At 48.4% G+C, this 136,045-nt stretch overlaps 41 protein-coding genes across 41 annotated transcripts in view; 19 read left to right on the plus strand and 22 right to left on the minus strand.

Moving 5' to 3' along the window:
• KD926_011239 (UMTA methyltransferase family protein) lies at positions 1 to 880 on the plus strand (the record flags this gene model as incomplete). The annotated part of the gene is made up of 1 exon (XM_053103500.1): positions 543 to 880. A coding segment is annotated over one exon (338 nt), but the record flags the coding sequence as incomplete, so codon positions are not given.
• Positions 881 to 5,115: 4,235 nt separating this feature from the next.
• Positions 5,116 to 5,890, minus strand: KD926_011240 (uncharacterized protein; the record flags this gene model as incomplete). Its single annotated transcript, XM_053103501.1, has 3 exons — positions 5,116 to 5,456; positions 5,516 to 5,580; positions 5,634 to 5,890. The coding sequence occupies 3 exons, from the start codon at positions 5,888 to 5,890 to the stop codon at positions 5,116 to 5,118; spliced, it is 663 nt and encodes a 220-aa protein (XP_052953087.1).
• A 4,326-nt stretch (positions 5,891 to 10,216) lies between these two features.
• Positions 10,217 to 11,253, minus strand: KD926_011241 (oxidase ustYa family protein; the record flags this gene model as incomplete). Its single annotated transcript, XM_053103502.1, has 5 exons — positions 10,217 to 10,401; positions 10,514 to 10,613; positions 10,666 to 10,796; positions 10,843 to 10,974; positions 11,022 to 11,253. 5 exons carry the CDS (start codon positions 11,251 to 11,253, stop codon positions 10,217 to 10,219), a joined length of 780 nt encoding a protein of 259 aa, XP_052953088.1.
• An 819-nt stretch (positions 11,254 to 12,072) lies between these two features.
• On the plus strand, positions 12,073 to 12,720 carry KD926_011242 (uncharacterized protein; the record flags this gene model as incomplete). Its single annotated transcript, XM_053103503.1, has 1 exon — positions 12,073 to 12,720. One exon carries the CDS (start codon positions 12,073 to 12,075, stop codon positions 12,718 to 12,720), a length of 648 nt encoding a protein of 215 aa, XP_052953089.1.
• A 473-nt stretch (positions 12,721 to 13,193) lies between these two features.
• KD926_011243 (NADH:flavin oxidoreductase/NADH oxidase) lies at positions 13,194 to 14,520 on the minus strand (the record flags this gene model as incomplete). Its single annotated transcript, XM_053103504.1, has 2 exons — positions 13,194 to 14,291; positions 14,347 to 14,520. 2 exons carry the CDS (start codon positions 14,518 to 14,520, stop codon positions 13,194 to 13,196), a joined length of 1,272 nt encoding a protein of 423 aa, XP_052953090.1.
• Positions 14,521 to 15,191: 671 nt separating this feature from the next.
• KD926_011244 (uncharacterized protein) lies at positions 15,192 to 16,744 on the minus strand (the record flags this gene model as incomplete). Its single annotated transcript, XM_053103505.1, has 3 exons — positions 15,192 to 15,454; positions 15,518 to 16,551; positions 16,623 to 16,744. 3 exons carry the CDS (start codon positions 16,742 to 16,744, stop codon positions 15,192 to 15,194), a joined length of 1,419 nt encoding a protein of 472 aa, XP_052953091.1.
• Positions 16,745 to 17,430: 686 nt separating this feature from the next.
• Positions 17,431 to 18,544, minus strand: KD926_011245 (uncharacterized protein; the record flags this gene model as incomplete). The annotated part of the gene is made up of 5 exons (XM_053103506.1): positions 17,431 to 17,658; positions 17,715 to 17,892; positions 18,035 to 18,227; positions 18,316 to 18,428; positions 18,516 to 18,544. 5 exons carry the CDS (start codon positions 18,542 to 18,544, stop codon positions 17,431 to 17,433), a joined length of 741 nt encoding a protein of 246 aa, XP_052953092.1.
• Positions 18,545 to 21,313: 2,769 nt separating this feature from the next.
• On the plus strand, positions 21,314 to 22,120 carry KD926_011246 (bZIP transcription factor; the record flags this gene model as incomplete). The annotated part of the gene is made up of 1 exon (XM_053103509.1): positions 21,314 to 22,120. The coding sequence occupies one exon, from the start codon at positions 21,314 to 21,316 to the stop codon at positions 22,118 to 22,120; it is 807 nt and encodes a 268-aa protein (XP_052953093.1).
• A 1,180-nt stretch (positions 22,121 to 23,300) lies between these two features.
• On the minus strand, positions 23,301 to 23,928 carry KD926_011247 (response regulator; the record flags this gene model as incomplete). Its single annotated transcript, XM_053103510.1, has 3 exons — positions 23,301 to 23,609; positions 23,700 to 23,844; positions 23,903 to 23,928. The coding sequence occupies 3 exons, from the start codon at positions 23,926 to 23,928 to the stop codon at positions 23,301 to 23,303; spliced, it is 480 nt and encodes a 159-aa protein (XP_052953094.1).
• Positions 23,929 to 24,225: 297 nt separating this feature from the next.
• KD926_011248 (amidase signature enzyme) lies at positions 24,226 to 25,736 on the plus strand (the record flags this gene model as incomplete). Its single annotated transcript, XM_053103511.1, has 6 exons — positions 24,226 to 24,345; positions 24,479 to 24,838; positions 24,902 to 25,268; positions 25,326 to 25,347; positions 25,396 to 25,537; positions 25,599 to 25,736. 6 exons carry the CDS (start codon positions 24,226 to 24,228, stop codon positions 25,734 to 25,736), a joined length of 1,149 nt encoding a protein of 382 aa, XP_052953095.1.
• A 992-nt stretch (positions 25,737 to 26,728) lies between these two features.
• Positions 26,729 to 27,412, plus strand: KD926_011249 (uncharacterized protein; the record flags this gene model as incomplete). Its single annotated transcript, XM_053103512.1, has 1 exon — positions 26,729 to 27,412. One exon carries the CDS (start codon positions 26,729 to 26,731, stop codon positions 27,410 to 27,412), a length of 684 nt encoding a protein of 227 aa, XP_052953096.1.
• A 2,319-nt stretch (positions 27,413 to 29,731) lies between these two features.
• On the plus strand, positions 29,732 to 30,286 carry KD926_011250 (uncharacterized protein; the record flags this gene model as incomplete). Its single annotated transcript, XM_053103513.1, has 3 exons — positions 29,732 to 29,780; positions 29,835 to 30,069; positions 30,130 to 30,286. The coding sequence occupies 3 exons, from the start codon at positions 29,732 to 29,734 to the stop codon at positions 30,284 to 30,286; spliced, it is 441 nt and encodes a 146-aa protein (XP_052953097.1).
• Positions 30,287 to 30,489: 203 nt separating this feature from the next.
• On the minus strand, positions 30,490 to 31,423 carry KD926_011251 (uncharacterized protein; the record flags this gene model as incomplete). Its single annotated transcript, XM_053103514.1, has 4 exons — positions 30,490 to 30,862; positions 30,922 to 30,952; positions 31,014 to 31,050; positions 31,115 to 31,423. 4 exons carry the CDS (start codon positions 31,421 to 31,423, stop codon positions 30,490 to 30,492), a joined length of 750 nt encoding a protein of 249 aa, XP_052953098.1.
• A 2,667-nt stretch (positions 31,424 to 34,090) lies between these two features.
• Positions 34,091 to 35,451, minus strand: KD926_011252 (putative O-methyltransferase; the record flags this gene model as incomplete). The annotated part of the gene is made up of 4 exons (XM_053103515.1): positions 34,091 to 34,862; positions 34,934 to 35,060; positions 35,199 to 35,346; positions 35,404 to 35,451. The coding sequence occupies 4 exons, from the start codon at positions 35,449 to 35,451 to the stop codon at positions 34,091 to 34,093; spliced, it is 1,095 nt and encodes a 364-aa protein (XP_052953099.1).
• Positions 35,452 to 36,237: 786 nt separating this feature from the next.
• On the plus strand, positions 36,238 to 37,849 carry KD926_011253 (putative MFS transporter; the record flags this gene model as incomplete). Its single annotated transcript, XM_053103516.1, has 5 exons — positions 36,238 to 36,561; positions 36,618 to 36,737; positions 36,795 to 36,837; positions 36,888 to 37,059; positions 37,612 to 37,849. The coding sequence occupies 5 exons, from the start codon at positions 36,238 to 36,240 to the stop codon at positions 37,847 to 37,849; spliced, it is 897 nt and encodes a 298-aa protein (XP_052953100.1).
• A 227-nt stretch (positions 37,850 to 38,076) lies between these two features.
• KD926_011254 (uncharacterized protein) lies at positions 38,077 to 38,415 on the minus strand (the record flags this gene model as incomplete). The annotated part of the gene is made up of 2 exons (XM_053103517.1): positions 38,077 to 38,231; positions 38,286 to 38,415. 2 exons carry the CDS (start codon positions 38,413 to 38,415, stop codon positions 38,077 to 38,079), a joined length of 285 nt encoding a protein of 94 aa, XP_052953101.1.
• A 5,884-nt stretch (positions 38,416 to 44,299) lies between these two features.
• On the plus strand, positions 44,300 to 45,073 carry KD926_011255 (FMN-binding negative transcriptional regulator; the record flags this gene model as incomplete). Its single annotated transcript, XM_053103518.1, has 1 exon — positions 44,300 to 45,073. The coding sequence occupies one exon, from the start codon at positions 44,300 to 44,302 to the stop codon at positions 45,071 to 45,073; it is 774 nt and encodes a 257-aa protein (XP_052953102.1).
• A 1,604-nt stretch (positions 45,074 to 46,677) lies between these two features.
• Positions 46,678 to 55,614, plus strand: KD926_011256 (uncharacterized protein; the record flags this gene model as incomplete). The annotated part of the gene is made up of 9 exons (XM_053103520.1): positions 46,678 to 46,691; positions 46,900 to 47,268; positions 47,321 to 47,617; positions 47,679 to 47,964; positions 48,026 to 48,155; positions 48,320 to 48,387; positions 49,239 to 49,646; positions 49,720 to 50,350; positions 50,405 to 55,614. 9 exons carry the CDS (start codon positions 46,678 to 46,680, stop codon positions 55,612 to 55,614), a joined length of 7,413 nt encoding a protein of 2,470 aa, XP_052953103.1.
• Positions 55,615 to 55,716: 102 nt separating this feature from the next.
• On the minus strand, positions 55,717 to 56,794 carry KD926_011257 (aromatic alcohol reductase; the record flags this gene model as incomplete). Its single annotated transcript, XM_053103521.1, has 3 exons — positions 55,717 to 56,182; positions 56,274 to 56,698; positions 56,756 to 56,794. 3 exons carry the CDS (start codon positions 56,792 to 56,794, stop codon positions 55,717 to 55,719), a joined length of 930 nt encoding a protein of 309 aa, XP_052953104.1.
• A 1,314-nt stretch (positions 56,795 to 58,108) lies between these two features.
• Positions 58,109 to 58,962, plus strand: KD926_011258 (bZIP transcription factor; the record flags this gene model as incomplete). Its single annotated transcript, XM_053103522.1, has 2 exons — positions 58,109 to 58,345; positions 58,405 to 58,962. 2 exons carry the CDS (start codon positions 58,109 to 58,111, stop codon positions 58,960 to 58,962), a joined length of 795 nt encoding a protein of 264 aa, XP_052953105.1.
• A 927-nt stretch (positions 58,963 to 59,889) lies between these two features.
• KD926_011259 (uncharacterized protein) lies at positions 59,890 to 60,541 on the minus strand (the record flags this gene model as incomplete). The annotated part of the gene is made up of 2 exons (XM_053103523.1): positions 59,890 to 60,209; positions 60,265 to 60,541. 2 exons carry the CDS (start codon positions 60,539 to 60,541, stop codon positions 59,890 to 59,892), a joined length of 597 nt encoding a protein of 198 aa, XP_052953106.1.
• A 1,819-nt stretch (positions 60,542 to 62,360) lies between these two features.
• On the minus strand, positions 62,361 to 62,939 carry KD926_011260 (uncharacterized protein; the record flags this gene model as incomplete). The annotated part of the gene is made up of 1 exon (XM_053103524.1): positions 62,361 to 62,939. One exon carries the CDS (start codon positions 62,937 to 62,939, stop codon positions 62,361 to 62,363), a length of 579 nt encoding a protein of 192 aa, XP_052953107.1.
• A 1,759-nt stretch (positions 62,940 to 64,698) lies between these two features.
• KD926_011261 (uncharacterized protein) lies at positions 64,699 to 65,199 on the plus strand (the record flags this gene model as incomplete). Its single annotated transcript, XM_053103525.1, has 1 exon — positions 64,699 to 65,199. The coding sequence occupies one exon, from the start codon at positions 64,699 to 64,701 to the stop codon at positions 65,197 to 65,199; it is 501 nt and encodes a 166-aa protein (XP_052953108.1).
• A 754-nt stretch (positions 65,200 to 65,953) lies between these two features.
• Positions 65,954 to 66,915, plus strand: KD926_011262 (Isochorismatase hydrolase; the record flags this gene model as incomplete). The annotated part of the gene is made up of 4 exons (XM_053103526.1): positions 65,954 to 66,198; positions 66,293 to 66,563; positions 66,636 to 66,703; positions 66,759 to 66,915. The coding sequence occupies 4 exons, from the start codon at positions 65,954 to 65,956 to the stop codon at positions 66,913 to 66,915; spliced, it is 741 nt and encodes a 246-aa protein (XP_052953109.1).
• Positions 66,916 to 71,923: 5,008 nt separating this feature from the next.
• On the minus strand, positions 71,924 to 73,225 carry KD926_011263 (Ankyrin repeat protein; the record flags this gene model as incomplete). Its single annotated transcript, XM_053103527.1, has 3 exons — positions 71,924 to 72,628; positions 72,678 to 72,820; positions 72,892 to 73,225. The coding sequence occupies 3 exons, from the start codon at positions 73,223 to 73,225 to the stop codon at positions 71,924 to 71,926; spliced, it is 1,182 nt and encodes a 393-aa protein (XP_052953110.1).
• Positions 73,226 to 82,887: 9,662 nt separating this feature from the next.
• On the minus strand, positions 82,888 to 84,986 carry KD926_011264 (FAD-dependent oxidoreductase; the record flags this gene model as incomplete). The annotated part of the gene is made up of 7 exons (XM_053103528.1): positions 82,888 to 83,058; positions 83,119 to 83,349; positions 83,403 to 84,071; positions 84,135 to 84,306; positions 84,355 to 84,375; positions 84,442 to 84,860; positions 84,936 to 84,986. The coding sequence occupies 7 exons, from the start codon at positions 84,984 to 84,986 to the stop codon at positions 82,888 to 82,890; spliced, it is 1,734 nt and encodes a 577-aa protein (XP_052953111.1).
• A 3,333-nt stretch (positions 84,987 to 88,319) lies between these two features.
• Positions 88,320 to 90,867, minus strand: KD926_011265 (cysteine--tRNA ligase; the record flags this gene model as incomplete). Its single annotated transcript, XM_053103529.1, has 4 exons — positions 88,320 to 88,555; positions 88,612 to 89,386; positions 89,437 to 90,579; positions 90,637 to 90,867. 4 exons carry the CDS (start codon positions 90,865 to 90,867, stop codon positions 88,320 to 88,322), a joined length of 2,385 nt encoding a protein of 794 aa, XP_052953112.1.
• A 661-nt stretch (positions 90,868 to 91,528) lies between these two features.
• KD926_011266 (GNAT family N-acetyltransferase) lies at positions 91,529 to 92,263 on the plus strand (the record flags this gene model as incomplete). The annotated part of the gene is made up of 1 exon (XM_053103531.1): positions 91,529 to 92,263. The coding sequence occupies one exon, from the start codon at positions 91,529 to 91,531 to the stop codon at positions 92,261 to 92,263; it is 735 nt and encodes a 244-aa protein (XP_052953113.1).
• Positions 92,264 to 92,456: 193 nt separating this feature from the next.
• On the minus strand, positions 92,457 to 93,827 carry KD926_011267 (uncharacterized protein; the record flags this gene model as incomplete). The annotated part of the gene is made up of 2 exons (XM_053103532.1): positions 92,457 to 92,934; positions 93,265 to 93,827. The coding sequence occupies 2 exons, from the start codon at positions 93,825 to 93,827 to the stop codon at positions 92,457 to 92,459; spliced, it is 1,041 nt and encodes a 346-aa protein (XP_052953114.1).
• A 4,743-nt stretch (positions 93,828 to 98,570) lies between these two features.
• KD926_011269 (MCT family MFS transporter) lies at positions 98,571 to 99,938 on the minus strand (the record flags this gene model as incomplete). The annotated part of the gene is made up of 1 exon (XM_053103533.1): positions 98,571 to 99,938. One exon carries the CDS (start codon positions 99,936 to 99,938, stop codon positions 98,571 to 98,573), a length of 1,368 nt encoding a protein of 455 aa, XP_052953115.1.
• A 1,759-nt stretch (positions 99,939 to 101,697) lies between these two features.
• KD926_011270 (putative quinol monooxygenase) lies at positions 101,698 to 102,070 on the minus strand (the record flags this gene model as incomplete). Its single annotated transcript, XM_053103534.1, has 2 exons — positions 101,698 to 101,972; positions 102,049 to 102,070. The coding sequence occupies 2 exons, from the start codon at positions 102,068 to 102,070 to the stop codon at positions 101,698 to 101,700; spliced, it is 297 nt and encodes a 98-aa protein (XP_052953116.1).
• A 1,488-nt stretch (positions 102,071 to 103,558) lies between these two features.
• Positions 103,559 to 104,639, minus strand: KD926_011271 (uncharacterized protein; the record flags this gene model as incomplete). Its single annotated transcript, XM_053103535.1, has 2 exons — positions 103,559 to 103,950; positions 104,012 to 104,639. 2 exons carry the CDS (start codon positions 104,637 to 104,639, stop codon positions 103,559 to 103,561), a joined length of 1,020 nt encoding a protein of 339 aa, XP_052953117.1.
• Positions 104,640 to 106,437: 1,798 nt separating this feature from the next.
• On the plus strand, positions 106,438 to 108,361 carry KD926_011272 (glycosyl hydrolase family 43 protein; the record flags this gene model as incomplete). Its single annotated transcript, XM_053103536.1, has 12 exons — positions 106,438 to 106,509; positions 106,556 to 106,616; positions 106,667 to 106,758; positions 106,809 to 107,020; positions 107,071 to 107,123; positions 107,173 to 107,207; positions 107,252 to 107,393; positions 107,503 to 107,546; positions 107,598 to 107,689; positions 107,736 to 107,826; positions 107,880 to 108,267; positions 108,330 to 108,361. The coding sequence occupies 12 exons, from the start codon at positions 106,438 to 106,440 to the stop codon at positions 108,359 to 108,361; spliced, it is 1,314 nt and encodes a 437-aa protein (XP_052953118.1).
• A 497-nt stretch (positions 108,362 to 108,858) lies between these two features.
• On the plus strand, positions 108,859 to 109,899 carry KD926_011273 (uncharacterized protein; the record flags this gene model as incomplete). The annotated part of the gene is made up of 1 exon (XM_053103537.1): positions 108,859 to 109,899. The coding sequence occupies one exon, from the start codon at positions 108,859 to 108,861 to the stop codon at positions 109,897 to 109,899; it is 1,041 nt and encodes a 346-aa protein (XP_052953119.1).
• A 517-nt stretch (positions 109,900 to 110,416) lies between these two features.
• On the minus strand, positions 110,417 to 111,103 carry KD926_011274 (uncharacterized protein; the record flags this gene model as incomplete). The annotated part of the gene is made up of 1 exon (XM_053103538.1): positions 110,417 to 111,103. One exon carries the CDS (start codon positions 111,101 to 111,103, stop codon positions 110,417 to 110,419), a length of 687 nt encoding a protein of 228 aa, XP_052953120.1.
• Positions 111,104 to 112,962: 1,859 nt separating this feature from the next.
• Positions 112,963 to 114,789, minus strand: KD926_011275 (cytochrome P450; the record flags this gene model as incomplete). Its single annotated transcript, XM_053103539.1, has 5 exons — positions 112,963 to 113,149; positions 113,203 to 113,369; positions 113,422 to 113,532; positions 113,587 to 113,907; positions 113,968 to 114,789. The coding sequence occupies 5 exons, from the start codon at positions 114,787 to 114,789 to the stop codon at positions 112,963 to 112,965; spliced, it is 1,608 nt and encodes a 535-aa protein (XP_052953121.1).
• Positions 114,790 to 116,315: 1,526 nt separating this feature from the next.
• Positions 116,316 to 124,171, plus strand: KD926_011276 (type I polyketide synthase; the record flags this gene model as incomplete). The annotated part of the gene is made up of 9 exons (XM_053103541.1): positions 116,316 to 117,425; positions 117,480 to 117,603; positions 117,660 to 117,772; positions 117,822 to 118,272; positions 118,336 to 118,782; positions 118,832 to 122,322; positions 122,373 to 122,713; positions 122,774 to 123,245; positions 123,305 to 124,171. 9 exons carry the CDS (start codon positions 116,316 to 116,318, stop codon positions 124,169 to 124,171), a joined length of 7,416 nt encoding a protein of 2,471 aa, XP_052953122.1.
• Positions 124,172 to 125,517: 1,346 nt separating this feature from the next.
• On the plus strand, positions 125,518 to 126,075 carry KD926_011277 (uncharacterized protein; the record flags this gene model as incomplete). Its single annotated transcript, XM_053103542.1, has 1 exon — positions 125,518 to 126,075. The coding sequence occupies one exon, from the start codon at positions 125,518 to 125,520 to the stop codon at positions 126,073 to 126,075; it is 558 nt and encodes a 185-aa protein (XP_052953123.1).
• Positions 126,076 to 126,581: 506 nt separating this feature from the next.
• KD926_011278 (uncharacterized protein) lies at positions 126,582 to 127,391 on the plus strand (the record flags this gene model as incomplete). The annotated part of the gene is made up of 3 exons (XM_053103543.1): positions 126,582 to 126,756; positions 126,811 to 126,934; positions 126,992 to 127,391. 3 exons carry the CDS (start codon positions 126,582 to 126,584, stop codon positions 127,389 to 127,391), a joined length of 699 nt encoding a protein of 232 aa, XP_052953124.1.
• Positions 127,392 to 129,681: 2,290 nt separating this feature from the next.
• On the plus strand, positions 129,682 to 131,286 carry KD926_011279 (uncharacterized protein; the record flags this gene model as incomplete). The annotated part of the gene is made up of 1 exon (XM_053103544.1): positions 129,682 to 131,286. One exon carries the CDS (start codon positions 129,682 to 129,684, stop codon positions 131,284 to 131,286), a length of 1,605 nt encoding a protein of 534 aa, XP_052953125.1.
• Positions 131,287 to 131,802: 516 nt separating this feature from the next.
• Positions 131,803 to 136,045, minus strand: part of KD926_011280 (fungal specific transcription factor domain-containing protein) — a gene marked incomplete at both ends in the record, with an annotated part of 5,010 nt that continues 767 nt past the window's right edge. The window contains 6 exons of the mRNA XM_053103545.1: positions 131,803 to 131,959; positions 132,021 to 132,547; positions 133,450 to 133,573; positions 133,622 to 133,981; positions 134,047 to 134,605; positions 135,199 to 136,044. Coding sequence (XP_052953126.1) covers positions 131,803 to 131,959; positions 132,021 to 132,547; positions 133,450 to 133,573; positions 133,622 to 133,981; positions 134,047 to 134,605; positions 135,199 to 136,044 — 2,573 coding nt within the window. The remainder of the gene's footprint in view (positions 131,960 to 132,020; positions 132,548 to 133,449; positions 133,574 to 133,621; positions 133,982 to 134,046; positions 134,606 to 135,198; position 136,045) is intronic.

The following is a 136,045-nucleotide window of genomic DNA, read 5'->3' on the forward strand; positions in this document are numbered from 1 at the left end:
CAAAGGCCCTGCGCAAGAAGGCGGTATGGGGCGAGGAAAAGGAACAGAATGTATACAAACGAGGGAATAGCCCTAGGGGCTCGGTATGGACAATAAACTTGATTAAATAATGAATAATAATCATATCCCAACAGAGGATCCATCCCTCAAAGTTGCCGATATTAGAACAGGCACCGGGTATTTATCCTACTTGTTCGTCTTTTGATTTCGCTAATTAAAGTACAAAAGAATCTGGTGATCAGACTTGGCTGACAAACTGCCCCCTTCCGTCGAGCTCCACGGACTGGATATTTCATTTGCAGCCACCGCGCCCACCGAATGGTTACCCGCTAATATAAAACTTCGACAATGGGATGTTCTGACCGATCCCCAGAAGACCTTGTTGGGACTTTCGATGTAGTCCATATTCGATTCTTTTCACTCGTACTTTCTGACAACGATGTCTGCTCGGTTCTTGACAGACTGTATAGACTCCTAAGTATGCATCAGCCCTAAAGATCCCTGATCCACAAACTTATAGCTAACACGGTGTGACAACTCAGAACCAGGAGGATACCTGCAATTGGCAGAGTCCGATATGGCAACATGGCGTATCGAGAAAACCAGCCCCCATAACAAGGCCGATGCACTGGACAAAATCCTGAAACTCAGTCAGGGAGACGATGCGAGACTACGCCCCACTTGGGTCCCCAATCTTCCGACTCTCTTTCGCAATCAAGGCCTTCAGGACATCGAAGTTGACGTGAAAGAAGCGCCACCGCACGTCCTAGTCTCGATGCACGAGTGTGGTCTCTTGATACCAGAGTTGTTGATTCGAAAGAATATCTACACGACAGCTGTCAAAGATCAGATGATGGGACCTTTGGAGGAGGTTGCTTGAGAGACTACACAGGGGTCAGCTTAGACCTTCACGCGATGGAACCTGGTGGGCAGGAAGCTAGTCCCTGCGTAGGTCAAATGGTAGTGGTTGAGAAACCATGAACAGAGTTACACACAGTGAATGATACAAAGAGTTGCGACTCATTTGGAGTATCCCCATAGCCATCTCAAGATAACGGACGCAGGTATTATTCATCGGCTAAAGGCTTGCATCATCATCTATCTGCATTTGAATCGGGGGCAAGAGTCTTCATGAAGGGTGATACCATATTCACGCCCACGGAAATGGAAGTAAGGACTGAGTGCTCTGCCAATACAAGTTTGTATAATCGCTACATTCCTCAGACTATGTAGCTTTATAGACTTCTCTAAAGAACACCACCCTCAAGCAAGTAATCTATACCGCTGTATATCTCTTCCCAAGAGCTGGTACCCGCTCTTCCTAAAATATATTTTCATCTCATAACTGAGCTCAAATCAAAAGCAGGGATGATTCAGTGCTAGAAGCAGACCTTGCTGTACTTGCTTTATCTTGTGCCTTATATTTGTTACGAAAAAGAAAAGAAGAAACAAATGGAGAACAGTAAAACAACAACATTCCCATGTATCTTGAGATGAGACGGCCCATCGACACCTCAGGCAGCCGCAGTAAGGGGATGCGCTGCGACTAGTCCCAAATTGGCAGCCCGGGGCTGAACCCGCACGGGCCCTAAAAGGAAAAAAGCCAACAACCACAGGCCCAATCAACCTTCTTAACTCCATGGACAATAAAGTACCTTTTTTTGTGAAAGACGCTTACGAAGCACACTAACAAGACTACCAGGGTGAAAGAAGACAGATAAATTCGCTCAGACACACGGAAGCTCACCCGACAGAATTGAGTTCACGCTTGATGCCCAATAGTCCCGGGGTTAAACTGAAAGACCGACTGGCCGGCAGAAGTTCTTTGTTTGACCCCTGGAATGTGGCTGGGTGGCTTGCATCATTGGGTGACTGTGGGATAGTGAGGGGGATGTCTGAGTGGCAATGATTACATGTATTCCATTTCCACAGAAGGAGAGAGAAAGGAGAAAGCAGAACAAACAGCAAATGGTAACATTGGTCAAAGAAGCTTCGCACAATGTACAGGATTTGAGATAATGCACAAGGGGTTATGCAAGTATACAGATAATTATATCAGCAAGAAAGCATGACTATGGTAACAAAATGAAAAGTTATATATACTCAGATGATTTGCCAACCACTAATCGTCACAATCTTTGGTTCTTGAAGAGCCTAGTCGGTATCCGTAAACAGCTGCTCTCTTGAATTTTGCAATCGAAGCGCCTTGAATGACCTGCAGTTTGGAATATCTTGAAGCGGCAGAGGCTCTGTGCCAGACTATTTGAAAGTAGAAGTGTTGTGTCGGGTTCGTACGTGTCGAATCAGGCTGGGGAACATTGGAAGACAGGCACAAATAATGCTGGTATTTATTTCAACTGCAGTCCATATTCCAGGAACATTGAATGAATCTAAGACGATATTAGACAGATTTTCGGAAAGTCTTTCCATTATAGACATGAACTCACAGCTGAGATCTTTCATATCCATACTCGTCAACGATATAATGCGCAATATGCTAATGATACACACACTAATTGTTCCATTAGAAAGGTTCAATGTCAGGGTAAACAGAATGGGGAAATTCGTACAAACTACCTAAGAAAAACAGCACGGAGAGGAGCAACTTCCGTTGTTTACTCATCTGTAGTTTCCAGACGATAGGTTGCGGCATGCATAAAATTGTAAAGTCCAGTATCGCATTGATTTTTCCCAGTGAAATTCAAAAGGCTTTGCTATTGATGCTTGTGTGCGGCAGCCAAGGTTTCCACTGTGCCTCTATCGGACTGAAAGAGAAGATAAGGCCGCCTACTCCTGACAGTAAATAACCTATAGCCGCTATGCCAACCGCACAGGAAAAGAGGAAAAGTGACCGTTGAACGAAAAGACGATTGAGGAACAGTAGGATGGATATCTTTGTCAGCGAAACACCGACATGGTAAATTATGTAGTTTGCAAGAGAGACCTATGGGTGCCTCATGTTAGAGCAGTCTGTTTACTAGAAATGTGAAAAATGCCGAAACCACTCTACCTTGGAAAAGCTCTCCTGCTGAGATCTGTTGAGCTCATGAATGTGATATCCGGCACGCTGATCATCACTTGCCATAATAGATGCGGTGATAATGAATCCGTAGGAAAAGGTCAAGGCTGCTAGAGAGCACTAGTCATCCTAGCCAAGAGAAAGTGTAAGGCGCCGGGCAGCAAAGCGAAGGGCAACGGAAAGGATGGACAAGAAGGTAATAATGGCCAGCACACCTAAAAAAAATTTATAGGTATTATGTACCTTCCCAGCTGCGGCTTCATGCTGTGCATTGGATGGATATTCCATGTTGTAGGTCAATGCTTTCGCAAAATGGCAATATTTTGGGATATTGTAAATGATGAAAGCGTAAGAGGAGCGTGCACAGAGATATAAGACGCCATGAGCTGTAGTCTAGTTCTTCAAGCTAGGTAGCCGAGCATCCTGCCATCTAAGAAGCCTTTTTTGAATTCTGCCAAGACCTGCTTTGATACAGAGTAGCTCTGTAGTAACCTGGAGGCAGTGATCTATATCATATTTGAGAGCCTGGGAAACCCGCTAGAAAATACGCGAATGACACTGTAATCCGAAATTTAACTTCCAAACTGATCGCAGACCTACTATCACAAAATATCTGTCGGCCATCGAGTTTGTTGCGATAACACAAAGAAAGAACTTGAGTTGGACCTTGTCGGAGTAACTTCTCTTCAAAAGAATCTAGAGGGCCTGAAAAATATCGAGGATAATGTAAACATTAGGCCAGCCTTTAAAGCGAGCGAGCACTGGCCGCTCAGTCCAAAGGATTTTGGACCTGACGACGTGCCGACGTGCCTCTGAACGACGATTCCATCCCAAAGCAGCTTTTCGCATGCTAAACAAATAATATTGGATAGCAGTCAGTGGGAATTAACCAGATTTTACGTATTAATCTAGAATATTTGTTGTGGAGCCTCAGGCAAATGATATCGGTTTTCATGAGAACTCCAGATGAAATCTTCCCCAGGTGATATAACACCGTTAACAACCCTTCCCAATTGGCCAGGAGTAAGTATCGCCTCGATTAACTTACTAGTACGTGGAAAAATATCGTATCGATTGACGACTGCAAATGACTTTAATACACCGCTTTGTAAAGATTCTATGGATTGATACGCGTAGAAAATCAGTGTTCTGGCAGGCTGCGTCTCTTATGACTTGCAATACTTGCTGCGTGTTTGCGGGTATAGCCTAATGAGTCAGTATATTTCGACTGATATGTTCCGGCGAAAAGACAAAAAGTTCACATACAGGTCTGTGACGAATGTATTTCTGTTTTGTGCTTGGGCCCTTGATTAATTTGGTGTCCTTGAGTGGCGCGTCAGGAGAGACTGTGCTTCGGGGAATTTCGCACAGATATGACACGGAAGAACGAGGCAAATGGAGTTAACGCATCAAGTTAGATCGTCAATTCTCCGCCGCGTTACTGATCGTTTTTATCAAGCTCAGAGATTCATTTGAAATTCCGCTTGTCAAGGTTGTAATATGAAAATGAAATTGTATTTGGGGTTTGTATTAAAAGGCAATCTTACCTCCTATTAGTTAATACCCTTCTATCTACTGGATGTTCCGTCAAAGGACTGTGGCAAAGAGTCGTGGCCATAGTTAAAGGGTTTGAGGAAATGGCTGAGATAGTCAGTCTGGGGTTGTTCAATGGAGCCACCTCTAAATTGTTGTTGCATACAGAGACGTGGCAGCGGCCGATGTTCTTGGCAGCTCATCGCTCCTACCGCAGAAGCTTCTAAATACTCTTGTTGAATTGATCAATTTTCTTGGCTACGCTCTAGAAGTTTCTTTCGCTTACGACAAGAAGAAAAAATGTTTATTGATGTAGTATGTACAATAGGAGAGGAAAGGAATGGCAAGCTTCTTTCTTGCGCTCATTCCCTCTCTTTTCCGTTTTTTCTTTCACTTCTAAACAGAGAAAACAAATTTTATAAAAAATGAAAAATAAAAAATGGAAACAAAACAGAAGAGCCCAAGATAAGCAGAAATAAATTGCCATGAATTGCTTATGAACAACTTCTTCGCGTCATTATAAGGATGGGAGAGAAGATAAATAACACTTTACGTGTGCAAAATCAAACGGATTCACGCTGTGTTCTGGAGGATGTCGCTTCCCACTGAGTCTGTATATCAGTCTGAACTCGTACCGAGAAACCCTTAGCCTCGTCGTGCAGACCTCTCTGATCCTCGAGCTCAACATTAGTATATAATCCATCAGTAGAGTCTTGTAAAATCGACATCGAAGTGCGACGTGGACGTCCAACATAAATCTCAGACGATCCCGACATGCCGGAATTATCGGGCAAACGTTCGCCCCTCCAGTGGCGAAAGAGATTCGGGATCATCGGCATACATGCACAATATATGGATGTATGTAACTCGAACAGAGACCAGGCTTGAGCCTTTGTTGCGGAATCTGTAACAATTAGCATTCTTGCATCAGAGTGAAGGCAATCCCACGCAGATTAGGCTCACAGGGCATATCATGCTGAATGATCTGTAGCAGCGCAACAAAGCGTAGAACGCTCATTACGCAAGCCCTATAAGGCTATCAGATTGCAGTCACGTATCTAGCGGGACCGAAGAGACGTACAAGGCACCAACCATAAGGAGAGACGACACAAGCATCTTGCGTTTCCGGCCCATCTGCAAACGCCATACTAGTGGCTGTGGAGAAATAAGGATAACGACGTCTAGTACTGTGTTGATAATGACGACGCTGAAGAGAAACGGCTTGGGCGATGGGCAATTTTTCGGTAGCCAATACTTCCAGTTCGCCTCGATCGGATTGCAGAAAAAGATGGTGATAAGTGCGGTGCCCAAACCATATGCTATGACAATCGCAATCATGATGAGCAGAAATCGCCCAAATGATTCATGCACAGCAAACAAGCGTTTAAGAAAAAGCAAGATAGAAACCTTGATAAGGGTTCCCGAACCAAGATAGATAGTGTTGGTTGCTAAGGTAAGCTGCAGAATTGGTCAACCTCTGATTCAAGAGGAAAACAGTCCCGGGGCGTGGGAGACTGATCACCTTCATATATGTTTCCATTTGCGATCGACTATATTCTGTTTGGTGAAATCCGGCTCGCCCAATTGTCAATTGTAGAGTAAAAGAAATCCAAAATCCAATGGCAAAGCCAAGTGCTGCCAAACATATCCAATCCTCCAAGCTCACGGCGCGTATCAAGCGCCTCGAAAAAAAGCGTAGAGCCACAAATACAATACTAGCGAAGAGTGCGAATGAGCTCGATATCAGAAATTTCAAAACATCATGACCAAGTCCATCTGGCATTGAAGGTGTTTTGTCGGCAGCAGGCACCATTTCAGTAGATTGACTAAAGTATAGACCGTATGTAAAGAATGGACAAGAAGTTTACCCCAGTATCTGGATATGCAGGATTATTTAGTGCTTTCATCCAGTTCTCGATTCCAGACCATTAAGGACGGTGGATATTAAACAATGACAGAGTTTCGGAAACATGGAATATCGGACCAATCGCTCACTATATCCGCTAATCGTAGGTCAGTGACCCCTCAACGGTCAGATATGATCTACCACACCTTCTGAAGGCTTCTCTAGTTCCAGCTGTTTCTTTGTTGTACCGGCGAATCGGTAACCAATCGGACCTCCAGAGCCAGGTCTGTTGGGCCTAGGAAACTTAATTAGTATGGACGGACAGTTTGCACGTTCCACAACCAATGTCTGGGTAATAGGGGCTTGCGCATTTTGACTAGTACCTACATTTAGTTAAGTCTGAAAGTCCGGGCCCTCCATGAGCATAGGCCCCTGACTAGTTTAGCTTTATTGAAATTCGCACCAAAAGCCATCGAGATCAAGAAATCGTGGTCCTGATATGAGACAGAACTATGCCATAAGCAATCTTTCCGCCCATACGCATCCTCGGTGCGATATAATCCTCTCGAGGCCACTCAAGTTCCAAATTTCCAAACTCAGCCTAGATGATTAATTAGTTTAGTATGCTCAAGCGCTGTCTCGCTGCGAGTCTAATGCCAGGCAATTTCGGCGGAACGCGGCACTGTATCCCCGAGCTATAGGTATTTAATTAAATGTCTTTAGCCTGGTCTTCAAATCTTGGCGCTACTCTCCACTCGACATATTGGACAAAGGGGACCCTGAAAAGGGGATAGAAGTCCGCAAAACCATGTGAATAATTAAATCGAGAATACCACGATTCTGTGGAACCCAAGATGCTCTGGAGACAAGGTCCCTGTGATGCTTCCCATCTTACCCCTTTGTTCAATCCCTGCTTATTAGCCGATCCATGCTGTTAGTGGGCAAAATCGACCTGAGAGTTGTATAGTTGTTTTATGGCCATAGCTAACGTACTCCAAGGTCCAGGAACGACCTGACTACTTGATTACCCAATACCAATTCCCACCATTGACCGTTCAGCCGTGTTCTCAAACACAGAAAAAAGAAATTTCACGCTTTGCAGATATAAACAAATATTATATGCTTGCCACCCCCAGGCAAACATTTTTGAATCATGTAAATTCGTTAATCAACTTCGCCGATGCCATGAAGAGAAAGGCTTATGGAACAATAATAGCCTGAAGGCTCCATCGGCGGTGACAGGTCATCGATCTGAGGTAGCATCCGAATTTGCCGGTGTCCCGTCCATCTGAGGGCTGTTCATCCCCTTCATCTCGTAGCTAGCTAGGTGGCCAACTGTACTAGCCTCTATATGTAGAGCTTCAGTTGAATCCTGTACTTCAGCCTCTCCACGAAATCGCCGAACCGGAGCTCTGCCAACAGTTAAACGGAAAGTCCCATATGAGCTGGGGGTATGACTGCATTTATTCCTGAGCTTCTCTATCCAGTGCCGTAGGAGATGTGGGAACATTGGAAGGCAGGAACAGATAATTCCAACATTTATCTCCGCTTCGGATACTGCGAATGGGACTAAGGTGGTATCTAGAGTTCGCGGGTCTCAGCTTTGTTATAACATGGGCTTTGTTATAACATGGGTGCAACAGAATCGTAGCATCCTGGTGTGCTGTTGGGGCTTGACTTACAGGTCGTATCCGCCGGCGAGACAGTCATTACGAACACAGCTCGAAGTATACTTAGAGAACAGGCACTGTGTGTGTATAATATTAGACAGACTCTAAATACTTGTCCCAAAGACAGAAAACCAAGGAATTTGAACATACACGCCCCCTATTATAAAAACGCCCGACACTAGGAGCTTTTTATTTCGCGTCCATCGCATCCTCCAGATTATGTGCTGGGGAATTATGAGAACTATTGCGTCGAGTATTGAGTTGAGAATACTCATCGCGTAGCCAAGTGCTCTGAAAGATTTCACGTTCTGTTGTTGAAGGGGCGCCTCCGGTCCCCATCTCGCAAGGGCAAAGGCGGTACCCCCAACTGATATTCCAATGTAGCAGATAACGAGGGAAATGAGTGTGTATATTAGATTCGACACCCTCTGGTGTAGTCTGAAAAGCCGGCGATAAAAGAGCAAGATCGATATCTTCGTTAACGCAATGCTTAGATGGTACATCGTGTTGAAAATCGCGCTCAGCTACAATTTCAATCAGCAGTTAGCTCTCCTGCTATTTTTGCGAAAGACATATACTTGTGAGTATGCAAGAGATACAGAGGGGTTCAATCTGTTCATTTCTTACACTGAGCCAGGTTTCCAGCTGGGATAGGCTGTATTGCTCTATATGATAGCCGCCGTGTCCCACGGTGACAGACGTCATGCAAGCAACCATTGCAACGTAGGACGGAATGAGAGATGCAAAAATAGTCCAGTCGTCTATCTGAATCGAAGATGCCATTCGACGCGAAATTATTCGTAAGATCACACAGATAGTGGATAACAATGTTAACGGCGGTGCAATGCCCAGAATAATCCAACCATCGTGGGTGATTCTTTCTTTGGGTAATGGTCGCAACGCCAGTGCGCCGTGAGTTGAGTTGAACATCGTTGATTGTTGATAATAGGTACTATTCTTTTTAGAAGCAGGATCAAGATGGTGCATATATTTTAGACTTCGAGTGTTCAAAAATGGTCTCTGTAGTTGGTCACTTTTGGCATTCTGGATGTGTCAAGCGCCAGAATCCAATAGGTATACGGCGGGTCTACCAATAAAGGACAATCCGCATGTTTGCGGAGACCCAAAAGCCCAACTTATCACCTTGGCATCATGAGAAACCGAGTCTACTATCACATTCTCACAGAACAAATCGGGGATTGTTGGAGATTCTTACAATGTTTACTAGGTACGTTGAGCTGTGGGGTCTCTGTTTCCCGATTTTCAGCTTACCAAATAAAACTGAATTCGATCAATCCATGAGAAATGTGACGAATCCAATAAAAAGTCGAGTTTTATGACTGGTAGAAAGCTAATGTCGAGGTGGCTTTTTTAGTCACCACGCCCCTATGTAACTTTAGGCGCCGGTCAAAGCACCGGCCCACGCAACTTATACAGAACCGGTTCTCTCAAAATCTTGAATGGCAAGCCGGCGATTGAACCGATTCTCTTCGACCCATAATTCAATGTAAACCAAACAGCGACAGATAGTTACATAATCGAGAGGACATCTTCCAACTTGGCCAGGATCTCTGCGAAGTCAAGGGTACTGAAAGGCTACCTATACGTACATGATACATACATCAGAAACACCCCGCGCTACCTAACGTGCGCATCAGAGCTAGAGATAGGACGGAACTTTGGTCCGGCGAATCGTTGAGCTTCAAACTTGCAGCGCGTAATTGAAACTGATCCATCGACCTATTCAGGAAGACATTGCGAAATTATAATCAAGATGAGATACTTCGTTTTTGGTTGGTAAGATGAGTGTTTGATGTGGGTTTTTGCGCAATACGCACTTTTCATCTGAGCAAGATCCACTTCTACGCTGAATATTTAGTGGACGCTCAAGTATTCTCGCCTCAGTGGCAAGTTTCTACTCGCCTAGTTTAACTCATTTATTCCCCGGTCCTGACTGCTTGGCTATTCGCAAAGAAGCGTAGGGATGTTAATATTTAGAGGTCTCGCCGTGGAGAGCGATGTGTAATCTTGTCTAATCATAGTTAATTAGATGTATTGTTTAAACTAATGATATGCACAAGACAAAGAAGAGCATACGTTGACATTCCAGGTGCATTAAAAAGGACATAAAGACATCCCCCCTCCCTTTCACGGAATCTCCTTGTATACCTTTTCGCCCTTCTTCGGGAGCTGCTGGATGAAGTCTGGCGGAGGCTGCTCCGGTAGCTGATTGTCTTCAGCCCATTTCCGAATTGCCTCGAAGTTCTTGCATTTATGTTTGGTGTTGAAGTCCACAAACGGGGTTGGCTCATCGGGAAAGACCCATACCCGCCCTAGCACACCAGTATCAACCGTACACATCAGTTGCTGACGTAGGATATCGAGACAGTGCGCTCGAGAAATTGGTCAGTAATTTTATTTAGATCGGCTCTAGGGCTCACATACAAACATGGATGCGGACTACATGGTCTGGATTGACAAAGGCGCCTTCCCCGCGATCGTGGTAATAGTCGTAGTTATAATAGAGAGATTTGCGAAGAAGGTTCTGAGATCGATTGATCAGCATGATGTTTCTTTTTGCGAAGTTGATATCTTACCAAACAATGCAGATGGTGCAGTCCCTCCAAGTTGGCAGGATATCCGCCGCCATATTCATCGTTGATTTTGACTTGATCGGGTGAAATACCAGACTTCTCACCATACTCGGGCGGGACTCGAAGTGGGCGATCTAAATTGTTAGGCCATTCTCTAGAAATAAGGAAATAAAAGCTCACAATCTGTTCCCAGCGCTTCCCATGCGGCATCAACCTCGGGGCTGGCATCTTCGCGATAGATATTCTGATTGATGAATTCTCCGTTGAATTGTTCGACATGATATTGTACCTCGACATCTTTGAACAAGGGCGCTATAAAAAGTCAGCCCGTTTCTTTTTAGAAGAAGAAAGTTGCTTACAATCTTGAGACACGTGGTGACTGCAAAGCTCGTCCATATCACTCCAATGGTAGCCCGCCAGACCCCCAAAGGCAAAGACAATGGCAACGAGTATAGGATAAAGTATCACCTTCCAGCAGGACGGATATCTCTTTTCCTTGACCTTCTCACCTGGTCCCCATTTTGCCGACTCTTCCTCTGACAGCAAATTCTTGTTCGAGCCTGCGTCTGTCTGTATCGGTGAGTAGGACATCTTGCAGTAGAGTCGCTCAAATCTAGGTAACGATCAATAAATGCAGGTTATTCTTTGAAAAATAAGTAACGAGTGTTTTAAGTAGTCTCTAGATGCAATTAAGAGTCATTCTGCCGCCATAAGTAGACTCTGCGCTGGTAGGACCTAGTGCTGGAGCTGTTAGGCGCTGACGTCAAGACTCCATATCCACCTCGTATCTCGAATGTGGAGAAGCTTGAATCGCGAACTCCGAGATGGCTAATTTTGGACACGAGCCTATCCAACCGATGAATTGAGTTCCTTTATATCAATTAAGTTTTTTCCTTGCACCTGCATATGACATTGTGGGTGAGGTCTCCGACACTTCCGGGACTTCCGGGAACAAACACCGATCACTCCGTGATTAAAGTTGGAATACGAACGGTTGATCGACGAACCTATGGTTCATGGGCTAAGGCTGAATGGGCGGATGTAACCTTGCGGTGTTGATTATTCTATTTTTGCTCTAGTTGCCCGTCACAATACTATTGATTGTACAATGTAACGTGCTACTACTGGTCTTTATCACAGCCTTCCAACACAGAATGTCGCAATGGCCAGTGTTCACCTCTCAAGATCTCCGCCAGGCCTCGTATTCAGAAATTCTATGATCACTATTCCAATATACTGGTCATTATGACGGAGACTGATCCTTGGAATGGATTCTCAATGTGAGAGGGCTGTATATTTATAGACAGAGCTCATACGCTCAAACACAACTTATTGACTGTACTCATCAACACAAGATTGAATCAAGAACAGTTCTTATCATTTGAAGACCCCTCCATTGTCTTCACCAACATGCGTCTCCTTCGCGGACCACTCCTCCTCGCTCTCATCGTAGGAGTGAGTGCTCTTCCCGTTGCGGACAAATCTGACACGGAGGTCGAGGCCCGTGATGATCCTCCTCCCAATGACCCTGGATACGTGCCTTACACTACGTACGATCCCTATTCCTCCTACGACCAGTACAAGCGAGATGTGGAGGAAAGGGGAGACGACCACGGTCACCATCCTCCCCCGCCCGATACCGACTATGGAAGCTATGCCCCATACAAATCATACGCGCCTTACACTACCTATGGCAGCTACAAACGTGACTTAGAGGAAAAGCGGGGTGATCACGACCATGGTCATCCTCCTACACCTGAGACTGATTATGGAAGTTATGCTCCATACAAATCATACGCCCCTTATACTACCTATGGCAGCTATAAGCGGGACTTGGAGGAGAGAGGCGAAAAGGGTCGACCTCCTCCCCCTCCTGATGATTATGGAAGCTATGCCCCATACAAGTCATATGCCCCATACACTACCTATGATCACTATAAACGAGAGGCGGAGGAGAAGAGGGGCGAGGATGGTCACCCTCCCCCTCCACCACCTGACTCTGGAAGTTATGCTCCGTACAAGTCCTACGCTCCTTATGCCAGCTATGGTTCCTATTAGCTGGATGTGGAGAGCACCGAAGGAGGTGTTGAGACCCATAGGATAGGAACGTACTGGTAACAGGCAAACCTTTCTGGCCAGATTCCTCATTTTCGGGATTACGTGGTTATGTCTTACAGTGAGTTGTCGGTATTGGAAACTAAAACTGCGAGCTGTATTTTGTCGTTCAATGAAAAGGGGACACTACGTTACTGTAGATGAAGAGCATTCCTTTGGCCCGCGAAGTTGAGAAATAATAGGAAACCCACATATCGAGGAAGTTGTTGCACGCGTTCTGTATGATTGTCTAATTTATAGTAGTCGACAAACCACACTCCTTGGTTTTTTTTTTCTTTTTGAATTTGGCTTACTTGAATTATATATAATATTCAAGCATCCCATATCTGCCAATATTAATTTTAGGAGTCAAATGATATTCGAATTGTCTATAGGTATATTCTAGTCTATTATTAAACTTTCGCTGGCAATCAAATCTAATCAAAAATCGACGCCTTCATCGAGTTGGGCTGGATGTACTCCGAGGCATTACGGAAGCTCATGAAACCCCAACGGATCTGCGCAGCCATGGCAATCTCCACATCCAAGTCCTTAGCAAACTGCCACGCCAGTCCAGTGTCACGCTGGAAGGCACGTCCGACCAGAATGACATCCAGGTCGTCTTCGTTCAGAATTTGGTCGGCCAGCTTGCCGTTGTTGATCATACCGACAGCCGCGACAGCTATCTTCTCGCCAACGGCCTTCTTGACAGCCGTCGCAAACGGCACCTGGAATCCAGCTCCAGAAGTCACCTTCTGCGCGCTGTGCACACCTCCGGTACTGATATCGATCAAATCAATACATCCCTGGGCCGCGAGCGCCTTGGCGAACTCCACGGTGTCTTCCAACTTCCAACCCTTCTCCTCGGGCTTGCTCGTCTCCAACCAATCAGTGGCGCTGACGCGGAGGAAAACAGGCATGTTAGGTCCGACCGTGTCGCGAGTCAACTGGGTGATCTCAAGAGACAGCCTGATGCGGTTCTCGAAGCTACCACCGTACTCGTCCGTGCGCTGGTTCGCCGACGGCGTGAGGAACGAGGAAAGCAAGTATCCGTGTGCGTTGTGAATCTCGATGAAATCAACACCCGCCTGCAGAGCGCGCTTAGTCGCAGCCACCCACGCGTCCTTGACTTCCTGGATATCATCCTTGGTCATAGCCTTAGGGACAATCTCGCCCTCCGCGAAGGGAATCGCGCTAGGGGCCTTGACGTTGTCCGTCCATCCGCCGACGGCGTTCGTAGCCGTGACGCCGCCGAGCCAGGGCGGGACGGTCGAGGCCTTCCGGCCAGCGTGGGCCAGCTGGATACCGATCTTTTGGCCCTGCGAGTGGGCGAACTCAACGACCTGCTTCAGGTAGTCGATTTGGGAATCTTTCCAGAGACCGACGCAGTGGGGGGTGATACGGCCTTCGGGAACAACACCCGTAGCCTCGATGATCATCATTCCGGGACCGCGCTGCGCAATTCCGCCGTAGTGGGCGAGATGCCAGGGAGTCATGTGGCCGTCGTCAGCGCCATACTGGCACATAGGAGCCAACTAAGAGTACAGGTTAGCAAGTGGGTTGGTGGGAAAGGGGAAGAAGGGATCATACTCCAAGGCGGTTCTGGAATGTGGTGCCTCGGATGGTGAGAGGCTTGAACAGCTTCGGGATGGGCTTTCCGCTCGTTTGGGGATCCCGCGCAGTACCGGCCGGCGGGCTCTGAGCGGGCGTGAAGTATGAGATGCCGTCAGCGGGCTTGGTGGGAACGTCGGGCCAGTTTGCCATTATGTATGTGTATTTATAGGGTGAATATAGTACTATGCAGCCACAAGATTAAACGTCTGACAGGGGTTAATGCTACTTTATATACTCTACCTCGGAACAAGTGGATATGTCTAAAGCGATTGCAAAGCACAAAATCATCCGATGTTTGATTTCTAAGATACCGGCAACTTTTCTTCTGTAATTTATAACCCGCGGTCCGGTGCAGAATAATTTAAGGTCATTCCTAATGTTGATCACTGCTACAGCCATGTGCTGACCAAAAGTCTCCGATTTGTGAATGCAACTCGGTCGAATTTGCCCCCGAGCAGAAACTTCCAGTGCCTGAATCTGGAGAACTCGGTTAATCTTCCGGCAGAGTCTGCGAATGGAATGAATTTGTCGGTTCGGGCGATCCACTCTGTCCTGGGCAATGTGACGGAAAAGTGGAGACGATGAATAACACTCTGCTGGTGGCGGGTTTGACCGACATTTGAAGATCCGAGAATCCCATCCTGCTTAATGGAAGCCGGAGCTTCTGTTCGAAAGGTTAGAGACGATGAGCGTTGTTGCTGTTGATGCTGATGATACAGTTGCAACCATGGCTCCACATAACTGTATTCCACAATGAGCTGTCAGCAACCTCAGCAATCAAACCACAAGGGAAAATCTGCTTGTATATCAACACACCCGACCTAGAGCTCATCATGTTTCTTGCACGATCCCGGTTTCTCCCATGCGTTATGTGTCATCAGGGCTACCTGTGAGGCACCTGTTGCAGCCAGCTGAAATCCACGAATAGTGCCCCCGACAACTTCAACTGACTCCCCAAACACTGACTGAACAGCTCTCTTAATCAACCGTCCATCATAATGCGACGTTAAGATGATGACTCGATCGACCTCCTCTGGCGTCTGACTCTCGTCGAGTGTTTCCGAACTTTCCTTGTTTCGCCATCCTGTCTTATACATTAGCTACAGCCCTTATCGACCAAATTGATGGAATGAAATGGAATACCAACCTCTCAGGGCAACCATCACACTCATGATGTTTGCTGACAGCGAGTCCACAAACGTTTCTTCCTCTTCCTGAATATCTTTCCACTTCAACACAGCCTGGACACTCCCGTCTCCCCAACCCATCAAGTCCAGAGGATACTCATCATGATGCTCCTCTTCGGGTTTCTCCTCTCCCATTACCTCGGCGTAGATGTCATCTCGGATCAAAAACCTCGCTTTCTTAATGGGTTGCCAGAGATCACCCTTCGAGGCTCCCCATGCAATCTGGGTCTGCATTTCCTTTGACTCGTCAATTAACCTTTGCGCTAGCCGTCTGTTGATATTCGCGCTGGCAAAAGGCTCCAGCGGCAAAAGAACCCCCTTGATCGCATTTTCATCGTCTTTTTTTCCGGTATAGACAGTCCGCAAGTCACAGTGGTATTCTCCCTGGTCGATAATCAAGTATCGAAGTCCTTTTCCGCCCCTGTGGTCGTCGTCATTCGCGTAAGTCACAGCAATAGATCTCGGGAGAACGATAGGGCTGGTCCAGATGCCAAGTTCCTCGGCTGCTTCGACAATCAGGTCGTTGAGCGTCGAATTGAAGAAACCGGGGCCGGTGAAGGTAGCGGATCGAATCCTTATGTTGTGCTCTGTCCGTGCGTGGTCTCTGACCTCCCGGAGCACTTTGACGAATTCGTTTTTGATGTCCTCCGGTGGTATAGGGCCGACTAGGTGACCGTCAGCGGCCCCGAGCGCTGCCGAAACGGTGTTGAATGCAATTGACAAAGCACCACCGAGCCAGGGCGGGAGGCCCACGTCGTGTAGATATGGTAGATAGGGTTCAACGACAGACACAACAGATTGCACGGCGCTCTTGGCCGCCTTGAGAGTGCCAGAAGTTGCAAGCTGCCTCTTCTTCTTTGCGAACGGTGACGGATGTTCCTGCGAATGTAGCAGCCGCAAACGGAGCATGGTTTCCCGATAAGAGTCATCTAATTCGGGACGGACGGTCGATATAATAGTGACATTATTGGTATCATAGGCATACGCAGCCGTGCTAGCATTCTCGATCAGTTGGGTCGACTCAAACGTCCAGTCTCGCTGGTAGACAGATAAATGATCACTCACACTAATTCTGGCCCAAGGTCGATTCCGATAGGCTGCATACGTAGTCTCGCATGAACCTGCAATGCCAAGGTAAATGTAACAAGCAGACCGGTGATCTGCCAGCTACCGGTGGAAACTTTCATTGTTTCTCTTTATCGGGTCTCAGTGGAGACTGGAAATTGAAGATCGATCCCTCCCCTCAGACAGGGCAGAAACATCGTTTTTCTAGGGACGTGCTGACTCGATGCCAAGAACCGCTAAGCACTCTGTAGCTTGTGGCAAAGTACGCTATTGGCGCTATTTCGAGCTAACGCCAATGAAGATGTCGGCAGAGATTAGCGGAAATTGGATTTTCGGGGGCAATGTTGGAGGCAAATTTCATATTCATTGCTTGTAGACAATCGCATGCATCTTACATTAGAGTTGTAACTATAATAACATTCACGGTGAGTTGGGTGTCCAAGAAATGACTCTAATAGAAGTATATAGTTCTGGGGAGTTGCTTGAAAATTTAGCATTTTCGCACCCGAACATATTTGAACAGCCCCCAATCGTCTAACCGAAATTATCGGTAGCCTCAGCATGTGCTGCCTAATAGGCCACGATGTGCCTGGTTTCGACAAACCTAGTACCAGTTCGATGTCTATCTACTTTTGGTCACAGATCACCGATTACCCACGCAACATACTCTAAGTTATATTCCTATATTGAGTATGATATATATCTTGTGAAGTTATCCATTAATTACCAGCCATATCATTAAACACATAAAGACTTGTGACAGTCAAGAACCTTCGAAATCGGCCCAGAATCAGGAACAAACACTCTACTATTTCTGCGAAGTGTCGTACACTGGCAGCTCGTGTTTCATAGGTCCCTCACACCCCGGAAGCTCGCTAGTTTCATGCGCCACGACATTGCTCGACAACTCGAATTTCAGCGCGCTGTCGTTGCCATATAACTCGGGCACTGGCTGCTGTTTCGTGGAATTCTGTCCACCATCAAACGGCTTCCCAGAGGCTCCATTCATCACGATACCCGCTGCATTGCGCTTCTTCTTTTTCCGGACACACCACAGCATTATTCTAAAGCGATCAGGCCTACAACACCGACCACGCCACCACCCACGATCGCTCCAACGGGCGTCGAAGACCCCAAGGACCCAGTCGAGCCCGTCGCCGTGGCAGACACTCCGCCGGGCAAAGACGCCGTTGTCAACCCGGCGTTGGCGTACGATTTCAATTCGAAATCATCAATCCACGACATCGACGCCGTCACGAAGTACTCGCTGCTGTTATTTGTGTTCGTGTACGTGGCTGTGGGCGCTACTGTTCCTATATGAGGGAATGTGGTGTCCGTGCATTGAAAATCCATCACGCCGAGATCAGGCCACGTGTGTCGTGCGCAGAACCCCCTGGCCATGGTAGATATACCACACGGCAAATGGGTCGTCAGTTTGATCGAGCAATGCGGTCCTAGTTTGGACGTCGGCCCACTCGTAGCACTTGGTGAAGAAACCGACACACCCTGCGTCGCCGGTCTTGGCGCAGCAGGCCAGCATACCGGGATAGACGGTGTTCGGGGCGTGGAATCGACATGCTGAGTCGGTGCCGCACTGACGGACCACTTGAAGATGAAAGAAAGGAAAGTTAGACACCTTGCTGTCCCTTGGAGGCGTGGCTGGGCTTGAAAGGGCCCATCTAGGTTGACCTACCGTTAAAATCGCCGCTGGTGTAGAACCCGCATGTGTTATCGGAGACGGTGGATGTTGAGAGGTCGAATCGTTTGAGTAGATGCGGTGGAATCCCCGGTGTGGGTTCTGGGTTCCTTGATAACGTTGTCGTTGTCCGGCTAAATGCAGTGGCTCGAGGTGCTGGGAATGTGATGGCTTATACCACTCCGAGGAGTACTCACCATGGCTTTGGTGATGGATTGCCTCCCATTGTGAGTATGATCGTGGTATACGGGGTGCCTGGAAGACAGGATTCTGTCTCGCGAATCTGGGTGTTGTGAGTTACATACCAGAAAGCTCTAGATGTCCCCTAACCTGCTTGTTTCTTGGTATTAATTGTCCTAAGAGTCCTTTCCCTACGGGGATGCATCCTACGGTTGGTGGACAATGCCATCTCATTGGGCGAACACTAAACATTGTCTCGCGACGATTCGGGCTCGTTTTCGTTTATGCGGTAGATTCTGAAACCAAGACTCTCCGTGCGGTAGAGGTTGCGGTTAGAGTTGACCATGAGGATTAGAACGAGAATGAGATTATAGATGACCGATTCACAGAGCCACAAGAATCAATTGAGTTCCATGCAATAGCATTTCATTGTGTGTGATAGGCGGGTCCAGACCCACTGCGGGCCTTGGGGGCCAAAACTGGAGTGTTGATGATCCCTAGGGCTCGGTATGACACTGCATAACACCATAGGGGTCATTAAAACTGGAGAGGAAAGAATTTTGTACGGAGTTCACGTAAATTTACAACAAGAAATTCTTTCAAAAGCCGTTTGATAGCAAGCGTTAACCAAAGTAGACCTGACAAAAGACGGATGATTCTATAAATGCTTGCAACTGTGGGTGGGACTAGGATCAAATTTTTCCAACGGGACTACTAATAATAGTGCGAGTATCAATGAGCCTACTCCGTACTCTTTTTCGGCGGTTTAAACTCGTTCCTAGCGCCGAGTATAATAGTCTGTCTATGCTGTGAGTTGTGAAATTGTGACAGACCGGCTAGTTGACGTGTCGCCACGGAATTCAAGGATTTAGCAAGAGGATACACTAGTTAGGGGAAATCCCTTATTCACACCAAAAAGAGATACCTTATCTCTCTGTGTAGACCGCTAGCATATTTTGGAATTTTTCAAGAACATCGAATCCCGGTGTATGCGGTGTTGGGGCGGACGTTGCTCATTGCGCATGTTGATTGATGTCTGTTTCCTCGTTGCAGGTCGCAAAGTTCGGTCCTGCTGTGTAGGGAAACATCTGCATCATAACATGTTATCCACAGCTTGCTTGCAAGATCATGGAAGTTAAGATCAAATAGCCTTGACATGACTGGCCATCAACCAACAAAACAAAAGATTTACTAATCACGACTGGGAAATGTTCAGGCAGCCAGGCAGAAAGCCCACGCAGCCGCCTTCCGCATAAGGTTAGCCCGGCCAGTCGCTCCGCATTAGGAAGGTGGCGTGATATTATTGATGCCTCAGGCATGAATCCCTGTCCATCCTATTCTTTTCCAAGTTGTAGCCTCCGTACTCCGTACATACATTTGGTGTCAGTTCATCCAATTCCGAGCGCAGGTCTGGGAAACGATGATTACAATAAAAGTCTGCCCTATGTTAGGTTATTTGATCGGTGATGTCGCTATCTGAACTATGAGATAATATGTTCATGATCTCAAGGATTTACACGCAACTTAAGATGCTGCACAGCCTAGACTGCTACGCATCAGAGTAGAAAAAAAACGCCCATCATCACGTGGGCAGTCTGCTTGTACCCACAAGTTTTTAACCGGATAAAGGGGGAATTGGACCAAAACCTGAGATTCTTGGATACCAACGCTCGTACCACAGGTTCGCCACACGTTACTTTTGTTGATGACTCTAAACGGCCGCCTTAAAACCAGTCACAGCTCAATCTACCACGGCGGATGATGAGGTGGATGACGATTTTGGTAGTTGTGATCGGCCTACTCCGCACTTCAAAAGGCTATTCCTTGCAATCAATCTAGTCCAACGAACGTTCGATGAGGATCGTAGCGATTTTATAATCACTGATCGACAGATCTCCCTCGTTTTCCTGATTCGAGCCCCTGCCATCTGGGGTTCTAGAGTTCTGGACTGCTTTTTACAGCATCCCTCGAGTCAGTTGCACTTGCACCCGGCTGATCTAGATCTTGCACTGTCTGGGGAAGGAAAAGAAGAATGCGTTGTGACAGCAGGAATCATTCGTCTCCGCAGACACGACATTCATTGGGCTCTTCTGTAGAAGGCTCTTCCCAGACGCAGGCCCCACGCAACCGGCTAGAATAGAGTTATGTTGTAACCGCTCGGGAGACGCATATCCCGGGACGAACTGCGTTTCGCGGTGCATCAGCAGTTGAGGTGGTACGACGTCCCAGAGCGGTACAGGGGGGTTGCGAGGCGGGCGACAGCCACTCATTGGGTTGAAGCTTGAGCAGTAGACGTCATATCGCGATGCTCGGCCTTTGAATAAGTTTGCTCAGTAGCCCGTCTTCCTTCAGATTGAGGGCCGCCGTCGAACGGGAAAAGGAATGACGTGGGAAGGCCCACACCCGCAAGCTTTCCGGCCTGCTTCTCCACCAAATCACCGGCGTAAGGGGGTCTCGTCCGGCGGATGCATCCCGCAAGTCTATGACGGATACAACTTCCAGCTTTGCTCGACTGGCTTTGTGAAATGCCCTACAAACCACCTCCGACTTGTTGTTTCTCCTCATTGTTCCCTCCCTGGTCGTCCCAGATCCGGGCCCAGATCTGGAACGGCCTGCCTGCGTTTGCACATTATTTATAGTAGTCACGACCCGTGCTCCCTTACTGCTCGCTTGGGTCTAGACTTTTTTTGTCAACTGGTCATTTTTATGTTAACTGATAATTACTACTTTGCTCTCTTTCCATACCATTTTCATTATTTCCGCTATTTAACACTATTTTTTGCACCATTGGCTTTTGACACGCAAAATAAAGAACATGACCGCAGAACTCAATCTCTACGGCCCAGGCCCCGACTTTCTCTCCACCGCAGACCCTACAGCCACCGACTCCTCCCCGATCTTCTTCAACAACCCCTTAGTGCCAGATTGGCTTGAGCTGCCGGCCTCTCTTGGCCACACTGAACCGAGCTATGAATCTCTATTAGCATCCACCCCGTCGTGGCCCTCTAAACCCACATTGAACGAACCGACACCCGCCCAACCACAAGCCCCGCAGCGATCCGGACGACGCAGCACGCCCTCCAAACCCAAGAAAAATGCAAGCAAAGAAGAAAAAGAAAAGCGGGAGAAATTCCTCGAGCGAAACCGCATGGCCGCCAGCAAATGTCGACAAAAGAAACGCCAGAACACAAACCGACTACAAGGCCAGTTCCAAGTGGCGGCGGAAAGCAAGGCCAGGCTCGAGGCCGAAGTAGCACAGCTCCACGGAGAGGTCTTATACCTGAAAGACGAGCTCCTGAGACACTCGCAGTGTGATGACCTTTCCATCAAGACATACCTGCAGCAGATGGTCAGCCAGGTCACGCACCAGGAGGAACCGATCCTACGAACACCGGAATTAAGTGATCCCCCGGGGCCGCTATCTTCGTCACCGGATAGCTCGATTTCCGCGCACCAACAAGAGCAGCAGGCAGGGTTTGACTTCGACGATTCCCTGCAGCTGTCGGACTCGGCCATGCAGGAGCTTGACACCGCTCGTCGCGACTCGGAACAGAGTCTCCTGAGCACTACCTGCACCTTGTTCTCGGATGCGAGCATCGACGATATGATTGACCTCGTTTGATTCATCTTGAATCCCTGCGTTCTATATTGCCTTTTCCTTCTCTATTGATAATTGTCTACATGTAAATACTCTCGGTATGGCGTCACATTCTTGTTACGAACAGCTACGAAAACAGGTCTGCTTTACTCGGTCGGGGATCGGCGTTACAAGGAGGAGAATGTCTGTATCTGGAGCCATTTTTGGTCAGGCGTGCACAGATTCTCTCGTTATCCTAGCTTTAGCTTTAACTTCAACCACAACTACTTCTACATAATCCTACCTCAGGTTCTTCAATGTGATCTTCCGACCAGCCACCACCACCACATCCAAGTCTAAATATATATCCCGCGAATAACCGCCCACCCTATATCGTACAAAAGACCATGGCACCTCCCATTCCACGGTTCTTCTCTAGAAGTGATCTTCTGACACCCGTCTGTCATCGGAAACGATCGATGGGGCGCCACAGGGTCCTCCTCTTGCTGGTGCTGATCCGGCAATATTTCGGCGTGGTCCGGGCTTCGAGCGGCTTTTTTTGTCAATGACCGACATTTGGCTCATGTAACAATAATTCCGGGCAAATTATTATCTGATGGGGTGATAGCTCAGTTGGGAGAGCGCACGACTGAAGATCCACTCAGTCAAGTCAGATTCGTCTGGCAATCGTGAGGTCACCGGTTCAATCCCGGTTCATCCCATTATCTGTCCTTTTTTTTGTGTTTGCTTGTGTTCTCGGTAGGTTTTTTTTAGGCTGCGTGGAGTCGGTCGGTGGGGCGTGTCGAGACTAGGAGAAGAGACAGAAAGGAATTGACTGACTTTTCTGCCAGGTCAGGAATCAGCGATAAACACATGGTTTTTGTATGCTTTATCAACCTTCTACATACCTAACACAACGCAACTCTCTTGGAATATCACTGACGCGAATGTCATAATTATGTTGTGGCTGTGGTTTATCAAGGTAAGAAGAGAGATCAACCTCATTTACCACGAAGGGAAATATAATATATATATACTTGACATAACTTCTCCAAAATCATTCACTCATGCCCCAAAACAAAAACAATAGCAATTCATCCGCCAATACCCAAAGAAAAATGTATACTGGGCCAGGCTCCTAGATAGTTAGTTACCCCCTAAGCACCCGATTAACCATGTAAAACGCCATACTCCCAAATCACCAAACAGTACACAGATCCAGCAATCACAGACGAGACCTTGGCCCAGGAAACTTTCTCATCGGCATAGGACCCCAGACAGGCGCCATTCTCATATGAGGGGCCCCAAAGCCCACAGGGACAGGCTCATGGCGAGAATACTGCAAAAGAAGTTTGGTGAGGTGGGACATCCTGATAGGCTTGGACAACATGTCGGTCATGCCTCTCGCACGCGGCGTCGCGTAAGGGTGGAGACCAATGATAGGAGTCATTCTAATCTTGGGATCGTTGACAAAGGGTGCCTGCGATCGGATGATATCGGTGGCTTCGACGCCAGCGACAACGGGCATGGAAATCTAGGTGAATCAGTCAATGATTCATGCTTGGTTTTGCTGGCTTTCTGTAGAACAGAACTGGGTAAACGGTAAGTGAAGTGATCTACATACATCCATCAAGATGATATCAGGGCGCGGGCAAGTATCAGGCGGACCGGCAAGGTAGTCGAGGGCTTCACGGCCATTGTTCACGATCGCATATGAGCAGCCGCCGATCCTCTTGAACATTTTCTCGCAGATGCGCTGGTTGACGCGGCTATTTGAGACACAGTGAATCAGTTGGATCAGTGAGATACTATGTTCAAAAAGCTTACTTGTCTTCAGCGAGTAAGATGTGCATATTAGTCCTGATAGTGTGTTTGTTGATGCGCACTTTTTATCGGGACGTGGTTGCGGGGAGGAAGCAGGGAAGCCGTGTGGGGGGTGAGGATCTCGAAACAATGCTAAAAGACGCTGGGCGATCGACGTTTCTGCCTAGCCACTTTCCTGTTAGCTGCTGTGCGCTGATTCGTTAAGCGAGAAATACCCCAGTGTCGGTTGTATTCTACCCCGCTGTTCAGTGAATAGGTATGATTCCTCCATGTCTCTTTCACGACAACTGCTCGTCTATACTTGATCTATAGCCAAATACACGACCATGGAAGAATTGTGGATTCTTTCTGCGACTACAATACAGTCTCGATTCGAGAACCAAGAGCTGACTGTCGAAGAACATGCTACTTCGCTCCTCCGTCGTATCTTGGAGCGAGACCACCATGTGAGAGCATGGGTTTATTATGACCGTGACGCTATCGTTGCTGAGGCAAAGAGACTGGACAGGATATCTCGCCAATGAAGAGGCCCTCTCCATGGCATCCCTGTGGGAATCAAGGATGTGATTTTGACGATAGGTTATTGACAACCCCTTACCTCATGAGTTGTATACACATAATGACACCGATATAGATATGCCGACGAGATATGGGTCTAAAATACACAAGGACAGCTTTCCTGGTGCCGACGCCCCAGTCGTCTCAATTCTGTGTAGCGCAGGAGCCCTCATCCTCGGCAAGACAGCCACCACTGAATTTGCCGCTACGTCTCGCGGAGGGCCATGCGCGAACCCGCATAATCTGGAACATACACCTAGAGGTTCGTCGTCCGGCTCAGCAGCTGCGGTGGCAGATTTCCATGTGCCTATCGCCCTTGGCACGCAGATTGGAGGGAGCATCATACGGCCGGGTTCGTTCTGTGGAGTATATTCTTTAAAGGTATGTCGACTCCTTGTTGATTATGGGCAAGTGGCATAAGACTAAGTTGAACGACTTGTGCAGCCTACGTGGATTGTGATATCAACAGAAGGCATGTCGCGATTTTTAATATCATGCGACACCATGGGCTTCTTTGCTCGAACAGTTAACGATCTCCAACTTGTACTCGAGCCCTTTTTGAGTCCTAGCCTAGATACGAACGCTTCACCTTCACCGGCCTCTCTACAGGGTGCGAGAGTAGCATTCTTAAGAACGCACGTTTGGCCCAAGGCAGGGCCGGGAACACAAGGGACATGGGATAAAGCCCATGAAAAACTCACCAACACAGGTGCAGTTGTGGAGGATCCCGAACTGCATGCGGACCTCTCTTCATTTCCCGAACTTATCAAGGCCATTGTATCGAAAGAAGCACAATCATCATTCCAATCTTGTTTGTGCTTCCCCGATTAACCTTCCTCGGGGACAGGCTAACCAATTCTTTTCATAGATATGTCATTTTCGAAAGACTTGTAAGACCCCTGGATCATAGAAATAGTGGAACATGGAATGAGCATCAGTACAGCCGATCTGCTCAAAAGCTACGATGAAGTTGCTCGTTTGCGACCGGTATGGGATGCCTGGGCCAGACAATATGACGTCAGCCTCACACCCAGCGTGCCGGACGAGGCTCCGCGGGGGTTGGACTGGACAGGTGACTCGGTAAGCCCTCAAAAGAATTTACTCAAGTTTCAACGATCGCTGACTGGGGAAATTACTCCAGTCCTTTTGCTCAATGTGGACATTGCTTCATGTCCCGGTTCTGAACGTTCCTATCGCACATGGTGAGAATGGTTTTCCGATTGGATTGTCAATCGTTGGGCCACGATACGGGGATATGAAGAGCCGCAAGATTACTTGAAGAGGTTTTGTGTTGATAAGAGGCTAAGAATAGGATTAGATTACCCCTATTGCAATTTAACTTATCGCTGAAGAGGTTAGCTCGCTTCAATACGAGGTCTAATTTCGGGGTTTTCCGTTGAATGCGTTCTGTATGGTGCGGGTTTTTTGGACTGCATGGGGGCTTATTGTCCGACCACATCGGCTATTGCTCTTAGTTGCAGGGCCAAAAACGTCGGGGTGGTGTCACAAGCCACAACTCATCACCTGTCTTTGCCTCTGGATCGCATTCGAGAAATTTTTCTTTCTTGCTGGCTCGTGCATCCGACCTGTGCGTCCGATGCTGAAACCAGGAATGTTTGATTCAATGCGTTTGACACTCGGAGACAGCGATATGGTAAACGAATTTGATACCCTTACGGAGGATTCCATCGCCGGCATCAGAAATCAAGATTCAAACCGTGGGTCTGGCCAGTGGCCACTCAACAATTTTAGACGCTATCGAATGACCACAGGCTTAGCGCCAGCAAATTTCCACGAAAAGGACCCTCGCCGAATGGACTCGGGCTAACGTGGGGGCAAGCGAGTCCACGGAGTAGTCCGACGCTGACCATGGTTAGCCCCAGCATTCCTAGCGCTCAGGTACCGTGACGGATACAGGGCAGAGACTGCCCGGATTGGATCAATATCTCTAATCTAAGGCGAGCTAAGTCTCGCCCTAACGGACTAGGCCCAGTCTTGGTATGCCCATTGTCCGGCCCTGGAGTAGGCTGCTATCCAGTATCCAAGGCTCCAGGTTGTATTAGCGGCATCGGAGAGTTTGGACCAAGTCATGAGGGAAATATAAGCTGCAGCTTTTTCTCACCTTTTATGTCTCCTTTCTTTCCTCTTGCTGCCCGGGTATCCATTCGCTGAATTATCTGTCGCTCACTTCTTTTGCCTTCCCGGCCACGGTGACATTCATTTGCCTCCATTCCAACTTCAAGTCATTCACTCAATCACAACACCATCACAATGAAGGCCTTCACCCTCCCCGTCCTCATCTCCGCCGGCCTCGTTGGCCTGGCCTCTGCCCGTACCAATCTCGCCGGCTGCGTTTCCTCCGCCACCGTCAACCAGTGGCACGAGGCCAGCATGATCTGGTACGTTCCTGACAGCGGCGAGATCTGCGATATCCCCGACTGCGGTGGTGGTCGCGCTCCTCCCAAGAACGCCCCCGGTTGCGCCGCCTACACTGGCACCGAGACCCTGACTCCCAGCTACCTGCCCGGCTGGGGTCCCAACGGCAAGTCAGCCGCCACCACGGCTCACACTGCCTCCGCGACCACCGTCGCCGAGACCTCCGTTGCCACCACTTCCTCGGCCGCCTCTTCCACCGACGAGACTACCTCCTCCTCTTCCTCCTCCGAGACCAAGACTAAGCACGGTAGCACTCTGATCACCCCCGGTCCTACCCTCTCCAAGGCCGCCTCGTCGACCCCTGCCGGCTCTTCTTCCCCCGTTAAGTCCTCCTCTGCGGCCGGTGGCTCTTCGTCTTCCGGCGGCAAGGGCTCCGGTTCCGGCTCTGGCTCCGGCTCTGGATCCAAGACTGCCTCTGCCTCCAGCGGTCTTGCCACCGGTGCTGCCTCCAGCGTTTCCGGATCCAGCATCGCCGCTGTGGCTGTCATTGCCGCTCTGGTCGGCGTTGTCGGTCTGTAATCGGCTCTCTGATACATGGACTGGTCGGTGGGACGTTCGGCGGTGGTTGATAAATGTCTAATAAGTGTAATGTGCCATCATGGGATACTTTAATGATACGGCTTAATAATATACACTACGAATAGTTTTCTCTCTAATGTAATGCTTCATCATTTGCTTGTTTATCACTCCATAGCCTGTAGAATCTCCAGGTGCTCCGTAAAATGTCTTAGATTTCGGGTCTTCAGCCTTGTCTTGCGATGTTGATCAGCCGCCGATCGTCGCGATCAACATAAGTACCGTGTTCCACATCGGGGTTGTCCGAGTTGATCCTACGGACTGTGTTTGTTAAAAATGGAGAGAATAGCTAGATAATGTGGATTTTGTTGACTTTTTAGGCGAGAAGGTGATATTTGTTTGATTCCGCCGAAATGCAAAATCTACGGTCGCTTCAGTTCCCCGATTTTGCTAATTTCGAGGAGTTAGGTCAAGCATCAATGTCAATTACAATTTGTAAGCCCACCGAGCTTCCTCCAACACCAAATATATCAATTCATTGGCTCATCCATTTCCAAATAATTAAATAGGGCGAGTTTTAGGAAGAGGGAACAGCAATTCTTGATGACCAACTTTATATTAAATTTAAATTGCTGGTCCCCACTTTCAGGCGCACCCTGAGTTGAAGATATATTTTTGACGTCTTGAGAAAAGTTCACTTTGCAAGAGTAGACAATCCGGTCAGGGATATGCATGTAGGCTACTACTACATTTACTAGCAGAAGGTCCTAGGTTTACAAGTAATCAATCGAATGTGAAAGCCGGGTCTTTAACGTGTGAGTAAATATTCATTCCTCTTCAAATGCAGGTTCGCCAAGAGCTATCCGGCCTGGTTAACCATGACACCACAGAATGTGGAAAAGAAAAAGCGACCGGATTTGTCCTACCTGGCGCATGTGTAGTAGGGCAGGTTGAACAACCTGTGAATGACTACGAGAGCAGATGACAAAAGAGATTATCACCGCAAAAACCCGCCGCATATCCTTGAACGATCCTATGCTAAAGAAGGGATGACCCTTTTGGGCGTTGTGGGATATCTTTCGTGGAGATGAACTATGAAAGAGGTCGTTTGACGGGAGACCTCTCCAGCAAGTCGCACATCCCAGGGGTTATAGTCCATTTGTAAGCCGCATGTTCGGTTTGGTACTTCATGTGTTCATGGAACTCTCGAATAATGAGTCCGTTCTGTGCGGGAACCCCGACCCTGGATTTTAAGTTCGAGGCTCGCGTGAGAATGAGAAGAATGAGTCGCTTGTTTGATCTATCAAGTCGTTGCGACCGTCCGCATGTAAATCCGAAGTCTGTTTCATGTGGCGGATGTGAGCGATGTGTTCCAGAGTCATATGGCCAATAATGAGGTGGGATTTATGATTTTGGGAGTTGTTAAGGTTGATGTCGCTGTGGTCGTACGAAGTACCTGCGGTCATGGAGAAATTGTGTTCCAGGGGGGAGGTTTTGGGGTGGGTGAACCGGAAAATGGAGCCTCAAATAAGGCGGCATGCCGAGCGAGCTGATCTTGAAATTGCATAAGTACTTTTGTGCGGTGTGTTTGAGGATAATTACCCAGAGACCATGGTAGAGATCCGATTACCAGGGCCGCCATGTCTATTTGAGTTATTGCTCTCAAGTCAATCAATCAAAAAGTCAGAGTCAAGGGTAATATTAAAGGACTCGGGTACATCGGACCTGACACATGGCGTGGATGACAACGGCCCCATAACACTGCCACATCCTTAACACGCTAACCCACTTGCCCGATGAATGTCTCATATTAGAAATCGAGAACCCCCTTGTACCCTTCACACAAGCCACAGGTACACAGCGTAGCATCGTCGACTTATTATGCAGGGGCCGGAGGACCCTCACAGTCAAAACAATAAACACGCCCTTGATTGGACTCGGAAGCCCGGCACAAGCCACAGATGATGGCCCCTTGAGGAATGTGGATAATGGGTTCCCGGTTATACCAACGAATAAATTGCTCCGGGCAGAGATGATTGGGCGATCATTTGACATGGCCCGTAAGATCCCCCCTTGGTCTCGCTTCGGCGATGAAGTACTCCATACTGGACTGGACTTTGGTGGAGGCTGAAACTTCAGGCTGCTATTTTTGATGTCACTTCATCTCCAGAGCTGACAGGGCAGGTAAACATTCAAAAGGTGGGTTCTTCCCTCAAGCTAGGCGATCGTTCAGTCTACGTCAAGTCATATACCCCTTGAGTCCTGAGCTTTTGTTGTTCTATCATACCTATCACATCCATTCCTACCAAAACAACCAACACAATGAAGTACATCAGCTTGATGCTCTCTTTGGCTGGAATGAGCCTTGCTGGTAGATCTTTCTTCCCTCGAGACACACTCCGCGAGCTTAGCTAACAACGTCAAGCCTGCGGCAGCCTAACCCTCACCAGCCAACTCGACGTCGATACCCAAGTCTCCTGCTCAACCATCAACGGCGACGTCAAGATCTCCTCCGAGTTCATCGGCAGCCTCAGCCTTTCCGGCGTGAAGAAGATCAACGGAAACCTGAACGGAACCAACATATACCATGCCTCCTCGCTGAGCTTCCCTGACCTAGAGCACGTCGGCGGTGCGCTGCGTCTGACGGGTGGATTCAACGAGTATGCTATCACTTCAACGTGAATTCAGCTGAACACGGTTGCTGATCATGATGCTTTTAGGATTTCGATGCCCTCTTTGGACGAGGTCAAGGGCGGGTTCAGACTTGCCAGCACACAGAACCTTCCCTGCGAGCCTTGGGATGCGTTGAACAAGAATGACCGGATTCTGGGGCATTATTCGTGCCAGGCCTATGCTACTCCAGATATTTCCGCTTAGTGTTGTTTTTCTGGGTATTATTGGCGAGCAATAGCGGGCTCGATAATTCCATAATCTAAGTTCGCACCACAAGCCGCGGATATCGCGACGAGGGACAAATTGTAAATAGAAAGCTTTCATCGTGCGAGAAATACATAATCTATCAGGTTAATTAGTCTAGATATAACTAGTCTCGTAAACATAAGGCAACAAATTACATCCTATCAAGGCACCAGTCTTTTCGTAGAAGCCCCATCAGAATCAACCTGCACGGTTATATCGGTCTTCACTCTCACACCACCTATTTCTCGGGCCTCGTTTGGCGGTCGATCATCTTGGCCTTCCCCGGATTGACCTCCAACATGGTACCCGCCCCCACCGTTCGGCGAAGTCTCGCGATCGGCAAAAATAGACATAACAACTGTCCCCTTGCTATGAGTGTGATCGTGCTTGATAAGTTCAGAGCCTTCGTGGAATTGATTTGACCGACTGCGTGACCAGAGACTTCCGGTTTGGTTGTAACTCTCTGAGGACATGCGTATAAGGAGTCGAACGACAGAGGCGCAGGTGTCAAGGAGGATACTGTAGTTCTCAATTCTATGGAAACAAATAATGAGCGAATTCACACTGGGTTTGTCGTAGGAGTGAACACTTACTTGACCCATAAGACGAATGGTACGGTACTGTCTGTTTTAGCGCATTAGAAATCTGAAGTCCATACCTAGGATGTGTCTCGGGTTCACCGTACGTGTAATATCATTCTTGTCGCCAATGGATTTCAAAAGCTACGACTAATGCATTAGTGCTGCCTACCATGATCCATTTCGCAATAATGGTGGGCTAACTCACGTATGTCTTCACAATCGACGCAATCCCAGATAACAACAACGGTCCACTCAGGGTAATGGTCTGCCACATCCGTCGAATACGAGTCTGCCGTGGCATATTATGTAGTTTGGCCAAAAACGAATTCCTGCCGGAGGGTCCGCTGTCAGTGGCTCGGATCGTGAATCGCCACAACTGGATGGCCGAGAGTATGGTGAGGAAAAGGTCGACGGCCGTATTGAAGCCTTTCATAATATTAGCATACCAAGGCGTTGTCGGTGTTGGAGTAGTGGAATGTGATGCAGAGAGAATACCTCCTTGAACAAAATCCATTGTGGTTTGGACTGACGGTGACTGGCAAGCAATCGATCCACCTGATGGGAGAGGATCCCACATATAATGGAAATATGCGACTCGATTGGGCTGTAGAGATCATCATCAGATAAATCGTGCTTTAGTCGATGTGCGAGCAGATAGCCGCAAATACTTTGCCACCGAAAATGCACTTACCGCAATGAATGTGCTTGGACCACACCGAACAATAATTTGTAGCACCGTCAAGAGGTTCGCAATGACCTGTATGAGGATACAGGCCACGATGATTATTCGAATGTATTTATCGGCGCTGCTAAAACACGTGTAAAGGAAACACATCATGCCTGCTCGAGAGAACATAGATGCGAGAACCGTTTGTGATCGATCAGTCGGAATTTGTGAGATTCGTTCAGACATCACCATTTCCCACCTTCCAAGAGGTTGAGATATAAACTCATTCTTTAGTGTCTGTTTTCTTTCGTGGCTGTTTAGAAACCACACATGTCTTCCGAGACCCCAATTAAGACTGAAGTGACTGTTAGTAAGTTCATGTAGATCAATGAATCTAGTCCTTGGGACCTTTTCTGGATAAAAGCCATATGGGATATATATAGACCAAAACCGATAAGAAAAAGAAGGTCCTCGAGTCCCCAAATCCGCTCAGGAGGGCTGACACGAGGAATCATCTAGCGAACCGATGATTTGACACCGATTCGAAAAATTAACCCGAGAGTTGTCAGACCGGTAAGAGCCTAAAAACAAAAACCATCCGACAAATGTTAGATCCAATCGCATAGAGACTTTGAGATCGATAGATATTCACCCAGCAAGCTATTATATAAGGATGACCTTTTTGCATGACAATATGTTAGCAAGTGGCTTCCCTCCAACGACGTTTTGTGATCCAGATTCGTACCAAAATTTGCGTCGTCCTCTCTTAGTAGAGAAGACACGTTTTTAAGAGCTGGTTGAAGTACTCACAGTCAGTCGTCTTGACAAAAATGATCGAAGTATAGAACTCTATACGTACTCGCAGTATTGCTTCAACCTGAAGTTGATATCTGTACTCTAAACTTCGGTACCCAGAATCACCATGACACAGATCTGATTCAATCGCAACAATAAGAGGGCGAGATATCGAGATGACTGTTTAAACTGATACAGAGAATCAATAGGACGCTATATACAGCCATTTTCACTTGCAACCACACAGTTAGGTATCTAACACAGCGAAGAAAACAAAGGGCGAAGGTAACAGGGTTCAGCTTCCATCTGAAGATTTCGTATCTCCATTTTGCACCAAGACCATTACTATCTTGGAGATTCTAAATGAGCAACAAGGATGTGTTCCATATTATCCGCACTATGGGGCTCAGAACTACGCCGTAAGTTAGTCGGTAGCAGGGATCGTAAATTAGGCCTCACAGAGCACAGATGGCATGACTCGCGGGGAAAGTCCAAATCAAGTCACCTATCTTCTTGACCACCAAATAACACACAAATTACACTTCTTACTGTCCTCTCTGTGGGCATAAATTAAAATTACATTATCAGTTAACTAGCTGCATGCCTAACCGGAACAAAGAAACCAATATATTCAGGTAAACCAACGCGTGTCCAACAATTTATTATGTGAATTAGTGCGAAGAACATCCCTGCACCGTAGCATCGTGTCTTGATGGACTGAATTGTCGCGTACTAGGCAATATCGCCAATATGATTTTAAGCGCTAAATAATGCCAGGACCTTAAGAACAAAGAAAGTTGAATCGACCATCTGCCCCGGCCGTTCGTAGTGTTCAATCGGATTAGAGATTGCCGCACGGCCGAATTTTAGTGCTCTAATTTTGAAACCGTTGACAGTCCAGCTCTCCTTTAGCGATTAAATTAGGTCTTTAGTTATCATATGATTCTTTAAAAGCAATTACACTTGCCATTTCATCCACGGTTGATGTAGAATAATAACGGCCTAAGCATTCAGTCATTTAACAGACGCCAAATGAGTGTTTGCTATACTTCTTGTCGACGTCTTGACGATTCGTCAATGACACAATATGTCGGGATATATCCTTCTGTCAGAACAAGCCAGCCGTGAATTACTGCTGGCGACTGACGGATATCATCCCTTGCTTGCTGAACGCATTCTTGCGCCAGGCTGCGGCTCCGTTGTTGTGACCGCCGAGGGCCGCGTGTAGGACCAAGGGGGTGTTTTCCAACTAGACTGAATATCTACATCTATCTACATGAATCAATTGACTTTTGCTTGTTCACTTCACTGTGTACTCAGTACCTAGCTGGTGATACCAACACAATTAATAAGAGATAATTCTTTTTTCATTTCCTGTTCTTGTTATCGGATTTCCCGAATAGGGTGGAGAAATGCCCTGCAGGGATCAACCCATGGTGGTATTCGTAGATCCAGGATGTTAAATGAAGCACCCACCCACAATCTAATTTAATCTTTTTAGGCTGATAGGTCAAAGGTCTAGATCTTCTCTTAAAATGTACGGAGTATTTACCTGTTCGTAGAACTTAGCATCACCAAGCCCTCAAGGCGCACGAGAAGAAACGGTACAGAATCGAGTAGTAGTTCCAGGGAAGGAAGTCACAGATACAAATTATGTTATGCATGAGTATCATCCCCATAGACCATTGGCGTCATCACAATTGGTCTAACTGTTTGCCCTTACGCCTTGCGCATCTCAATCAATCCGTCGCCAACCTCAGGGCGAACCTCATACGTCACTTTCAATCCCGCCAATGCAGCCAGCTGCTGGAACTCAGATGAGCTTCTTTCACGGCCTCCGTACAAAACAATCATAGTAGCATGCAACTTGGCAAAACTCTCATTCTTGGAAAATTCGTGGATCAAGAGCCGGGAATGGGGAGCCATGGCCTGGGATATTTTCTGTAACAACCGCGCAGCCTCTAGATCCGGCAGATTATGAAGGACGTGCGCTAGATGATAGACCAGAGCGCCTTTGATGGGTTGGGGGCTATTCTCCGCTTTGAAATCCCATTCGACGAGGGTGACCCCTTCGATGTCACCGAGATCGTGGTTGAATTCTTGCACCACAAGGTCTGATGCCTTGAGTTGAGGAAAGGCTTCCTTAATTTCAAGAAGCAATTGGCCACGACCTCCGCCAATGTCGACCATAGTCTGAGATCTATTTGCGGTTCCTTCGTCTAGGACAGATTGAAGATCATATCCGACCGACTTCAACCGTTCCGGGACACTGTCAATCTTCATCCATTTGCCTACCATGAAAGTGTTGAAACTGTCCATGCGGCCTTGCTCGGCCATAATGGAGTAGGTATGTTTCTGGGCCAGGCGCTCGTTACCCATTCGTCGGTAAGCATATTGAATGGGTGTATCCAGTTCCTCGAACGGGTAGGCGAAATTCTGCGCCTTGAGCTTTGGCATAAGGAATGCTGCACCGAGGAGAGCCTCTGTCGCACTGGATACAATTAGTCTTGAACTTCAAGATATAATAATCCAGATAGGTTTTCCGAAGTGCGCTCAACGTACAAGTGTAATACTCCATGTTGGGCGGAAGGGAAGGCTGCCAGATGCCGCGTGATGTCGTTGGCACAGTAAAGCTCGTCGCTCGTGACATCGACAAACTCTAAGCCAGCAATCGCAAACAAGGTGTCCGCTATGCATTGTTAGCCAAATCTTTCCAGCCAATAATTAACGTAAAGTAGTTTGAAAGGGAGTCCCGACCGATCAATAGCACGCCTGTTTCAGAGATATTAGCTTCGAAAAGGCAGACTACAGCGAACAATCAACCGACCTGGACTGGGCGATTCAACACCATCCTTCTTGGCTATTTCTTTATAGGCTGCCAAGACACTCTCTGCACTCACAGGCTCCTTGAATGTCACTAGCACATCGAAAAGACGGAAGTGAACCGCTACTGGCATAAAGCCGATCGCAGCAGGCTATAATCTCATGATGTCAATACAGATCAAGTAGGAATCGGAAACTTTCATACTCACCGAAGTGGCTCTCCTCATCAAAGTAACACCGGCCGATATCGAAGCCATTTTGTATGCGGATACAGGGGGTTCGAATGGTCAAAGAGAGGATCACGACCACTGGATTTACGTATGATTGGCATTCCAGGCCCCTGGCTGAACCAGCAATGCATTTTTATATTAGTTGCATTGGCACCAGCTCTTAGATCCACGTTCGGTTTATTTTGGTAGGACCACTAGTTCTCTCTGCCGTTTGAACCTTGCTAGTGGGGATTGTTGCCGGTATGAGTAGGTTGTGCGCTAACGTGGCGTACGTGGCGCCCGCTTGTACGGAATATGCCCGGGATCGGTCCATTTTATGGGCTCCGAGATGGTGTGAAGCTTTGGGCGATGGCGCCGAATGTTACTGCATCACTTGGTGGATTCGGTCTCTTAGAGCTTCGGGGCTTTTCACCTGTGCGACTTTTCAACATCATATTCCTAGGTTCATATGTGGCTTTTCAGTACGGTTATTCTCAAAGGCAGGAATTTATTTAAACAAATGTTCTACACTCGATATGTGGAGAACTCAGGATTGTAACCCATGCTTTTTATCAGCTCAAGTATTTCGTAATTTGCACTATATCACCCCTGCAATCCCTGCAAGACAATTGACGGCCTTGCAGCCGGATGCGAGTTCTGGTCCACCCGTTAATATACCTCCCAATGATTTGACCCAATGTATATTGTCCCTCCTTTCAAACGCCGACCAATGGGAACAAGAACTTTCTTTCGTGCTGTACCCTTGAAGGGTCGAGAACAGTCGATATCCGTCCAGGGCCATTCAATGTTCCGTCTCCTGTTCGAGCTGCATGGATGCCACCCACGGCATTCTCAATCACACTGGCTCTGCGGAGAATCCTTGTTCTGCCACTTGTTCTTCCTCCATTTGCCTTTGTGCTTCCTTCTCCATTTCTTGGGTCTTCCCCTTCCCCTCCCCACCTCCTCGTGTCTGACCTTCTTGCCAAAACCTTGATTGAAAGTCAAAAGCAATCACCGTGTCACACCCTCGGCGATTATGGACGAATCACCACACCAAGAGCCGACACTGCAAGTCCCAAAATCCGAAGCAGTCGTGCAAGAGAAGGGCTAGCGAGTGATGTTTTTGTCCCTGATGTCGAGTTCGATATTAGCCGATGGGTACGACCACTATCAGTTCCCAGGAAGCGTTGACCATGAGCTAAAAAATCACCGAGCACAGTGGAACGACATGGGGCGCTACGTTGATCGTACCCCAGGCCATGGAATGGGGCGTCAGCGTCGACTATTCGGCCAAAGGAGCTATGGCGATTCCGTTGATTGAGGCTTTTTGGACGGTACGATTTCGTGGGTTCAGACTCGCCGGTCGCACATGGGCATACTGATGTGACTAGTCTTCCTGTTTGGTTGTGGCCGCAGCTCATAACGACTTTCATGGTTCTTGGTGCCACACCCTCGAACAATTATGACACCTTTACTGCGTTTAGGTCCCTGCAGGAGTGGTGACAAATTCATAGAGCTGTTTGTCGATGCGGAACCACAACCTGCCGGTATTTTCGACCATTACGTACTGGAGCAAAACTCTTGTCGTCTATATCTTCAAGTTCCCGCTTCTTTTGACCGGCATTGCGACCATGTTGAATTTTTGCTGGCCAATCGGTAAATCAAGTCCTTCATTCCCAACGAAAATTGATCCCGAGGTCTAACTCTCGTCAGGAATTACCGTGACTGTATCTATATTCGTCGCTCAACCTCCCTATCTCTTTAATAAGGTTGAATCTGCCTCTTTGCGATGGGCTCCGATCATTGGCGGTCTTCTTGGTAGGCAACCAACCATTCTGTATCTATTGACTCAAGCACTCTACATCTAACATCAATCGTTTCTTGCAGACTACTCCTTCGGTTACTGGTTCAACCACTGGATACATAAATCCCGCAACCACCTGGTACCCGGAGGCCCGACTACACGGTGTCTGAATGGCGATCGGCGTCATGGCATGTGGTCTCCTCACCTACAGTCTCACCCTATATTTCCAGAAACACTGGATTGGGCTTGCCTTCGGGTGGTTGATGGTGGTGTTTGGGATGATCTCGAGTACTGTGTGAGTTTCCATATACGCTTACCGCATCCTTCCTGTACCAGATTCAGACTTGAGCGATCTGAATCTATACAAAGTATATCTATGACTGGACCTAATGGGAAACGAACAGATCGATCACTGCCTACGCACTTGAAAAATACCCCGACCAATCGACCGTTGTCTCGGCTATTATCAACGCCTGGCGCACGGCGAGCGGTTTCTCGGTGGGATATTTTCAGCCGGCGTGGATCGCGCGAAACGGCATTGCGGCGGTGTTTGGGACACAGATTGCGGTCGTGGTGGCCGTGCTGGTTCTTACTATTACGCCGGTTATTGTTTTTGGGAAAAGACAGGTGAGAAAAGAGTAGATGGGGAGGGTGGGTTGTAGATCTGCAGAAAAGAAAGCTAAGTTACAAGTATATAGAGAATTGCCCAACGTAACGGAAGCAGCATACATTTAAGTTCAGAACAGGACATTTCTAGACTTTACACTGAATCTAAACAGTTCAAGTCTAACACCGAAAGCAAAACGAAATAAAGACATGATATTGCGACAACCCAACGAAAAGTCAACCAGATCAAAAGAAGACAGAATCTAGATAGTTCCGCAATTGCCACTCTTCATGGCCTGAGGCTTCTTCAGAGTCTTCTCCGTGGCTGAGTACAGCACAACCGTTTCTCCGTCGACGCCAACGATATTGCAGAATCCACCATTGGTAGAGGAGACAGAGTAAACAACCATCGGGTTGTCTATTGGGCTGTTAGCAATTAATACAACATTCTCAGGGAAAATTGTGCACGTACCAAACTGAACGTTCGTGCGATCGGTAGGGATTGACGCCGTGTAAGACTCGCCGCGGGCGCCGTGGAAGGTAATCCCGACGTTGACGGCGGTCGCGACAGATGCAAGGGCAGCGATAGCGAGGAACTTCATTTTGATAAGAAAGGCTTGTTTATTAATGATTGAACCTTGTGTGTTCGAGATTGTTTGGATCAGTGATTGAAAAATCTCATTTTGACAGGCAATCGAGGGGGTATTTATATCTTTTCCCTGCACTGGCAATCTACAGAATGGCTCAAGATGTTTCTAAATATAAGATCATATTTCAGTGAGAGCTTTATGGATACAAAACCCAAGACAGATGACGAACACCAGCTCGACCGGTCATCCGGTGCTACGTGACTAGTACGAAGAACCTCATTGATCATAACCAATCGACGCCGAAATCAGGCTCCCTGCCAAGCATAGAGCCTTGGATAGGTCTCCCATCGGAAGCGTGGCAATGCAACGTAGCAGACACATACTGCAAGGCGTGGAGCTCTTAACCCCAGAATCCCCATGATCGACCTATAGATTTTTCCATTGCGGGTATTGTAAGCCACCGGGTCAGCCCTCGTATTTAGAGCCCCCGCTAGACGGATGAGGCAATATTTAAGCATCAGCCTTACACTGCCATCCGACGAGGCTCTGGAAGACATGTCCAATGGGATTTGGAGAACGGAAAGTTGGTTTGTATCCGCGTGGCCAATGCTGACTACCTGTCTCTAGAGGCGTCATCGGACTTGGGCGGCCCTTGGCATTGTTGGAGAATGCGAAAAATAGAAAATGTAGCCGCGAATTTGCTTTCAGATTGTTTTCGATCTCATCACTCATTCTAGTACCCTTGTTAATCCTGTGGTGACCATCGCGAATGGGCAAGATTGAGCCCTTGTAGGGACGGCGCAAGTGCAGGACTTTCACTATGTCGGGCTTCTCCTCTACTGATTTGTATGCCCTCAGGTGTAATCCACTGTAGTACCCTGAGCGCCCGTCTGTGATGATTGAAGCCCATAGCTTTTTCCGAGCGTTTCTTTGCTCTACTCCATCATTGACATCTATTCCCACGAGAGGATACTCGGTTTGAAGATGTCGGGCGACCTCACCAACCTAGTCTTGGCGCATTGGTTGGTGATAAACACAGCAGTCGCAGCCGCAGACGTCCTTCTAGGCGACGCGCCAAGCAGCCATCTGCTGCCGAAGCAACCGGCAACGGCAATACAAGTCGTCCTTGAGGGGAGGTCGCGATTATAAACGGAGGCCAGTATCCCCTGATCCCCTCAGGGTAGTCACCGACCCGTTGGCGGTCACCTGAAAGTAAGCCCACGAAAGGAAAGCCCGCTGGCAATAGACCCTCGAATGGATAAGACATGCAGTAAACGCGAGAGAACGCAAGTGCAAGATGCAGGAAGTGCGGGAGGTCGACTCTGATGTAAATCATGCAATAAACGTGAGAGGTCATCATCGATATAAAACATTCCAGAAACGCAGGAGAACGACGACCATTGCAAGAACAGGCAGGGAGCGCGGTAAGACAACGACGAACTTGACAGCATGCGAAAACGCGATAGGAATGGAAGAACATGCGAAAAGCGCTTGGGGGGGGGACGGCGATTTTGTGTTTGATTGGAGTGCTGTTTTCTAGCACCCAATTGTCGGTAGGGTCCTGCACTTGCTGCAGGGAAATGGTCTCTTTTTCGCTGGTCGCAAGGGTGTGTGTGTCTGTCGCCGCGGCTGCCTGTGCAGCTGGGCGGCGAGCTCCGTACGTCGGGGACTCTTGAATAGTCCACATCTGTCGCGCGGAAGTCCCCAAAAATGAAGTCGATGCCCTGTGAGGCGAAGATTGCGGTCATCGTTTGACCAACATGCTGTTCGAAACGTCCCTGAACCCCAGTTTTGTCGCCGCAAATCACTTGTTCTCGGCTGGTATAGTTTGGGCCTGGGTTTTGTGGGTGGTGCTCGATGATTTGCGTGTTTGATTCCAGTTGTGGGCCTGGAAAGCCGCTATGACTCTGGCATTAAAGCCGGCCCAGGGACGCAATCTCCCGACGAACTTGATGGGATAGATCGCGCTTCCTTCTGCGTGGGATTGTCCCACTGCAAGGCTCGGCAGGGCTGTCCGATGTATCACATACATTGCCGTAATGACGGCAAACCATCCACCGCGGGAGAGGAAGAATTGCGGACAACGGGGCTATATTGAAACTTGTAGTTTCCCCCAGCGGTTCGATGCTGTCGGAAAAAGATAGTCTCTTCGTAGGTTGACATGAAGGCGTATCGGCGATTGAGGTCCTTCATGTACATGCTCACCTGGCCTAGGGAATTTGATTAACAATGGTCTCACAGTAATCACACAAATTTATGGTACAGTAGCTCCCATTTTCCCCCAGCCGTGCGATACTGTCGGACGAAAATGGTTTGACCATACGTACAGAGAAAGCCGTAATGGCAGTTAAGATCCTTGAAGTATATTGCTAGCTGGCCTGGAGACTTTGATTAGCAGTGGCATCACAATAATCACACAAGTTTATGGTACCTAGGATCTTTCTAAAATTTAAACCGCTCGTCACCAAAAGATCGGCCGGGACCCAAGGGGTTTTTAGTTCTCCCACGAACTTGAGCTTTCCAGCCCTTCCATAACTGCCACGGAGCTCCTGACAACAGACGCAATGAAAGCCGTGGGGGTCACACGACAACTCGAAAAACCAACCGGCCAAGAGTCTCCTGCACCTACTAGGCTCTGTAACTTCCAATCAGGGCAGGAGGCCTCCCAACATAGAAGGTGCGCTCACTTTCGTTGCTCAAACATTCAGTCTCCCTTGCTAGATACAACAGCCCGGAACCCAGCCGTACCCATGTTCACGATCAGTGTTCTTCGCAAGTTGTCTAAACTCAGATCCCAATGATCTTGAGGATTTTGGCCCGCTGGAGTCTTCACGGAAAAACCGTAAGATTTGAGGACCTAGGGGATTAGGCGCAGGGGCAGGGGAAACGATTAAAGAAAGCAGAATTGTTATCAGACCATCAACTTCCAAGCCTTCAAAGCTTGCTCCATTACATGTAGTGCGTAACAGCGGTATCTCTTCCGGGCTTGAGTCTCTCCTGTACCCCGGAAGATATATTTGCTTTGTGTCGTAGGGTGTATAGTTCATGTATTCAATCTGACGCACATGTAGGCCTAGACCCGGTGGTGAGAAACGACGAGGTGAAAACTTTCATGCGATTTACCTCAGCTGAAGCCCTTTCCTCTATGTCATATTCTTGGGTCACTTTAGAATTTTAAATACGGTTACCCCTATTCCGGATCAGTCGAAATAGATGGGCTCCCCGTCGTCGTGTCGTTTCCACAATCAGGTTTTCGTTCTTGTGCTCTAGTTCATCAACGAAAGCTAGAAGCATATTGTTGGGGATTTAGCTTTTCTTGGACTGTCAATCCGGCGTGCTAGCGTTAAGATGTGAAATTCGGTCATAGTCGATAGCATTGTTGTTGTCCAGTCTGGTTACCGCATCCTTCACTCCCCGTTCTTACCCCTTTCAGCTAATATCACTTCCCAGGGGCGTTTCAATTTTGTTCCCGTGATATTTCCATTCAACACGCAATGCGAGTTTCGCGAGAAAGTAGAAAGCCTCTCACACCAAAATGCTTTCATTCAGACCATTCAGATAAGTTTCTGTGTGCTGGGATGGTCCCCTTGGAGGACCTGAACGCGATCTCGGACCATGTACTGCATGTATGGACGGTTTTCAAGGGTCCAGAATGTTCAAATTTCACTCTTGCCACCTACCGAGAAACCCATGTTTCCTTCCAAAGAAAAGGGTAGAAGGATAACTTGGCATTTCGGACGCGCAAATTTTCAGATATCTGTGCCCTTTCCAGATTGTTAAGCTCCGGGGCGGTAAGCAAGGACGGGTTCTCTGGCTTGCCGCCATTTTGGCGCATTTTTTGCCGAAAATGCAATGCAAACTTGTGGTAGGGTGCAGAAGAAAAACTGGGCGTGACTTAGTAGGTAGTCCCGCTCGAACTCGTCATCCAGGGAGTTTTGAGCTCACCCACCATTATGGTTGTTCCATCCTGCCATGATCCTTGGACAATCACATCTGGGTTGTGACCAGTAATAGCATGTTCACCGGTTGTTCTATCAGCGTCATAGGGCTCATTAATAGGAAGACGATACAATGCCTGCTCCGTGTTGCTGTTTTGTGCCATGTCTTTGTGCACTCCAGTTTGAACCCCCATCGGTTACAAGTTGACCATCGGAATGCAAATATTTTGATTTTGAGGGCCAGTCTTGTCTCCCTGTCTAACGAGAAAATGGGGGAGGGGATACCAGCGTATCTGACGTTGATCAGAGTTCAAGTGGCCTTCGCGTAGCCTGATTCAGCTGCTTTGACTGTAGCTGCAAAATTGATGTAAGTTATTAGAAGCAACGTTGAAATCTACGGCAGGAGACGTGAAAAGTTCGGAGATTATCCCTTTCACCCCAGCAAATCTATTCACCGTAGTAGGCTTCACAGTCTATGGGATAATCTATATCCAATTCACCAGAGTTGGGCCTATAGAATCACACCGACAGAGCTGACTTTATTGGTAAGTAGTCTGAACTATGCTGGATACGAGGAAACCTTTTGTGTTTAATTGGTCTTTTTCTTTCGTTTTCTCTAGTGCATTGTAAATTGGTTGCTTTGTGAGAATAGCTAGCTAGAGCTCTTCTTGCTAGTAATATTATTTAAGGCAAGTTGGATAGTTAATAGTATCCCTACTGGGCTTTGTATTACACGTTATTGATCATGTAGGGAATATGCCCTATCCACTTCACCTTCGAAATACTAGCCCTATCAAGACAGTAAAGTACAGTAGGCGATAGAAAACTAAAAAACTCACAATTTCGTCCTCTAGCTTTCTCCTGGCATAAATGTTTATAAACTCCTCCTTAGATCTATATTACTATGGAGCATAGGTTACTCATGGGATAGCCCGGGGAGAAACCTACCTTCACCAATTCAGTTCTCTACGGTTGTTAGCCAAGTTCCTCCAGTTCCTACCCGATTGTTTCTTGCATACGGCTTGGCTTTTCTTTAGGCGACAATGTCGCAGTGACTTTATTAATCTCTGACAGCTACGGTAGGAGTAGAATGCTTGAATTTCTATGAAGCGGGCGATGATCGCTGACTAGCCAAGGACTGTAGTGACATGCGCACTAAGTACGATAGGTCGAGACTGAGACCAGTCAACGATCCCTTTCTCGTGGCAACAAAAGACCCTCCATAGGACTGCCAGATTAACCATAGAAGAAGTTGTATGGAGAAGATGTGAAGAGGCGTTGGTGGGTCACTCACTGAGATGGTAAGCTAATCCCGATACAGCCAAGGGTGGTGAAAGACCCACCTACTCGAATAGGAAGTTATGTAGAGTGAAACTGTAAAAATGCCTGCTGGGAAGGGAAAATTCACATCTTTGCAGAAGTCTCGCATGTACCTGCCTGAATCGGGAATCTCGGGAATAATTTTCAACTGCCCCTCATTCCCGACGGCCGCAACGGCGTATTTTCAACCTTTGGAGGGGAAGACTGGCCCTGCGCCCTTCCCAGCAACGTTCCAGAACTGCGTGATTAGAAATGAGTTTAGCAGCAGCCACTAGCCCCGGGTCTTAATTCTATCGTCTGATTGCGGAGTCTTCTTGCATCCTCCATTTGTCGCTGAAAGTGAAAATAAAAACAACAGAATTGGCAAAAGACTTGCCCCGCTCCAGTGGATATCAACCACGGCCAATGACGAGTTCCCCCACGAGGCTGATAGCACGGTGCTTTTCCGCGGCGTGAGTCAACCGGGGAGTCCTCCATATAATCATCCATTCCTTATTGGCCAACAACGCCGATGGCAAGAACTGACCACAAGTATAAAGGTCCGACTGCAGCCATGCTGCAGATCTGCATTCCCATCTAATGTTTTCTCTTAAACAACAGAGTCAAACAGACCGGACCACATCTCCCATCCTCTCACCATGTATCTCCGAGCAATCCACGCCGAATCGCACATCCCAACCCTTCGCCAATTCGTGAAGGCCAACCCTCTCGGCATCCTAACCACCGCCATCTCCTCCTCGATCTACTCATTCATCCAATCCAGCCACATCCCCTGGGTTCTCGACGTCTCCGATGATGACAGCGAGACAGAACTAGGCGTCTTGCGCGGCCACATGGCTCGACAGAATCCCCAGGCCAAAGCCATAATCGAGTCCGCGACTGCCGCGAACCCCGGAGCCACCGGAGGCATCCAGCTCAAAGACGAAGTGATGGTCCTGTTCAACGGCCCGGTCCATCACTACGTCACGCCCAAGTTCTACACCGAGACTAAGCCCGACACGGGCAAGGTGGTGCCTACGTGGAATTACTCCGCCGTGCAGGCCTACGGGAAGGCCACGGTTTATTTCGATAACGGGGCGGAGTCGACGGAGTATTTGACGTCGCAGATCAATGCCCTCACGGACCATGCGGAGACTTCGGTTATGGATTACACTGGCGGTAACCGACCGAGTCAGTGGAATGTGTCTGATGCGCCGGATCGATACATTGGTCTCCTGCAGAAGGCGATTATTGGCATTAAGATCGAGATTACTAGCTTGGGGGGGAAGTTCAAGATGAGCCAGGAAATGGGCGAGGGCGATCGAGCGGGTGTTGCTCAAGGATTTGACAGCCTAAAGACCGAGGCTGGTGACCAGATGGCTCAGTGCGTGCGTGAGCGAGAGGCTAAGATGCTTGCTGCGAAGGGCAAATAAACAGCTCTTCAAGTATGCCTGGAGTTTTCTTTCTTTTGGTGCATGTACATATTTTAGCACAGCAGACAAAGCATTCGAACTAGCATTGTCTTGGTCCTAGATTATTACTATTATTGACTTTAGAATAAGAATGGAAGATTGGAAAATTATCAGTCTCTTCATGGCAAACAAGTCAAAATTACTACATAATTCTTTAAATAAAAACAATTTTGTCTCTACGCTGGGAAATTGATATGATTCAGCAGAGAATTGGGATGTCGCTCCGAGAAGACGTGAAAATTGGAATAGTGAATAGCACAATGTGACGCCGAGGTGAGTCACTCTAAACCCTTAGGTAAAAACCCCCTTCAATGCTATATTGGCAATACCACAGGTCTTTCATCGGGAATGCTGGACCGGGAATATCGGGTCTAGGATACTGTTAAAATTGCAAGTTCGACACAGAGCCATTTCCGCTAATATTATTTCGCGCCCTATGGACCCTCACTGGATCCTCCGTACTCGTGAAGAGATCCTTTTAGGGGTGCTCCGTGCATGGTAGCTCGCGCCAGTCCTTCTGGTGGACCCCAAAGAACCAAACACGTTCAGTCTGAGCGTCATCAATCCCCATACAAGAAAGATTAGAACCGATTTAACCTACATCTTTTGCCCGAGCTTACTCCGGAGTATGCTCATAGATTAGAGTTTGACTCATATATCAGACCATAGCTTTTCAGATCTTTCGACCAAGTTCTGCAACCTACTGTTTTTATTCACCTCCTTTGTTTGTGTCCAAAGAATAGATGGAGTCGAAGATAAACATTTGTTAGAAACCTTTTTTATGTAAATTGTCAATGCGGGTTTCATCGTGCGGTACTTAGCTAGATTACCTTCGCAACTTTCTAATAGAGTGTGGATTTCTGTAGTAGTCAGTTCTACCTCTGTTCCTGTCTCCGTTGAAAGGGTCTCTTCATCCAGTCCTTCACACTCCAGCGATAGCATTGGCACTCTAATAGCTTCTAAGCCATACTCCCTTTATTGACATAGGCCCAGGAGCCGAACGATTGGTAGGGATGCGTTTTACATGGAATAGTCAGCGGATACGGTCTAAGTGCAGGGTTGGGCTTCACAAAATAAATCTTTATCTTTCCTCAAGTGCTTCTCAACACTTCTTGATCCGACATCCCAGCGAGCTCAACAGCCGTGAAGCGCTCTGGAGTCTGGCATGTGACAGCACGTGGCCCACCTCATTGTCGAGCTTCCTCACGGCCAGGCCTTCTATTCCTCCCACAATCAACTATTTCGCCGAGCTTCGGTATTCATCCATTTCCATCTCCGCCTTTTTCCAATCGTGCCTATCTCATCATCATAGTCGCATGATAACATCTTTGTGCGCCAAGACATCCACGGAGCGAGGGAAACCTCCCACAAGGTCAGTGTTTACGATGGCACGACACCGTCAATAGACCAAGATAATTCAAACCACAACATTTCCCCATCTTGCTCAGCTGATGATTGCTAGCAGATGTTGCTGTTTGGGGTGGTTCCGCTGGGTCCAGTCCGGCTACCCAACTTGTACGTCATGCCGACCCATACCGTCCTTCGCTAAACGCCGCGACCGTTGAATGGGAGTCATGCTGTAGGTGGCTGAGCTGCGCACGACTCTTCGACATGCTAAATTTCCGTCTCAGAATACAATACCCACAGTCAGAATAACATAACTGGCCTGATGCGAGCTGGATTCTACATTATGGGATGGCGGCGAATAGTCTTGGGATTTGGACCACCGTATGAAAGAATAACGGACAACAATGGACTGTTGAGTGACTGACTGACGGCCTTGGTAGATGGTTCGCCGTAACTATGGGAACAGGCATCGTCGCCATCCTTCTCTTTTTGATTCCGTTTCACGCGTCGTGGCTATACTACCTTTCGATCGTCGTCTTCGTTCTCAATGCCTTCCTATTTACCGTGGGAACGGGATTAACCGTTCTTCGATACATGCTATATCCGCGAGTCTGGCCTGTCATGCTGCGCGACCCGGTCGACCCTTTGTTCTTAGCGACATGTCCTATCGGCTTCGCTACTCTCATCGAGATGTGGATCTTTATTTGTGTTCCGATATGGGGAGATTGGGCAACCACACTGGCATGGGTGGCGTGGATGATTGACACGGCTTTCTCGGTTGTGATCACGGTGTCCATCGCTTTTCTTTTGTATGACGCTGCGTTTCTGATATATTTATCATATCTCTGACGCAATTCCTAGGCTTTGCCAAAATCACACAACCTCGCTGGACAAGATCACAGCCGTTCAGCTGGTCCCCATTGCAGCAACGATTGTTGCTGCTGGCGTCGGCGCAGAAGTCTCCGCCATTTTACCTGACTTGAAACATATGAGGGGAACGATTATCACATCCTATTTGCTCTGGAGCCTGAGCATGTCTATGGCCATGATGATTCTTTTTATATATTATCAACGCCTCATCCTCCACAAACTACCCCCAAAGCAGCAAGCTATGAGCTCCTTTCTAACACTCGGGCCAGTTGGATTTGGCGGATTCGGGTATGTCTGTTGATATCGACAATGCGGATCCCTTGGCTGAGACATAACCGTCGTTCCCTAGCATCATGTACCTGGGAAAGGTGTCTATCACTGCCTTTCACAAGGGCAGTTCAATCCACCCCATGGTCGGCGATATCGCCTACGTATTAGGGATAATGGTTGCCCTAGCACTGTGGGGGTTCAGTCTTCTATGGCTTGTCTTCGCCTTCGCGACGGTGTTCCGCTCATGGCCCATCCCGTTCAACATGGGCTGGTGGGCAACCACCTTTCCCTTCGGGGTATTCTGCGTCAACACGATTCAACTCGGGGTTGAGTTGTCATCAATGTTTTTTAAAGTGATGGGGACGGTAAGTTGCTTTCCCTTGTTACACCCTTTGGGATTAGTTGAAGCATTGACTGCTCGATCAGATATTTAGCACGATGGTGATACTGCTCTGGCTTGTTGTCAGCGCGGGGACCATTCGGGAGGTTCATCGGGGCCATGTTTTCAATGTGCCGTATCTGGAGGATATCTTCTCGGAGGATGATCAAAACGGCAGTATTGATCTCGAGACCGTGTCTGGTTCTACTTGTTGATGGCAATTTTCTTTCATGTTTTCAAGATTCTACGCTGTATGACGCACGAGGTATATTTTATCAAAAGTGAGAGTATTGTCGTGGCCTGAGATTTCGGGCCGCATTGCTATTACTGCCTCAGGCTAGGGAAGCAACGGCTGCCTGAGGTGCAAACCGCCAAGCATTTCATCAGACCATACTTTGAGGTGCCTGAGGTATGTTCCTATAGCCAAGCAAGCATGCTTAATCAAACTGCTTTCCTTAAATAAGTAAAATTCCCACCTTACGAATCCAATAATGTCCAACCTTTCAGTCACTTCAACGATTACTCCTCATTGGGCACAGGGTTTGTGCCGAGTACTCCCAGATGTGCCCCATATATATATATGCGCCAAAGAATCAAACAATCTCAGCATATCACTAGCTTCATAGGATGAACTATAGATTGTGAAGAAATTGTACAGTAGCAGAAAGTTACCTCCGAGAATTTCTGGATCTTTATTCAGTATCCCTGTCACCGTCTAATCGCTTATGCAAAATGGAGAAGCCCTGTCTCCGTAACGAGGCTATTGAAATGGCGTGGCCGCGCTTGTCCCTAAAGGGCCGGGCTTATCGATAACGGCCCCTGGGCAGGTCTGCTAGCCTTTTCGGGCCTTCGCTAGACCTTTTGGCCCCTTCGATTTTCGGACTTCTCGTATTGTCTTTCTAACACCAGCATCACGACGTGGCGTCAACCAAGACGTTCTAACCAGCCCGTTTGATTTTGTTTTCCATCCAATAACATCATTAGGGATAGCATGTCTAAACACGAGCTCGGTCGCAAGCCTTTCGATCAATGCCAGCGTCGTCAGGGAGGTCTGGGTCACTCCGATGAATCGAGTCAATGGGCCCGGTCGTGGGTCAAGACTGTCAGCGGAAGATGTCTGCTAGTGCGGGGTCTGGCTCAGCCGTAGTGTCAGAATTCAGATGCTGGCAGCCCCTGCGACGACGCTACGACCGAACCATGAATTTAGACAATTTTCTCCACATCCGCCCTGTCCTGTGTTTGGAAACTGCGGAATCCTAGAATCCTCGCCATGGTCGCCTAACCGACATCTTTCCACACCATGCGACAGGTGCAATCTACAAGGTATCCCCCCTTGGAGCGCTCAGGACTTCAGGTCGGAGACTGATCGATGCGATCCCGCATGCGTCTAGTATCGAAGATGAATGCCACGAGGCCGTGCTGGATTTCATCCAGCATCTATCCCCCGACGAGAGTGAGATATTTGAGGCCACGGAAAAGTCGCAGCAGTTGATCGATGACCTTCGCGAGGTGGATAATTCCCAGAAGGGCTCGATCTCAAGGAAAATTGGTCCTGGTATCAGCAAATTCGTGACGGGGATTGAACGATATGGATCGGTGTTGGATGCCGTGGCCGGTTCGGTCTCTTTGATGTCCCCGATATGGGCGTCGGTGCGGGTGGTTCTTTCGGTTGGTGGTCTCTCTCTAAGACTTCGGGGCTTTGCCTGGCATTGGTTTTGTGCCTTCAACTCACAAATATTAGCTTGCGAAAGAATTTGGGGAATACTTTGAGAAGCTGTCGAATATGCTCGAGGAAATCGGAGAACACTTGTCGACTCTTCGCCGATACCCTCGGCTCTACCCTGATAACAAGATCCTCCAAGTGGCCATGGTAGACATTTTCCAGGCGATCGTCCAGTTCTGCGTCAAAGCTCGAAATGTCTTCCACCAGGGCAAAAAGCACCAGAGAGGTGTCCGAGCATTTACCCCCGTAGGTCTCCATACGGCATGGAAAATCGTCTGGAAACCATTCAACTCCCAGTTTGGCGGCATTGTCGGGGACATCAAATCAGCTATGACTCGTATCCAGCACGAGGTTGAGATCTCCGAGAAGGAACTTGCTGGTGAGGAGAGAAATAAGGCGGAGCGGGAACGCCAGCGCCAAACAGATCGCTGGGATAAACTGGAATCCAGTCAGAAATCTGTCACCAAATATATCGACCAGCAGAGGATCACCCAGGTGAACAACTGGCTTGCGCCTGTGAATGCCGCCTCGAATCATAACGCAGCTACCAAGTTGCGGCACGACGGGACGGGTGTCTGGTTTCTCGAAAGTAGCCTCTTTCAGAGCTGGCTGTCGACATCGAACTCGTTTCTCTGGCTGCATGCGATCCGTAAGACATCCGACACATCAATTCAAACCATGTGATGTTCTAACTATAGTTTAGCCGGAGCTGGAAAGACCGTTCTAGCATCAACGGTCATCAACTATCTTCGTGAACACAAGCGAAGCGGAGACGTCGCCCTAGCTTACTTCTACTGCGACTACAAGGACGTCCAAAAGCAATCGCCGACGAGCATTGTCAGTACACTCCTGTCCATGATTGCCTCTCAAAACGACGAGGTGTTTCTCAGGATCCAGGCATTTTTCGAAGAACAGCTCAAGGAAAACCCAGCCTACGCTCCAGAATTTGACGAACTCCTCAACCATTTCAGTCATTTCGTTGGTGATTCTTTCGAAGAAATATTCATCATTATTGACGCTCTCGACGAAAGCGAAGACCGCGAATGTGTTGCGTACGCTACAAAATCTATTTCGGAAAGTTGCAGCTCTTCCAGAATTTTTGTTACAAGTCGCAATGAGGTTGATATCGCTCGCATGTTCGAAGATTTACCAAACACTTCTATTGAGCCGGAGGACGTCGCAGGTGATATCCGGTTATATGTTGAAACGGAGGTTGCAGCGAAGATCAAAGCAAGAAAACTGAAACTGCGTGACCCAAAGCTGAATCAGGTGATCTCCGATCGATTGATTCAAGGCGCCCATGGCATGTTCCAATGGGTCAAATGTCAGATCGATCAGCTCTGTCGACTTCGCAATGACAAGGCTGTCCGAAATGCATTGGATGATCTACCAAAAACCTTGCACGACACATATTTCCGTATCTTGCAGAGGCTGCAAAACGATAACGAAGACGAAGTTGAGATAGTCCACCGTCTACTGAGATGGCTCGTTCGAGGTGTGCGAAATCTCACTCTCAGTGAATTGGCTGAATGTGTCAGCATTATTCCTGCAGAGGCAGAGGATACGTTTGATTTTGATGCCGTCTTCACTGACCCAGAGGATGTAATCGAACTTTGCGGAAGCCTTGTCAGTCAGTCGGCTAACGGATCGGTTGGCCTGGCGCACTACACCGTCAAGGAGTTCCTTATCTCAGAGAGCCTCAAAGGAGCTATGCCTCAATTTTGGGTGGGAAATAGCGACGTTCACACTGAGCTAGCAAGTGTCTGTCTGACATACTTGTGCTTTGATGATTTCTCGGAGGACCAGACTGGCAATGGTGACGCGATTCTGCAAAGGTTTGGTGAATACAAGTTCTTACCCTACGCGGCTCAGGCCTGGGGATCTCACGCCCGTCTCGGTGACTCGAATGAAGATGTCTTTGATCTAACGATGAGACTTTTTGAATCCCCTGATGCAGAGAGAGGAAACTATAAGATATGGTGCCGAATTTACCAATACCTTCAGAAAACAGTCGGTCAAGTTCACAAGGCTTCGAACTGTACCCCTTTATACTTTGCCTCCCTGTTCGGTTTGCCTGCTACCGTTTCGGCCTTGATAGAGAACAACAACGACATTGATATCAGAGAGCCGATGAAGGTTGCAGGTGTTGCTGGCCATGAAGATGTCATCCAGACCTTTCTTGACAAATGCAACCCGGTAGACCCGGCAATCCTCTCGCAGTGTCTCTATGTGGCCGCCTCTCGAGGACATGAAAAAGTTGTCAAGCTACTACTAGACGCTGGTGTTGATGTGGATTCCCGGGGCGGCAAAAACGGAACGGCACTACAAGTGGCAGCTCTGAAGGGCCGTTACGAGGTTGTCTCAGTCCTTCTCGACTACAAGGCAGACATGAACATTGCTTGCAAACGATATGGAGTACCTTTGGCGTCTGCCGCAGAAAAGGGCCACTTGCGCACGTTTCAGAGATTGCTCGATCATGGAGCTAATGTAAATGCTCGTGGGGGCTGGTACATATGTCCCCTGACATCGGCGATTGTTGGCAAGAATATGCAAATAATAGAGCTCCTGCTTGAAAACGCCGCTGATGTCAATGCTCTAGGTGGTCGTCATGGGTGTCCTTTGATGGCTGCTGCACATATGGGCATGCTTGACTTGATACGCTTACTGGTGGACTACGGTGCCAGGGTGAATGATGAGAATGACAAAGGATCTGATGCGCTGTATGCTGCCTGTATGACAGGGAACTTGGCCGCAGTGGAATTTCTTTTGGAACTGGGTGCCGATGTCAATGCCAAGGGTGGCAAGCATCGTAATGCACTCAATGCTGCCAGCGCGGAAGGCCACCTCGATATCGTGAAACATCTCCTGGAGGAAGGTGCGGACGTTGACTTCTTCGACGAGCATTATGGCAATTCAGTGCAGGTGGCTGCTTTTGCCGGACACAGAGAACTTGTGCGCGTCCTGGCAGACGCCGGCGTGGATGTCAATGCTTCCGGTGGCGACCGAGGAACAGCTCTCATTGCCGCGGCTCAAAATGGACACTCTGATATCATTTCTCTCCTCTTTGAGCTCGGTGTCCCATCTGGCGACACACAAGAAATAGACAACGCGATGATGATCGCAGCTAGGAGGGGACATCTTGAAGTTGTCAAGGCACTCATTGAAGCAGGTGCACTTTTGAACGAGGTCAGCACTATGCCAGGGTATCCTCTCTGTACTGCTCTGGAGGCAGCAGCAAACAAAGCACACCCAGCCGTGATACAATTATTATTGGACCGGGGTGCGGATGTGAACTATTGCAATGAAGGCCACTTCAGCATGCCATTAATAGCCGCTATCCTCGGCGACCGAAGAAGCCTAGACATTGTCAAGATGTTAGTCGATTCTGGTGCTGATATAAATGCCATGGCGTCGCCCGACGCCAACTGTGCCTGTGCTCTTGCAGTGGCAATCCATGTGAAAGACTACGACATTTTCACGTATCTTATCGACAAGGGCGCGGATGTGAATTCATCCCGGGTGAACTATTATTCTTGCTTGCAGCTTGCCGCAGAGTCAGATGACCAACGCATCATAGACGATCTCTTGGCCAACGGGGCCGATGTGAACCTTCAAGTTGAGGATAAACCGGAGCTCTCTGGCGGCAAGGCTGTAACGGCACTTCAAACAGCAGCTTTTTCGGGAACTTCGATGACAGTTCGCAAGTTAATCGAAAAAGGTGCACGCTTGTCGGTAGATTCGGAGGAATGTCACTTCAAATCTGCTCTGCAAGCCGCAAGCTTTCGTGGTGATGTAGATGTCATTCAGACCCTGATCGAACTCGGAAGTGACGTTAATGAGGTCGGCGGGACGCATGGTACGGTTTTACAAGCCGCCGCACTTCAGGAGGAAATCGACGCGGTTCGACTGCTCTTGGACGCCGGTGCTGACGTCAACGTGAAGAATGTAGGCCAACATGGCAGTGCGTTGTTTGCGGCTGTTGACGAGGGATGGGAAGATATCGTCAGGCTGCTGATTGAGAGGGGAGCAGATGTTAATTCGGGGCTCACAAAAGAGTTTGAAAATGTTTACCCAATACAGGCAGCGGCTTATCACCAGCACGATGCTATCGTCCAGATTCTCCTTGACGCTGGAGCTGATGTGAACGCGAAAGGAGGCAAATACTGCACGGCCCTTCAGGCAGCAGCCTCAGAGAACGACCCCGATATATGTAGGATTTTGTTGGAGCATGGAGCGGACCCGAACATTGTGGGCGGAATTTGGGGCACTGCATTGCAAGGGGCCTACATTGGAGGCTTCTATGATGTCATCTGGCTACTTTTCGACCACGGCGCATCTCATACCCTTTATGGCGGAACACATGGAACTGCTCTTGGCGCTGCCATCTCCGGTTCCTGCCAGACACTGGTCGCGCGACTTATTCGGCAGTACAAAGCGGACCCTAATGCCCAGGTTCGCAAATATGGCTCTCCAATTCAAGCTTGCGTCGCCAGGCGCTCAGATGATGCCATCAACTATTTGATCGAGGAAAACGCCGACATCAACGCTCGTGGTGGTCTATATGGCAACGCTCTGATAGCCGCCATCGCATTGGAAGATGAAGACGCGCTTACAACTCTCTTGGACGCCGGCGCGGACGTGAACCTCGAAGGAAATAAATACTATCCGTCTGCCGTGCACGCTGCAATTGGCGCTGGTGATCTCCCAACACTCAAGCGTCTCGTTGCACACGGCGCCAACCTTCACATTTGCGGCGGGATCCGCGGTTCCACTCTCGAATACGCCTCATACAAGGGCTCCCTACCCATCATCCGATACCTGCTCAAACAAGGCGTCGACATCAACACCACCAGCCCAAGCAGATACAGCACCGCTCTCCAAGCCGCCGCCATCACAGGCAAACACGAGATCATCAAATACCTCGTCAAGAAAGGCGCGAACGTCAACGCTGTGGGCGGAAAATTCGGCACCCCACTAGCCGCTTCCATGATGATCGCCGAGAACGAATCTGTCGAACTGCTCCTGAGAAGAGGCGCTAACCCGAACGTCAAGCGCGGTATCTACGGATATCCCTTACAAGCAGCCTGCGCGGCTGGGTATCTGGATGGTGTTCTGCTTCTCCTTCACTACGGCGCCGACGTCAACGCTCGAGGCGGCAAGTACAACACCGCGCTCCAGGCATCGTGCACGCAAGCCTTCCCTGAGATCACGGGGCTTCTGATTGAACGAGGTGCATATGTCAATGCTGTGGGTGGAGCTTACCGATCCGCTTTGCATGCGGCTGCGATTATTGGCTGGGAGTATGGACTGGAGTTGTTGATGAAGAACGGGGCGGATTGGAGTTTGGTTGATTGTAAAGCTTCTCAGTTGGGTGCGGACGTACTGGAAAATGCCAATGAGGTGCTACAGAAGGCGTTACAGCGACAGGAGAATGGATGGCCGGAATTGAGCGATTCGGAAGACGAAGGGTCGGAGGACGAGGATGAAGATGAGTGGGAAGACGAGGAAGAGGAAGATGAGGATGACAGCGATGACGATGAGGATAATGATGAGGAAAGTGACGACGATGATGAAGAAGAAGAAGAAGAAGACTCTGATACAGAAAGCGAAGCAGAGGAGAAATTCGTTCTTCCCTGGAACGTGGACTCGATTCCCTTCTTCAACGCGCCGTATGTTTATAGCGAAGTTGTCACAGCAGAGGATAGTGAGGACGACAATACGAGTGATAACAGCAGCGACCACTCTGAATCTATAGGCAAGACATCCTCGAAGACAGGTGATGTGACGCTATTTGAGACGTCGCCAGAGAGAGCTACTGTCTCTGCCGCGAAGACAGATTATTCGAAAGATTGGAAGGACCTGGAATGGTTGCAGATTGGAGAAGGTGATATTGGCCCGAAGGATGATGATTAGTTCGACCAGCAGTGAAAACATGGTTGATTTGTATATAGAGACAGTATAATGCCACTTCAGCAACCCATTAACATATTACCAATATTGTCTCCCGTTCCAAAATCAAAATCCCGGATGTCCAACCTCCCTCAAAGCCTCCTTAACAACCTCCTCAATCGTCTTCTCAGGCAGCCCAAGCTCCTTATTCCGAATCTGACGCGTAGGCTCAAAGTATCCACTATACGACCCCTCAGTAAACCCAATATTAATCAACCCATAACCCGCATACGCTTCACCCTTCTGCCACGCCGCTTGCAGAACCGGAATGACCTCGATTGTGTTGATTGATTTTCGCTGCCACGTTTCGCCCGTGAGATGCTCGATCGTCTCAACGAGTTCCTTTTGCGTGATCGCGAAGTCGCTGGTGAAGATGATTTGGTTGGCCGTGGTGCTGGGGTTCAGGAGGATGCGGTTTAGGGCTAATGCGGTGTTTTTGAGCGTGGTGGTGGAGAAGTAGCCGGTTCCGTCGTTGGTGAATGTTACGGTGCGGTTTAAGTAGTCGAATCCGAGGAAGTTGTTGCGGAGGGACCTTGGAAGGAATAGTCAGCTCACTGTTTAGATTTCGAGATAGGGAAAAGGGAAAGAAAGAGAAAGAGAATGGATATGCATTGCTAACATACCATCCAATCCACATTCCACAAGCAATAGCAGTCCATGTCAACCCACTTGATTCCTTTTCCCGAAGATACTCCTGCACGAGACCCTTTTCCTTAAAGACGGGGGCTAGTTCCTGCGCTTTGGGGGTGTTGTTATCGAGCCCGTACTCGGACGGAATGTAACGCTTGACACCAGCCGTGATAGCGGCATCGATGAAACGGAGCTGCTCGGCGACGGAGAAACTGGTGATGGCGTTCACCACTGCATCCTGGCCCTCGAACGCTTTGACAAGTTCCTCCTGGGAATAGGAGTCAGGGACGGTGATGACCTTGGCTGCTGAGGGGATGCTGGAGCGCGCTTTGGAAGACTCTCGTGTGAGCACGGTGACGTTGAACTTGAGCTCAGAGAGAAGGGATTTGAGAAGGACGCTGCCGAGGGAGCCGCTGCCCTGTTGTTGGGGTTAGATTCGGTGTAGATGGAAGGGGAATTGGGGTTTCTGACATACGCCGACAAGGATGATGTTCCTGTATCCGTCTGTAGACATGTTGATGTGGAAAATGCTGATGCTATATGCAGGAGCGTCGGCTGGATCGGGGAGGAATGGGTTGATCATGAACACAATCACTCAACAGGTACTCCCAGCGATACCTTATCGCAAGCGTCGGGGAATAAGTATAATCAAGCCGTCCAAGGTAGCATCTTTTCAAATCCCGGAGCATCGCGCAACTAGCGACAGAGAAATGGCGAATATTGCCACATTGTGGATATGCCTCGTCATATGGCCTGGTACGCCCTGTAAGTCGGCAGCATACGAAATCGCAAGGGTTGATTGAAAGTAAGCAAAGAACCTAATCTCGAAGTCTCGGTGCGATCAGTAATCATCTTTCGGGCAGTGATTATGCCTCCAATCTAATTTCTGCAGAAGGCCCCAGAATCGGCTTGCCCGACGCCACAAGTTGCCCATTTGCTGTTCTATTGCGAAACACGATCTCTAGCCCCGGGCTGTTCGGGGAGATAGCCGCATCTCGGCTGATTCGTGATCTTGATGCTTATTTAGATTGTGAAAGAATCTGGGTCATGACGCATCGGGAGAAGAGAGGATTGGCTTGAACTCTGGGGAATAAGAGTAATGGATATGATGGAGGAAGGTGTAGGAGAGGAAAAGACAACCGCCCCACCTCAGGATAGACGGCATTTGCAACATAAACAAATTAGACAAACGGGACAAACAGGCCGCCTCAGCCCACCGTCCCAAAGGAGACTAGCGTTGGCCGACACGGCTGCATACGGTCTAAACTGCATTAGGCAGTCGCAGTTCCCGATTGGGAAGGGACCAGGTCGGGTCTATAAGGCACCTCCGCACTTTTGTTTTGGTACGAAATCCATTGCTTCCCACTGCATCCCCTCCTGGATCCATCGACAGAATACGAGGTCGGGCATAATTCCAACTTGCGCATCATCCAATCTCTTGAGCCGCCGCGATGCTTGATGCACTATCCAAATAGATTGGCCAACGATCGGTGCTCCGGAGATTCGCCTTCTTGGATAAGACCCTTGCTACAAAGAATAGGCGTTGTCCGTTTCCGTAAGGGTTTCTCCCATTTTGCTGACGGCGGTGCGGCTCAGAGGTGGCAGGAGGCGATATCCCCTGTTCATTTTCTGTCCGTTTAGGGGAATTGGGTCGGAGTCTCCGAATCATACATCCAGGCCCAGACCTATAAAGCCAGCTGGCGAGAACAATGGACGATGCGAGTTCCTTTCGCTTTTGGTGAAATACCAAACATCCATAACAAAGGATTTCACTATATCAAACTTTACATCTTGGTGTTTCCTCGTTTCATATCTCGTTCGACACAAGATGGGCGTCACAAGGGAAGCAGACCATGAACTACCCCAGGGAATCGATTCCATCATGTTTCATGGTGTCCTCTCACCCGAGGCGGAAAGAGATAAGTACCGCATGGTGAATGCAGGATTGATCGACAATCCGCTTGCTCTGGAGGCCTCGACTGGGACGGATGCGCTAAAGCCTGAAACTAAGCACAGAAGGCGAGGTCGGCCTCGAATGAACGAGAGTGAGGAAATGGCCAATGACGTAAGTATCCATGAAAGTTCAAGAACGCTACATTTATATGATTAACACGATGACGATAGAAACGGAAACGGCAGATTCGCTTAGCGCAGAGAGCTCATCGGTCCCGCAAAGAGGAAAGGATGTCTTTCCTTGAATCCAAAGTCACCGAGCTGGAGCAGAAAATGGCGAACATCCGCAGGTTGTGTCTTGGGATTCGCGCGGCTGTCGAAGGCATGGGAGCTTTAACAACTTCTCTATCTTTGCGCCAGTCTCTTCACCATGACATGCTGCAATTGCTTTCTATCACTGAGGTTGATCCTCGGCCGAATGATGCCTCGAGCATGGAGATCCCTCAAATGCTTGTTGAAAACAGCCATATCGACATTGCCTGGGACGATGCAATATTGAATTTCAACGATCTCACGACAATTGCTTCTCTAGTGTCCAGTGATGACCAGATTTACTCGGGATTCATGCCGAACAGTGACGATCATATTTATTTCGACAGTTTACTGGGGAACAATGGTCTCAGACTGCAATCAAACCTTTATCCCGCTTTACAAGATGACATGTTGCCCCACGGATCAAGTATGCTATGGAACCAGAATGCTCCAGTTACAGTTCCAAGTTACGTATAACCCAAGAAAAAGTCCGAGAAGACGGGAAAGGACAGAATATGAAAGAATAAACGAGAGCTCCATTGAATGCTTGGTTTCTGGATAGACCCAGGCTGAACATGTTTCCAACTATTGTGGCACCCCTCTGGCTAGACGTGGTAGACAAACGAGAGTCTCTTTTTCACCTCTGCTGAGGTCGTTCAATGCCACAATCCATACTTCTCTCCAGTCCGCTTCACGGGTACTTTCAATCATGAAGAGCCCTAAGATAGAGTGTATCTGACTCCACTCTCGTGCTGGAGATCGATGGCGTATCGACTTCTTCATCAATTGACTTTGTGCCTCCCGACAGAACAACAATTTGTTACGGGGTGTCGAGATGACGGTACACATCCAAATCATGCAGTCGATCAGTGCGGGAATTTTCCAGAGGTCGGTGATCGCTGAAAGTACTTGAGCGCGTTGTTTGGGCTTTCGAAATATAAGCGCTGCGGGATGCGTACCCATCGCGCTAATGTCATCGGCCAAACATGTGAACGTCACGAGGATGCACTTTTCGAGGTTGTTCAAATTTCGCGGGCTTAAATATCGCCAGGTCTCTCTCACCGACGCGTCTATACCCTCGACATTGGAGCGCCAAATGGTATAGCTCTCATAGATCTCAAGGATCTCTTTTGACAAATACCCGGAATATAAAAGTCTTTGAAATCCACTGGGCAAATTTGAGATCCTTGCCTGCAACTCGGACTGTTGAAAGGATAGTCCAGCTAGTACCGCCGTTTCCAGAGGCTGATCAGAAATGTTCGTTTGCAAGTGAAACTCCACCATACTGGTCACGACAAGCATGGTCATACGCAGGTTCTTTCCAAAAGCATCTGCGTCCGAGCTTCCGACCTGATCGAACCCACCGCGTATCTGGACAACGTCCTAGAGACCTTTCAGGTGTACTTAGCCATATTCAACGTACCCCAGATAGTCGTCCACAGGAATCAAAAGACATATTGCTTGGATCAGAACATCATCCACTTGTCGACGTGAAAGTCTCTCGTGTAGGTCGCCAAGAAGCCGATTGCGATGATACAGAATCGCATCACTGGTTGCACCGGTAGCATCCTGACTTTCTACGCTGCAGAGCGTGAACGCCGACAGACCATGAAGTATGATGTCATACTGAGAAGCCCATGAAAGGAGCCCGGAGCTATAGGTGTTTTTTGCAGCGCCACCTAGACCGAGAGCGTTCGCGTCGTGGGGTAGAAGGATATCGAAGTCTAGATATGGAACATGCCTCAGTCCAAAGCCAAATTAGCGAGCGATTATACCCACAATGACTAAGAGCATGCAATGTGAAGGGACCCTTTGAGCCTATGCCTTCGATGGGGTAGAATTTTCCGGCCCCTAGCGGTTTCCTAACGGATGGCAGTCGGCTCGAGTTGTCAGTGCGCGATCGACGACGATCACGGCGGGTCTCATCCGATGGTTCTTGTGGGTCGCCAGATCCGGGGACCTGAACCCACTGTAGGATACCTGTCATCTTGTTGGGATCCGGAGGCCCCTTTCTGCTGACGACGCTTTTTTCCGGCATCCGCCGCCACAAAGGCATTGACTGCTCGACGCGTGCTGGCGTCTTTCTTTGAGGAGGGACCAGTGTATGGAATGAACATGGCTGACGACTGTCTGGTACTGAATGGTCTCGGAACAAGGCCTCTATGGCTGAATGTGCGCCTGACCTGGCGTGAACACGAGCAGTGCTCGATATCCACATCTAAATATTTCGAATCGTGAGACGTTTAGCCATGCCGGCCCCGCTTATCAATTTGGCCACATCAGCTCTGGTCATTTCGCTCTATTTTTGGCGCCATGCTGAGTAATGCTGGGATGAGTAGTTAGTTAACTAATGCAGTTTACAAATCAACATTAATGGCACGGAAACTGGTCGAAAATAATCCAACACTGTTCTATTTTGCTAGTGTACAAATGACTCGCCTCATTCATGATCTTTAGCTAGAAGACTCGAATATTCCTTCTGTTTCCGTTCTGCTCCTCATCTAGGTACGGACACCACCAATGCGTGTGGCAAGAACCGAGGCTAATTGTCTGAATAGGACTCGCTCGCTACGAAACCTGGCCATGTCCTCATATAGTCGATGAATCGCTCACTCAGCCCTGATGGGCGCAGATAACTATCTGTAACAGGTAGGTTAGGTAGGCGGTAGTCAGCATGTTTCACAGCGCTTCGCGCAAAGCCGGGGTCCAGAATAGCTGCCTTTCCAAGAATAACAAAGTCACAGCCCGCGTTGAGCACTTCGGGGCCTGGTTGAGTGTCATGATGTGGCCCGATGCGCCTACGCGTACCGACGATCGGGGTAGCTCCGTGAACACGCTTAGCAGAGTGCGTCCAGAGAATGGACTTTCATGGGTTACTTTCCTATAATCCCAAACGGCTAAATCCAGGTAGTCAATTTTCTCTTCGCGCATAGCTCTCGCCGCTACCAGCTGGATCTCGCTTAGAGCTACGCCATACCTCTCCATGGAAAGTCGCAACGCCCCTACAATAATAGCATAGGTAAGAAAAATTGAAGATGGAAGACAGGAGAAATATTCTATATGAGCAGGCTTCCTCTTAATATGAGAGAACACTGTTTTCTAGTAGTCTTAAGCATAATATGTACTATTATTCCTTTACCAAGCATGGGGTCATCTTATCAATCTAAAGGTAAATGGTAGATATCTTTGTGTGTTAATATAATCTTCTTTTTATAGCCTAATTTATCTTACGATCGGAGAAGCTAAGCACTTTATCTGCGAAACTTTCCTCCTTGTTACTATCCAAATTAAAGTCTAGTTAATGTGGTCGATCAATCTCAACCGATCTTTAAATACTGTCCGAAAGCACAAGCTTCTTAAAATGACGCTGTTCCTACACATAATCATACGCCTCTCTCGGCTCTTCAACACAAAACCCGGCGATCCAGAATTAACTACATATCTCGATTCTCTATTTCGCGATTCATCTCGCCGAACTGCCTGTGATTGCCCATTTCAATGCCTCGAACCATACATATCTGTTGGAACCATTATTCAGCTGATATGCCTAAGTCATGTGACTCCTTGGCATAGGCAGCTGATATATCTTCAACGAAGCGAGTAGTCTAGAATAACACTTCACTTTTACCCACCGAGCATATACCTACATTCAGTTAAATCGATAGGATATCTGCTTAGGGCAATGACCAAGTCAACCGACAATATCAATTCACCAAAATATCATCAAATATAGGAAATTAGACTGATGATGATGTCTCGTCGCTTCCTCAAAAAGTTGGGCTGACTACCTTTGAGCCACAAATTCAATCAAGTACTTTCTATATCCCTAGCCAGGATCAATGTCTTTCGTCATCACACGTTTGCCATGTGCAATTCTAAACTTTTGCCCGGGGGACTTGCCCATACTGCAAGCCCGGAATACTGCAAGCCCGATTCCGGGAAGACGCCCTCAAGAACAGGAAATGGTCTTTTTTCCAGATAAACTTGATTTTGGCTGCGGTACCGAGAAATTTGTCACGGCGCGTAGGGTAATCAGTTGAGGTGAGACGTCGATCTCTTTTCGTGAATTTTCCACCAACCATCACATGCTTGATATCCCCAACATTAGAGTGGAAGACAATAGCAGCAACCGGATCGTTCCATCCGAGCATCCCAGGCGAACCTCCGTCCCAAACCAAGATATCTGCCTTTGCCCCATTGGTAATCACTCCCAGGTCGGGTCTTGGAAGTGCAAGACCCCCTTTCCGTGTCACCAGAAAAAAAGCCTGGTCTACTGACATAAGGCTGTTTGCGGTAATCTCCCATCTCTGTAAGAGGAGACGATAGAGTGCCAAACGGGCGCTCTGGAGCCACATGCGCGCTTGTGTAATCATATCAGTGGAAAAGGTGAAATGCGTGTCAATACCTAATGCGGAATGATCCATGATAGTGATTGTTAGGATGATCATGTCCATAGTGCATCTCTGACTCGGAAGTAATAGACACAAACTGATTTGTGCGTCTTAAAAGCTCTGCTCCCTCTGGGGTTAAAAAGCTTGCGTGAGAGCAGACGACTGGAATGGAAGTGTTTAGAATGCCAAGCTCGTATAGGTTCTCGGGCGAATTCATGACTAAAACCTGATTGTTAGTGCCAGAGCGCTGGAAAAAGTGACTATTGTTTGGGACTCGTGGACTTACCTCCCCCGAGGATTTATCGGCAGTCTTAAACCATCGGCAAAAGTGGATTACAGATGGCTATTCTGTAGACGTCTGTATAAGAACGCAGAAATCAACTTCAAAAAATATATGCATGATAACTTCTTATTACCCAGGCTGCCGAAGACAAAACAGAAAGTGAATATCTAATATCGTAGGCTCCAGGGGGAGATTCTTCTATGTGGAAGGCTGATACAGCTGATGTATTATATTTACTACTTTGGGCAGTTTAAAGATTACAATTTTAAATGTATTGGATCGTAGAAATAACCGGATTAGTACCTGTAGCTGACACTACAGTAGTAGTTATGCATTACTTAGATTTGTGCATGTTTGTCCGCATATCTCGTGTGTCTCTTCCTGCATGAGTTTTGAGGCTCATAGGGACTACGAGTCCTATCCAAGCCTAGTTGCTTTTTTAATCCTGCCGCCTCATGATGTGTGGCTTAAAAACCGTTTGAATGCTCCTGTAAGAAAAAGGGCAGCCTCTAACGTCTCGCGAGCAAAGGACTATCAGGATCTACTTGCGAAGATGTTGTTGTCCCGATTCTTGTCTAGTCACTATCATATGGCGCTATATCGCTCTAATGCTTCTTACTGGAGTTGGGTAGAGCGGGTTTATGATCTATTCTTACTGCTAATTTTGATGCATTAACTCATGTAGCGGTCCTATTCGCCTTAGCGACGGCGTCCCTTTCTCTATAGAAAGGGCAGAACCTACTTACTGTGTACGGAGTAGGTCTTCCTGTGAAAGTGCTATTGATTTGTGATACGAATCTATGAGATTACGTGATCTAGCGGCTTGGCTCGCACACTCGAACCCCTGAGGAACTTACCCCTTTATCTATTATAGAAGAAGAGATTAATCGTTATGCAAGAGAATTAAGAGCCCTATCATTCAAAAGGCATTCGCTCCTTAGTAGGCTACGTGCGTGTAGCCGATACAGTGTCATTCTGCCCTCCTTCCCCTGTGCATTTCATAACAATTTGCGTGTGTGGCTTAGCAAGAACCTCTCCTTTCTTCCATAACAAATTTGCCACCAGCCCGCCGAAGTTCTCCTGTCTATAGCTGGTTTCTATCTTTAGCCGGAATAAATCGCTCGGCACGTGCCACAAAAGCCTTGCAGGACGCTAACCGGATTGGGATGGCTCATTGGTGCCACGCTCGGCGAGTCATGGATAAATTCCTCACAATGACTCCGCATTCCCTCTGCTTCACCACGACCATAAACTGCTGCGTCAACATTTTGCGTTTCCTCTATTGAAAAAATGGATAGTCTATAATCAAGGTATCCTCCTTCATGGCCAGCTGGTATATCACTCGGTGCTAATTCCTTTGACAGGCGCGGTTTACCCACAAGACTTACGATGATTTGATGCGCGTAAGATCCAGGGACTCTGTATAGTTTCCTCTCAGGCTTCGGTGAAAATATTTACCTGATAGCGGCTTGGTGTCTCCACTGCTTCGACACAGCAGCGCTCCTATCTTTGCTTCAAACCTCAAAATCGACTTGAAACATGTCTCTCAACATGGAGGATCCCTTCTCAAGTCTCGACCCCACCGCTCTCTACATCCTCCTCTTAGACCGCGGCGACAGCTACCTGTTTCACTGGGCCCTGTACCTGGCAAAACCAGACTCTCGCGGGATGATGTATCACCTCATCAACCCAGACACTACGGACCCCACGGTCTGGAAATACGAAATGCAACTAATCACCGATGCTTCGTATTTCAACCGCGTCCTGCTAACTTTGAAACTGGGCGTCTTGGACCCGGTGGTGCATGATGCCGTCGGTGTTCGGTTGGGCGAAGTCCCCATCCAATACTCCGGTCGGTTTAAGGAGAATATGACGTGTCGGGTGTGGTTGAAGGAGGCGCTGTATGCGCTTGACGATGAGGGGTACGTTGAGCTTCGGAGATCGGTGAATGAGATTGATACCGAAGCGACACATTTGGCGATGATCAATAAGAGTAAGAAGGCGCAGACGGTGGTTACGAGTAAGGGGTGTGTGGGGTGATAGATTGAGGTTGTTTTGGAAGAATTCGCAACAGCATCGTCTGGATGGGTTTTCAGACTTGGACTGGAAGCTTAGAAAATATTAGACTGGTAGTGGATCGGTAGAATGGATAGACAAACCTCAGCCCGGCTTGGTTGAATGTCAAATTTAACAGACACGGCGCAAAATACCTCGACCAAAGCTATAGTCCGGAGTGCATTTTCAGGTAATCCTTGTGTGATGCATACACATGCCACATGACGCTAATCTCATTGAGTAGGTCAATATATGGTAGCCTGAGGTTCCTCTCAGTTGCAGCCACAGCCGAAGCCATTCAACACATCCAATAACGATCAGCCAGGCATTCTTCAGTCGGGTTTCCCAGACTTGTCGATTGATTATCGCATGCATCCGCGACACGGTCATGGTGACGTCATAAGTAACTGTCGTGTGCCTGCAACTGTACGGGCTTCTTTCATGTCCTCCTGAGAATTTCCAGTCCTTCAGACTTTGGAAGTTGTCTAACAACTGATTTCTGTCGGTTGATTATTTGACTACGAATTTGATTCCTAGCAAATGGACGCATCACTACTGTGAATTTCTCCCGCAGAATTAAATGCGTCTACGGACGCAAGGGATAAAGCGCGCAGCACAACACCAATTGAGTTACGAAAAGAAAGCCTAATAAGATATCACACTACGGCCATTTACTCTCCAGTCTTCAGTCAAAACATTCTTCTCGTTCTTTGCCTCATAGATTGCTGTCCACCACAAAATGGTGCTCCGGCTGTCCATGCTCTTCCGGGCACTCTCGCTGCTCCCTCTCGCCCTCGCAGCTCAACCAGGAACCCAACCAGTCTACCTCTTAAACCAAGCTTCCACCGTTGAAACCTCGCCTAGGAAATTCGGAACCCATTTCGCCGTGCTAAACCTCGACCTTATCGACGCGGTAGTCGCAAACGTAAACACCACGGACGAGGGAAAGAAATGGATCAAGAATACCGCGAGCTGGATTGACGCGTAAGTTTTCCTAAAGATTTCCATTGCCCTATCCTTTCTCCAATCCACGGCATATTTGTCAGGATTCATGTCAATACTAAACTACATTAATCAGAGTTCACGAACATATCCCCCAACCGCTGAACATCTTCACGCGCATCTATTTTTCCACATCTCAGCGCCCCGAAGTTGGACCTGACACACCATTCGCGTCTGTCGCGAAGGGACTTGGCAATTTGACAGAGTCCAGCGCGAAGAGTCGTATCTATAAAGCCTTCAAGACGGAGGACGATGATGTGGTGGTGCCAAAAACGAGATATTATGCCGGGGCTGGGAACTCGATCGAGGAGATTCTGAATAGCCAGAAGATAGATACTGTGATTTTGGTGAGTTTGAGCCGCCGTTCACAATGATGGGGTAATTTACCGTTGGATTGCTAATGATTTACATCTCTCTAGTCTGGTATTCGAACATCGGGAGTCATACTCGCGACGGCGTTGAGGTTGTTTGATTTGGACTATAATGTGTAAGTTACTCTCCCCCCTGGTCTGTGACAAGGATGCATTCTGACAGAACATCAGATATGTCATTTCAAACAATACCATCGAGCCTGATCCTTCCGGGGAGAAAATCCAACATTCCATCCTCTACGACATCTTCCCGAAGATACCGGTCAAGGTTATCACGATTGAGGAGGCGCTTGCAGGGTTGAAGGCTTCAGGGTCGTCAGTTGCATGAATTGAAATATTTTCTCGAATGTAATGTATCAACCAACTACTTCAACGTCGAAAGGACCCGTCAAACGTTCTAGCATGGGAAAAATCCATAGGCCCAGTTGGTAGTCTCGGACTATCTTGAGAATCAAATTAAGGACTCAGTGGGATTGGTTATAATTATGTACATGATCCCTAAATTGAGCGTCCCAAAATCATTAATAGGCAATTCAATATATTATGCGGGAAAAACCTCCAGTTCGGTCGGCTTTGAGAAATTTTCTAGCCAGTGGTATGCTAATATTGTACACCATGAAGTAAACTTACCAAAATCTTGACAAAACTTTAGAAAGGCTGCATTAATAATAGGTGTATTATCTATACGAGCACAAATCTAAGAATATAAATATACAAGTCAAGGAAGAGAATAAAAGCTTTTTATCTATACCTGTCGGTTGACTTGGTCATTGCCCTAACCCCTCTCTGCATTGGGCCGTTCGGCATACAGCGCTCGACCTCACTGAGAAGCTGCTCAACTCCGGGGTCGATATCAATATAGTACATCGGGGAAGTATCCCGCTAGTTGAAGCTGCCACCCGGCTTTTCCGACATTATCACGAGACTCCTATCGAATCTACATCTTGATATGAAACAACACGAATTTGTACTTGAATTTCTAGCCAGGTCGACAGCTTTCCCTTTCCGTTTTAGTGCTCACCCCTCGCCGCTTTTTGCTCACTACGAGTAGACTTAAACACGCCCTGAGCGGCCTGAGGCGACCGCTGAGCACTGGGTAAGCTGAAGACTGAGTGCCCCGAGCGAGAAACCATCGGTGTTTACTTTATTTATCTCGTGGGTCAATAATCAATACCTTTAATCCTTTGGGTCTACTAATAACATAATACCTGTCAGCTCGTCCTAAGTGATCAACTGAATGTTTAATAATAATTACAGCCCAGCGACTACTACATCTGCCTCAATCTGATTTTTAACGGACAATGCTTGCATCAATCCAATCTTCTCTTTCGCGGTTTCTGGCTACCCCCTGATAATCGTGACATCCAACTGCGAATAAATAAACCAAGTACAACGTCCGTTGCAGCTTAGCAGTTCGACAATACTTCAACCCACCTATACGTTCCGGCCAAGCGCCTATATGCACTACGCCTGGATGTTCAACAGACTCGGTATATCAAGATCGGGACACGGCTCGCTCCGAACGTCCGTAACCTTATTGTATGGAAAAGGAATCCTCCAGATTAAGTCATACCTAGGAGAGATAATTCGTCAGTAAACCACATCTACCAGTAGTATCTTCTAGGTACTATTTTCTCTCACCGATCCGCGGGGTACTCCGGCGGGTCTTCAACGCCCAGGTCCCGAGCCATCCCCTCTATTTTCCCATGTTGCCAAGAGATCAAGATATTGCCGCATCCCCTATATCTCCAAACTGTCTTGCTAATACAATGCACTCGATTATGCTTGCAGGATGTATCCACGGTGATGCCGAGATCGTCTGCGAGTGGCTGCACAGTATCAGAGTGACGTTGATGTTGTCCCCCTAAGAAAATACTGTCAGTATACCTGCTCCCTTACGATAGTTGGTTGACTGAGCAAGCATACGGGAGTTGATTTTTGGGGCCATGATATGCCCGATGTTATAGGGTGAGTGGTCTCCGAATATATCTCGGAGACACTGGGCTCGTTTCTCCCCCTCGGCACCCAATCCGTGATCGTGCGGCTCAGGGGACCTCTCGGCGTGGCGAATGATATATACCGTTGGTTTGTGTGAGTAGAATAGAGCACAAGCTGTGGCATAAAAGGCGGTGGCGAGTAAGAGGAATAGAAATCGAAGGACAAGCATAGTGGCACAGGTCCACGAATGGGACCTTGTGTGTAAGGTGGTTTTTGTAGGAACTTTTCTTGGGTCGAACACGAGTAGGATAAAGTAACGGAGCACAGCGGGCAAGTAGCAATGCTACGCCGGCAAACTAGTTCTTATTAGAATATGAGACGGTTTAATAGTGCGCCGATCTTCAGCCCTGGGAAGAGGCTCGCTCTTAGCTCTAAAACCACCTCAGGCAGCTATGGTGAGCAGTTGAACTGGTACAACGTACCCAAGCTGTTTGCTATTGTCGGATTATTACGTAGACACTGGGTAGGTACAGGTCTCACTGCCAAAAAAAAAAGAAAGAGAGAAAGAAAGGGAAAGAAATTAGGTGGGCCAGGCGTGCTGGTCAGGCGGATTGTCAATATCCCGCAAAAGTCGCAATAACCTTCAGCGCGGCCAACCTTACTAACTGCAGGGGTCAGACAATCGATCCGAGCTATATAGAAGACGAGATATTGCTATGGAGTAGTTTCAGGCTTAAAAATTGTTGGAACTTGAGGGTGGAAGGGATAATATCTAATACGGGTTCGAGTTAACGAGTCATGAAATCATCACTAATAGCCATGTGGCTATTAAGTATTAACTCGTCCATTATTACCGCATAGCAATAAAGGATGGGCATGGGTGAATCCTTAAACTTACGTAAGATTCGTTCGAGCATAAATCGATCTATTCTACTCTTAATAAAGTGCTGATCGGTTGCTCAAATATATTATTCGGATAAGACTAGGTGACCCCCTTACACAAGCTCGAACCCAGCTTATCTGTAGTGTACTAGTTTAAGTTTTCCTCGCGCTTTCAAAAGCCAGAATAATCACTCTAAGCTCGACCGAACTTGAGCCATGGTTACATCCTTATGTGACAACCACATATCTATACACTCCCATGACTTTTGATTCAGTGCACCACTCATAGGGGACGCCGTGTCTTTTAAGCCGAAGGTCTAGGAGATCGTCTCCTGATATAGCCCTAGCAGTTAATTACCCCACAAGAGGGTGTTCCATTAATGATTGATACTAGGTTTGGAGTGGTGAGTGGAGTAGTTGGCGGCCGCAGATACTGGGGTTGCAGCACTGCGGAGTATGCCCGGAATCCCCCTGATAGGCTGTGGTAGGCGATACTGTTCATATTAGGACCCGGGCAGCTATATGGGTAGGGTTTACTGGATGCTCCTGGAGTCTAATATCTATGGGGTAGATGGAATTCTTTAACATACGCTTATTAAGGATATTAATCCGAAAGAAAGCAGGTACCTTGTAATCCCTCATGCTTCCCGCCCGAAATAGCCAGTTATCCTGTGGCAGATTGGAGGGCTTGGCAGAAAATGACTAAAGTGCTGAATTACGTGATCTCCACCAATTCTGTGACGCTCGTGGTCACGGGTTAGGCTGTTCGGGTGACTTGGTCGTTCTGTGGAAACGATGGATATGTGTTGTGTATTGGGTGGCCGGTGTGGCCACTTATCTAAGACATCTTGATTAACTAGTAAGTAATGACTAAGCGAGGTCAACCCCAGGGCAGGCGGAAGGGTCCGTCCCTGTGTTCTAACACCCCCCCTCGAGCGAGCGAGTCATCACGAAAACTCTAAATCAGTAGCCCGATTCCCGCCTCTTTATACGTTTCCTGCCGAATTATTTTGCCAAAAATATAGACGCATACGCTATCTACACTAGCTTCCGTTCCCATCTAGGTACCAATAATGTGACGAACTGACCAATGCCTACTATATAGAGCGATGCGCATACCAAGTCTTCGACTTGGTATTCTGGTCTTTTTAGTAGCTCAGTTGGTAACTGTCCTACTAAACGGTCTTGGCGGGTAGAAGCGCACCTACCACTGCTAAGCCCGTGACAAATAACAAGGCCCTCGAGGGCGTCTAGTCTATTAAGACAGGATTCGTTTTTCTGCCTTTATCTCCCGAAACTCTAACAGCCCTAGAGATATAGAAAGAGGCTATCTCTATTTTCTTTACTACTTATTAGATCGAGCGAAGCTTCTGCTGGATCTCGTATCGGGTAACAAATATACTAAGAAAGGTCAGCTAGCTTAATGCAAGCCAATACTCTATAATCTCTACTAATCCAGAAATTCTTTTAGCTAAAATAGTTAAAATTACTGGTTTTATTTCAGTTAATGTAACTGAAACTGCTGCTAGTATTTCTGATACAAATATAATCTCTTTAAGCTGGTTTATCAACTTCTCTGAAGAAAGTAAATTATCTATACGATTATCTCTGTTTGGTATAATCGCTAATGCTTAACCCTTATCTAGAAAGGTTAAGATTTCGCAATGTAACTGCTACTGAAAATAGTATAACTCTAGATTCTGTATACGTAACTTTCGCTACCGTCTTTGCGACTTTACATAATATACTGAAAAAGGATATATCAATTACTGTACTGCTGCAGCTTCTTATACCTGCTTCCCAAGATACCTGTACTGTTATAATTTATATCTAGCAGATTATGACCAATGCCTTCTCCGGTCTAGCAAGTTGTGACGGTCTACAAAGGAGCTTAATATAAGACAAGTTTGTTTCTGACTCGTAGTCAAGGAATTTTCCCATGGAGAGGAAAGGCTATCTAGGAGCGAGGATCCAGGGCCTCTATGTACTGCCTGAGGTTCTGCCTCAGGCAGGACTATATCCAGGAAGGTTTCTGCATACCGGGAGGTTCGTTGGCTCAGGAAGTCAATCCAGGAAGTTAATCCAGGAAGTTCCCTGATTTCAGGAAGTCACACAAGTCAGGTTCTCGTTTTACAAAGGTCTAACAGGCTGAGACCCGCAAGACCTGCTCCGCAGCCCTATCTAAGGTACAAACTGAAAGTAAATACTGTTCTCGGCCTCCCGTAGCCCCTAAAACTGGAATCCCTAGAAACTCGCAAGACCAGGATATATCTATTGAAAGCTATTTTACAATCTCGTTATTTCGCCCAATTATTCCCCCTTAACAAGGATCAGCAGATTCCCCTCCAGTTACAGCTAAAATAATACTGTATTAAACTAGAAGACGGCAAACGAGCTGCCCAAAACGGCCGCAGTCGACGCTGTTTTTGGCCGTCGATCTGCCACGCCTTCCGCCACTTCCCCTGTGCACTTATATCTACGCACCGCCAAGCCCCGAGCTTGGACCCACTCACACCTCATTTGCCCGCAGCGCAGTATGCCTTCAGGCACACTCTTCTGGAGGCCGGCCAATGCGAAATGCCCATAGGCAAATATTCATCAGCCAAGTATCTGGTGAGGACTGACTTCCCGCAGCCCGGCTCTGCGGACACCCAGAGTAGTTCAGAGTTGACGCTTTCGTTCCACCTTGTGAATTGAGGATGACTTGTAAACCATTCGCAGGTTCCTGGCACACGCTTGTTATTTATATCTTTGCGATCCTTGTACGGACAGGTGTATAGCCGCTGGAAGAGATTGGTTCTTCTTTGATCGATCACAGACATAGTTTGCCATACCTGCATTTGCTGTAGCTTGTCCTGGAGAGCGTTAAGTTGGCTATCGACCTTTAAGTCACACGCTGAGGAAGTGGCGTCCTTGAGGTAGGTGTCATATCGTTCGATATCCCCAAGTATTCCGTCCCAGCCATCGTGCTTTGCCAGGTCTTTTAGGAACTGTTTTGCAGTCGGTTTTCCCAGATAGCAAATGGCCCGAGACTGAAATTCAAGGACTTTAGAACATAGTACTATCATATTTCTCTCGAGCGATCTTCTCAGTTTGGCGCTTAGGCCGATCTCACGGCGCAGGAAATGTTGTTCGATCATATGGAGTCGAGGTAATAAGGAGGAGATGGAGTCCAAGCCCTGTAGAAGACTTTCATGTTGTTCCATGGCCTGTATAAACAGCTATCGGAAAGTTAGCAGAGCTGATAGAACATGGATAGAGGGGATTTACCAAGAGCCCAGCCGTAATGCCGGCACATGCTACAGCAGCGGGAGGACTGGCAGCTGCTGCAGAGTTGACAATGCCCTTGACCAAAAGAATATTCTGACACACCTTGGTCAGTTTCTTCCGTTTGTCGTCTTGGCCGATGTCGTCTTGGATGGTCCATTTTTGTCATCAAGCCGCTCATTCGTCACATTGAGAAAGGTGCGGAGATCATTCACACGGATGGCGTTCCCATCATCTTCGGACTTCAATCCCAGTCTCGAGTTGAGAATATGAATTGATTCCACCCATATTTTGTCCAGGGTCTCGTCCTTTCTGAGAAGCTGCTGCGCCTCCAGCCAAGGGTCGAACACTTCCTTTGAAGTCGAGGAGTTGGGAGTGGCAGGGTCCCCATCGCATCTTTCTGAGCCGGCCCCAGTTAGATTGTCCGCGGGGTCTTCCTTCTGTTTCCCGCTTAATCTTCCAGTCCACCGGGAATATTTCGTACGTTTCTTTTTACTTCCTTCCCCGCGGGAAATATTTTTGATAGCTGTCTTGATCGAGGATATTGACATGATGAGAGATTTGGCCCCTCGATGGTGTCGGGTGTGGTGATGTGCTGCGGATCGACCAATCAAATGGAAATGCTTCCGCTGACAGAGACGTGCTGAGAAGCATAGAGTAAAAGGTCAAGTAAGATGTGCCTGGGGATGTTGTACGAAAGTATGCTTCTTGAATCGGAGAAAACAAGCGATGAAAAACCCGGCGGGTTCAGGGGCATGCACTCGGGGCGCTAATCATGGAGTGTCATGCGAGTCAGGGTAAGCAACAGGCTTCCAATTGGGGCCGTGCCAGCATAGGTGAATAGCGAAACGCTAGTTTCGCCAACTTCTATTATACCGCGACTATTTGATAAGCGCTACGGCCTTACAAGAAGACACCAGCTAACTGTGCTAAAACTCTCCCTTATGTGTTACTTTCACTCCTATAAAATCCAGCTGAAGGGATGTTGGTGATCGCCAAGGTGGAGCTGTGCACAAGCGAGCTGGGCACAACAACGGATCCTCCAATGTGTGGGCCGGCGGATCTTAGCAAAAGTGCCAGATTGATCGAAGTAGTGGAGATTCGCCTTCCATAGAGTGCGGTTCTCAGGCATATATGATTCATATATGGAAAGCTCTGCAGACATCAGATGGAATAGTGAAATAGTGACCTGACTTCGTAACCGTTGGGCAAAATTCGGAGCGACTTCCGTCGATTTGCGCACCACAGAGGCGAGTCCACTCAGCCCGTACCAACGCCGCAGCCTGCTTCTTAGATATTATTGAACCACATTCGACAAAATCTCGTGAAAATGGTTAGCCCTCGTCCGTCTATTAGTGCAATGAAACACTGCCGCTGATTATGATAATTTATACGGATCGCAGAAACAAATAATTGTACTAACAGCCATATCTACCCACATTCCGCATACACTTTCTCCAATAGTAAGCAAGTATTTTGGTGTGCGGGTCTCCGTGCCGCCCAAGTATGGTCAAAACTCTTTTCTGGACCAGTGAAAGGTCATAGAAGATCAAAATACCATACACTTGAAACACTACAGTCTGTACGTTTGCCTTGCATTTGATAGCCATCCACAGACGTGAAGGGATTTATGGGAGATGCTCTATAACCACGTCACACATTATCATCCACTTCCGGACCAGCAACTGGACCCGATGGTGAGTGTTTCCCAGCTTGAGGTATAATATCATCTATGGTATGTCGGATTGGCCGGGGATAGTATGTGGTCTGGTGAGGAGGGTAAGCTCTAGGACGAGCCAAGTATCTGATAGGGCTTACCAAAGCACATAGTGTATCCAACCAGTTTGACTGTGAAGAGGAGTCTAAGATAAATATTTGTCCAGTTTTCTGGATTCGAACTGCTAGGAAAACCTCGGATTCGCACTCAAGGCTAAATTCGGCTGCTTTCTTGAAGAGCCCTCTTTTGCGTCTGTGGCGTTGCTGTGTTTTTGCTCGGCCTGTATCCAACTGACGCTTCTTTGCGAATGAGTTCTTATTAGGCATTCTTTGATTTTAGGCAGGCTAAGTTGTATCGAATACATGAACCTGGGCATAGCTTGCCTGGCTATATATGTCTGGCTACGGAGAAACTTTGCGGGGTCGCTAGACAATAATCACCTAAGTGGCCGCAGACTGGGTTCTATTTGAAGATTTATGCCGCAGAGAGCCCGCATGAGGTGATTTTCCTTACTATAACTATGATGGGAGTACTCCCTGGAACAGACGACCTGCCTTTCTGCGGTATCCCATATCCCGCAGCGGCATCGATTGGTTGATCCACTGAGTCACAACAACCAATGAAAACCATGCACTACCTGGCCGGCGCCTCACCCTCACCATTGGTATAAAGTCGCTTCATATTCCACTGCTGTATAGTATAATAGACCACGATCTTTACTTTACCCGCCAACACTACTGCATGAAGCATAAACTCTATTCCTAATAAAGGATTTCTCTGAGCGACTGTATTCCGTGCCAAGCACTAGCGAGTGACAGATAATGCCGTTTGCGTCCCATCCAGAAAGCACGATGTCTCGCCAGTTCCCTCAAAGAATTAGAGATCAGCAGGCCCTGAATTTTCTGGAAACTCCCTCCGGGCAATCTCCCGCAACCATGAGCTCTATCGCTCCATCGCCCGCTGGTGCAGGACTTGATGGCTCAGCATTTACTCCAGCTGAGACAGCTGATCACGATGTAACCAGGGTAAAACCATTCGATATATCTTTCTATGATATATTATTGGATTCATCGCTGAAATATCTCCGCTTAGACACTCACAGAACATGAACAAATTATATTTCGCATAGTCCAGCAATTTAAACACCATCCAGAGCTGGTGTGTCTAGTGGAGGATCATATCAAAAGGCTGCGGCGTTTGATGACACCTATAAATGAGGTCCGGAACACAACCTCCCAACGTTTCCGAGGTGATTTTTTCACAGAAACATCCGGTTCTCCAGCGTCATTCAGGATGGCCAGATCACACCCCGCAGAAACAAACACATCACGTACTATAAGTGAATCCAGATCAAGGGGGCAGACACTTTCGCCGGGTCCCCCGTCCCCCTCACCTCCTTTATCAGATGCGCCTCAACGGCCAAGAGCACGGTTATTAAGACGCAAAAAAGCCTGGGAGGAATTGCCGTCCAGATTGCGATGTCGATATTCTATCATATCAATCAGAAGAGCCCTGGAAGGCTCCATGTCTGCATATAGGATTGATAAAGATTTAACGACCCGTCTTTTCTTCGCAGTTGGTAGCCCCTACGCTATAGCTCAACTCCGGGATATTTTTCATGTCATAACGAGAAACAAGGGTTTATTGCCTTTCGCAAGGCCCTATACAATAGAGGAAGCCACAAAGGCCATCGCCCGCTCTGGAGACTGGAAGTCCCTATCTCGGGTGCAAACAAGGATGGACGGTTACTATCTCGTGGATTTATATTCCACAAAGGCAAGGGAACTGAATGCCAGCGGGAGCTACACAGACGCAGAGATAATTGAAACTATCATTACAGAGATTCATGGAAATCTTGAGCATGGCAGCCCTGAGTTCAAGAGAGAAGTGAGTAGATTCAAAAATGCCTTATATGCATCGAGAAACTGGTATCAGATGGGAAAGCGTTTTACTGCCGGGGTCCTGCTTCTTGTCCCATGGGGTAGTGCATTTGAGGTCTACGATTCTCAGTTAGTACGCCTCAATCAAAGCGGCTTAGGGAGCCAAACTAACTAATTCATAGTATTCAGAAGATCCCAGAGGGTCATTTCAATGACTTCCTCTGCGTATTGGATAAAAAAAGGGGCAACTTTTTGAGGGCCCTCAGCCAATTGGCCCTTCGGAGATTCAAATCTCTGACCAGTCTACCCCCTTCGAACATGTCATCCTTGGAGGATGTTTCAGATGTCGAGTCTATCCAGGAGAGGGAATTCGATTCTCAAGAGCTATTGGAACTTTTAAGATCCAGGTGATCCCTCACAGAAAATGTGGTGAGAGATATACTTGTCGACTTCCTTTTAAATATTACAGCATTATAAGTCGTTATTCGTACTATTCGCACTACACTTGCTCCTAACTGTTGAATATTGACAACCATCACGCTGATACTATTTGCTAGTACTCCTTTTTAAAGGGGAGATAAACTGCGCCCAGGAATCTAGGTGGAGAAATAGATGACCTAGAGAGTCAACAAAGGAACCATTTCTATATGTCAGGTGGAGGAAGGCATCTGTGTCGAAAACACGGCATAGCACTTTTTATGATCTATGCAGTTGAATACCTTGGAGTGTGGAAATGTTCATTTGTTATGATGTATCAAAATCGGTCCTAGAACATGACACTTTTTATGATCTATGCAATGGAATACCTTGGAGGATGAAAATGTTCATTCGGTATAGTGTACCAAGATCGGTCCTAGAACATGACTTGTATTCGCGGAACTTAAAGCTATCTAGCAAAACTAGCCATGAAGGTCAGAATGGCAATTGAAGTTCCCATCTTAATTGTGGAATCGGATATAGGTTAATTGGAGGTGGGCGCGCACGCCAGGATAGGCCTCTCATAATTCTTGCGGCAAGCAATCTACGTCGAAGACCAGGAGACCATCCAAGCAATACAGAGGTCCAAATCCAGTGAATTGTGCTGGGAATATGCCTGGCCCCTAAATCTCGGGCCTCTTTTAATAGATAAGAATATTGTCGCTATATCCGGAGGCAATACAAACTCACGTTTCCATTTTAAAAATGAGTGGCTCCAAGATCGGGTATATCCAGGGAACGTTAATACCATGATTAGATTGATCCTCGGACAGACAGTCCCAGGAAAAAGCCATACCCGGGATAAACGAGTTCCTAAAATTGGAAGTCCCAGGACATTATTGTTCCGAAGACACTGCAACCTGTGATTGATGAGTCTCAGGTCTATATTAGCCCAAGAGTATATGTTCCAAGAAATGTCTGTGCCATCAATTTACCAGCTGTGTTGGGGGTTATGTGTTGAGAGGCAAGAACAAGGATGAGAGATTAGAAGATGAGGATTCGTGAAGCCTCGGGCAGCAGGGCACTGGCAGGACTGGACCAAGGTTTTGAATCAGCTTGTTCTAAACCGCGAACTGGAAGTATTCTTGAACCCAAATAGACGTCTCTTCGGCCACACGAGAGTGGGGAACCGGTGGTTTTCTGGATGTCAGATTGGACACGAGGATTTGGCGGTCCGAAACTGTGTTTGGGAGGATCGGTTGGACTAACCGGCGAACAAATGGCCGCTGCGGTGCGCTACGGTATGTATGTGCCAGGCATCTCATGCTGAACTGTACCTATTGTGGCATCCATAGGGCTTATGGGCCGCATTGCTGCATCCGAGATGTAACCCGTCCATCCGCATTCTACAACACCTTCAGCAGATTATTGGGGACGTCTCCAAGCATCTGTAACCAAGAATGACCCAAGATTTGTCCGTCTTGTAAATCGAGGCTCAATCAAGCAGACGCCCATCGATTGGGAATCGATACTCCAAGTCCTGGAGCAATTTGGAACGTCAACCAATAGTCGTTGCGGACCCATTAAATCCGCGAGAGCTTGTGAACCAACCAAGATGACGTCACTTTCCTATCATCTGCGGCGCTAGCACCGCATCCCCAAGAGCAAGTCCATCGCCCTTGTCCTGTTGTCTGGCGGATGAGTCACACAGATGTCCGAAGACAATGTGTCATTCACCGGGCAGCCGCAGGGATCTTAGAAAATGGAAGATGAGGGGATGGGACTAACCTTGAGTCTTTGTGGAAGAGCAGATCGCCCACTCCGTAGAATGAGCCAATCATGGTATCCGCGCAAGAAACACCCCATCCGCAGTGGCTGCGGGCCAATAGTTATTGATTTACCCACAGTTCTGCGATTTTATTACCGTGTCGAGGAGAGAAAGCCATGGAGCGGACCAGTCAGGAATCTTGGAAAAAAATGGCAGATGAGAGGGTGGAAGTCTGCAGTGAGAGGCTATTCTCAGAGCCCTCGATGAACTTTGTTCGGCTATGAGACTGCGGTTGGCCGGAAGACCTTCCAAAAACTGTCTTTGATACTGAGAGTCTGGTGCTGCGGAGAGTTACCGGGGAAGCCACGACGGAATTTTCCACTTCCTCCCACGGTCAGTCGCGTGGGCTGCGTACGTGGTGATATGGCCCTTCCAACGTCCGCGGTGATAATGAGTTTGTATGGTGTTCTAAAACTGGTAGTGGTAGTGCTGCAGCGCCGCTTCGTCGTCTATAAAAGCCAGCTTCCTCTACCCATCAAGGGCAGCCAGCAGTCGTGATTCCCTCATCCAATTGTCCTCTGACTTGAGAGCCTTTTGGAGACTGATCCTCTGGCATTCGCCCTGTCTCTCCTTATCCTCACTTTCCCCGCCCTACAACCCTGGAGAGGAAGCGCCTCCAGGTATACAGTCAAACTCAAAACCTCATTCACCCCTGCGAAAACGAAGTTTATTCCCAAACCCTAACGCCAAGAGGGGAATTCGCCAAGCTAGACCATATTGGGACAGACTGTAAACTAAATATTTCTGGAAACTGATGCGGAACGGACCCAAACCAAAGCTGCCCACGATGTTCCTGTTCTGTACTGCACCATATTACACTATCACCTTGATTTCCCACCCACCCCCCTTCTTCTTGTCGTTATCGGTCATCAGTCACCAACCTCGCTCGACATCGTGGTATAACATTAAGCCTGACAGCATGCGTCATCTGACCTTGCCAATTTACTTCGACATGACTCATCAGCACGCAGGACAGATATGTTGAATTTTAGGAGTCAACGTCGTCGGACCAGTGTGATAGATAAGGTAGTGCTATTGCCGTGGTGTTGCTTGCTGCACAGCGATGGACGGTTGACATTGAATTTCATTGGTCAAATGTAATATGATACCCCACTAAAGCTTGTGAGCACGTGTTTCTGACTGCTCTGGCGCCACCCGTAGCAACAATTAAGATGCGCTCCTTTGGCAAAGGCCTCTCAAAATAAAGCCAAAATGCAACCACGACCGCCCTCCACATTACTGAATCACAACAGCAGGCTGCTTCCTGCGGCATCGGCTGGACGACTGAGTTGATGAATGTCTTGGGACGATCTATCTGTGGTTATTTTGTGGGTTCTTGAGTCGGACAAATTTTTAGGGCAGCGATCCAGCGACACCCCCTTCGTTCCTGCGACACCCCCACGTGATTTATTGTTCCGTTTCGGGTTAGCCTAGGAACACGTGACCTGAAAGAAAGCTTAGGGTATCTAAATTCAGTAGTAGGGCTTAGGGTATCATACTGTTATACACAATGCTGTCAACTTAGCTGCTAACTCAGCAACTAAAAGCTATTAATCTTTACGCGCCAAAATGGCATCTACTACGCCATTAGAAGACGGGTGTCTTGATCAGTTTACAGACCTTCCACCAGATCAACCTGCAGCAACCATATCTGACTCTACAAGCATTCCACCTCCCCCGATTCAGACCTTCAGGGACCATTTCCAAGCTGTTGGAATCTTGAACACCTTTGCCCAGCAACATGGTTATGCTGTCACTATCCGACGTACAAAAAAGGTCAAATCTGGCGCCTACATCAAGACCGTATGGATTAAATGTGATCGAGGTGGCCATTATACAAATAGGATTGGAGATAGTCGGAAACGTTCTGGCTCATCCACTCTGACAGACTGCCCTTTCTTAATTATTCTTCGACGAAAGAGTGAGACAGACCATTGGCATATGGAAATATCTGATTATAAGCATAATCATGACCTTTCACCTATCTCAACCCATACAGCCCTTCGCCGTCAGATGGTTATTCAGCAGTCTGATCAAATTAAATCACAACTCCAAATCGGCATTTCCCCGCGGCATATTATTACCTCTTTGAAAAAAGATGGCTTTGAGGGCATTCGCGCTCGTGATATCTATAACTTTCGCCGTGATATGCAAAAGAAATTCCTTAATGGCAGATCTCCTATCCAGGCACTTTTAGCTTCACTTCCAGAGCAGGGAGACTGGATTGTGAACTACCAGACACGCGATAATAATGATCTTACAGTAACAGCTGTATTCTTTACTCATAAGACCTGTCTGGAACTCTTACGCATTAACAGTTCTGTCCTTTTTATGGATAGCACGTACAAGACAAATAAATACCGAATGCCTTTATTAGATATTGTCGGATTTACCGCAACCAACCAGACGTTTTATGTTGGATTTGGCTTTATAAGCAATGAGCGAGAAGAATCATACAACTTCATACTGGAGAATCTGAAGCAGATAATGATTCATTTTGATATCAATACTCCAATGACTATCCTCACGGACAAAGATATGGCATTGATCAAAAGTATTGAAATGATATTTGAAATGACAAATCACATGTTATGTCTGTGGCATATTGAAAAGAACATCTTGACAAAGGCAAGGCCAATTTTACGAGATGAGGTTATTCGGATTGAGTATGAAAGTGCTGATTTAGCAATAAAGGATCATCACTTTAGAGAGAAAGTTGATACCGCATGGAAAGCTTTTTTAAGTTTTTTTACGAAGATTGTCAACGCCCCTACAGAGGAAGAAATGTGGGCTGAATGGACATCTTTCCAAGGTAAATATAGTACTGAAATCTGGCGGGACGTCATAAGCTATATTCGAGATGAATGGATAGAGGAAGATACTGCGAGAAGATTCCTGCAATGTTATACAAAGGATTATCTCCACTTTGGCCAGACAGCAACATCACGGAATGAAGAGGCTCACTGGCTCTTAAAAAGAGATCTTCAAACATCAACCAGCAATCTATTAGGGGCAGTTCAATCTTTTGAAAATACCGTGAAATATCAATACCAAAAGATTGTAGAAAAGATTGAAGATAACTGCATTCGAAAACCTATACGGTTTTTGACTCCTCTCTTTCAACTTACTATTGGAAAGATATCTCATTACGCCTTTAACAAAGTTTTTGTGATGATGAATCGCTATTTTCCAGAGGGCCCGGGGAAGGCATCTTTTAACCCAGAGTGCAGTGGGGTAACCAGAAGGACGCTGGGAATACCTTGCATTCATATTATCAAGTAACACCTTGATACCGGAGCTTCATTGGGAATTCATGAATTCCACAGTCAATGGCGGATTTATACTGATGAAGATATTCCTCCAGTTAACCCAAGAGATCTTGTACTCGAGCCAGAAGTTATACGAGTGCGGGGACGACCAGCAGGCTCAATAAATCGGCCAACTGCTTGTTAACCAACTGCTAGTCAACAAATTGCCAGCCTGCCTGCTACCAGCCAGTTAAAAGACAGGTCAACTACCAGAGAGCTGTCAGCCTTCGAGCATGTTCTATCACAGGAAGAGATGGGCCGAGAACATGGCCGCCGAGGACAGCGTGGTCAGCGAGATCAGTGTAGAGGACGTAATCGTGGCCGGAGCCATAGAGATCAGGAACCAGCACCTACTGATACCAGTGAGGTAAAAAGGAATAGCAGTCAGGAGAATAAAAGCCAGGAGAATACTCAGCAGGAAGGTCTCCGGAGAAGCCAGCGAAATGGTCGTAGTTGTCCAGCACCATGGCTGGGAGATTCGCAGACATTGGAGATGATTTAAAATCCGATTAAAACGGCCTGATTGGACAAAAAGGGCCAAAAACATGTATGATGATATTATCTAGAAATACTATTGTTCAAGCAGTATGCTAAAGGCTGATTTTGTATGGGAAGTTGAAAAGATGGCACTCTGCGGCAAAATATCGATTCTCGAAGTCACGTGTTCCTAGGCTAACCCGAAACGGAACAATAAATCACGTGGGGGTGTCGCAGGAACGAAGGGGGTGTCGCTGGATCGCTGCCCAATTTTTATGGGTACGTTCCGAGTGTGCTTTATGGGGTTGGAAAAATGGATTGCCGGGATGAGGGGGGAAGGCCGTTGTTGGGGGATAGATGGAGTTGTATACCTTCCTGCATTTAGCTATATATATACACATACATGGACTGGACTTTGTGATAAGAATCTGTGTGGGAGTGATGTGTAGATTTGAAGTCCATCTTAGGCTTCATGACAAATAGTAGGTATGTATTGTCGTCCAAATCCAGTTCATAATACAAATGAGAAGGATAGAATGAGAGACAAGGTAGAGTGTTGTTACTTAGAAACATGCCGATTGAAGACTTAGAAGGCCCGACACAGGGACCCATTGTCTTCAAGAGTCCATTCATCGCTACCGACGCAATGATTACACCAGAGCATTCCGTCAGGGTCATACTTCTGTTTGATCGATTGGAGTCGGGGGTAGTTCTTCCCAAACAGCGACCACTGCCAGTTGGGCTCGTGCTCGTTGGCCTTTTTACCGTTAGTACATGCAACCAAACAGACTACGTGATAAAGGAAGGTAGGACGCACCTCGTTGAAGTAAGCTCCCGAGTCAGGGGCGAGCTGTCGCAATGCATATCCTCTTCGGAAGGTCATGTCTTCGATCGCCTGGTCAGCCAGATCCTCTGAGACAGTATCGTCCCACGATTGGCTTGTGATGAAGTGAACGGCTGCTTCTCGCCACGCTGGGTTCAACGCATTGTCAACGCTCTTTCGGCTGATAGTCATGGTTCCCGAAATTGATGGGTTTGAGATACCATCCTGCTCATGTTAGCTACCAGGAAACGGGAACTCGTCGAAAAGGATTTTCATACAGTCACATTGTTAGGCGAGGCTGCGGTTTCGAGCACCTGGGCTAGCAGGTCCACATTCTCCAGCGCACGACGAGGAATTAATCTCGATGCCCTAGTACTGCGTGTAGAGCCCGTGTTCCCAGACGTAGGAACAATCTGCATCAGACTATACCATTCCGGCACCCATTGAGCAGTGATACTATGGGTGACTGATGCGTTGGCTGAGTTCAATAGCCCCTGTAGCGGTTCAAGAAGCTTCTTTGCACTGGTTGCATTCGGCTCGTTATACTGCAGAAGGGCCGCAGTCATCGTCTTCGGCGACCCAGACATGGTATAATATCCATGCATTCCTGCATCCTGCAGTTTGGGGAAGTAGGTATGCATCTGTGCCACGAGTCTGTACCAGGACTTGGCCGAAGTTGAGTTCCTAGCAGTCACTTCAACTGAGGAAAACGTTACAGATGGCATTTCGTGGGCTTTCACGGTCAGGCTGGTGACCACACCGAATGTGCCTCCGCCGCCGCCACGGATCGCCCAGAAAAGATCCGAGTTTTGGCATGTGTTGGTTTTGAGGACCTTACCGTCGAGAGTGACGATGGTAGCCTCGATGATGCTGTCTGCTCCCATGCCGTATGTGCCGGTTGCGAGTCCGTGTCCGCCGCCAGTGGCCCATCCGACCACTCCAACATCCTGCGACGGTTAGATACAATACTTGGCTCGAGCACTTGGCTATCGTATGGGCAGGGTACCAACCAGGTTCTCGCCCCCAACGGCCATGGCATTGTGCTTTGCGAGATTGTCGTATAATTCTCCGTCTTGAATCCCGGCACCGATGGTCGCAGCCATGGTAGGTTCCTTATTCTGGCATGATTCTACTATGAATTCATCGTGGAATTCGAAACTCTTCATATGATGCGTCCAGACCCTGCAACTGGCGAGAAAGGTATTTGGTCCAGAGGGATTCTTCACTTACGATAAACTTCCATAAGCAATGCTATAGTCAAAGTCAGTAACCAGCTACTTGATAAGGGCTTAAACTCTCAGGGAAGAGGGTGTATACCTTCGTCCACCACTATGACCTGTGTTCTTCACATTCAACCGCAAATTCCACTTTTTTGCAAATTTCACCGCAGCCTGGACGTGCTGGTTCTCTGTGGCGTTGACCACATATGGTGGGTAATTCCCAATAGAACATCCCTCTTTCCCAGCATCCACGTTGTTAGTGACGCTAGTGCCATTAGGATAAATGGGACTGCATGCATCATCCCACTTGGGATTCCCGGTGCTGACTGGGCTGCTTGAGTGGAAAGGCCAGGTAGTCCAGTTACCACGGACTGCATTGCAAGCTTGGGCATCGTAATTTGGTTCGGAGGGATAGCAGACTGACCCTGCCGGGACAGTGCGAATAAGACGGCCGGAGACTGTCTTGTTCAGAGAAGTCCATTCTGGAGTAGATGGCCAGCACGAATCATTCGGATTCTAGAAGAGCATCAGTAATAACTCTGAAAGCAAAGTGAAGGTGTAACCCACGCATTTGCATTGCGACGAAGTTACCGACGCTGCTTTTCCGAGAATGGACAAGGCCACAAGTAGAGAGAGTTGCATGATGAGCTACACTCACGACTCTGTTGAAATGGTTTGCCTCTTCAATAAACTGCGGACAAGTCCAAATTTTTATATCCATTCCTGGATTTGCTGACTACCCCTGGATCTGTTCACGATCTTCGTGAGTATCCGTTTGCCTGATTCATACTCCCGTATTCGTTCCTGAGTTTCCCGATTAGGTAATCGGGCCGACCTTTTGGAGAAGATCTCCAACGTTTTGCTCCCGTCGTATTCGTAGACCCACCGTTTCCACTGGCACCAAACTTAATTTTTCTCGGATAGTCGGCAGTCATATTGCATTGCCTCCTACCCTGATAGCTAGATACTCTGGTAGTATACCTACTTTCATCACGCTCCAATTTAAACCCTTGCCACAGAGTTCTACTCCGCTTTCAGCACTAAATACGTAAGTATCTATAGATAGGTCTATATGCACCCCACAGACAAATAGTTTCGTCTAGGTAAAGAGTGAAATTACTGGGAGAGAAACCCCCAAAATCCGCCCTCAAACCATGTCCGATCCTTCTCCAGCCCTTCACAACCAAATCTCTACCCACGCGGACAAAATCCTCAACCTATGCTTCAGGTCCCCATCCGGCAACCGAACTTCCCCAGCAGACCAGATGCGTGCCGACATGGATGGCCGTCCGGAAGGCTGTGTCGCAGTGTGTAATGATTGGGCCTTGTGGCGAATTGACGACACTACCATGCCATGAACTGATATCTTATCATCACCAGACCTCCGGGTATCAAGTACCTGCCACTTAAAATGAAGAACGCTGTTTATCACATCAGGAGTGATATAAGGCTCTGGGATGTCTGCTTCTTCCGGCTGCAGATTGTCGTGGCCTTGACTATAATCATAAAAATTGGAGGCACTGGTTGTACTGTTCGGAAGTCCATCACGTGGCGGTACTATTGCACTATTTCTATGTTGGTATGCATCGGTCGCTGTGTCTTGGGAAGGTGTCGCTTGGCGATCATGCTTAGATAGCTCTGTTTGCCTTTGGTTCTCGCACCTGGTGGCATCCACTGCCCCTTGGTTGCAATGATTGGGGTCTTTGGTTGTGGTATGCCGCTGACGGAGAACATAGTCATCTTGCCGTTCTAAATGCTTTGGAGGTGTGTAGGCAAGGTCTTTCACTTGTCGCTTCTGATTTGGCGCGGTAGTAATTTTAGTAAATAAATGGCTAAGTGTTGGAGATGTTGTACATAGGCTGGTGGTCGACCGAATGATCTGAATCGAGTGAGCAGAGCCAGGTAGGTTTTGTATGATGTCTAGGTACCTCTCTGTTATTTAGGTCTAAGTTGCGGTGGGAGGAGAGTACTTTGTCAATCAGCTTAAGCGCCTTGATGATCGTTGATTCTGGGGAAGAGTTTATGGTCTTTATTATGGTGGCGGCGAGTTGAGGACAGGTGTGTCCTGGGGATGGTGTTGGGAGTGAGCACTAGTGTCAACATCCTGGGATGTTGACCGCCGCCTCACGTGAACTACCCTTTGTGCGATGGGTTCAAAACATACTACAGGCCCATCATCCATCAAATGCAATCTCCGAGAGGATCCACCTAGAGAGTATCCATGTCCTTAACCCTGTGGCCGGGTGCAGTATATCAACCGTATGTGACCGCTAGTCACATAGGAGACCTTTCTAGTCCGGACATCGGTATTGATAACTACCGATCCCCGAGGATTATGCAGAGTTTTCTGTTATTTCCATGGTTCAAAAGTTATGTCTCTTCTAACTGCCTTTTTAGGATAGATTGCTTATTATTCTTTATGTATTTAAACCATCGTTTGCAGCTAGATTGAAAGAATCAGACCTTCATCATTCGATATTCCTACGGGTACATTACTAGCAATTACGCCTAGAGAGACGGCCAACATCCTTTTCCTCGGATCTCCCATTTCCTGTTGATCGTGGAAAGAATACGTGAAAAAGCGGAGGATCCAGATTACAAACCTCAAGAACAAAAACGCCGACTTGGTCAAGGAGAATGATAAGCTCCAGACAGAACTTGAATAGGAGGAACATCTCCATCGCGCGTCTGTACGCCGGTTATGAAAGCCCAAGCATCCAGGCCACCAAACAATAACATACGGCCTGCTACTGCAGAAAAAGAAAGATGAAGAGATTGATTCTTGCGAATGGAAAATGATGAGTCCGGAAAACGATTCGTCATCGATTATTATCTGGGTCAAGCCGCTTGCTTTGTCTTGGTTTACCTTGGATATAGGCATGTTAGCTGCGGAGACGAAACCGGGAATTGGTATTGTTCCTTACCTTAATACCCCAGGTTACACAATCCTATTCGGCCTCAAGGTTGTGCTCTAGAAAGGCCAGAAAAACGACCAGTTTGTCTAACTATTCTTCCTATTCTTAAATACCGCGATTACGTTGGAATCCTAACAACGAGTCGGTTCTTCAAAGTCAGAACACAGCGCATGAATCTCTAATCGGGTGGAGAAAATGAAAACGGATGAGTGGGATGTTCTCCTAGGCAGTTAGTCGAAAGGAGCGACTCATGCACTTCAAAGCTTTTGTGTAAGTCAGCATGCAGGAAAACTCATATTGAACTGATACTAACATTGAGATAGGCCGACTACTAATGTCGAACACGCATTTCAGGGCTCCATCCACATCCCATTAGCAACAATTCGAGATACGGGTTCATCTCAACATACAAACCTGCTTTGGTGAGACCACATAGAGAAGCTAGAGTGACCTACTGTCAGCTAGACAACGAAAAAGTAATTTTTTATCTCAGTGTTCTCTCGCAATACTCTGCGATGGAACAGGAGCTCCTAGGTACCGGAAGAGCGCCAGAAAGAAAAGTAGTCTCTTGGAGCCAGTCGTTTTGATCTGCGCGTGGCGTATACCTTGTGGGCTTCACAGTGAGAAATTTGTCGCTGGAAAACTAACTACCGAACAGTCTTGAGAAAAACAAAACCGGACCTGGAATGTGTGTGTAGGTAGGTGTAGCAAGAGCTTCAGAGAAATCCTACGACGTCGGTCGAGAAACAATCCTAATTTCATTGAAAACTTTAACAACTGCTTCTCAAATAAAGGGTCTATCATAAACTGCTCAATCAAATCGCAATGCGCTTTTTAGAGGTATAAATCTTTCAACTCGCGACGATCTACAAAGCTAAGCACGGAGTCCTTTCAATAAAGTAGATCTAAAGACGCAGTCTGCGCCGGCAAAAACGGGCGGCACTTCGGGCCATCTTCGTTTTGCTAGCGACTAGCGACGAAGGACCCGATGTGATGGCCAGCATCGAGTCAATGCCAGGGAGTAACAAGGATGAAATCAATCACAGATGTGAGACAGCTCCTAAGCTCCAGTTCCAAATTTGGCAGCATACTCGTCGTTCAGCTTCTTTTGTCGGTCCCATTCCTTCTTCAATTTCTTGGACTGGCTCTTGGGGACTTCGCTGTCATCCGCCAGCTTGGTCGGGAGTCCGTCCGCATCCCACTCCTTGTACTTAGAGTCGTTTTTGAACAGGTCCTGGGCGGGAAGTTTGGCCTTCTCCCATTTCTCGGCTTCGGCTTTCTCACGGGCAATACGGGCTGTGAGAGTGGTTAGTTGGTGAGCGTCGGTGAAATAAAAGGCAACAAGAACATACCCTTCTCCTTCTGGTTGGCCTTCTCGGCCAGCAAGGCAGTTCGCTCGTTACGGGCCGCAATGAGTTTCGAGGCAGGGACGAACTTGATCAGACTGGGCCGGTCAACCTGGTCATCAAGCTGGACACCAATATCTGTAAGGTCGAAGTCACGGATGCGATCGGAAAGCGCGATAATGGCGGACTTCGTCTTCGGCTCGAGAGCGCCAGATGTAAGGAGGCGGCGGAGCTCGTCACGGAGGCGAGACACTGCGCGGACGTAAGGCATGGCAAGGGTTTCCGCATTTCGCTCGCCATTCTTCTCCAATTCGGAAAATTCGGTTTCAGGGGATTGGTTCAGGAGAGCTTCGACCGAAGGCTCAGATAGGCCAAAGGTTCTGACTTCTCCAAACACGTTGCTGAACACCGCGGCAAAAGGTTGCACGGCAGTCTGGGGGTCGGCATTGGCATTGGCGGTGGCAGCCGACCAGCCGAGACCCTCGTATGGGGGCTGTGCGCCAGCATCGAGACCGAGAATGCCGACGATCTTGGTTACCCACCGACCGACGGTCTCCACCGTGCGCAAGTCATTAGTTTCACCCATGTAGATGTTAGCATCCCGAACAATTCTCGAGATAATTTGCATGGCGGTGGGGGTGTCGAAGGAGTTGCGGAAAGCGGCGTCCAGGTCCGTCTTGGCCTGGTCGAGTTTGACCGTCAGTTCGTTATCGGTCTTATCCGACAAGGACAGAGCTCCGATCCCGTCGGCCGTACGAGCCTTGATGTTCGTGAAGAAGTTCTAATCGGTCAGCATCTTGTCTAGAAAAAAGATCAGTCTCGGGCACCTACATCGAGAGTAGCCTCCCAACCGTCCGCATGCTTCCGCATGTCCGGCGAGATCTCAACACCGTCGTTCCAGCGACCCAGCAGGAAAACGATTCTCATACTACGCGACGTGTACGTCGTCTCTAGGGCAGCGCGAATCGACTGGAAATTCTTGAGCGACTTGCTCATCTTGGCGCCGGAAACGCTCAAATGTCCAATATGCAGGAAGTACTTGACCCACGTGTGTTCACAGGCGCCGCTGCGGTGGAACGCCTCACTCTGAGCCAGCTCATTATCGTGGTGAGGGAAAGCCAGATCAATACCACCGGAGTGGATATCCATCTGCTCGCCAAGCTTATCGGACGCCATGACGGAACACTCAATGTGCCAGCCCGGGCGACCATCGCTCCACGGGCTCTGCCAGTAGGGCTCGCCGGGTTTCGACTTCTTCCACAGGGCAAAGTCACCGGCGCCCCTCTTACCACCCAGCGTCTTGGACAAAGAACCCTCTCCTTCCTCCTGCAAGGCCTTATCGTTCTTACTTTCCGGGCGCAGTCGGGCGTAAGTGTTGCCGTTCTTCTCGAAAGACGTGATGTCGAAGTAAACGGATCCGTCCGACTCATAAGCGTAGCCCTTTTGCACTAGGCGTTCGACGAAAGAGACGATCTGCGGAAGATACTCGGTGACTCGCGTCAAGGTATCCGGCCGAAGAACGTTCAGCGCATCCATGTCTGCCGTGAATTCCTTCTCCATCGATTGTGTAAGATCCGTGAAGATAGTCTGGTCGTTGATGTCGATGGTCTCCTTGTATAGGGAGTCAAGGTAAGGCAGAAGGATCTCCTCCGCGCCTTCAAACACCTTGCCCTCCTTGAGTCCCTGCGCCGCAGCATCCATGTTGTTGATGTGCATTTTGAGCTTGGCCTCCCCATCGCCCGGCTTGCCCTCTCCGGTCAACGTGCCGCCGGCCAGAACTTGTCCGTAAGCCGCATCCCTGCGAGTCTGATAGTTTGTCTCGTCGACGGGGTCGTCCGAGGGTTGTAGGAGGGGGAGGTTTCCTGTCGCATAAACACGGAACGCTTCGAGGCCGAGCTTGTGGCTTTCTTGGGGGGTGTAGGGTTTCTTTTTCTCGAGGTCGAATAGTCGCTTTCTGCGGGCCTTGATGATGATCTACACCGAAGGAGATCTTAGTCAGAGGTGTATAAACACGACAGTCGCAAAACGTACCTTATCATCAATGTCGGTGATGTTCATGACAAAGTTGACGTTGTATCCAAAGTAATGCATCATGATGCGACGAATAATATCCGTGGAGACATAATTGCGCGCGTGTCCCAGGTGGCCGATGTCGTAGACGGTCGGTCCACAGGCATACCAAGAGACCTTGCCCTCCTCCCTAGGCACAAAGGGCACTGGCCCGCCGGGCTTCAGCGAGTTGTGAACCACGACGGAGGCCATGATGGTGGAATGCGAAAAGGCTCGTGGGAAGGGGGACCGAAGCGGGCGGGGTTTCCAGGAAAAAAGCCTCAGGTTCGCAAAGGGTCGCATTCAATCGAGGCCGCGGGGTGAGTCAATCCAGAGAATGTACACAGACAACCGGGGATTTGATAATCCCTTCCGTTGGGCGTTGGATGGAGGGGCAAAGCAGCACACTCGAGGGAAGCGCAATTGTGGCCGTGGGTGGCTTCATGGTACGGTGGTAGACCGCCTTCCTTTTACGACTTGAGCAAGTGGCAGAAACCCAGCGGCGGAGACGGCAGGCGGTGTGGAACTGGTGGAATTTCTGTTGTTGGCAACAGCCTTACTCATTTATCATGTTTGATTCTCCTCTCTTTGTGGTTTCTGATATCAAACTCAATTTAAGAGGGGCAAGAATCGTTAGATTGTTCAGGACATATCCATGTAAGCGTTTGATGACTGAAAGAGATTCCAATTGATAATAACTCCCGAGAATCCTGTACTTCGGCGTTCTTATCCAATCAGATGCAAGGCTTCACTCTGGATACGATGACTCAGGCAACACTTTCTATCGCCATATAAAACCTACTCATTCAACACCTGCCTCCATCGCCCGTAGTGCGCAATTAATATTCCATTCATTGACATAAAGACTGTGAAAATGTCGGCGGCACGACCTCGAGGCCCTATCGTCTCCTTCCCCCCGGCATTGCTCCCATCCCCAAAAACATCTCTTACAGGCCGAACCATTCTGCTCGAGAAGCTCGAGCTCAAGCACGCCGATGATCTATTCAAGCTTGTCGGTGGAAACGAAACATCCAGAACGTCACTGTGGGACTACATGGGCGACGGCCCCTACACCGACTCGAACGTTTTCCGTGATGCCATCGGCGGAAAGTCAGCATCGACGGATCCTTTCTTTTTCGCCGTTATCGACAAACGCGATACCCAGCCAACCTATGGCAAGCCTATCGGATTCCTCTCTCTGATGCGTATCACGCCGAACCAGCTGGGCATTGAGATTGGCAATGTGCTGTTTTCGTCTATCCTTCAACGCACAACCGGGGCCACGGAGGCAATGTATCTCCTGGCAAAACATGCCTTCCAGGATCTGGGATATCGACGATTGGAATGGAAATGTAATTCTCTGAATGAGCCGTCGAGGAAAGCGGCATTGCGACTCGGGTTCACGTATGAGGGAACCTTTCGGCAGCACATGATCGTCAAAAGCCGCAGTCGGGATACGGCGTGGTTTTCGATGTTAAAGGATGAGTGGGAGGGAGGAATAAGCCTAGCTATGGAGAAATGGCTAGCGATGGAGAACTTCCACGAAGATGGAAGTCAGAAACGCAATTTACAGGATTTTAGAGCGGACCCTGATGACAAGAGGGTTTGATAGACGCAATATCAACACGGAGGACTCTACGGGTATCCTGTCTCTTAAAGACTCGATTGTTAATCACCTAGTATGATTCTTTCGTTGCAATCAATCAGGCAGCTTTGCATAGAAGAATCATTTTCTTTTTTGAATCAATAACAATGGTGTAGATATCTAGATTCACTCAACACCGTTTCAATTAATATCCTCCTCACACGATAGTCTTAGTCCTTATAGCGGCAAGCATTCTCGTTCTTCGCGGGGCCCCATTGGCATCAAAGTCATGTTTGTACTCTATTTTTAACGTGTTCTTTAACTTTTTCGAAGAATAAGCGGACACTATGAGCCGTGAAACTTGGAGATCGTCGACCTTTGTGTAGTTAGGCGACATCGTTGTCTCGGGGTCATCAAGGCCCCTTGAGAACGGCCACTCGGTAGTGTTTGACTGACTCCAGGTCATAGGCATGCCCGGTGTCCACTTCTTCTCCGGTTTGGTCTTCAGGAACCTTTTCGTGTCTCGCACACAGTTACTGAAGACGTTTTTCCATTCTTGTAAGCCGAATGGATGACAAGTGATCGCCTTCAGGTTCTTGTCTTTGACCGGAGCAATATTTGGCTCCCCTTGTGTGAAGTTCGTATAATTCTCGGTGGTAGCTTCTGCAAGATCTTCGGTCGCAGCCATGGCTGGACTAGAGTCTCGAGATGTGTCCAGTGCGCATCAGGAGGAGGCAGAGCCAAACCCCGAAATCCCCATATGTGGTTTCGCCAACGAGGGGGTGGTTTTCCAATATCACAATCGTCGAAATTGCAAACGTAGCTGCGCAAACGGAAGAACCAAGCGTTAGCCTGCCTATTGAAGCCGCATCAATTAAGTCAGCATTTACATTTTGCCTGTCTCTTCGTCCTAGGTAAGATCTTTCAGGCCTGGAAAGCTAATTGAAACCCTCGAGTGACTGATGGGCCTAGAATGGGGCTATATTAGACGGCGGCTTTGGCTCCAGAGTTATTGAATAACTCACATGTATGCGTTTTTGAACTCCTGACGAACCCGCTCATGATCTTCCGATGACATGGACCAAAAGAAGGATTTTCTCGGTCGGCCTTCTACTCTAGAGTCAAGACAGACACCGGGAGCTCGATTGAGAGCCATACAAAGGATGTAACCCCCAGGCACAAGCCCCTCGTTATCTTGAGTGACCTGTCCGGAGTGAAGAAGCGTCGGGATATTTTCATTGTTAGCAGCAGTGAGTCGTCGAAGACATTCCCACTCGGTCCGTGCTCTGAAAGAAAGCTTGTCTGAGACCTGCTCAGCTCGGTGGCTGCTTGAGTCAAACTCGGTTCCCTTGCTGGGAATTTGCATATAAACTCGCATTAGAGCTTGCTGTGCAGGATTGTCACGGTTGGAGCAGTTGAAACTGGCGATCGCGTAGGAGGCGCCGACGCCGCTGAGAAACCCATCGTGGGTGAGCTGGTTAACATCCTCCTTGACCTTCTCTGCCAGGACCCAGGTTGTCGGGGCAGGAGTATCGAAGGTGATTTGTCGTCCGATGAAGCTGCTGTCAAAGTAGTTTCTTCCAGACATTTTGGGTTTTGTTCGCTTCTCGGGAAGTTGGAAATGCGAGACGATGTATATCACTGCGTGTCACTATGAGATCACCATGGCGGGGCATTTACGTGTGAAAACCAAAAGCTCATAATAAATAGCCCTGTTGTATAGATTGTCTCGCAGAAACATCTCCAGCTCGTGTGCAGTCCACCAGAGTTTAGGCTTATCGTAAAACCCGATCTTGCGCTGTATTGCCACCGTGCGTGATGACTTTTGCAATCTGTAGATCAGAACGTAGGGTGTAGAGAGGCGGTCTGGATTGGTCATTCGGATCAATTGCATTTCTGGCAATAGGCCAGATTTCCGGTATCATACTCCAGATTTGGGGTCCGATTCGCCCTTGGTTTAAGTTGTATCATGCTGTCCCGTATTTCATCGCAAAGCGTAATATAGGTTGGCATTAGTTTAGCCCAATCATTGGTTCCAAACTCAGCAAACTGGTTGTTGCCCATCTCGTAAACAAGAGGTTACCGAAGACGAGAGGGATGAAGGTGTAGAAGTAGAAGAAGAGAGAATAAAAGATGTGAAAGTCGCCCCGCTTCGCCGTTAGAGGCAACTTGCGCACTCCTTCCAGGTGCCATTTCCTGGCTACTTACAGCAGCCGGGGGAAGTTCATCACCAGCCGCACGCAGAAAATGGATTGGCCATGTGGCCGAACTCCATCCGATGACGGATATTGTTTCCTGTGTTGTTCCTCGGTTCCTCGGTGCAGGGCTTCCTTTGGCCTCCTGGCCGAGATACCACATACACTGTCGCACAGACGGGTAACCATCGCTAGCGAGGCAGGGAGAATGCCTTAGCAGATGCTATAATGCAGCTTCCAATTGCCCCCGGCGGTACAATGCTGGAAAAAGCCTGAAAGCCCGTCCCGCGTACCGATTGTCGTACGTGTCTGGTTCCTGCACAACTGTCGGCTGGAGATCGTCTGATTGTACGTCGAAATAAAGCCGTACCGGCGATTGAGGTCCTTCAGGTACATGGCTAGATGGCCTATGAAGTTTGGTCAGCCGTGGCCTGAAATTAATCACACGATTTTATGGAAACTTACCTAGGACTTTTCTCGGAACGTCCGTCACCAACCCGTGGGCTGGGACCCAGAGAGTTTTCATTTCGAACATCAGTAATCCCGCCCCGTTCATGATGGCCACGTCTGGCACCTTTGAATATGGCCTTGCCCATATTCTGGCTGAATCGCCCTTGGACATCAGTCTCATCTCCGCAAATGACTTTTTCGTCGCTGATATCGTTTGGGCCTGGATTCTGTGCATGGTGGCCTATGATTGCCGTAATTTGGTTCCAGTTGTGGGCCTAGAATGCCCCGATGACTCTAGCGTTGAAGCCATTCCAGGGACGCAAGGTCCCTACGAACTTTCTTTCGTAGATGACTTTTGGTAAGCGACTTTCCCAAGCCGAGGCTCTCGAACGCCCTTTAGACAAGGATCTAGCCACGTTGGGCGTTGAAATCAAGTACTTTAAAATGATGCACTGCTAGCTATTCTTATCTATCAATCCTCTAAGATACTGTCCCAAGGAATTCTACAGCCAACCCAAACAAGAAATGAGCACATGGCACTCAATGCGATACATACCGGAATGCACGCGCCCTTCCTATCACGGGCGGAAACAACCGCCTCGGTATCCTTCCGAGCCTATATTCTATTCTGGTTTTGGATCGGCGACAACCTGTCAGCACTCAGCAGTCAGCACGTTACATTCCAGCCCTCCAGCTAAAGCCCGGATCGGCGAGTCTGCACTACGCCAGGGGACCATCCCGGTTCATCTTGATTTCTGTACTATTCTCGGACCATCGGAAACGGACCCCCCAGGGGGACTCCGTAGCTATGATCCTCTGCACGAGTCAGCGGCGGAACTTTTTCATCGTCCGACAGCTGTGGCGTGAAAAGTGATTTACCAGGCCAATGGTACGATGGATCCCCTGGCCCGGTCAGAACCCTCATTCTCGAATCCCCACATTTATTCAAACTTGAGACGGTCCAGTCTTGGCCGACGCACTTGGCCCCATTGCTAATCCCACTGCAGGTGAGATGTGAGTTGACTACGATAAGGTTGATTTCGTTAGATATAGTTTGACGGTCTATGTGAAGTTTATACACTTGAGATCATGCGAATAAAGTCCATCTGTTCTCGAAATATTTCCATCTCATGTCCTGAATCGAAATCGGTCACCGTGGCTGAAACATGAACAGATCACCCTTTGGGGTCCAACGGCAATTTGGGGCCGAAAGTCCACCAAGGACTAGGGCGTCACCTTCTCAAACTCTGGGGGCCACAACTGAAGGGGTCATGTTCACGACACTTCGGGGATTCGGGGTTCCCGAAGGAATACGCTGGAGGTTGATCTTCTATACGGAGGAGGTACGAGCAAAGCTGGTTTATAAACACCGTCCACTGCGCTGAACCTACTATTCTTCTAACTTGTAGTTGTGTGTACCAACCGTTTGTCTTTCATTAACCACACCTACGATGCAGTTTCTCCTGGCTATTGCCGCCCTGCTGGCAGGCTCCGACATCATTTCGGTCGCGGAGGCCAAAAACGTCTTTGCTCATTACATGGTGCGTGAACAAGTACTCCGAATCAACCCTCCCGTTGCACCTAATTAACAATTAATCCGAACGATACAGATCGGCGAGACCACCCCCGACCACGCCAAGCAAGACGTCGAAGATGCCAAATCCGTCGGCTTCGACGCCTTCGCCATGAACGTGGGCGACCCGACCGCCGAATGGGCCCAGAACTGCATCAAGGCTCTCTTCGACGGTGCCGAGGGAACCGACTTCAACCTGTTCTTCAGCTTCGACATGTACCAGCACTCAAAGCTGCAGGATCACATCGACCTGTTCAACAAGTACTCCGATCATCCGAATTACATGCGGGCTGGCTCCGATAGTAACCCGGTTATTTCGTCGTTTGGTGGATCCAGCGAGGCGGATGCTTGGTCTTCGTTCAAGCAGAACTCGGATATCTACCTGATCCCGAACTTGGATGACCAGGAGTCTGGATCGGGTGATTCTTCCAAGTACTATACGGACCCAGAAGGGACCCTGTCGCAGTTCAACGACTTCGTGGATGGCTACTTTAGCTGGGAGACCGCTTGGCCTATCTCGACCGATGGGCCGGTGAACGTCAGCTTCGAGGGCGATCAGAAGGTGATGGAGTATGCTCACGGATCGAGCAAGGGCTACATGATGCGTAAGATTACCTTTTCGAAATCTAGTCAAACTGATACTGACCGAACCAGCGCTCTCTCCCATCCAGTACAAGAACACCGGCGACGGCCACTGGTACCGAATCGGCGAGGTCAACCTGCCCCAGCGCATGAGCCAGATCCTGGACCTGAAGCCGGACTTCACCGAGTTCATCACCTGGGTAAGTCATCCTAACCCTCTCACCATGCGTTTAATTTATTAACGAAAGGAAAATAGAACGACGGCGGCGAAAGCCACTACATCGGAAACCTCTGGTCGGAGAGCTACACCACGGTCCCGGAGATCGTCGAATACGCCAACACCGACAAATGGCCTCACTTTGCCTGGCAGCCCCTGGTCACCTCCTTCATCAACGCCTTCAAAGAGGGTAAATCGGCCGGCGAGATGGAGACTGGGTCTGAATCGCCCATCGGCGCCATGTGGTACCGCGGCATGACCAAGAACTGCGACAACCAGCCTGCCAACGCCGATGCGGCGATCGACTCCGTTAACTATGCCGTTGTGCTTCCTCCGCTCTGGGAGGGCATTAAGATCCGGGTCTCTAGCGGTGGTAACGTCCTATCGACCACCCCTGCGTCCCCTGGGCTGAACTATGCGGCCGTGGAGGGTCTAGCGGCCGGTCAGCAGAAGATTGAGGTTCTTGGAAAGGATGAGTCGGTCATGTTCAGCGCGACGAGCGGTTCGGATGTGACTGATGGGGGCAAGTGCAACTTCAACTTCAACGTTGTCAAGTTGTCGAAGGAATAGAGCTGGTTGTTTCTCTGTGAAAGCACCCGGTTTGACTCGTGATTCCTGGCACCTTGCAGGCTCCCAGACACATGTCGACTACATTCGCTACTCTGCATTCTTTTGCTTTCATTTTGTATTCTAAATCATATAAATAGAGGTTATTATCACTAGAGCTTCTTCCGCCTCAATACCCGTTTCCTTGGGCTAGAAGCCAACCTAACATTGTGAGTTCAAATACGATCGACCTTCTCGGTGCAACGGTTCAGCACTCTACAGTAGTTATAGATCCCGGCTGACTCCAATACCTCCCTTCCTCTTTGTTGATGGTAAATCAACCAATACGAGCTACTCCAACTCCCTCCGGACCCCGAGCCCGCAGTGTTGGGCAGAGAGAGACTACCTGGATGCTTATGCTTCCGGCACGATGAAACTCTACTGTCGCATGGCGAATGGGAAGTTCGATTATCAGACTGCGGTGGATGTTATTCGGAGAGTGTTTCCGGAGTTGTCAGGGAAGGTGCCTGTTGGGACGCCCGGGTGGCGACGGAGACGTATACGCCGGATGGGAGGAAGGTGAAGGGGGTGTTGAAGTTGGAGTATCGGAGTTTGGAGACTACGATGGTGGATACGGTGAGGTGGTTGATTGACAATGGACATGTTTAGGTATTGGGGGGGAACTGATATGCGTTGGAATATGGGTAGTCGCTAGTAAAATGCATTTGTTCCTCGGCAAGGACATGCTTCCGGATACTAAGAGTCATCTCACACATTCGCCCATCTAAAACACCGTCTCCCAAACTCCCAACACCTCTTCACTCTCCCCCCATCACCACCACGACTACTCACCCTCCCCTCCTCAACACCAACCCTCCACCCCCTCAACAAAACCATAAACCCCGCCGCCGCCACATACATCAACCCCGTAAAAAGCTGCGTCCCCAGATAACTCCCCGTCCCCTTAAAGATCTCCAATGCAATCGGCTCGCTAACCGTACACGGCACCACAATCGCCAACCACAACAAATTTAACCCCGACGCGACCCCCTTCAACCCGACAACCTCCGCGACCAGGGGCGCAATCGTCGCCCAAAACGACCCCGCCACCAGCCCCTCGCCGATAGCAAAGAACATTAACACGCCGTAGCTGTGCGCGTTCGTCCAGATCGCGAGCGGGAGGATCCCCGCCACGAAGGTGAGGATAGCGGCCATGTTGACGCGGCCGGTCGTGTCGCTGAAGTAACCCGCTAGGGGGCGGCCGACGGCTTGGCCGAGATTGAAGATTGCGCTGGCAAGCGACGCCTGGGTCGAGGAGAGGCCGATTTCGGTGGCGTAGTTGGCCAGGGAGAAGATGAGGACGAAGTACCCGAGCATGGTGAAGGCGCTGAAGCCCAGGAGGAGTAGGTATTCGGGCTTTTGGAGCAAGGCGATGGTGAAGACCGGTGGATCTGGGGTCGTAGAGTTTACAGCACTGGCACTGCGGTCTTTGATGAGCAGCGTGCAGCTCGTGTTAACCACGAAGGCGAGGATGGCGAGAATACGGAACGCGGTGTCTAGACCGAGATTGCGGATCATTGCCGATGCGGAGAGAGCGTAGATGAGGCCGCCTAGACCCGCGCCGGAAAGCGAGATGCCGCTGGCGAGTGATCGTTTAGTGGTGAACCACTGCGGGACGACAGCGGCGGTGGGGATGAAGAGGAGTCCGAGGCCCATGCCGAATAGGACGCCTTGCGTGAGGAAGAGATGCCAGGTGTGTGAGGCGAAGCTGGCGCAGATCAAACTGGCGGTTTCGAAGACGACACCGCAGAACATCGTTGGCCGGATGCCGACTTTGCGAACGGCCAGCGTGGCGATGGGAGAGGTCAGGAAGAGGAATGTAAGACTGAGGGATCCTACAAAGGCGTATTCGAGTGCTGTGGCGCCTGGGAAAACGTCGTTATCAAGGTAATATGCCAGGAAGACGGCGTAGGCGGAGTTGAAGCCCCATGAATGGGCGTTGATCACGGCGGCGGCCACGGTGCACACCCAGCCATAACCACCGTCTGGAGGTTCGTCTGTGTTTGGTGATGTTGATAGTTCATGGTCAGGTTTGGCAGGAGATGTACCCTCTGGAGGAGCCGTATTCTTCGCCATTTTAGAGTGAATTGTGTCATTCTCCGCAAGCAAGGGGTCTTCATTTTATATTATACGATGCTTTTTTATCAAGAAAAAAAAAAAAAAAAAAAAAAAAAAAAGCATCGGCCGAACCAGAAAGTCTTCATCTCTCGCCAACACAAAAGTGGGACTTCGGCGTTTGACTGACTCCCAGAGCATCAAATACAACTTTGAGCTACTGTACCTGAGCCCAAGTGGGAACACCGAGAGTAAATTTCTCCAATAACCATTGGTCTTCATGATTTCGGCGTTCGATTTCGGCGTCTGTCAGATCTCTGTGGGCCCGTCGCGAAGGACTGCCGAGGGGTGGATGTCAAGTTTCCGCCCTTGTTCGTGAACACACCAATTCGATGTCGGGGTTGGGGTTCTAGAATTCCAGAAGAAATTACGTGACGGGAGCCAGAGTGTTGGTTATGATCGACCTGCAAATGGGATATCAACTGTACCGAGTAAACCCTTCGGCTGAGATTGTCCTCATTCTCTCGGCACGGTCCAGTGTAGTCCAGATTCCCCATGAACGTCGTTGAAGAAACACAAATCTCAGTCTCTTGATAAACGTGGCCATCCTATCTTCACTGCGTTGATCGTGTAGATGTGAAGGCGTTTAGGCCTCTTCCCGCAAGCCAAAGATACTCGGCCTTTGACCGAACGCCGAAGCCGACGAACCCGGTGTGGAACATTCCCCGAAGTACCACTAGGAAATTGTTAGCCAGCTGGATAGCAAAAACAGGTGGGCTCAATAGCCTATAATCAGTCAAGAACTTTACCCCGGAGTATGTCTCGCCCTTCTTTCCGACAGGTCTTTTTCCACATTGGACTCAAAGCTCATGTTCTCATGCTGCAGAGGCCGTTGATGAAAATTGACTCCGATTGGCAGTGAAGATCCATGGAGATCAAATACCCAATATTGCCTGACGAATCAATCAGTCTTATCGCGTAGACTAGACAAACAAGATACGCGATTAGGTCCGACCGTCAGATCGCTATTCAGTTGAGCGGAAATCCAACGCGCGAGCTAGGCTCAGATTCAATGTCGACGCGAATTCGATGAGAGGAAAATCTGCATTTTTCGAGTCCATGTCACCGAAGTACCCATATGCACTTGATTCTCTCGAAAAACAAACACCCAACCATCTCAGTATTAGGTAGGGTTGGATGTTGACGCTCCACAGATGCAGATTTATGGTCAAGACGCGCGACCGAAATACTGCCTGAGGCCAACACGGAAGATCCTCGGAGACATTCCGGGTGATTGACACAGTCTAACCGGAATAGGATAGTACACCGACCCTCCGACCGGCAGGACACGAAGCCCCTTCCCGATACTCCCCGCGCTGCTCTCGGGTTGCCGGTGGCAGGTTGATTTTCTGGGATCGGAGGGATTGGGATAAAATAGTGTTAAATAGTTTCAATTAAGCTATATGTTCTTAGCTAGTTTTTTAGGCATTTCAGATTTCCTCATGGGGTATGACGTGTTTTCAATGCGCGGTTTCCAACAGTCCTATGGAGATACGGATTAAGAAGCGGATTCCTGCGTTGAACCAGGATAATCAATCAACCAGGTAAGAATCGGAACATTCGGAACTTCAGTCCAGCTCTACAATGATCCCTTCTCGATAAACTACGTAAACCGCAGACCCAATAACATATTCGTCACTGCATCCGACAAATTGGTATACTCGGTGGAATCCAAAATATATACATCAACAAAATCCGGCCCTAAACCGTATGCACCAACCTAGCACATCTCCTCAAACCGTCTCAGATCCATCTCCTTCTCCAACAGAGGAATAACATAAGGATCGAAAGTCTTCCAGTAAGGGTTCTCAAGGTGGTACTTCTGCGAGCCCTCGTTCAGGTAACGCTCAACGATACAGAAGTCCTGCTTATCGTGAACGGACTGCATCACGAACCAAGACAAAGTCTCCTTGTCTTTGGAGTAGACGCCGGAGGCTTCGATGAGCTTGGCGTGCAGCTTGGAGATGGACTCCTCGTCGGGCTTGGCCCGCATGTCTGTAGAGCACACGAATCCGTTAGCAAGGATATTCAATTATTGTTGGGGAAGAGGGATGAGGAGGAGGTCACGTACGAACGACGATTGTGTAGACCATTTTGAATGAATTGAGGGGTAGTTGGAGGATGAGGGGCATGATCGTACGGGTGGTCCTGGATCTTATATATGGAACGGTGGGGCTGGAGCGTTAGGGCTCGCCCGGTGAGGATGAGATGTGGGTTCCGCGGCTTGGTGGTGATGTAACCGGGAGGCTTTGCTGGTGATCAACCGGGGGTTGGTTGAATTTGTTAAATAAACTTAATTAGACTCTGAGTGCTGGATAAGTTGCTCGATTGGAGTAGAAATCCATGTGGTTTCTATGGGGACGAAGGTTAAATCAAACAGACTATCTGGGCAATGCGTAGATGGTATAGCTACTATAGGTCATACCATTTATAGACAAGACGCTTTGAATTAGTTCTGGCTTTCAATTAAGATTGACAGATTGAATGACTAGAATCAGAACACACCCTATTAAAAATGTTCTCCACCCACATAATTCGTTGTTCAGCGCCGTATATAGTAAGGCGACAAACTACAAGTCAGAAAGGTTGATGACTCGTTCTGTACCACATGACCGAAAACATCGGATTGAGATGTCTTTTAGAACACTGAAAGGCCCTCGATGCGACGCTCGAATATCGATCTTTCGAGAATGCGAACATCGACATTCCCCGTATGAAGCCAGGCGGTGGGCTGCAACGGCACCGATAGGGGCTGAGGGTTCTTTCTTGACGTGCTTGCTTCGTAGAGTGGGGTAAGTATTGAGTGTCTCAATATGGTATATCAAGAGACGTCAGAGTCAATTCCGGGCGTAGAAATGTTATGTGCTATGTTCGTGCGCTTGATCAACACGCCCCGGAAAGTGAAATAAGTAGAAGTGTAGTACAGCAACGCGGCCCAAACCATGCCTCGGACAGAAAGAAGTTTTAATGTGGACCGGATCAAAGTATTTATAATACACATCGTGCCAGGCTGTACATATTGCTAGATAACCAGCGATCATTGTTGATTTAGAGCAACCTGTATATAGAAAGGTGGGAGAGATAATGACCTAGGCCATATATTGGATTGTTTGCTATGTTAGGCTTCCAAATACATCCCCGCGCTTTGATCTGAACTAGGAAGTTTTTGTCATCTTCCTGCTTTGAGTTTTGCCTTCAGTTACACTGTCAAGGAGTTCTGAAGCACAGCAATATCGCTTGTGTTTCAGGTGCTCGAGATGGTTCCGAGACGGCTGGATAGGCTCCGCCGAAGGATTAAAAAATACATGGATGATTAGATTTAGAACGAGAGGACTTTTCAGAAAGTTTTCGTTCTTTCTTTTTTCTTGTGTTTCTTTCTAAGACGTTCCTCTTCGCTAAAATGAAGAAAATTAATTTACATGAAGTCTAGATTATGACAGCCCTAAGCCACCGAATAGACGGGGAACAAAGGAAGGCAAAAGGGGAAGAACGAGAGGAAGAAAGAAGAGAACAGGGAATAGGGAAACAGAAAGACAACGCAAGGTAGACATAAGGACGACGAGGAATACTCATACATCGGGTCAAGCGAACTCGCGCACATCTAACGGACCGCTTTTGTTTTCCGATTCCTCTCCCTCAGTTTGTGCGTCTTCCACGAGCTGCTGACTGACACCTTCTTTGAGAAAGACTTGTTGTCGCTTATACATGCGCCAGAAGACAACGCTGCCGTGGACCTGAGCCGCCGAAAAAGCGGTATGAAGTAAGGGCGTGGCTATTTTGAAGGCAATCTGCCAACGATCCCAGAGACAGCCGAACAGAAACATCGTCACGACGGTCTCGCATAAGGTACCAATCGCGGTGGTTAAACAGGAATAGAAAAAGACACGACTGAGAAATTGATGCCGGTGAGGGTAAACTCGATAGAGGATGATGGCGAGGTGAGGAAAGAATTCGGAGATGATATCGAAGACACCTGCGCGACCGGTGAATTAGCTCTGTTGTGCTGTACAGTGACGTGAAAAAGAGAGACGTACCCCAAATAAGACAAAGCATGAATTCGATGCCCGCGTCGGGCTCACGCACCCGATCCAGACCGATCGCAATGGCGGCCTGGCCGATCACAATTGTTCCGAGGTGGTGCAAGACGGCAATGGGTGACAGCTTAATCCGATAAAGAAGCTCAAAGATGTACATTCCAATGAGCATCTGGGCAGCGACAATCAAAATATCACCCAGCTTCACTGGCGACCCACGCACATACGGGGTGTGGAATGAGGATTGGCCGATAATGACGGATATGAAGGGATATGCCGCGATAATGAGAATGATGATCTTCATGGTCCCGGCGATGTGGTGGTTGATGAAGCCCCGCTGGTTCTCCAGACTGAGCTTCGTGTAGGTCGTGCCATAGAGGCGACGGATCAGAAAGGCCTCTAGCAGGTAGAAGCGTACCGCAAAAAGAATTACGAGAATGATGGAGATAATCAATGCTGAGAAAGGGGCCAATTTGGAGACCGCGTTGAGGGGAGCGTTCTCCGCCGGGACACCGTAGTGGTGAAGGTTCAGGGTGCCCATTATCAGGCCATACGCAGGAGGTCTAGAGGATTGTTTTCGTGTTTTCCCTAGAGACCTGGAAGCAACGAGAAACGGGACGAGAGCCATGAGATGATGGGTGAGGAAATGATAGCGTAATAAGGGGCGAGGTACCGGTAGAAATGGCACGAGGCACTGGCAAATGGAGTCTCGCTAAGAATTGCCTTCATGTGCAGCATCGCCCTTCAGCTCGGGGCCCGCAGGCACACGGTGCCTCCTGCCTGAAAGGTTTCACGGCCAATCTCGAATCCGGCAGCCTAGAAAGGGCCCCTCTGGTAAGGCAACCGCTCTTCTAGAAGTGGGGAGGCCCGACAGAGAGAAGCGATCAAGCCTTCAGGGGATGAGCTTAGCTATAGAACTTGTCCAGTCGGGTTTTTAGCGGACTTGATTGGCGGGGGGATATTCCTAGTTTCTTTGTCGGATTTGTGGACCCTGAAGGCTTAGCACTCGCTGGTACTAATAGTATGTACTTTCAATGTATACTCCATACGGAAGACTCCGTGCGGCAATTCAGCCGCTAGGCAGCATCGATTCTTTGGAACAATGATTTGGGTTTGATTACTCATGTTATCTATACGAGAACTCTACATGTGCTAGTTCAAAAGTAGGAGTTGATTTTTATACAGCGTGATTTACTTCATTTACGAAGCCCAGTTGACTGCAAATTTACTTACCATCCATCCCGAGTGTAGCTTGATTGGTTCACAGTGCGTAGCATTAATGTTGAGTAATCCTGGGGCCAGATTGTTATCAGGTAATTCTTCTACCTAATGCCCTGGCTTTGAACAGTTCCGGGTTGAAAGACATATATTCTTTTAGAAGAGGCGCCTGCACTATCAGTCTGATTGCCTCGCGTTCTCCAAGTATCAGCAACAAATTGCGAATCACGAGATATCCTTTTACAAATGGCAGTATGTAACTGAGACAACTGCCAGGAGAATTGAAAATTTGGTGGATATAAACATTTATAAACATTTGGCCAGGATCTGACAGAAATTGCAGAAAGTGGACTATATTATGCATCAACTGCACTAACTAACTAATTAACTAGTTATCCCTGCTGAGTCACCCATGTCAATTTGTGCATCTTCATAAAACCATCCAGGCTGCCCCAGAACTCTTTCCACAACAATACCTCTCCTCCCATCGCTCTCGTTTAACTGATTCATCCAAAGGACCCTCAGAAATATGAAGACAAATGCTGTATCGCTAGGACCTACTAAATTCCCATCTCAAGGTAGTAAGTTCACTTCTGTTCCCATGGTTTGATTTATCTCACGGTCACGCTTCTCTGTCTACCGTGGCTGCAGAAGATTGGTGCCAACTTTTGCACTGACTGTTAATTGCGCCCGCAGTAAATCGAGTCTCCGTGAACAACCTGATAGCGTTATCCCCTCCTTCAGCGGTCCTCACGTCATTCTTCAAGTGAAATATGCGGGGTGATCAATCCCCGCGGGCGCTAATGGCGGCATGGTTCTCTAGAATCTACTTGCAGACGCAAGGTTCGTTAACTTCGCTGCACTACGTTCGACATCTCTCTGACGATTAGGAAAACTACTAGGCAAAGTCTCGGTTAAATGGATGCAGGAACTTGCAGCCGGACAAACACCAGGAAACCGTGCAACAGTTGCATAAGAGCATTGAACCCACCAAATTGTCCACCAACCAACCCACTACAAATGGCAAATCATTTCCTGATGCAGGATTCCTGGTTTCTGGCAGGCGGGGAACCCTACAAGTGGTATCACTAGCCATCTAGGTGACCTTGCAAGATCTCGGCGAGAGGGGACCTACAAATACCCTCACCCTTGACAAACCTGCCGAGTTGTCATTTACGGTCATCCCCAGGACACAGAACTTGATCAGCATGCAGATCCTCAGTATCAGCTCCCTTGCAGCGGTGCTACTCGCATCGTCCGTTAAAGCCTCATTGGACATAGTAAGACCTTCCTGCATCGGGTTCGCTCTCGACTTACAAATTCCAGGTTTCGGGGGCTACCTGGACAGCAGCTGGAACGGATCAGCATATTCAAGCCCATGGCGGAGGTACGCCTTTGCAAGTCTGGACCTACTCTTCTCTGTACTGATCAGATCAGGGATCATCGAGGTTGACGGGACCTATTATTGGGTCGGAGAAAACAAGCTCGACGGAACATATTTCCAGTCGGTGAATTGCTATTCGAGCAAGGTGAGAACTCACCCCTTACACGTGTATTCTGCTCGGACTGATATGACTAGGACTTGATTCAATGGGAGTTCGTGAACGAGCTTCTTTCCGTTCAGGAATCGGGCGATCTCGGACCGAAGAGGGTTGTCGAGAGACCAAAGGTCATATATAATGATGACACCAAGCAATATGTCATGTGGATGCACATCGATTCGAGCGATTACTCCGATGCACGGGCTGGAGTCGCAACAGGCTCCAGCGTTTGTGGGGATTATACTTACCAGTACGCTTGACAGGCCGGCGCAGCTGTGAAATGGGGCTAATGTGCTGCAGTAACTCCACGCGACCTCTCGGATTTGTTTCCAGGGACATGGGTCTTTTCAAAGGTTAGACCGGCACTCATGTCATTGGTGACGTTGCACTAATTGTTTGCAGATACTAATGGCACTGCCTATCTCCTGACAGAAGACGTAAGTGAGGAATCTGAGGTCAAAGATGGGTCTAACTTTACCAGAGAAACAATGGGCTGCGGATCGATCGTCTTTCGTCTGACTATTTGACCGTTGAGTCGCCGGTCCATCTTTTTGAGACTTATGAATCCCCGGCTATCTACAAGAGCGGAGATACTTATTTCATGTTTGGGTCGCAGTTGACTGGTAAGTTTGGGTTTACCTCGACATTAAGCAAGGTGCTAACAGCGTGATAGGATGGAGTAGGACTTCCGAAATACTCGAAACGAAAGCGAGTGTATTAACGTGATTTTAGATGCGAATGACAACCGGTATACAACCGCAACTAGTCTCTCCGGGGTAGGAATTCCCCACGCAATGGAACTTAGCGCAAAGAGCTGACCTTTCTAGCCCTGGTCCAAGTGGACAAATTTTGCTCCTGAAGGGTCCAAAACCTTTACATCGCAGACTACATTTATTCTAGAAAAGGATGGCGTTGTTATGTATGCCTACACCCTCACACACTAACTTCTTCCGCTGACTTCTCAGTTATATGGGCGACCGTTGGGTCCCGAGTAACCTGGCTTCCTCGACTTATGTATGGATGCCGTTGACCATCTCGGGAACCAAGGCAACACTGGTAAGACACTCCATTCCTTCTCTTAAGCTATATCCTAACGATAAGTTTTGCAGAATGAAGCAGCGGCATGGACATTTACCAATGGAGGTTGGGAAACAGCCAAACCGGTCGCCACACTGCCTGCCATCTCGGACGACACTACACTCGGCGGCTCCGCCCGTTCCGTGGCCGACAAGAGAGTAGGATATCTCGGTGGACCTGACAACGGAACCCTGACCTTCAACAAGGTCTCCGTATCTGGGAGCGGCAAGCACACGGTGCGGATTTCATATCGCAACGGCGACGGCTCACAGAGGTATTGTGCTGTTGTCGTGAATGATAAATCATACTCGGTGGCCTTCAGCTCTACCGGGACTTCTCTAGGGACGAGCGTGTTGTATGCGGAGTTTGCCAATGGACGTGAGAATGAGATCCGGTTTGAGGGACTAAATGAAAAATACTGTGAGTGATTCTAGTCGGTCGCATGGTGTTGGGTTGTGAATTGGACTAATAAGACGTTTTAGGTCCTGATATTCAGGAGTTGGTCATTTCCTAGCTCGAACTAGGTAGACAGCTGGAGTTACACGACTAAACACCATGCCTTGATTTGAGTTGTGATGTCGAGCTACGTTTCATGTGCCCTTAAATCTGGGATATGCGGTGATACTTAAATCATAGGAACTGTTACTCGGTCCGAGTCGAAGTGCCACGAGTAAACAAATATGTAAATGATCGCAAGACGAAGACAACTCCATGTGTGATCGTACTTTTGACCTCAATCCTTGTTCAATCCCCATAAATCCCTTGATGTCATTGGCCCCGGAAGTGCCCCCTTTCCTTCTGGTAGGACTTTGACGCCATGCACGGGGACCTGCAGGAGGATTGCCAAAAGTGAAGAGCTTACCTTGCAAGCTGACGTTATGACAAACAAACGAATGAGACCCAAACGGTATGCCATCACCTCGTCTGAAAAATCCTCTTCCCTGACTGCTCTCCCTTAATCACTTTCTTGCTCCCTCTTGTCGCTTCTCCCTCAGAGCAAATCTCTCAAAAATGTCCTCCCCAGCAGGAGAATACCGCATCCACAGCCTCAACTCCCGCTCCGACCTCCTTCGCGCCCTCGAACGCCACCAAGACACCCTCAAACAGCCGTGGCCCGCTTTCTTCCACGGCAGCCCAACCCTCACAACCTACCTTCCGCGCTTAATCGACTACACAGGCCTCCTCCGCTACCAATATGTGATGGTCTGGCAGGACCACACAGGCCAAGAGACGCTCGTCGCGCACGCCCGCTCCGTCCCGTTCTACTGGCCCGAACTAGCCGATTTTCATCGCCGCCAGCCAGACACCATACCTTCCCGTTCCCCTTCCTTAGCAGGAGAAGACGGTCAGCGGGTCCTGGAGAGCCTTCCGGACGGCGGCTACGAAACCATCCTCTCGCGCGCCGTGGAGCAGTTCTTCGTCCGACAGGGTCTCCCTGCTATGTCGCCTCCTTTGACGCACGATCAGGTTCGGGACATGGCCGTTCGGCGACGATGCGAGGCACCGAATGCGCTGGCGGCTGTGGGGATAGTGGTTTATCCGGACTGGAGGGGCCAGGGGATCGTGGGGCGAATGGTGCAGTATATGAGGGGCGTTGCTGGGAAGGATGGGTTGGGTGTGTTGGTCACGCCTTTGCGACCGGCAGGGAAGGCGCTTTTTCCGACGGTCGAGATGCAGAAGTATCTGGGTTGGAGGAAGGAGATGGGGCCGAAGACGGTGGATGAGTCTTTATCGTTCTCCATGTCGACCGGTTCAGCGTCTGTGGATGATGGGATACGTGCACTGTTTGATCGGGTGTTGAGGAAGCATGTTTCTTTGGGTGGGAGGGTGGTCAAGGTCGCGAGGAATAGTATTTCGGTGACGCGGGATATTGGGGCGTGGGAGGGTTGGACGAGATTGGATTTGCAGGAGTTGGTGGAGTCAGAGACTGAAAATGGGGAGATCTGTGTTCCTGGCGCCTTGGTTCCTGTCAAATACCATCCGAAAGATAAGCGACTTGTCTATCGTGAGCCTCACGTCTGGGTGTATCATACCGTGACTACACCCAGCTAAACTTTGAAATTGATTGAGGAGCAAATAATACATTCTTCGATGTAGTGCATTCTTCGATGTAGTCTTGTTTGGTGGGAGAACTGTGCTGACTGGCTCAGGGGTTTGATATTTTAGCAAATGTGTTGTGGAATGATGATTCTAGTTGGGCACGGTGTCTCTGCCTTGGGTAGGTTGATAGAGGGAGAGAATTAGAACGAGAGATTAGGATGCTTTCCTTTGACGTGAAAAAGTCATGGCTTCAGGTTCACAAGTTCAAGAAGTGACATTGAATACATTTTGCAGATTCCCCTGAGAGAAACACGGTAAGAAGTACATAGTGAGATCCTTGACCAGCTCCCTAGATCCAACTCATCCTGATGGAAAAACAAAAAGGGAAAAAAAAAATAGAAATTAAAAAATAAAAAATTGCAACTTTGCTCAGGACCAGTACGATTATCCCAACTAAAACCCCCCAAACACACTTTCTTCATGAGACGTAATAGACAACAAAAACAAGAGTGTAGAAGCCCAACCATCCTCACTGGTTCTCTTCCACCTTCTCTCGAGCAAGCTCCAGTTGAAAAAGATCCATTTCAAAGATCGCCTCCTCCACGTCTTCTCTAGCACGAAGACGCTCGATTCTAGCGATGTGGGCATTGCGAGTAGCCTGGATCATAGCATCATACCAATCGTCGGCAGTGGCATCCTGATCGACACGAGACGCGAGGCGGAGGCCTGGTTTGTAATCTCCGTAAATGGCCCTGGCTCTTGGGGATCTGGATCGAATGCGACGTGGGGACGCTGGAAGGATAGAGCGCTGACGACTTCTGTTGCTGCGGTCTGAAGAGGGCGCTAGAAGAGGGGGGTGCCATCCGCAGGTTCTCTTGGGCTGAGGCGGCTTCGTGTCCTCATCGTCGGAGGAGATGTCGCGCTTGACGGTCACGGGCGCTGGGGCTGGTGCCGGTACAGCATGCTGGGACTCGGTTTCAAGGTGCGAGGAGTGGTGATCGGATGAAGAGGACAATTGGATAGGAGTTTCGGGTGTCGCAATGGTGGTTGCAGCTCTGGTGTGCGCGGGAGAAAACCTGAAGGCCCTTGGAGTCGCGCCCAGCGTGCTTAAAGGTCGCGCAGGTCTGGGGCTGATTCTTGGGACACGAGGCGTGGACTGGAGAATGAGTGAGGAGCCGTCTTTCTCGGCCACTGGTTGATCGGATGGCAGCGTCATTGTGTGGCTGTCTGGGTAGACCTTGCAGAGTAGACGAAATATGAAGATGGAAAAAAGTACGGTTGCGGTGGAGGAGGGAAGAGACAGATGAAGGAGAAGAGGAAAAGAAAACAAAGAGAAGATCGGACGAGGGAAGAAACAAGGACCGAGATTCACTAGCTCGATATTCACTGATCGTTGGGACTCAAAGGTGGCTCTTCCATTCGTTCTCATCTGAGGAATAGAATGCTAGATAGCTAGGCCATACTTTGGCTACATGACTATATTGTCCTTTCATAGTGTTTGTGATGTTTAAGCGCGCTTCTTAAGAGCAATATCGCTCCCGTCAAAGAGTGCACATAATCTTGTATTTTCCTTTTGCTTCATAGCTTCTGATAGGCTCAAATTGGTCTTTCTCGGAGATCCCCGGTTCTCTACAAGTGATCATAGCTATATGAGACCCTCTTGGTGAGACGATCAGTCTCTCTCCAATCCAGGATTGAAGCAGGCCTTCGTGTTTGCACCAGCCTCCAAGGATGGCCGACAGTCTCCCACGTGGAGGAATCTCGTGTCTTCCCTTGGAGCTGTACGAGCTAATTGCGTTACACTGTGCGTTGGAGTGCAGACTGACTGGATTTCGGCCGCCCATTGCAAAACAGCTAAAACGCCTTCGCCTAGTGAATAAGAGGCTTCATCATGCCGCAACTCCTCTTCTGTTTCGCCGTGTGAAAACACAAGTAGGAGACTTTTTCAACAACCCGCTTATAGTTCTTAAGAAGATTGCCGGTAGCGACTTCGCACCGTTCGTTCGGAAGCTTATTCTAGGTGCTAGCAGGGTTGAGGAGAAAGATCTCCGCCAATATGTTGGGAAATTGGATAAAACGTTATCATTTTGCTTTGATCGATTCAAGAACTTGGATTATGTTCTACTAGAGTGCCCTCGGACTTACGGGTTCTCCTATGTAGGATTTTGGATCCAGATGGAAACCATTGGTGGAATCTTGGTCAGAACGCTCAGACATCATCCACTGCGAAGACTGAAGGATCTTAGAATCCAATGTTTCTCCATTCCTTGCAAAGAAAACGTACTGAAATCACTTATCCCGGTCATGCCAACTATTGAAAGCCTCAGCGTTGGCCTTGACGGGGATTTTGAAAGGTCGGTGGAGACGGGTCTATCATGCGCGTTGAAACATGCGAAGCTTATCAACATGAAAACTGGTTTGATTAAAACAAAATGATCTATTGAAACTCAGATTTCCTATAAATATCAGTGTCATCCATGAAGTATGTCAGAGCTTTCTGAACCCGGTCATACTGAATACATATTCCACGAACAATAGGCCGGTCCCAGCTTGATCTAAAAAGAGCCCTAACGTGTAGGTCAAGTCGTAACCGCCAGATATCCCGGCACAGACCTTGCTCGGATATTCTTTGTAGCAAAAAATATGATATCTCCCTCAAAAGCTATTCCTATTCTCCGCAGGAACAAAACGTACTTTTGGGTATCTGCAAGGTTTGCGGTGTAGACTTGACCATTCCATGGCGAGATTCCCCCGCGTCCTGCCAAAAGACTTTTTGGTTTGACAGGTTAACACACCGACCATAACGACGCTGGTTCCTCAGCCTGCTGTCCATTTTCTTCTCCGAGTATCTTCACTCCACCAGGCCGCACGCACTCCCATACGAAAGGGGTGCATGGCAGTTGGATCTCCGAAACTATTCAAGTAGGAGTACGAGGGTTCGATTCCATGTATGCGGCGCCTGGTGGCGATTCACACCTCCACGATGCTCCTTATAGATTTTTACCAAACAAATTAAGCATAAGATCCTCCTGAAATCAAAAACAATTTTTGCCGTATCTTCACTCAATCCATTTCCTACGACCTGTCCACCTTATTATATTCCCCCAACACCTTGACTTGAATCCGATTCAACCCAGGCTTCGTCTGTCCAATGAACTTATCCCTCACCATCTCCAAATTCCGTTCTGTCGTATCATAGAGAGTCATCTCGAATTTTCTCACCAGTGTCCCCAGAACCAAATACATCCACACCCAGGTCATACTATTCCAAATTAGCTTTGGTTCGGAACAACAGAGATCTGTGATAGCACTTACTTCGGACCCAGACAGCCCAAGGTACCCTTTGAAAATGGGACGAGATAACTCTCTAGCCGGCGCAACTCATCTGGCTCCAGGAGCCAGCGCTCGGGGCGGAAGCTCGATGGGTCTGGAAAGATCTTTGGATCACGCAGGATGAAGAAGGTCGACATGCTCACGGGTGTCTAATACGTCGGTTAGCCAAGATGGAACGATTCGAAGGAAATTTAAATATACCCCGCGCGGAATCTCCCATTCGTGGAATTGCAGGTCCTCATCCGGTGCAATACGAGGCAGTCGTGTAGTGACAATGGATGACAACCGAAGACCCTCTTTCAACACGGCAGTCTGGTAGTCTGTTAGCCATACTAGTTGACGGCAGTCGCATCACCAGTGACTTACAAAGTACGGCAACGTCTCCAAGGCCGCCAGACCGGGCGACATCGACGCATCTTCCCAAGCAGCGCACAGCTCACCGCGAACTCTTTCATGGACATCCGGATGACGCAGAATGTGGAATAAAGTAATAGCCAAAGCCTGCGACGGCGCATCGGTACCAGCAATCATCAAGAAAATTGCGTCATCAGCCAATCGAGTGAACTCTTTCTCCTCCTCAGGTACCTTCTCGTGTTCCAAAATCGCAGGATAAATTGCTTTGGCCGCCTTCTCGCTGCTTACCATACCACGTTCATGTATTGCGTTACGAACCATTTGTTTGACATCCTGATCGTGTCATCAGCTTTTAACCAATAGAACCTAGACAGGTAAGGAAAGCACACGTACCGTTTCCATTTGAATAACCTCGTAGAAGCATGGATTAATGCTTCCCGCCACCCTAGGGATGGCATGAGCCAGCTTGCAAAGCCACGGCATGTGTCTTGCGACCTGAACAAGCTCAAAGCTCGAGTTCACCTTTTTCTTCCAAACCGCATCCAGCTCTGCCCGATCCAGTGAATGAAACCCGTTCCGCTGCCCAAAAGCATGCTGCGAGATGGTGTCACTCGCAAAGCACAGAAACGCGGCATGAAGCTCCAAGGACCCGTGTGTGGATTCCGCCTGGCGAAAGTGGTGAGACAAAGCTTGAATATTGGCCTGGATGACCGGCTCCAGATCCAAGATTGCTCTTCTTGTGAAGAATTGGCCCAAGACGCTTCTACGGACGCGGTGAAGGGTATGTCCCTCCGTTGAGAAGATCGACTGAGGCCATCCGAGGTAGGAGAACCAGGCATCTTTATTCCGCTTGCTCGTCGGGCCCGAGTACAGCGTGTTATAATAATCTGGGTCTTGCACGTGAAGCTCCGATGGTTTGATCCGCACTATAGGTCCGTATTGCTGATGAAGACGCTCAATCTGCCAGACGAACTGACCATCCTGAACTATGTCATAGTATGTTTCATAGAGCCCCGTCACGGCGGCCAATCGAGGTCCGGGGAACTTGGCAAGTGGGCTAAGGTAGAGGCGATAAAAGGCAAGTCCGACAAGAGAGAAGACGGCAAATGAGACTGAAGAACATATATACACCCATATCATGGGGTCTATGCCCTCAACGTCGGGCCGCTTCAGCGACGACAACCAAGGTTGCAAAATTATCATGCCCGACTTCATCTTGTCTGAGGAGTCTGTGTGTCAGGATGGTGCTGCCCAGTTGGAGACACGAGGAGAGATATCCAGCTTTTAAAAGTTAATTTTCTCTCCGTAGATCACGAGCTCATTCCCCATAGATATCGGTGTGTTACACGGAGAATAAGAGGGGTCTCCAATGCGGTAGGAGTGAGAGATCATCCGCAAGGGATTCAAACGACATATTGTCAGCTGGAAAGCGTGAAGCCATTCCAGAAGGTGGACCCAGTGCTTATCAGATGTTCAATTGTATGCAATAACGGTTTCTCAATACAACATAAGCCCCATTAGGTAGGGCACAGCAGGATAAACGCGCCTCACACCCATATAGCGGATGATCGGCGTTAGACATACCAAACCAGTGTCATGTTTGCCTACTAGGGACTTTGACATTTGTAGTTGTTTGCAGAAAATTACTATTTCTTGACCCATGCACTTTCTCCATTATACTAATCCAGGATCCGCGCATACAGGGGGTTATGTTCAAATTTAGCGGCTATTGGCAGAATTCTTCAATTCTTCTCTGCTAGTTACGTCATTTTGAAGCAGGAGAGGGGGTTTTTGCAACATCGCCTTCATTCCAATCCCTTATCCCATACAACCACGCCTCGCTTGTCCTTGTGTATAGCCGGGCGGATATATGCACTAATTAGTCTTCGTTAAGAAGGGTTGACCCTTTTTAGTCCAGCGGTTAAACTGCGATATTGCCACACACCCCACGTGACCAAAATAATTAGTCAACCACCAATCCCTCCACAGTAACTACATAAGTAAACCGGTATATCTCTGAGGTCTTACTGGTAAGTAGGTGGAATACTACAGATATTCCATACTATACCTAAATCAATTGGAATTGCCTATTCTGGGTAAAAGAGGCTTTATTCCAATCCTCTATAAAAAACACTTCCAATAGTTACATTCGACAAAATCTCAATTGAGTGATACCTAAGGCACTCAAAGTTAGTGTAGGCCACTCCTAATTATTTCGGAGTGGAATTGGAATCAAACACCCCTGATGTCAAGACATTTGACATTTTGAAGAATTATCAGTTCCACCCCTATTGCTTAGTCGACCGCCGATAAATGCGCCAAAAACGCCGTGGCATTTATTGCTTTTTTCGAGCCCGAACTCGACAATTGAAATCGGATGAATCTCACAATTATTCGTTGCCCCGCGAACTATGGATGCTTACTCATTTCCATTTTTGGAATGGACATTGTCACAAACAAAAAGTCAAGATGTCATACCGAATCGAAACGGGAAACAGACCATCCGATGCAGTTAGGAAGTAGAGTTAGATTAGTGGTGAGTTGCTAAGCGTTATATGTCAACAATAAACTTCATGCAAATCAACACTGTAAAGGTATATATGGGTCGACGGGCGGTTATACATATTAGGTTGTGCGCCGCACTGGGAGAGATTTTTGGCAGTTTATTCTCATCTTGATAGAGATCCAGTCCGAGTTCTCAAGCCCTCTGCACGACTTAACTCTCTCATTTACCTTGAACAATGCCGTCCAGCGATACTTCCAGGAGTTCTCCAGGGTGGACAACTGTTGATCCTGAAGAAATCCAAGGGGGGTTGGACGATAAATGGCCTCACGATGCTCCTCCTCTCATCGCCATTGTCGGCATGGGAGTACGACTGCCAGGTGGTGTTTCTTCCCCAGAAGACTTCTGGCAATTGATGATTGACAAGAAATGCGCGTCTGTGCCTGTTCCTGCTGGACGGTATAACGTGGAGGCCTTCTACGGAACTCCAGGCGTGAACATGCAATCAGTGATTTCCCAAAAAGGATACTTTCTTGAAGGCGACTACCTGGGAAAGGTCGATACCTCGTTCTTCCAGCATAATCGGTACGAGCATGGGTTCCAAGATCCCCAGCAGATGCTGCTATCAGAAGTGGTTTGGGAGTGTATGGAGAGCGGTGGGCAAGTCAATTGGCAAGGGACGGAAATCGGATGCTTTGTGGGCACGTTTGGAGAGGACTGGCTCGATCTTACAGCAAAGGACACCCAAAATCTCAACCCCCTCTACATTGTTGGATCCGGTGATTATGCGGCATCGAACAGGGTATCATTCGAATATGACTTGAAAGGCCCGAGCATGACTTGTCGAACTGCCTGTTCATCCTCTCTCGTGGCGCTTCACGAGGCCTGTCAAGCAATTACCCTTGGCGATTGTCCTTCCGCCATCGTCGGAGGATCCAGTCTCATTTTCACACCGACAATGACAATCAACATGTCTCGGGCTGGGGCTCTATCCCCAGATGGGATCTGCAAGACATTCGATGCGGACGCTAATGGGTACGCCAGAGCGGAAGGCGTCTGCGCGCTTTATATCAAGAAACTAGACGATGCCATTCGTGACAAAGACCCGGTCCGCGGGGTCATTAGAGCAGTTGCGACCAACTTTGATGGCCGAACAAATCATATCACGGTCCCGTCGGCGGTCGGACAAGAGATTCTGATCCGGAAAGCCTACCGAAAAGCACACATCGCCAATCTTGCAGAGACGGCATTTGTAGAATGCCACGGCACAGCTACGCGGGTGGGCGATGTCGTCGAGACCACTGCCGTGGCGAATGCCTTTGAACGCAATCCATTGATTATTGGAGGGGTATGCCTGTGACCAATTGAATAACCCCCGGGTCGCTAATGTATACTTTTGCAGGTAAAACCTAATATTGGTCACACAGAGGGCGCAGCAGGCCTGGCAGGCTTGATCAAAGCAGTGCTTGCCTTGGAGCACAGACAAATCCCTCCCAATGTCAATCTTTCAACGCCAAACCCAAACAGTACACATTTCCTCGGCTAATAACTCGATATTGGGCCATCACTAATGCGCTTTAAGTTTTATTCAAGGAGGCAGGTTTGACGGTACCTTTGGATGTCCTCCCTTGGCCAGTAGACCGGAAAGAACGCGTCAGTATCAACTGCTTCGGGGTCGGTGGCACCAATGCCCATGTAGGTCCTTCCTTTCTCTTTGAAGCTATACTCATACTCACCAAAATAGGTCATTGTCGATTCAGCGGCATCCGTGATGTCTTCTATGTCCATGGAGTCGCTAAAAATTAGCAGCAACGTCCCAAAACTACTCCTATTATCGGCTAGCAGTCCCCAATCCCTTGATGAGCGAGCGAAGGGCATCCAGGAATACCTTGCGCAGCATCCCGAAGCATTCTCTGATTTAGCCTATACGCTCAGTGCAAAGCGAGAGCACCTCCGTCACCGGGCATTCGCAGTCACCGATGGAACTGTTTCTCTTGAGGCCAGCGACTTCACGAAAGCCGACAACAAAAAGTCTGGAACTAAAATCGCAATATTCGCTTTCCCGGGCCAGGGAGCTCAGTGGGCTGGAATGGGGACTGAATTAATGGATAGCTTTGCGTCCTTCAGGAAGGACATGGAGCACATGGATCGGGTTCTTCAGAGCTTGTCAAATGCCCCCGCATGGCGGATTCAAGGTATGACCAGTAACCTTGTGGATGTTTTTTGTTTCCACTAACTGATGCATTCGAAAATTGAAGAGGAGTTGCTTAAAACAGGAGAAAACAGTGGCATCAACCGACCCGAAATAGCACAGCCACTGTGCACCGCAGTTCAAATTGGTTTGGTGAACATCCTCAGAAGCTGGAACATTACCCCCGACAAAGTCATAGGTCATTCCAGTGGAGAGTTTGCAGCAGCTTACGCAGCTAATGCCTTATCTGTGGAGACGGCAATCATATTAGCCTATACCCGCGGTGTAGTCGCTAACATGGCACCAGAAGGGAGCATGCTTGCGGTGGCGCTCGGCCGAGCCAATGTCAGCGAATATTTGGACAACGACATAGTGTTGGCGTGCGAGAATAGTCCGAATAGCGTAACTCTTGCAGGGAACCGTGGTCAGCTAGAGCAGGTAGCGTCTCGGATCCAGAGCGAAAAGCCGGATACCCTGTTGAAAATCTTGCCTGTGGAACGAGCATACCACTCTGGTGAGATTCCATCCTCATGCCGTCAGTGTCGATGTTAACCGGTCACCAGGACATATGGCTTCCGTGGGTTCCAAATATGAAGAACTCACCCGACCCCATCTGGTTAATGATAAAGTCTCAATGATTCCAATGTACTCAACAGTATCCGGTGGAGTGACCACCAGTCCTGGAGAGCTTGACGCGGCGTATTGGCGCCGTAGTCTGGAATCCCCTGTCTTATTCTCAACTGCTTTCCGAGATTTGGTCACGTCGACACAAAACAAGCATCATGTTGTAATAGAAATTGGTTCAAACTCAGCACTCCGTGGGCCGATCCAACAAATTCTGCGAGATACAAACACCAGCTTCACATACTGTTCGACCATGAGAAGTAATGAGAGTAATATTACTCGGGTCTTTTCTGTTGCTGGAACCGCTTATGTCAATCATTTGCCAGTTGACCTGATCGCTGTCAATGAAGGCCATCAGGGCCAAACACTCACCGATCTTCCTCCCTATCCGTGGCAGCGTGAAGACATTCCCTGGGCAGAGACACGCATCAGCAAACAATGGCGGTTGCGCCAATTTCCCCGCCACGAACTGCTCGGGGTGCGATGTTTGGAATCCAACGACTTCGAGCCGGCATGGAGAAATATTCTGAAGGGCGAGGAAGTTCCCTGGATCAATGACCATCGCATGATGGGTCTGGTCATATTCCTAGCTGTGGGATATGTAGCCCTGATATCGGAAGCTATCCGACAGATATCCGGTTCAACTGACTGCACCCTCGAGCAACTTCAACTTATGGAGGCCCTTGTCCGAGATGAGGAAGAAATCGAAATCATGACAACATTGCGAAAAGCGACAATGAATGCAACGATGGACTCGGACTGGTATGAGTTTACAGTGTGCTCTTACACTGGCCAAGGCTGGACAAAGCACTGTTCCGGGAAGGTGAGAGCGGGCACGGATCAGCCACTTCCGTCAAACACTATTCCAGAGCCTTTCGAGCGAGATATTACATCGCACAATTTCTATCGCAGATGTGAGAAGAAAGGCCTTGAGTACGGGACTCATTTCGAGGGACTGCATGATATCAGCGTCAGTCCGCTGAAAAATGCAGCACGTGGACGAGTAGAGGACCATCGTGATCTTCACGACAGTTATTATGCCATACATCCGGCGATCGTAGATCAGTGTCTTCAAGTCGTGCTTGCAGCCAGTGACAAAGGTGTGTCGCACTATCCTGACAAGGCAGGCATGCCATTGTACATCGACCGGGTTTACCTTGCCCCTGGGAGCAGCTCGATGCTAGTTGAGGCGGAGACGACCGATTCAACCAAGGAGGATCTAAGTTGCTATTTCAAGGCGGTTTCTGAGTCAACGGGAAAAGTTGTTTTGGAAGTGAAGGGATTGCGCTTGTTGCCCGTACCAGAAGCAGCCCAAGAAGCCAAAGGATCGAAGTTTGCAACTCATGTTGAGTGGAAGCCGGATATTAGATTTCTGCCGGGAAATCAGCAAGTGCCGTCGGCCACTTTCTTAAATCAACAGAAAACTGAAATCTTTGCCATGGCAGGGTTTCTCGTTGTATTCGAGATGATTGAAGCCTTAACGCCTCATGAACATCTTCCTGCACACCTAGCCAAGTACAGAGCGCTAGTTATGGACGCAGGCAAGAAGGTCGTTCAGGGTCAGTATGACCATGTTCCTGGAGTTATGGAAATCAAAGAGATGAGCAGAGAGCAGCGGAAGGCGCTGTTCAAGCCCTTGCAAGACCAATTCCCGGACCCGAGAGTTGAACGATTCTATAGGGACGCCTGGACGTACGCAAGTGAACATTCGAATCAACTTATAGAAGGGGCCATCTTTGAAGACACGTCACTTTTGGAGACGATCAAGGGCATTGTTGAATGGGGCCTTGGGCTATACGACTGGAGCACTTTCTTTGGTCCTCTATCTCACACGAATCCAAGTATGCGCATCTTAGAAATTGGAGCAGGGGCAGGTTCAGCAACGGCGGCCATCTTGAATGCATTGACTACCGAGCGGGACGACCGTCTTTTCAGTCAGTTCACGGTAACCGACGTGCTACCTGGGCTTGTCAGGCAATTGAAACAGCGTTTTAAAAACGTTCCGAAAATGGAGCACAAGACTCTAGATATCTCGAAGAGTCCGACAGAGCAAGGGTTCGCAGAAGACAGCTTTGACTTGGTTGTTGTCTGCAATGTTCTGCATGAAACACCTATTCTTGGTCAATCACTCGCACACATCCGCTCTTTACTTGCTCCTGGGGGTCGGCTGCTTTTGTACGAGCCCTGCTCCGAGATTCCACACTTCGATGTAGTCATGGGTATCCTTCCTGGGTGGTGGTTAGGTGCTGGTGACAACCGTTGTGATAAGCCTTACGTTCCGGTGGAACGTTGGCAACAGGAGTTATGCAAGGCAGGCTTCTCGGGACTTGATGGATATCAATATAATGCACCCGCACCGCTCCACTGGCAGGCAATGATGCTATCAACAAATCCAGCGGTCGATGACCCGCGCTCATCCATCAACCTGCTTTGCACGACAGAGATTAAGTCCAACCCTTGGACACAAAGCCTGGAGCGCCACCTGTCCTCCGAGGGATATGAAGTGCACTGGTGCATCTGGGGGAAAGAATTTCCAACAGAAAATGTGATCGCACTGCTGGATGTTGAAAGCCCATTCCTGCACGATATGTCCCAGTCCACATATAGTGCAGTGCAAAGCTGGATGCCGTCGGTGAAACTTCTCCTTTGGGTGACCCATTCAACGCAGATGGAATCCAAAGATCCTAGATTCAGTCTCATTCTAGGTCTCGCTCGCACATTGCGGTGTGAATTGAATGTCGACATTGGCACTTGTGAGATCGACTCATTTAACGAGGCCGCACTTCCCATAGTAACGCAAGCTTTCAAGGAGCTTGGTACGTCGATTACAGGGCAAGGGTCTCGTGACTATGAGTTCATCTCGCATAGAGGTGTGGGCCACACTGGTCGTGCAGCCGTTGCCAAGATTACAGACCATCTCCAAGCCACAGACCAGCTAGATGTCCATCAGTTAGACATTCAAACGATCGGTGACTTGAGCTCGCTCGGATGGAAACCTGTTCCTACAGAGGCTGTCGGCCCACACGACGTGGAAGTCAAGGCCAGCTATATGGCGCTAAACTTCAAAGACCTTATGATGTGTCTGGGTATCGTTGAACGGGCCAAAACAATGGACTTCGGGTTTGAGGCCAGTGGTATTATCACTCGCGTAGGGTCGGAGGTGAGAACTATGCAAGTCGGTGATCGAGTAACCTTGTTCCACCCGCAGCCGATGAGAACTCGAGCTGTTTTTCCTGCTGAGCAAGTACTCCCCGTTCCAAATGAGCTCACGCTCGCAGAGGCTGCAGCCGTTCCAAGCGCTTATGCAACTGCTATCTGTACACTGGTCGGAATCGGAAAGCTACAGAAGGGCCAGTCTGTCTTAATTCATTCCGCGTGTGGAGGAGTCGGTCTAGCGGCAGTGCATGTCTGCCAGAGCCTCGGCGCCGAGGTATATCAAATCATTCCACTGTTGTGTTATATGATCTAATGAATAAACAGGTATTTGCCACTGTTGGTAGCCAGGAAAAGATTGAGTACCTTATCAAGAGATTCGGAATTCCACGGTCGCACATCCTCGACTCACACAGTGTTTCGTTTCTGACGGGCATCATGAGGGAAACCAATGGCAAGGGCGTCGATTTGGTGCTCAATTCCTTAGCTGGTGAACTACTCCGTGCATCATGGAAATGTGTCGCTCAGTTCGGCAAAATGCTTGAGCTTGGAAAAAGAGATATGCTCGGCCATGGCATGCTTGATCTCAATGGGTTCCAGGGGTGTCGTTCATTCTGTGGTTTCGACTTGTATAGTGTGGCCTATGACGATGTCGAAACCGGAAGATGGTATGCCCTGCAACGTGATTGTCTTTTGGGGTCTTCCACAAACTAACACACCTTCAACAGGGCCCTTAACTTGGGTACTAAGCTCTTTAGCGACACAGATTACCGCCCTCCGCAGACAATTTTCAAAGTGGATCAGTTAGAAACTGCCATGCGACAAATGCAAAAGGGACAACACATTGGAAAGTTCGTCATTGACATGCCTGATGACGAGAGAGAGCTTCCATTGCTTCCAGCGCAGCCGAGGTTTGCATTCTCTCCCAAGTCTTCATATTTACTGGTTGGTGGTTTGAGAGGCATTGGTCGGTCCGTTGTTCGGTGGATGGTGGAGTATGGGGCCCGTCACTTTGTATTCCTCTCGCGATCGGCTGGATCCCACAAAGAAGATCAATTATTTGCTCAGGAGCTAGAGATCCAGGGATGCCGCGTGAAGATGGTCGCTGGAAGTGTGGCGGATGCGGACACCGTTGGGTGCACGATTCGAGAAAATGTACGCCCAATCGCCGGCGTGATCCAGATGTCAGCTGTTCTGAAGGTAATCATCGAAGTAACCCTTGGCCTCGAGGGGTTGCAAATTGCTAACACATTATCCAGGACCAATTATTCGACAAGATGACATATGAGGACTGGACCACGAGCTTGGCAACCAAAGTCCAGGGAACGTGGAATCTTCACCATGCTCTGCTGGGACAGTCCCTAGACTTTTTCATTGTCTTCAGTTCCCTAGCTAGTATGATTGGAAACCCAGGACAGGCTAACTATGCCGCTGCAAATTCGTTCTTGGACGGATTCGTACAGTATCGCCGAGGGCTAGACTTACCCGCCTCGCTGGTCAGCCTGGGCCCTGTCGACGAAATGGGTCTCATGGCGAACAAGCCAGAGCTCCTGAATAAAGCCCGCCAAACATTCCGCCACATTATGGGGGAAGAAGATGTGCTGAAGGCGTTCCAGGTAGCTCTACTCTCAGCGAAAGATGGCCCGTTGTCAACACGCCCTGGAGTGGTGGTCTCCGGGTTTTCTCCTACCGTCCTTACCAGTGATCCATGGCTGCAACATGATGCGCGATTTTCCATTCTTTCCGCCGCAGGAACAGACGCGTCAACCGCTGGGGGACTCGACGAAGAACAACTGCGGCAGAAACTCGCGTCTCTTAGAGACAATCCGGGACCCCTGAAAGATGGCACACGTGAGACTTGGATCATCGAAAATCTTGGCGAGCAGATCGCATCACATAACATTAACAGGCAATCCGAGGAGACAAGTGTAGACTACTATGCTAGTCTCGACGTGGATTCTCTGATGAGTCTGCAGATCAAACATTGGCTGCGCCGCAAGGTAGAGGTGGAGCTTTCGCTTGGGGACATTATCAAGGCCAGAACGGTGGGGAATATTGCAAAATTGGTTACAGAGAATCTCCGTGCAAGATACGGGGTGAAAGATGAAGGAGGTGCCACAACTTAGGGTGTCTGTAGATGATAGAAAGCCCAGAGTGGGGAACAAATGGAAGATCTTGGCAAAGACCCTTCGGACGCGACCGGGACGCGCTCACCATATCACGTGGTATATTATCTGCTCGCGTTTACCGCTCTGGCCGTCGAAATGTATACAACCAGAAATTGAACCTCATGAACATGTACCCCATGCGTACACTAGACACATCTTCTTATCTTGGCATGATTTAGTCAGCCTAATGCCTTCTTTGAAACCACCAGCTCTGCGTCACCAATATCATTTCGCTCAATGAAAATGATACCTAAATGCTCTATACTCCGTACTCGATTCCGAATTCCCTATACAGCAAATATCTATCATCGTTCCATTTTTGTCTGTCGTATTTATTCTCTCTCACAGCCTGATAGGTCTTTAAAAATCAGAGACGTTCTCCCAAGATATGTCAGTTAGCAGACAATTGTGCTATACTAAACAGCTATTGCCGAAAAAACCTGCATACATGTCACATTGTGATATATCTGCATCTGCCTTTTGTGGAGTGCATGGTCGATAGTCAGGGGTACAGGACTATCATCGGAAGACCCCTTAGAGCCATAGTATTGATTATGACCTCTACATTATCTGCCAGGCTACTTCAGAGTGAGAAATTGAAAGCCGTTCGCTGTTCAGAGGGCGAAGTAAAAACCGGACTCTGGTAGGTTTCTCGTTCTACAGCTATATACAACCGGTTCCCATAGTTGTCGCTGGTCTTTAGTATTTTTTGTGATATATTCACTATTCAGCTCAGCCTCAGAGCTCTTTTTTGATAGACTCGCGATTTCTTGGCCAAAATGTTGATTCTATGCGTCATAATCGATAATCTCTTCGTATTATCAAGCCACCATTCTAGGCAATCGTTTATGGCCTACCTAACAGAACACGCGGGGTGAGATCCATGCAAGGGATACTCAGGTACCTAGCAAACATGTCTTCTAGCCCCTGCATCGCCGATTCGAATCTGTCTCCGATGATTCCGAGCAGGAAGTTCATCACTATCACATTTGACCCCACAATTTAGGTCATTGGCTACTCAAGATGATCAGCACTGTACTTTCAATAACATTGCGGGGGTAATTTGATTAATAGTAAATAGTTGCTTGCCGATCCAACGCCAGGGCCTACTCCTGACTGCCCTGTTTCTTGATGATGATCTTCTCAAACAAAGATCTATATAACCATGCCTCATTCCCACCAGTTGGGAAGAACCAGGACTCTGCATTCCACTCACAAGTTACCGAGCAATTCGCACCGTCGTGACCGCATTTTCCATCCCTCCTCTCCTTCCAAGCCATCTTCATCATATTCGTCCATTCAAGATGAGACTTTCTCAAACCTTTACTCTCGCCTTCGCCGCAGGCCTCAGCCTTGCCCCCGGTGCCCTCGCTGTCCTCGGCACCTCCTGTGTCAAGGCCGTCAACGCCATGCAGCAACTCCCCTTTGACATCCTGACCCATGTTCAGGAACACTCCTGCGAGGCTGGCTGCAAACCCAAGCTCAGCCACTGGAGCAAATTCGGCAAAAAGGAAGTCATGGAGCCCATCGTCGAGGAAGGAGCCAAGCGCAACAACTTGAAGGAGGGCAAACAAGCCATGGTCGACTATCTCGATGCGGTTTTCCAGAGCGTGGAATCCCAATGCCAGGATCAGATCGAGAGCAAGCACTTTTGCGAAGACTCCGACCAAATGAACCCGTTCTTGGAATGCGCCCGGAAGGAAATCAATGCCTCTTCTGCTCGTGAGCTCCCTCGATTGACTAAGCATATGAACGACGACTCGTGCGAGAAGATCGAGAAGTATGCGAAGAGCCCTGAGTTGTGGGATGAGGATTTTCCCAAGCATTTCCAGCGCTATGTGGAGCGCTGCGATGAGCTATAATCTGCTTGTTGGAATGGATGTGTTTTACTACGGAGTCATGTCAGAGGAAGTATGTCTCCAATGGTGGAATTGACAAAGTGGCATTGGCACGCCTGTTCATGTCCGGTGCCTTGTTCGGTGGTGGAATCCATTATTAGGGCTTTTTAATTTAATAATAGGGCAATGGCGTCTCGGCAGAGCTTGCCACTACAGCACTATAATATATCTTATTCGGTTACTGTAATCTTTCTTTCGTAGTTTTGACAGGGTTTCTGGATGGCACTGAAATGACCGCATCGCAGCCTCATCAACCCGCACAAAGTTTCCCGCTTGAGCCACAAAGCCAGTATTGTAACTCAGCTCTGTCCAATTTACCACGGCTACCTAGATCATTTGGCTTCTGCCTTATCGATATTCCTCTACAATAGTCACTGTTCTTCGACGGAGAATGCTATCGTTCTACAACCACCCTTTGCTGATTTATCTCCCTTCATCACTGACCAAACACACCTGAAACCCCATCCATCATGGCGACCAACACCTTAGACAAGCCCGTCCGGGTAAATGACTTGATCCTCGTCTACAACACCAAAAAACGGCACATGCTAGTCGTCAAATCTGTCTCTGACGATCAGCAAATTAGCCCTCCCACATCATCGGTCTCCGTCAAGAAAGTCAACTGGCATGTTCCAGACCTTGAAGGTTACTAGGTTCTTAACGGTCCAAGAGTATATTACGCAGACTATGGCTCGGAAGACGAGGACGATGATTATTGCTTGTGTGAGAAGAATTCCAATAACAATCCCGCGACTCGCCTCGACCTTTTCCTATACTCCATGACATCTTCCGATGACACACAAAACTCACAGGTAAATGGACGGTGCTTATAGCTGGTCCCCATTCCCTAAGCTTGAAATTTGCTAATAATCTTGTCCAGTGACGTCCTGGAGCATTACTTCAAAGGTCGGTGTCCCAACTGTAACGGCAAGGGGTGGTTCTGTCCTGGGTGTGGCCCAGTTAGCGACCTCTTTCCGGACATCGGGGGCAGCTGTGCCGTGGACCAAGCGTGTCCTATGTGTATGGGCTACAACTTTGCTCTCAATGACAAGGCCTGGATAGCCGAGATTGAAGATATCGAAGCCCGCCGCTTTAACTGGAATGATGATGGCCGAGAGCTGGTTGATGACGATGAATTAGAAAGACTAAGAGATGAGGCTGTCGAATCAACAAAAGAGCGTTATGAAGCCATCAATAAAAGAAGACAAAAGATGGGTATGCTACCGAAAGATTTCGATGATCTTGTAGAGGAGTGCAGAGCAGGGTTTGACATGAATTAGAACGGGCGCTTTCTATAGTTAGCGCTTCACGGGTCAACCCTGCGCTCCTTTTTTTTCTGGCGCTGGTCTGGTATTATGGAGTTGAGGGGCTCTATCAAACTATACTATACAAATTTGCTTACTCTATCCTCGGTTGCTCTCTACAAAAAATATAATACACAAGACTGTCTTCCCTAGTCGATATTGCTAAGCAGACCTAACTCCGTAAGAACTATAACAGGTAATCCCAGGCTTGATCCTTCTCTAATACAGTACAACGACCACAGAAGTCCACATCCTAACAAAACAAATAACTCGCCGTTAATCATCATTCTCGTCGAGACACAATCTTCAATAAGGTCGCTATCTATAAGCCGCCTGGGGCACGGGTACTCGGCCCTTGTTCGCTTTCCGTTCTTGGCGCATCTGCCTCCGAAGCTCCTTGTTGTATTCGGGCGTTTTCATATATTCGGATTTGCGACGGGCTGTCCAGCCTTGTCCGTCATCGATGTAACCCCACCAATAGGGATCATCGTCCTTGTCTTTGCTAGAGCCGAAACACATTCTTCTCTCCGTGTTGTCTGTTTTGTATTTGTTTGATTGTGGATGAGCTATCATATATGGTAAGTATGATAGCAATCAACCTTCTATAACGGCTCAAGCTTACCACTGCTAAGTGTAAATCAAGCACAATAGATAAATCCCCAGAATTGTTAGCAGACACATAAAAATGAAGTTATTAAAATTTTCGAACTGGTCCCCTTCTTCCTAAACCACCAACTCAATCCAGACCCACCATGCTTCCCATATATATCCCTCCCCATCAACGTTCAGACCTCGTATCCAAGCCTTCTGACATACGCCAAGTTTCCACGTTTCACAGACAAGTTCCACATGGCGCAGCATCGGCATCGCATCATATCCCAGCGCTTCATAATCCCCAATTTGGTGAAGGGATTGTCGATCATTCCCCCCCACAAGATGATCGACGTTGTATATCTCCCCGTTGGGCTATTAGTCTGTGATGCTCCCGTTCCGCTGCCAAGATATTGATTGACTGACTGAGTGGCGAACATTCTATTTACCTACTCTGATGATTACAATAATTTGAATACCAAGTTTAGTACGGAGTACTATATGGCAGTGCAGGCTGGACGACATGCTGTTCTACACTGGAGACAAACCATTCAATAGAATGTGTCACACAACATTAAGCGATGGGAGCCTTTTTGATGAAGGGTTACTACGGTTTTATATTTTTTTTTTTGCTCCCTGCTAAGCTAATTTGTTTCTCTGGAGAGCAGCAAGCATTCGAAACATCTAAAAGCCCAATAAAATAAGCTGTTATTATGATCTCAAATTAATTTAAAAACAGGTCTAAGTCGATTTCTAATGTTAGCAATAAAACTTGTACTTCAACAACAGCAAAAAGGCCACCAGGCAGTGGCGAATATTCTTAACGCTCTGCGCACAGACCAGGAGATCCTTTAGGTGGCCGAGGATCGGATATTTACTTTTCATTCCAGAATCAAGAAATCGGTAGTTATAATAACAAAATATTAGTTGAATTAATTAAAAAGAGGAAGCACCAAATGCAAAACGAAAATAAAGTCCTACTGTCCGGAATTCCCACCTTGTGGTTGCCTTTCTTCGATGTGGGCTTTTTCAAATCCAATTCAAAGAGACGAACCATCGAGCGAAAGAAACCCCTCAGTGCTGAATTGCAATCCGCAACCTGGAAAAAATCAATCAAATTTTGTAGAATTACGACTCATGTCCGGTATTGACGGAGCTGACAAGCCTTACAATACACAAGTAGTTCCACATTGCACAACGCTCGACTCTTTGTTGCTGGTTCCCGAGCAAAAGATGGAGCAGCCACGGCCCACGGAGTCCCAAAAACTCCGCCCGACTCCGAAAGCAATCAAAGACCCTGCGTCCACCACCAGATCGGAAATTAAATCCCAAATGGAGAGTAGCCCTAACTAATGGATGATATTACTAAACAGGGGAACCACAATTACAAGAATGCCCGGCGCAGCCAAGAACGGCCGCTCCAATCAGAGTCCAGGACCCTTTCGGTTTGTGCCGCTGAGTGAGACATCGCTTATTGATACAGGAATGGGTGGCGAAGGTGCGTCGATAACTAGTGGGTGGGAGGGAAAAAATATATGAGAATCGTTGGACCTCTGGCTCGCTGCCTGGTGAAAAACTTTCTTTCTTTATCAATCTAATCAATCAAATCAATCAGTCCATCCATCCATCCAAATTGACGGTCATCTTATCTCGGCTTAGTATTTAAACTTTGGAGATGGCGTCAGAATCTGCTGACATCGACAAACCGAAGGTGGACGTGCTTACGTCCAGTCGGGTTTATCCCAGGACTAAGCATGACGAGGTAACGGTGCCGTTGTCGGTCGTGGATGCAATGGTTATGCATTATGGTCCTTCGTCGGCAGTTTGGTTTTTCGAAGACGCTGGAAAGGACGACATCGAAAAGGTGGTCGCGCAATTGAAAGAGTCGCTGCAGGTCACGCTGTCTGTTTTCCCGCACCTGGCTGGTCATCTTAAGGTGGTGAAGCATGATCCGAAGGGAGATCATACGCAGCGATATGCCCGGCTCGAAATCACATATGGGGCAACGACCGACCCAGGAGTTCAGTTTGACACGGCTAAATGTGACCAGAGATTGGACGACATCATACCTAGCCATAAGAAGCGGCAGGATCCCACCTACCGAGCTTGGGGATCAAGCAGCGCCTACCCTGCCTTCTTTCTGCCGGATATGTCGAAACTCCCCTTTTTCAGAAACGCGCCCGAAGGCCCGACGCCGGCGGCGCTGGTTCAAGTTACGCAGTTTGCATGCGGTTCGGTCGCGATCGGCATGATGTTTACGCATCCTATGGCTGATGCGCATACGTTGGCTATGGTGGCTCATCGCTGGTCATATGATCACACCGTGCTCTTCTGCGATAAGAGCTCCATATTGTCGGAGACCGTTGTATCTCCTCCCCCTAATCCGCTCTACGATCCCCAGCTGTTGGACAGATGCGCACCAGGGGATGTCGATGGCACGACGCCGGACCCGGCAATCTTAGAGAAATCGCGCAGTCTACCCTCTCTGCGACATGATAATCTATGGCCCGCCGAAGGCGACGATCCAGACCGGTTCCTTCCCCCGGGATTGACTCGCGATATGATCACATCTCCCGGAGTCAAGCCCCCTATGCAAGATTGGGACTTCAACGCGCCTGTCTCGCACGTTAAGTTGCACTTCACATCAACCGAGACGGAACGGATCTGGCAAGCGGCCGGGAAAGGCGTGAGTCGACATGATGCAATTCTCGCCCACGTGTGGCGAGCCGTGAACAGAGCGCGTGGATGGAGTGACGACGACCGGAATGTCTCCTTACATGTCATCTTTGGACTGAGAAAACGACTCGGTCTGCCGACAACCTTCATGGGAAGTCCTATCCTCAGCACGACGATTACGACGACAGGGAAAGAAGGGAGCGGCGGTCTTGCACTAGGTGATGTGGCCCAGAAGATCAACAACACATTGGCACTGTATACGAAAGAGGCGTTACAGGCGCGCATCTATGATTTGTGCTTTGAATGCGCACCTCAGCGATTCTGGGAAGGATTCCTCGGGGCCCGAAACATGATTTTCACGAGCTGGGCTCATTTGAATCTGTATGCGGTGGACTTTGGAGGCAGGTGGGGCAAGGCGCGATTTGTGGATATCAAAATGCCAGACTTGGATGGAATGATCTGGTTAACCGAGGGAAGACCTGCATTGGAGAAAGATTCTACCGGAGAACGGCATTGGTGCGATGACGGAGTGGATGTCTCGATGAACATTGGACGTGAGGCCGCAGAGCGTTTGAAGGCTGATTCGACATTGTGGGAGTGGTAGAAAATATGCGACGAGAAACAAGAGCAATGTTAAATGACTAGAACACTTCTGGTTATAGGCCTATAATTGCCGCAGAGAGAGCAGTCACGAATGTCAAATTCAAACCCAAATATCGGAGGTAATCCACTATCGATCACGACTCTTAGCGAACCAAGACACGGATCATTTGAACTGGGTTACCACCCGCGCGGATAAAGGTCCACTCCCATAACAAGTTTGTATCTGTCCTTGTCAGATAACTTGCTTCGTCTTTGGACGACTTCTTCAAAGTCCTCAATCCATGTCCTCGGGACAGCGATCTCCAGCATCTTCCATCGTCGACTTTGACCCAAGGCTTCCCAAGGGGCGATCCACTTCCATTCTGTTTCTTCCGACCACTGGATTCCCCGTTGTACTCGATTTGGGGGGCCAGCTATCGAAAGCCGCAGGTTCCTCAAATTAGGAAGCGAGTGGTGAAGCAGGTCGAAAAGGTTATTATAGAAAATTTGAACCCTTTTTTCCATCTCCGGTGGTCCCTTAGACGCGCGATAGATATCGATCTCGATGCTCATGGACGTGATCAATGTGAGGTGGTACGGGGGTTATGATTCGACAGAACCGGAAGAGCTGGTCAATGCCGTGGGTGAGGACGAAACAGTTGGACTGATATAACAGTAATAACGATTCTTGGTAACTAGCGCGGTAATTCCGTTAGTATGTCGTGGCAAGGCAAGTTGTAAACGGATAAGACTCACGCTCTCCAACAGCACACCAACCAGCCCAGCGCATAGAATTTGTATTCGAACCCTGGTCTCACCCAGGCGCTCGAACCCAGCTCCAGCATAGCCTCCTCCGCCCCCGCATACTCCGGGCACACGAACGGATCTGATTTATCGGGACAGTATTGTGGGTCGTCACACACGCGATACCACCATCGCCATCGTCGCCTTCGAGGATGAAAGTCATAATTGACATGGATGCGACGGTTTCCCAGCAAACATATGTAGATCAATTCACGAACTTCAAGCGGTAGACGAGCGAAAAAGGCGCTTTGATCCTGGATATTGATCGTGGAGTTTACCCGATCGGGGTCATATCCCAAACAACGATAGTCGGGAGGAAGAACGGGTAGCTGACGAGAATAGCCAGGATCCCCATGATTGCGACAAGTCGAGGCATCGATTCCGATGGAATCGATGACAGCACGTAACCAATTGGGCAAGGTGTCGAAGGGCGTTGGAGCTGGAGCTAGAATCGGTTGTGGTGTTGCTAGCGCTTGCGGCTACTACTGTTGTTGTCGCTACTACGGTGCGGGATCAGGGTTGGAAGAGCGGTGGAAAAGCCGGTGAAGCAGACGGGAAGCCACCATGATGAGAGTCATGGAATAGCATGGCCTGTGATCTGTGTTTCATGGCTGGGAAATGAGAAGGACTGGGCGAGATGCGCTATGGATTCGCGTCACCTTCGCTTCTGCCCTCGTAAGGCTCCCGCGGCCTCAGGCTTGCAGGGCGCAGGTGCCGCACCTACATTACGTCATTTTTTCCCCCTGATCCCGACGGTTAAAGAACCCGTCGAGCAGAGTGGTTATCGACCGCTGTGATTGATCGGTAGAGCAAGACAGGCTTTCCAAAGACAAGCAAAAAAGGAATGGTCTTCCGTCGGAGCAAGAAAAAAAGAGATAATCAAGTAACTATTCCGACACGGGGAATCGAACCCCGAGCTGCCGTGTGAGAGACGGCGATGTTAACCATTACACCATATCGGATGTTAGATGTTTAAGACTTTTATCAATGACAAGATAGACCTTGGGTACTTTGGGCATGCCAGGTCCGCAACCGAACAATTTACTGGTAGGCAGGATACTGAAAACTCAATGAATAATTAGGTGGTGAGCATGTAACACCTGTTTCATTCTTTTCTCGAGCTATATTTGCGTCTTATCATGTGGGTTTTATAAACTGTACATCCAATATGGTATCTGCCTTCTCAGAGAATACCTCGAATAACATGATCAGTTTAATGCAAGGATTCACGCATTCGCTTCTCTGCACCGTGAAGTTGGGGATCTGCTTTCCAGTTCTTTTGCCCTCGTATATATGTGAGCGCGGCCCGGGTCATGTATGAAAAAGTGGGAGGTATTATTTCCGGGGCCGGAGTGTGATGGGTTTCGATGATATCCAGGACCATTTGAGTCACGGTATCGAGCGCCGCCTGTGATTTTTGATATCGGTTTTGCAGCATCTGATCCCGAAAGTAGATTCCACGGTCCAGCTTCTCTATAATGTGGGAATGTAGCTTCAAGAGTGTCCTGTATTTGTTAGAAAGACACCGGAATAGAGAATAATGGGAGACTTACCGGATAGTGATGGCAATTGATTGACAGTATTCACTCGTTTCATCCCGGGAATAACATTGTCGCATGAGCTCAGTGAGGAAGGACTGGATATCGATATCCAAATCTTGAAGTTCGACGAGCTTGGAGTCCAGATCCGACATCTCGAAGCTCTTGAAGACTCTGTCCAACAGACAGGCAGCCTGAACGGAACGATCAAACCCGTTCGCATTGCCTTTAATATTGGTATTGGCTGATATGAACAAGGAAGGTATACAGTAATCATTTCGGTTTTCTTCCGCGGTTCCGGAAGGGAGAATGGCGTCACTTGGGATGACCGTGATAAGGGGTTGTTCCTGGAATCTTATTTCGCAGAAAAATGTCCTATTTAGGCCACAATTTAGCAATTGCGGATATTATGACGGAGAGAAGTCCTTAGAGAGAATTACCGCTCGCAGATGACGATTCCCCACCATGTGTTAGCCCCCTCTGCTCGTAATTGTGCATCTGGGTCCGGGAGGGTCTCTACAGAGACAATCGGGCGGCAGTTGAGATGTAATCGGGCACGATAGGCCATACGGGCACATCCTGCAATGGCTTCGAATGCGTCTTCTGGCCGACCATGTGTGTAATCATAAAGAGCGAGTAAGAGACGTGATTGAATCAGGGAAATGCAGGTTGGGTTAGAGCTCTGAACCCGGGACAGAAAGGCCTTTGCTGCAAGATACAGCGCACGGTTTTTTGTATGTGTCGGAGAAAGATGATAAGCACTTGACTTCGGTTTCGACGCGGAAGACGCAGTCAAACAGATTGTCAATAAAAGAATAGAAAACCCAGCGGATGGAACAGCGCCGAGTGAAATGAGATTGCTCTGAAAACGAGATCGCGAGACAACTGGTAGATAATGATGAGGGCCCTGGAAGTACTTCGCTGTAAGATCATCGATGAATTGGCCTGTTTCGTGGATTATCTGAAGGACTCGGTGGTACAGATTCGCATCTGCTGCAGCTGGCTCGTTCAATGACTGTGGCGAAAACAGGTCCAATGAAGACGGATAGCTTTCTTGGAATCCCTCTCGCTCTTTCTTTGGCACAGGCAAAAAAGAGCAACGTAAATTCTTCCTGTAGATCATCTACTATCAGCCCACTGTCTTTGCAGTTTACTCCTGAATGGGTCTCTTAGTTACCTAGTACAATACCCACAACGAGGCGTCATCTTATCACATTTCTTCTTGCGCGCTTTGCAGGTTATGCAAACATGCGCAGCTCTGATGGGGCCGCCGTCGGCCGACATACTGGACTTTCAAAGAAGGAGGATAGATAGTATATTGGTTTCTTGCAACTTGACTAGGGGAGATCACTTTATTTGTTGCGCGGGTCCGTCGGCATCGGCGGCCGCCACTAAGCCTCATATAGACTAGTTTACTCTCAGGTTGTGGGGGCCGTGCGCTTATACATAAAAGGAATTTAGAGGATACTGTAATATTTTTATACAAAAATTGCTCGATCCCAAAGCCATATAGTAGATATTGAGATAAGTGTACCTAGTACCTATGGGGTTGCCACACACATCTGGCAGGCTTCACAGGACCAGCGGCATACCGTCCATTTGGTGAGTCGCTAGTGCAGCATGTCCCCAAATGTCAGGAAACCTATCCACCCTATCTGAGATTTGCAGACTTCTGTTGGCATATGTGAACAAGGCCTTGAAAACAGGTGTGTCATGAAACCCAGTGTTAATCGCCATATTTTGGAAGAGGGCTGCAACATAGTCTATCTGTCGGCCCCATGTGTGATGGTCTTCATAGATGACCAAACCGTCGACAATGCAGAATACCTGTATTCCCCGAGGTACCTGTAGTATCAGTTGTTTGAATAGCTCGCCCAGCGCCTTGAGGTCGTCATCTCGGCAAGCATCAATCCACTCGTATGTTAGAAAGCTGAGGTCTGGCTCGGGGAGACCCTCATGGGATAGGAGTTGAGCGATCAAGTTGCGAGCCAGTCCGCATAGGCCGCTGATATCTGGGTTTTCATGTGCGTCGTCACCGTTATAAAGGCCGGCGAAGAAATATAAGACGATACGAGTGGGATTGCGGACGAGGTTAAGGATGAAGCTAGCGGCGAAGATTGAAATGAGTGTGATCATCTCCGACGGAACGGTGTCCAGATAGCCATCTGCTATGAGTAATGAAGACTCGGGACCGTGGTACCAGCTCACGAACTCGTCCATGTTAGTCAACCACCATACTTGTCGGAGCAACGACTCGGGAAACCTGTTTGACTGCTGTAAAGTGAAGTCCAAATCCTCTAGGGCAGATGACGGTGGCACTCTGAGGAGGCCTAATAGCTCTAGTTCTGTGATGATTGCGCATGGCTCGATTTGTGCCGGCGAGGGCTCTCCTTGTATGCCATTCGGGACGAATGCATAACTGTTATAGTTTGCCTCTAC

This window comes from Aspergillus affinis, assembly GCF_023601865.1.
Source record: "Aspergillus affinis strain CMG 70 chromosome Unknown NODE_92_length_155768_cov_89_032584, whole genome shotgun sequence".
Lineage (NCBI taxonomy): Eukaryota > Fungi > Ascomycota > Eurotiomycetes > Eurotiales > Aspergillaceae > Aspergillus > Aspergillus affinis.